General features: G+C 37.0%; 2 protein-coding genes and 2 pseudogenes across 2 annotated transcripts; 3 read left to right on the forward strand and 1 right to left on the reverse strand.

Annotated features, from left to right (window-relative positions):
- The first annotated feature begins 33375 nt into the window (after window positions 1-33375).
- On the forward strand, window positions 33376-38786 carry LOC113299948 (C2 and GRAM domain-containing protein At5g50170-like). Its single transcript, XM_026549080.1, has 9 exons — window positions 33376-33880; window positions 34550-35752; window positions 35862-36044; window positions 36122-36405; window positions 36598-36714; window positions 36959-37221; window positions 37324-37504; window positions 37626-37898; window positions 38014-38786. The coding sequence occupies exons 1-9, from the start codon at window positions 33496-33498 to the stop codon at window positions 38236-38238; spliced, it is 3114 nt and encodes a 1037-aa protein (XP_026404865.1). The 5' UTR covers window positions 33376-33495; the 3' UTR covers window positions 38239-38786.
- On the forward strand, window positions 38425-39438 carry LOC113296231 (annotated as a pseudogene).
- Window positions 39439-46214: 6776 nt separating this feature from the next.
- LOC113296232 (polygalacturonase inhibitor-like) lies at window positions 46215-93992 on the forward strand. Its single transcript, XM_026544551.1, has 4 exons — window positions 46215-46218; window positions 46688-47236; window positions 84149-84161; window positions 93581-93992. Exons 1-4 carry the CDS (start codon window positions 46215-46217, stop codon window positions 93990-93992), a joined length of 978 nt encoding a protein of 325 aa, XP_026400336.1.
- Window positions 93993-117157: 23165 nt separating this feature from the next.
- On the reverse strand, window positions 117158-125690 carry LOC113296233 (annotated as a pseudogene).
- Window positions 125691-128458: the final 2768 nt, after the last annotated feature.

Consider the following 128458-nt stretch of genomic DNA (forward strand, 5'->3'; position numbering starts at 1 on the left):
TTGTAAACTCTATCCGGTGTCTTTAGTCCGCGAACCTAGTCTGCGAACTTGAGAAGGTTATATATCTAAAGATGATTTATGAACTTAATCTTAAAAGACTAAGGAATGCATTTGCAAACCGTGGATATTAAAGTTCATGAACCGATTCGAGTGAATCAAATCATCTTTGCTTCAATTGGGTCTTGTGTAGTTACATAAGATTTCCTTGCAATTGAACAACTCTCTTAACTAGTTCATTTGAGTCAATTGAACTAGTTATGGTGAAGAAGAACATGGTTGGTATGAAATGCTCATATGGTTAACCTCTTTGGGTAGACTATTGTTGAACCAACAATGTACATGTTTGGGTGCGGTTGAAAAACCTAGAAGCGTACAGTCATTTGTGTATGACAAGCTAAGTTTTCGATCTAACGGTTGAGAAATATTAACTTGAATTTAAAACAGGTTTTCATATAACGATGGATATTGATTGCTTTGTAACTAAAGCAAAACCCTGATTTGAAAGGCTATATAAAGGAGACATCTAGTATTGTGCAAAACTAATCCCCACACCTTACATGTGCTACTAGTTTGCATGCTAGAGTCGTTTCTCCTTTAACCTTTGGTTTTCTTCTTCTAAAACCAGGTTAACGACTTAAAGACTTCATTGGGATTGTGAAGCCAGACCGATACTACTTTTATCGTAGTTGTGTGATCTGATCTTGCATATTCTATCATACGAGTACAATCATATTGATTGTCTTGAGATGTGATATCTCCGATAGGCAAGATATAAAAAGTAATCACAAACATCTTCGTCTCATTGTTTGTGATTCCACAACATCTTGTTTCGCTACTATACGATCAACATTGTTGTGACGTGATTGATTAATCTAGGCTGTTCTTCGGGAATATAAGACCGGATTATCAGTTGGTTCTTGTTCACCTTGATTATTATCAAAATATGAAACAAAAACTTTAGGTTTTTATGTGGGAGACAGATTGATCCTTTGATAGACTTGTTTGTGTGAGACAGATTTGTTTATTGTCAAAGCCTGTTATTTTGGGTCGTAGCAACTCTTAGTTGTGGGTGATATCAGCTAAGGGAATCAAGTGCGCAGTATCCTGCTTGGATCAGAGGCGTAGGGAGTACAATTGTACTTTGGATCAGTGGGAGACTGATTGGGGTTCAACTACAGTCCAGTCTGAAGTTAGCTTGGAGTAGGCTAGTGTCTGTAGCGGCTTAATACAGTGTGTGTTCAATTTAGACTAGGTCCCGGGGTTTTTCTGCATTTGCGGTTTCCTCGTTAACAAAATTTTTGGTGTCTGTGTTATTTCAATTTCCGCATTATATTGTTTTATCTTTATAATTGAAATAATACAGGTTGTGTGTTAGATCAATCAATTGGAGAATCCGACCTAACGGTTTTTGATTGATATTGATTGACACTTGGATATTGGTCTTTGGTACCATCCAAGTTATTCCTTGTATTTGATTAGTACTCGCAGTTTCTGTTTGAGGTAATAAAATCAAGAGAGAGATATAAGCTCGTTGATATACTTTTAATTGATTGAGTCTTGTTGATTCTCTTAAAATTATATTCGAGTTTGTCCATACAGATTGTTAAGCGAAATATTGGGTGGTGTTGTTAGAACCCCGCTTTTTCAATTGGTATCAGAGCAGGCAAACACGTTCAATACCTCAAAAGTCTGTATTTGTAGCGATCTGACTATATGGACCATAAAGTCTCAATTGACGCCTCACCAGGTTTAAAAACCAAACGTAGGAAAAAGTATGATACTACTTTAACCTTTAACATTTAGTTTTCTTCTTCTAAAACCAGGTTAACGACTTAAATACTTCATTGGGATTGTGAAGTCAGACCGATACTACTTTCATCGTAGTTGTGTGATCTGATCTTGCATCTTCTATCGTAACAGTACAATCATATTGATTGGATTGAGATCGTGAGAGTTCTCCGATAGGCAAGATATAAAAAGTAATCACAAACACCTTCGTCTCATTGTTTGTGATTCCACGACATCTTTTTTCGCTACCATACAATTAAGATTGTTGTGAGGTGATTGATTAATCTAGGCTGTTCTTCGGGAATATAAAACTGGATTATCAATTGGTTCCTGTTCACCTTGATTATTATCAAAAGACGGAACAAAAACGTTTAGGGTTTTTCTGTGGGAGACAGATTGATCCTTTGATAGACTTGTCTGTGTGAGACAGATTTGTTTATTGTTAAAGCCTGTGATTTTGGGTCATAGCAACTCTTAGTTGTGGGTGATATCAGCTAAGGGAATCAAGTGCGTAGTATCCCGCTGGGATCAGAAGCGTAGGGAGTACAACTGTACCTTGGATCAGTGAGAGACTGATTGGGGTTCAACTATAGTCCAGTCTGAAGTTAGCTTGGAGTAGGCTAATGTCTGTAGCGGCTTAATATAGTGTGTATGCAATCTGGACTAAGTCCCGGGGTTTTTCTGCATTTGCGGTTTCCTCGTTAACAAAATTCTGGTGTCTGTGTTATTTCTATTTCCGCATTATATTTGTTTATATAATTGAAATAATACAGGTTGTGTCTTTGAATCAATCAATTGTAAATCCAACCTTTGGTTGTTGATTGATATTGATTGATCCTTGGACATTGGTCTTTGGTACCGTCCAATTCGTTCCTTGTGTTTGATTATAGACTCGCTGATTTCTATTAGCTTGAGTAAATCAAAACAAGAGAGAGATATTAACTCCTTGAGATACTTTTACCTAGATTGAGTCTGACTGTCTAGTTGATTCTCTAGAAAGTGTTTCGGAGTTAGTCCATACAGATTGCTAAGCGAAATATTGGGTGGTGTTGTTAGAACCCCGCTTTTTCAATTGGTATCGTAGCAGGCAAACCCGTTCAAGACCTTACAAGTCTGTGTTTGTAGTGATCTGACTCTATGGACAGAGGTGCTATCTCTATTAACGTACCACCAGTATTCGATGGCTCTAATTACTTATGGTGGAAAATTGCTATGCGAGCTTTTATTCAAGCACGTGATTTTCAATCATGGGTATATGTTGTTAATGGGCTATGATGCTCCCGTTATGGAAGTTGGAGATGTAAACGTTCCCAAACCTATTGGTGAATACACCCCTGCTGAGATAAATGCTGCAAAGAAAAATTCCGACGGTTTGAATGCTATCATACGTGCCATTACCCCAAATCTTCAGCACCATGTGTCTAATTGCACTTGGTCTAAAGATGCTTGGGATATCTTAGAAACCGTATTTGAAGGTAACTCCAGTGAAAAGGAAGCCAGGCTTCAAAACCTTAATTCCGATTGGGAGAACCTTCATATGGCAGATGAAGATACATTTGATGAGTTTAATCACAAAGTGTCTGAAATTGTTAATGCATCTTTTGCATTGGGTAAGACTATTCCTGAAAAGGACATTGTGATGAAAATTCTCAGATCGCTGCCATCTAGATACGAGTCTAAGAATCATGCCATCGTTGAGAGAAATAACCTTGATAATCTTTCCAGAAATACATTGGTTGGAAAGATAAAGATCTTTGATCATAAGCATACATCCAAAATCGGAAAGGATGTTGCCTTTAAAGCACAAAAGAAAACTAAATTACTTGATAAGAGTAAAACTGTTTATGTCTCAGAAAATGATTAGTCTGAGGGTGATTTTCAGATGAAGATCTTGACAAATCAGTCTCCTTGATCACAAGACAGTTTAGGGATCTTCTATTGAAGAGAAGTAAACGGTTTTGAAGAGACAAACCTAGGTCGTCAGATAAACCTCACAATCACATCCCTCCTAAAACACAGGGATGCTGACGAGGATGATGACGAGGATATGCCACAGTGCCTTAAGTGTAAAGGTTTTTGTCATTTTGCAAACGAGTGCCCAAATCGTAGAAAATACACTGGGAACAAAGGTTTTTCTTTAATATTTGATGAGATGTCTGAGATCTATGATTCTGATGAAGATAAGAAATCAAGTGTCGGTCTTCTATGTGAAAACATTGATTCTGATAATTGTAGAAATACATATATCAATCTTGATGGTTTCAGTGAAGATAAGAAGCCAATCATGCTGGAAGAATCAATTGACCCAACCTTTGGCAACCTTGTCTGTAATGTTTCAGGATCTACCGTGTGTTTAGCTGTTGTTGCACCACAGATGCCTGATTATTATCCAAGATTGACGTGCTCATTTTTTTCTCAGAAGGGTCATGAACTATCAAGATGTACAAGTACAAACATCAATTGAGGCACGCCAACAAACCTCAACGAAGAGAAAATCAGTTAGCAAGGAAGCTTAAACTTGCTCAGAAGACCGTTGAGGTATGTAGGATTTTATCTTCGACTAAGAAGTTAGTTTCCAAAGACAAAACAAGACCATTTGAGAAGAAAGTATGGTCAAATCGCTTTGATAGACAGAAGTCAGAGGATTCCTCTCATGAGGAAAATGGTGGACAAATCATTGTTCACCACAGCACAAATAAATTGTGTTGTTTGGTAAATCTTGTCTCATGTGCCTGTTCAAAAGAGACAAGGTTGTGAACGCATTGGCTTTAGGAAAAGTTTTCTTATGTTTATTCTTTTATGTCTATCAAATAAAAGGAAGCCTTACTTTCGACAATTCTACTCTTTATAGGGTTTAGAGTTGGACGTCCACGAACCTGTTTAAAGGTTTCGAACCCTACATTCCTTTTTCCTCTTTGATATTCTTTATATTCCAAGACTGCTTGTAGAGATTGTGAATTCCAATCACAAAAATCAGTTGGTTATAGCTGTTCTCATAAGCATCATGTCTTTGGATGGAAAGGATGTCAACATGATTTTTAATCCATCAATCAAGGAAGAAAAAAATCTCCAGTAATTCCGTCCTTGAAAAGAAAAAGGAGGAATACAAGAAAGCCAAGGGCTGTCCCTTCTAACTCTCGGAAATTTTCCGATGTTCTTGATGAGTTGAAGGAGGTAAAAGAGGAGATTCGTGATATAAAAGCTTGCGTTTTAAGATCTTTGGAAATTCATAAACCCTGGTTCGAAATCATCAGCCAAGACGGTTTGTTGATATTAACTCCTATATTCACGAACCTTATCTACCAATGGCTGTTGACGACAAGGAGTTCGGGAATGATAAAGAATTTCTCAAAGACATTGTTGCCTAGTATGTCTTGTTTTTGGCTTAGTTGGAAGAATAACTAGTGCTTTGAATAACGATGATTGTGACTACACATATCTATTATTTTCATCTTCTTGTTTTTAGGTTTTTTGGTTTAAAATTATAAAACTATTTGGAGGATGATGTTTTGTTATGTTGCAACTTGTTATGGGATATTTGTGTTTACGTCCGTGAACTTTGTTGTCCCATATTTTGTCAAAAGTAAAGTCGTTCATGATCGGTATTCATGTATTGGTTTAAGAATGAATAGACTTTTGACATATACAAAAGTTAAGCCTATTTTGTCAACCCTTGACGGAAGATAGCTTAAAATTTTTTGTATCCAAGGATTATTGCTATTGTATATGCTTGTGCAAAAGAATGAATCCTTGTGTATTCCACGGTATAGATCTTCATTGATCCATCCTTTTTGTATTACCACGAGGCTCCGTAATGTGTCTTATGTTGAGCACGATACGACTAAGTTGATTAATTTTGGATTAGCTTGTTTTGTTGTTCCGTAAGATACTTTATGTTGAGCATTTGTGAACTAAATTAATCATCTTGTTTGGTTATTTAGTTATTTCTCCGTAAGTTCTCTTATGTCGAGCAAAACAAATTACAATTAAATTGATTACATTTGTGATTAGTTTGATTGTGTATTCCAATTAGATTAATTATGGGATCTCTTGTAATTAGTCTAGTTGAGTTTTCATATATTCCATGAGTTTTTCTTGTGTAGAGTATATCTTAATCATTTTCTAATGGTTATGTTAGTCGTTGCTCCGTAAGTTTACTTATGTTGAGCACAATGAATTAAATTGATCACTTTTGTGGTTAATTTGATTATGTATTCCGATTAGATTATTCATGGGTTTACTTATGAATAATTTGATTGAGTTTTGGATATAAAAATCATTCTCATGGTTTTGGTGTCCAATAAAATCCTTCGTTTCTCTTGAAATTAAGGTCGCTCGTTGTTGTTCCCTTGGGAATGACATCTAATGGGGGAGAGTTCTTTTGAACTTGTGCTTAATGGTCATATCTTGAGGGGTGTGCGGATGTGGAATTTTAGAGGGGTTATCTTGTATCTTTAAACTCCTTGATGAATGTTGTTAGCTTCGGCTATATGATTGCATTTAAATAAGATAATGTGTGTTTCCTTCTCTCAGTCATGAAATATCTCTTACGGAAATTTCATTATGATCCCATTCTTGTACCTTTGCCAATTTTATTGACAAAAAGGGGGAGAATTAATATGTAGTTCACACTACAAATACATATGGTTTTAGGATCATTGTGTGAGGAGTGGTTTTCATGTGAGATGGAGTATTGAATAAGGGGGAGTGATACATATCACCATAGTATTATTGTTGAAGTTGTGATACAATTTGACTTTCACACTGTTTAATAATACTATGACATTGTATAACAATGATTGAGACGGATGTTTTCTCATTGTTATAGCTACGGATCTTCAACAACGGTGATGCTAAACTTACAACCTTTGGGATCATTGGAGTACTTGGAAGTGACGAAGATTTCGAGGAATGTTGAAGATTAGACATGTGGAAGAGGAGCTACTAAAGTTTCATTATCTTTTTTGTATTTCATATGTATTGATAGTTTTGTCACTAAAATTGACAAAGGGGGAGATTGTTAGAGCACTGCTCGGTCAAACTCGCATGCGTTGCTATCTCAAGCATGTTTGTCAATGTTAGTGATCAAAACCATAAGTCTTGATTTCTAGTCTCTTATAGCTAAGTCTTGGACTAGGATAGTATGTGTAATTGAGCTCAAGGACTTCATGGCGATTCATCATACAAGTAGAAGATCTAACCAAGGAACCGGTGGAACTTCTCGACAAAAAGGGATGTGGAGACTTGAACTTATCTGTCACTCAAAAGTCTATCTATTCTATCTCCTACTCTTTGAGACAAAAGTCGTATGTTATATATATAGACTAGATCATACACATTTGGTATTTAGAGCCGAGTATACCTCGCCTATCTATATCTCGAAATATGTGTTGGTAAGCCTTTCGCTTCGACCAAGTTTATCTTTACCTAGTGACGAGAGTCTTGAATGTTTCAATCACTTTGAAAATTGCTTTGACGAGAAATAGTGTAACAACTATATAACGTCCTCTAAGAATGTTTCAATGATTGGAATTAGAGTTTAGATTACATAACTAATGGATTCCTTGAACCGAAGTTTTCGAACTTTGTTGATCAAGAGAACCGGAAGTATGGCAAGTGCCAAGTCCGCGAACTCAGTCCGCGAACTGCCGAAGTTCTCAACCCAGAGAATTTCTGATGGAGTTGACAAACTACTTGCATGATCCAAGTCCGCGAACACAGTTTGCGAACCGGCGTAGTTCTTGAACACGAGAATTTCTGCTGGAGTTTGTAAACTCTATCCGGTGTCTTAAGTCCGGGAACCTAGTCTGCGAACTTGAGAAGGTTATATATCTAAAGATGATTTCTGAACTTAATCTTAAAAGACTAAGGAATGCATTTGCAAACCGTGGCTATTAAATTTCATGAACCGATTCGAGTGAATCAAATCATCTTTGCTTCAATTGCGTCTTGTGTAGTTACATAAGATTTTCTTACAATTGAACAACTCTCTTAACTAGTTCATTTGAGTCAATTGAACTAGTTATGGTGAAGAAGAACATGGTTGGTATGAAACGCTCCTATGGTTAACCTCTTTGGGTAGACTATTGTTGAACCAACAATGTACACGCTTGGGTACGGTTCACAAACCTAGAAGCGTACAGTCATTTGTGTATGACAACCTAAGTTTTCGATCTAACGGTTGAGAAATATTATCTTGAATCTAAATCAGGTTTTCATCTAACGGTGGATATTGATTGCTTTGTAACTAAGGCAAAACCCTGATTTGAAAGGCTATATAAAGGAGACATCTAGTATCGTGCAAAAATAATCCCCATACCTTACGTGTGCTACTAGTGTGCGTTCTAGAGTCGTTTCTCCTTTAATCTTTGGTTTTCTTCTTCTAAAACCAGGTTAACGACTTAAAGACTTCATTGGGATTGTGAAGTCAGACCGATACTACTTTTATCGTAGTTGTGTGATCTGATCTTGCATCTTCTATCGTAATAGTACAATCATATTGATTGGCTTGAGACCGTGAGAGTTCTCTGATAGGCAAGATATAAAAAGTAATCACAAACACCTTCGTCTCATTGTTTGTGATTCCACGACATCTTGTTTCGCTACCATACGATTAAGATTTTTGTGAGGTTATTGATTAATCTAGGTTGTTCTTCGGGAATATACGACCGGATTATCAATTGGTTCCTGTTCACCTTGATTATTATCAAAAGGCGGAACAAAAACGTTTAGGGTTTTTCTGTTTGAGACAGATTGATCCTTTGATAGACTTGTCTCTGTGAGACAGATTTGTTTATTGTTAAAGCCTGCGATTTTAGGTCGTAGCAACTCTTAGTTGTGGGTGAGATCAGCTAAGGGAATCAAGTGCGCAGTATCCTGCCAGAATCAGAGGCGTAGGGATTACAACTGTACCTTGGATCAGTGGGGACGGATTGGGGTTCAACTATAGTCCAGTCCGAAGTTAGATTGGAGGAGGCTAGTGTCTGTAGCGGATTAATACAGTGTGTATTCAATTTGGACTAGGTTCCGGGGTTTTTCTGCATTTGCGGTTTCCTCGTTAACAAAATTCCGGTGTCTGTGTTATTTCTATTTCCACATTATATTTGCTTATATAATTGAAATAATACAGGTTGTGTGTTTGAATCAATCAATTGGAAATCCAACCTTTGGTTGTTGATTTATATTGATTGATCCTTGGACATTGGTCTTTGGTACCGTCCAAGTCGCTCCTTGTGTTTGATTATAGACTCGTTGATTTCTATTCGCTTGAGTAAATCAAAACAATAGAGAGATATTAACTCCTTGAGATACTTTTACTGGGACTGTCTAGTTGATTCTCTAGAAAGTGTTTCGGAGTTAGTCCATACAGATTGCTAAGTGAAATATTTGGTGGTTTTTTTAGACTCCCGCTTTTTCACTTATACACCCATTTGCATCCTAAAAAATTCATACCAGGGACAAATGGGACCTCTTCACAAAAGGGACAAATCAGTGCTTCATTCTCATCTTTCATTGATCTAACCCATCTGAGATCCTTAATTGCTTGAGTAAAAGATTTAGGCTCAACTAAAGAATCCACAAGAGCAGCGAAAGTTGTGGGTATTGGTTGTTTCAAATCAGTTCTATGTATCCAAGTCACCCATTTGTCATCTAAGCCTTTCTTTTTTCTAATACCAGACTTAGATCTAGTATGTATTGGAGATGTAACAGGCATAACATTATCATGTAAGGATAAAGGAGATAAAATTTGAGCATTTTGAGAAGTAGAAGTACCTGAAAAAGTAAATGCCTCAGTAGTTGGTGAAGCATAAGAAGTAGCAGATGAAGTAGGTAATGAAGATGGAAGTAATAAAGAAGCAGCAGCACCGGAACAATCTTCTATGACTACAGAAGTAGCAATTGTACCAGCAAAAGGAAATACTTGCTCATTAAATCTGATAGAGTAGTAGTGTAAACTCCATGACTTTTGAAATCAAAACATCTATATCCTTTATGAAAAGGACTGTAGCCAATGAACACACATATAGAAGATTTATGACTCATCTTATCTTTCCTATAAGGAGCCAAATTGGGAAAACACAAGCATCCAAAAAATTTGAGAAATGAGTAATCTGGTAACTTTGCAAATAACACTTCATAAGGACATTTATAATTCAACAACTTTGTAGGAGTCCTATTGATTAAGTAGGATGCACATAAGAAATCATCAAGCCAGAAAGACTTTGGCACAAAGGCATTAATAAGAAGTGTATTACCCATTTCTGTGATCTGTCTATGTTTCCTTTCAGCAAATCCATTCTTTTGATGTAAGTGGGACAAGATATTCTAAGAGAAATGCCATTTATATCAATAAACTCTTTAAACACTCCCTTAGTTAATTCCAAAGCTCCATCACACTGAAATTCTTTAATCTTAGAACTCAAAAGATTTTTCATTAATTTTTGAAATAGAATGAAGAAAGATAAGATATCTGACTTCAACTTCATTGGATAAATCCAATGAAACTTACTATAACCATCCATGAATAAGATGTAATATCTATAACCTAAAGTAGAAGAAATAGGTGCTGCACCCCAGATATCACAATGGATTAATGCTAAAGCACAAGTTGAAGTAGACAAAGAACTAGTAAAAGGAAAACAAACACTTTTTCCTAACTAACAAGAGTTATAAACAGACTCAAAAGTATTATTAGAGAGCTTGATTGCAGAAGAAGATGCTAAGTGCTTGATAATATTAAAGAAGGATGACCAAGCCTGTGATGCCAAATGACTGGAGAAGCTAAAACTGAAACAACAACAACAGTGTGATGAACTGGTCACATTGGAAAAGACTTGAGACGATACAAGTTGTTTTGCATAAGATCTTGAGCAAGGATCTGATTATTCTGCAGAGATTTAATGTTGTATCCCCAAGGAAGAAATTCAAAAGAGAAATTATTATCAGCAGCAAATTTTGCTATGGATAATAGATTGTACTTGATAGAAGGCACATATAACACATTATTTAAGTCAAAAGAAGTGATATTAGCACCAGAAGTAAAACTAGAAGTAGCTAATTTTGCATAACCATTCAATGTAATGGGTATAAGCTTACCATCCTCTAACATGACTTGTTCTGCACCCTCATACTCTTCAGCTTCATCAAGAAGAGCAGAGTCATTTGTCATATGACCAGTAGCTCCAGAATCTGGCATCCAAATTGGACCAGTAGAACTAACACTCCACTGACCACCAGCAGTAGAAAAAGCATTTTGAGTAGCCATAGTGTGTTGCTCAGTTTGATGGAAGGTATTGTTTGAGGTAACTAAAGTAGAAGACTCAACACCTGCAAAACTTTTATGGCTAGGACCTGCCATCTTTCTTGGTGGAGATCTGGGAAGTCTTTCTACTGCATCATATCTATATCTACATCGATTTGCAAAATGTTCTAGCTGGATACAAATATGACAAGGAATAGAATTATAGTCCAATTGTTGCTTGATTGCTGGACTAAATTCCCATTTCTTGAAAGTAAAACCAAATCCAGAGTTTGTGGAACTAAACTTTGAAGGATATGCATTTGTAGTAGGTTTCTTGGAACTAGAATCATACAATTTATACTTCTTGACAAAGAATGCATAATTTGTGGATATTTAGCCAAGAATGAAGATGATTCATTATCTTGATCTATCATCCACTAGTCGTGAGTAACTAATCTAGAGGGTAACTCAGAAAAAGAAAGAGGTGTTTCTCTATTTTGCATAGTAACTACAATAAAATGAGAATATTTTCTGCTTAAACCAGATAAAGCATACATGACAAGATCGGAATCCGGTAACAGTTCACCAATTTCAGCCACAAAATCAGAAATTGACTTAATTTGTTGTAGAAAGTCCAAAATAGTAGAGTTACCTCGACGAATTGAATGCAATTAAGATCTCAACATGTTCTTTCAGGCAAAGAACTGTTTACTAAAGATCTTCGCAAGATGATTCCATTTGTCTCTAGCTGAAGGTTTATCAAGTAGTTTAGTAGCTAAAGAAGGAACTATAGTTGCACTGATACAAGAACCGACGAAATGATCAAGAGATCTCCAATCTGAAAAAATTAGATTTCCAACAGGAACGTTGTTGTGAAGCAAGAATGGTCATCAGTAGGAATAGATCTATCAACAAAGCAAAATAAGTTGGTACTAATCAAGATCAAAGATAATTGATATTTCCAAACCAGAAAATTAGATCCATCCAACTTTGTAGAAACAAAATTCGAAATATTAGGAAAAGGTAAAGGATTAACAAGAAAATTTGATTGAGGAACATTGTAAAAATCATGATGTTGGTATTGTGGTGGTGGTTGTGATTGCGATTGCGGAAGAACAGGTGGAGTTGATTGTTGTAATGATGGATTCAATATTGAAGAAGAAGCTTGAGTTGTGTTATTGGTGTTGAGATTGTTGGTATCCAGATTGTTGTTGTTGTTGTTTGGTAAAGAATTCATAAAATTCATGGTTTTTCTCACCATTATAATGGCGGTTTTGAGGTTGTTGTTGGATATTAGGGTTTTTTTTATTGATGAGGATCGATTGGTATCTGATACCATGTAGGAAATGAAATAAGATTGATCAAAGAGAACTGAATACATACATAGGCTTAATATAGCCGACAATACCTGTAACTGTTAGTACAGCTAAGTCAAGATAGCTAGGATACATCTAAGCAGATTATACACCATACACACTATGACACGTGGCATAATATTACATGACACAATAACTGTCTTAAAACCATACCTAAATTACATCGTTTCTTATATGCAAAACATTTACATTCAAGAATATACATGTAAAAAGTAGAAAGATAGTTTCGCTAAGCAGGCCTATTCTGAATAAGAAGGGGAAATGAGAAAATCCTTCTACGTTGCATACTTGCAGCAGTTGAAGAAATTCTAATACTAACATGACTCTTACTATTGTTATCGAAACTCAAGAAACTGGATGGTTTAACCACAATATTTTGTCACGAAAAAGATAACTTAGATTCCGTATAAGACAATGCATTCCTATAGACAGGGTGCAAAACAAACTTCGATTATATGATAGTTTTACGGTTCTAACATATGTTACTGAAGAATTACAAATAATATGTACTAATAACAAGGACTAAATAGCATATTCACCGTTTTCTCTTCTTCAAGATTCTAGTGATTTCTCACTTTTACCTTGTCCCCGTATCACTGTGTATTAGAGTTCAGGGAAACTAAGCTTTCAAAATACTTCATTGATCCTCCCCTGGGTATATTATAAACTTCTATTTTTCTAGCAGTTCCATAGTTTGAGTCATAAGAAATTACTGGACCTGTGAACCCGAACAAAATTTCTCCATTCTTGAAAGATCCGATAGGCTCCACATCATACCAGCAACAAATACACATAATGCTCTTACGTAATGGTATGAAGTTTTTTCCAAGATTTCACAACTCCATGATATGACATTACCCGTACTTGAAAAATGTCATCAAATTTAGCAAGTACACAAAGGCACTCATCCAAGACTCCCATATGCATGTAATATTGAAAAGTTGGTAGTGTCATTGGTAATTGCAGTTCTTCAAATCTCTCTTCATTGATATCCATCAAGATTATTTTTGAGGATTATTTTCATATCGAAACCCTAAACCAATGAAGAACTCCATTCAAAATGTTGGGATATTAGTAAATTGTAATGTCTCAATGTGAATGGAGTTAGTGGAATAATCTAGAGTTAACTAGAGTAAGTTAGTCTTGTAATGTAAACAAGTAACAATCGGTTGTAATAAGAAAAAGAAAAATCTACAGAAACCTGGAATGGTCAATAGGTCATAGACTTATTTGTTAAGTAAAGAATATCCAGAGAATTCTGGGAGAGTCATGTCGGCAAATATGGCCTTTAAATAGGCAGTCATGTATCCATTGAAATCTTGAGCAATAACATCAATAAACAGTGAGTTAGAGAAGTAATCTTGCTTCCACTTATAATCACTAGGAGCTCTATATGTGCAATTCTAATTCTATGCTCATATAACTACACCAAAACAGCCGATTTGGAACGGATATACGCGTTGCAATGAATTTAACCAACGCCTATATCCGTTGGTAATATGGCGTAGCAAATTGTGTGCAACAAAAGTATAACCAATAAAACCTAAATCAAACAAAAGCAGTACTAGATAATGCTTCATACTTCTTGAAAATCAACAAAGCAATCAAGTATCATATGAATCGATTTTCGATTTCAGGAACAAAATTATTTTTCTAGGGTTTAGATCGATATTTCTGGGTTTGATTTGGTTTTCTACATTTTCAACTAAAGAGATCTCTGGGTTTTGATTACGAGTGAAGGTTGTGATTCCTGAGATTTCTTGGAAATAAAAGAAATCTCTAAGTTTTGAGATTTCTCGGAAAGAAAGAGAGAGGGAGTGAAAAATGAGGTCTGAAAATAAAAGAAAAATAAAAACAAAAAATTCAAAGACTAAAAAAAATAAGATTACTAAAACCCCATGAAAATGCCTGATATTGCGAAGTGCCATGATAGCCCAATGTTTTAATAGTTCCAAATACGTTGCTCCAGTAATTTTATTTTAATAAATCAATGCTATTTATTTTGCGCAACGTATTCCAGGTGAGCAACGGATATTGGCGTTGCACCATGTTGCAACGTGTATATCCGTTGTACACCCCTAAAATTGAAATGTTGCAAAATCCATGATATGGTGTAGTGATCTCCATGGTATCATCAAAATATGAAAATATCAACAGTGGTATCAGAGCATGTTCTCGATCCATATAGGCGTCAAAGTTTCTGAGAATAGAAGAAAAAAAAGATGGAGTCTAAGAAGATCAAAGAACAAGATGACCAGTTGCAGCCCCTCAACAGAAGCTATCTCACCCAAATTCAGTTTAAGAGAAAGATGATGAAGAAGAAAATAAAAGGTTGCTGACAAAAGTAAAAAATATAAAAGTGGAAAGGTGAAAGATGAAAAAAAAAAAAACTCGCTCGTGAAACCAAAAGAGTTTTTTAAAATACAAAATAGTTTCCATTAAAAAAAAAGAGAAGTTGTGAGAGGTGCAAATGAGTTGCACTTATGAATACAATAAGTTGAGGGTAAGAGCTAGCAATAAAATTGCTTCCTCAAATACAGAAGAAAAAAAATTGAGGACAAGAGCAATACAGATTGCTTCCTCATTTGTCAAAGAAAAGAGATGGCGAGAGAGCCATGTTGTCACGGGATTCTAGATGCTACTCGTGATAAAAGAGAACAAATGCTTGTTGGACAAAATAAACCTCTGAACCACCTAATTGGTTAAGTTTCATAAAAGGTCCAACGTGAAAAAAAATTTAGCTTGAGGTGGAACCTCTGAACCATCTGTGGTTAAGTTTCGTAAGAGGCCGATGCAGAGATGAACGACTAAAGGCGAAGCTTATGAATCTGGGATGGTCAAGCTTCGCATAGGCCAGGATAAGTCTACAACAACAAGCTTTCAAAACTTCTAAATCTAGCTAGAAAAGAAGACATGGAACTAATAGAGTTATGGAGACAGCTATGGCGAAATTTCAGAGAAGCTACACTTCGAGCAAGAACTAAGCAGAGACGGGTAAAGATCAAGAACAAAGTAATTACAAATTTTGGGGGAGTCAAAGGCCATTACAAATTACGGGGGGGGGGGGGGGGGGGGGGGATATTAGTAATTTGTAATGTCTCAGTGTGAATGAAGTTAGTGGAATAATCTAGAGTTAGCTAGAGCAAGTAGTATTGTAATGTGAACAAGTGACAGTCGGTTGTAATAAGAAAAAGAAAAATCTAGAGAAACCTATATTGGTCAACAGGTCATAGACTTAGAACTTGTTTGTTTGCAGCTGACTCGGCGTCTGAATCTGAGTCAACCCCTGACTCGGACGAGTCAGCAGTCAGGCCGTTTGTTTCCATTTTGAGTCAGATCTGACTCGACCTATGACTCAGACATAACCCCTGACTCAGACTCATTTAAGTCAGGTAACAAAATACCCTGACTCATGGGACCAAACCACTGACTCATTATTTCCGAGTCAGATGAGTCAGATCTGACTCAAAACAAACATATCGACTCAGATCCAGATGAGTCAGGTGATTTCACTCAGATCCAGATGATTCAGATCCAGACGACTCAGATGAGTCAGGAGTAAACAAACATGGTGTTAGTTGTTAAGTAAACAATAGTCTATGAGAGTCAGGTTGGAAAATATTGCCTTTAAATAGGAAGTCCTGTATCTATTGTAATCTTGAGCAAGACATCAATATACAGTGAGTTAGAGAAATAAACTTGCTTCCACTTCTATTTACTAGGAGCTCTATATGAGCAATTCTAATTCTATGCTCATATATCTCCATAATATCATCAAAAATGAAAAAAATCAACACAAAAGCACCCCAGCCGCACGCATTCATATTAGATGGATTGAAAGCTTTTCTATGAATTTGATATAAAAGAATAGATTTAGACAAAAGTAGTCCTCCCTATTCCATAAATCTTGACCACTTGTAATCGTCGGTCTTCTAGTCATAACCAAATCCATGATATCCACCTAGATTTCATAAAGTGTATCTGATCTAGGTAATCTCTTGCATTCCACAAGAAAAAGAACTTCAACTGATTATTCCAGCCATATACTAATCTATTACATGAACCCATCAATTTGAACATTTGTATGGGAAATCCAATTCAACAAAAACATCATCATCACATGATGATGAATCATACTTAAATAAGTGTTGTCAGATTGAATCAATAGGCTGCAGTTATTTGTTGTGTAGTACGATTCAGATGGGATTTAAAAAATCAGGATTAGAAATTAACGAAAATTATGATTTGCAGACACATTTATGTACAAATGTGGATTTCGTGGATACTCTCAGAAGAATGTCGAGGTATATCTCTTCTGGAAGACTTGGCATTATTTCAATCCTCCTTCACCTGTGAATTTCTGGTATAGCAAGGCAGAATAAACTGCTTTTGTTCTGAAACAGGGGTTTGTTTTTTCTTTCAGAGAAGAATGAAGAAATAATAGGAAGAGCTGAGTATTTAGTAGTTAGCAGTTCACACTGATGCTTGAACCGGGTTTAGACCAGTATCACCGATCACCATCAATGACGAGTAGAGGCCTATGTTGTGTTAGGCGTTATGCGAGGCGCGCCCGTTAAAAAAATTAAAAAAAAATATACACATCTTTGTGCCTAGGGAATTTTATTGCCTAGGCGTCCCTTGGGCGACTCGTGCTCCTGGAGCGCCTAGGGCGCCTTTCACAACATCGCTACACACAAGTTTCAATTGTCCATTGTGGTTTAGTATCATTTTTACTATGCTCTTATTTCTTGTTACTTTTATTCGAACATATAATTGTTAGTCACTATTCATATATGCCCTAGGCACAAAGATGTGTATATATCTAGAAGTTAGTGGAATAATCTAGAGTTAGCTAGAGCAAGTTAGTATTGTAATGTGAACAAGTGACAGTCGGTTGTAATAAGAAAAAGAAAAATCTAGAGAAACCTATATTGGTCAACAGGTCATAGACTTAGAACTTGTTTGTTTGCAGCTGACTCGGCGTCTGAATCTGAGTCAACCCCTGACTCGGACCGAGTCAGCAGTCAGGCCGTTTGTTTTCCATTTTGAGTCAGATCTGACTCGACCTATGACTCAGACATAACCCCTGACTCAGACTCATTTAAGTCAGGTAACAAAATACCCTTGACTCATGGGACCAAACCACTGACTCACTTATTTCCGAGTCAGATGAGTCAGATCTGACTCAAAACAAACATATCGACTCAGATCCAGATGAGTCAGGTGATTTCACTCAGATCCAGATGATTCAGATCCAGACGACTCAGATGAGTCAGGAGTAAACAAACATGGTGTTAGTTGTTAAGTAAACAATAGTCTATGAGAGTCAGGTTGGAAAATATTGCCTTTAAATAGGAAGTCATGTATCTATTGTAATCTTGAGCAAGACATCAATATACAGTGAGTTAGAGAAATAAACTTGCTTCCACTTCTATTTACTAGGAGCTCTATATGAGCAATTCTAATTCTATGCTCATATATCTCCATAATATCATCAAAAATGAAAAAAATCAACACAAAAGCACCCCAGCCGCACGCATTTCATATTAGATGGATTGAAAGCTTTTCTATGAATTTGATATAAAAGAATAGATTTAGACAAAAGTAGTCCTCCCTATTCCATAAATCTTGACCACTTGTAATCGTCGGTCTTCTAGTCATAACCAAATCCATGATATCCACCTAGATTTCATAAAGTGTATCTGATCTAGGTAATCTCTTGCATTCCACAAGAAAAAGAACTTCAACTGATTATTCCAGCCATATACTAATCTATTACATGAACCCATCAATTTTGAACATTTGTATGGGAAATCCAATTCAACAAAAACATCATCATCACATGATGATGAATCATACTTAAATAAGTGTTGTCAGATTGAATCAATAGGCTGCAGTTATTTGTTTGTGTAGTACGATTCAGATGGGATTTAAAAAAATCAGGATTAGAAATTAACGAAAATTATGATTTGCAGACACATTTATGTACAAATGTGGATTTCGTGGATACTCTCAGAAGAATGTCGAGGTATATCTCTTCTGGAAGACTTGGCATTATTTCAATCCTCCTTCACCTGTGAATTTCTGGTATAGCAAGGCAGAATAAACTGCTTTTGTTCTAAAACAGGGGTTTTGTTTTTCTTTCAGAGAAGAATGAAGAAATAATAGGAAGAGCTGAGTATTTAGTAGTTAGCAGTTCACACTGATGCTTGAACCCGGGTTTAGACCAGTATCACCGATCACCATCAATGACGTAGAGGCCTATGTTGTGTTAGGCGTTATGCGAGGCGCGCCCGTTAAAAAAATTAAAAAAAATATACACATCTTTGTGCCTAGGGAATTTTATTGCCTAGGCGTCCCTTGGGCGACTCGTGCTCCTGGAGCGCCTAGGGCGCCTTTTCACAACATCGCTACACACAAGTTTCAATTGTCCATTGTGGTTTAGTATCATTTTTACTATGCTCTTATTTCTTGTTACTTTTATTCGAACATATAATTGTTAGTCACTATTCATATATGCCCTAGGCACAAAGATGTGTATATATCTAGAAGTTAGTGGAATAATCTAGAGTTAGCTAGAGCAAGTTAGTATTGTAATGTGAACAAGTGACAGTCGGTTGTAATAAGAAAAAGAAAAATCTAGAGAAACCTATATTGGTCAACAGGTCATAGACTTAGAACTTGTTTGTTTGCAGCTGACTCGGCGTCTGAATCTGAGTCAACCCCTGACTCGGACCGAGTCAGCAGTCAGGCCGTTTGTTTTCCATTTTGAGTCAGATCTGACTCGACCTATGACTCAGACATAACCCCTGACTCAGACTCATTTAAGTCAGGTAACAAAATACCCCTGACTCATGGGACCAAACCACTGACTCACTTATTTCCGAGTCAGATGAGTCAGATCTGACTCAAAACAAACATATCGACTCAGATCCAGATGAGTCAGGTGATTTCACTCAGATCCAGATGATTCAGATCCAGACGACTCAGATGAGTCAGGAGTAAACAAACATGGTGTTAGTTGTTAAGTAAACAATAGTCTATGAGAGTCAGGTTGGAAAATATTGCCTTTAAATAGGAAGTCCTGTATCTATTGTAATCTTGAGCAAGACATCAATATACAGTGAGTTAGAGAAATAAACTTGCTTCCACTTCTATTTACTAGGAGCTCTATATGAGCAATTCTAATTCTATGCTCATATATCTCCATAATATCATCAAAAATGAAAAAAATCAACACAAAAGCACCCCAGCCGCACGCATTTCATATTAGATGGATTGAAAGCTTTTCTATGAATTTGATATAAAAGAATAGATTTAGACAAAAGTAGTCCTCCCTATTCCATAAATCTTGACCACTTGTAATCGTCGGTCTTCTAGTCATAACCAAATCCATGATATCCACCTAGATTTCATAAAGTGTATCTGATCTAGGTAATCTCTTGCATTCCACAAGAAAAAGAACTTCAACTGATTATTCCAGCCATATACTAATCTATTACATGAACCCATCAATTTTGAACATTTGTATGGGAAATCCAATTCAACAAAAACATCATCATCACATGATGATGAATCATACTTAAATAAGTGTTGTCAGATTGAATCAATAGGCTGCAGTTATTTGTTTGTGTAGTACGATTCAGATGGGATTTAAAAAAATCAGGATTAGAAATTAACGAAAATTATGATTTGCAGACACATTTATGTACAAATGTGGATTTCGTGGATACTCTCAGAAGAATGTCGAGGTATATCTCTTCTGGAAGACTTGGCATTATTTCAATCCTCCTTCACCTGTGAATTTCTGGTATAGCAAGGCAGAATAAACTGCTTTTGTTCTGAAACAGGGGTTTTGTTTTTCTTTCAGAGAAGAATGAAGAAATAATAGGAAGAGCTGAGTATTTAGTAGTTAGCAGTTCACACTGATGCTTGAACCCGGGTTTAGACCAGTATCACCGATCACCATCAATGACGTAGAGGCCTATGTTGTGTTAGGCGTTATGCGAGGCGCGCCCGTTAAAAAAATTAAAAAAAATATACACATCTTTGTGCCTAGGGAATTTTATTGCCTAGGCGTCCCTTGGGCGACTCGTGCTCCTGGAGCGCCTAGGGCGCCTTTCACAACATCGCTACACACAAGTTTCAATTGTCCATTGTGGTTTAGTATCATTTTTACTATGCTCTTATTTCTTGTTACTTTTATTCGAACATATAATTGTTAGTCACTATTCATATATGCCCTAGGCACAAAGATGTGTATATATCTAGAAGTTAGTGGAATAATCTAGAGTTAGCTAGAGCAAGTTAGTATTGTAATGTGAACAAGTGACAGTCGGTTGTAATAAGAAAAAGAAAAATCTAGAGAAACCTATATTGGTCAACAGGTCATAGACTTAGAACTTGTTTGTTTGCAGCTGACTCGGCGTCTGAATCTGAGTCAACCCCTGACTCGGACCGAGTCAGCAGTCAGGCCGTTTGTTTTCCATTTTGAGTCAGATCTGACTCGACCTATGACTCAGACATAACCCCTGACTCAGACTCATTTAAGTCAGGTAACAAAATACCCCTGACTCATGGGACCAAACCACTGACTCACTTATTTCCGAGTCAGATGAGTCAGATCTGACTCAAAACAAACATATCGACTCAGATCCAGATGAGTCAGGTGATTTCACTCAGATCCAGATGATTCAGATCCAGACGACTCAGATGAGTCAGGAGTAAACAAACATGGTGTTAGTTGTTAAGTAAACAATAGTCTATGAGAGTCAGGTTGGAAAATATTGCCTTTAAATAGGAAGTCATGTATCTATTGTAATCTTGAGCAAGACATCAATATACAGTGAGTTAGAGAAATAAACTTGCTTCCACTTCTATTTACTAGGAGCTCTATATGAGCAATTCTAATTCTATGCTCATATATCTCCATAATATCATCAAAAATGAAAAAAATCAACACAAAAGCACCCCAGCCGCACGCATTTCATATTAGATGGATTGAAAGCTTTTCTATGAATTTGATATAAAAGAATAGATTTAGACAAAAGTAGTCCTCCCTATTCCATAAATCTTGACCACTTGTAATCGTCGGTCTTCTAGTCATAACCAAATCCATGATATCCACCTAGATTTCATAAAGTGTATCTGATCTAGGTAATCTCTTGCATTCCACAAGAAAAAGAACTTCAACTGATTATTCCAGCCATATACTAATCTATTACATGAACCCATCAATTTTGAACATTTGTATGGGAAATCCAATTCAACAAAAACATCATCATCACATGATGATGAATCATACTTAAATAAGTGTTGTCAGATTGAATCAATAGGCTGCAGTTATTTGTTTGTGTAGTACGATTCAGATGGGATTTAAAAAAATCAGGATTAGAAATTAACGAAAATTATGATTTGCAGACACATTTATGTACAAATGTGGATTTCGTGGATACTCTCAGAAGAATGTCGAGGTATATCTCTTCTGGAAGACTTGGCATTATTTCAATCCTCCTTCACCTGTGAATTTCTGGTATAGCAAGGCAGAATAAACTGCTTTTGTTCTGAAACAGGGGTTTTGTTTTTCTTTCAGAGAAGAATGAAGAAATAATAGGAAGAGCTGAGTATTTAGTAGTTAGCAGTTCACACTGATGCTTGAACCCGGGTTTAGACCAGTATCACCGATCACCATCAATGACGTAGAGGCCTATGTTGTGTTAGGCGTTATGCGAGGCGCGCCCGTTAAAAAAATTAAAAAAAATATACACATCTTTGTGCCTAGGGAATTTTATTGCCTAGGCGTCCCTTGGGCGACTCGTGCTCCTGGAGCGCCTAGGGCGCCTTTCACAACATCGCTACACACAAGTTTCAATTGTCCATTGTGGTTTAGTATCATTTTTACTATGCTCTTATTTCTTGTTACTTTTATTCGAACATATAATTGTTAGTCACTATTCATATATGCCCTAGGCACAAAGATGTGTATATATTTTTTATATATAGACAAGAATAATGGTTCCGGCAATAAAATGCCTAGGGCATCTTTGTTCCTAGGGCATTCTATTGCCTGAACCATTATATTCCCTAGGCACAAAGATGCCCTAGACGATTAGTTATAGACACTGCATCAAATATACACATCTTTGTGCCTAGGGCAAGTAAAACTGATTCATTTCAAATCCATTCTTGAAGCAGACAACATTTATATAACATCTTATTTTTGATGCAGTGTTTATAACTACTCGCCCATACAAGTTTTTAAATTACAACCATCAACTCGGAGAAAACATCTTATCATATTTTAAAAGAACGCGAATAATTACTCAAACATACATGCAATATCTTTGTAGCATTTGGAAATACTGCCGGAAAAAGGGTTCTGCTAGCTGAATTCCGATGGATCATCCACCCATGATTGGAATGAGTTAAACTAAAAATTTTCTTATTAAGCTTCGCAATCACCCAAAAATATAAACTTATAATGAAAATATTTCTAGTATAGAACAATCCTACAAGAGACGAAATTGAAAAAATAACTCGCTAAACAGTGGTCATGTTTTCTATATGCAACCCACATGTCTCCGAGTCAGTATTGATGTATAACAATCAAGTAAATCCTTTTCTAAGAATTGATGTCTCATGGGTGAGTCTTCTTTGTAGATGTATTATATGTGGTAAATCTTTGACCTAAGACTATGAGTCTTATGAACTGAACAAACGAAGTTCAAGGTTATGATGGATGAACCATGGAATGTTGAAACAACAACAGGCTTTGCATACCATGGACGTTGAATTAGGTCACTGATGACCGCGACACATCATTATGCTAGTTGAAGCAGTAATGATAGTCGAACGACTTGTATATGGTTGGATGAGATCGTTGGATCAATGATAAACCATTATGTTGGTGTACTGAGCACTTATGAAAAGAATCATTGTTGAACGATCATAGAAGATCTTTCTCGATCCATGTGTCATGAGTTAGTCGAATGATGAAGATAGATTATAATATTAAAATAATGGTCGACTGACGAACCAGATGTTGGTCGATGGACCAATGAAATACTGATATTTGGATTAATATGAAATTCTTGAATGTTGATAGCTGAATCAACATGAGAAATACTGCTACTCAAATACTGATAGTTGAATCAATATGAGGGATATTCCTCAGCAGAGCAATTAAATATTGATAGTTGAATCAATGTTTCCAGAGGTGGTGGTTCTGAACCTTGTTGGACGTGACCCATATTGCTATCTTGAGAAATTAGGGTTATTGACAGATGAAGCAATTGATAGTCAGAGCAACTATTGCTAGTCAGAGCAAATACTGCTAGACCAATGAATAATTGGTAGTACGACCAAATAAAAAATTAATTAAAAATAATGGTAGATGGACCAAATGTTATTTAACTAATTAAAATATTTATTGCTGGATCGATATTAAAATATTGGTGTTTAAACCTGTTAAGAATTATGCTAGACAGAGCGTTCAGTTCGAAACCCTAATTATGATCAATGGATGATGAACAGATAATCAACCAATGGATGAGAGAGGGACCGACTATATGAGGATTATTTAACTAATTAAAATATTGATTGCTGGATCGATATTAAAATATTGGTGTTTGAACCTGATAGGTGTCAAAAACACCTAATTTTATATCTAGTATTTATGCTTTCTTTGCTATTATCCTTGTGAATTATGTATCTTATGTTTGCTTTTAAGTTTATTAGGTGAAATGGAGTCATTTGGAGAAAAAAGAAGTGGAACTCGTCCAAATATTGAATTCCTTCTCATCGTGTTGAAGAGCACGAAAATATAAAGTCAGTGGCGAAAGAACGAGGTCATTCCGACGCCGTATGAGAAGGTTACGAGCAAAATCAACGGTTAAGATTGTCAGTTCCCAAGGACTGACAGAACAAGAAGAGTACTGGGTGGCTTATATCAAATCAGTGGGTGCCTGTGTCCACTTCTACCAAAATGAGAATCAAAATAATTCATGGAGAAATCGAGAGAATCAGCAAGAAGAATTGGTTGTTTGGTGGTGTTGTTCATGGGAATTTAAGTCTGTAACTGCTGATTGAAGCATCAGTGGAGGTTGGTTGATCTGTTTTAGAGGGGATCTGAATATGAAATAGAAGATGGGTTTGAAGAATTGGGGTGATTCCAATACAGAGAGATCGAGAAATTAAGAAGAATAAGATGATGTTGTTAGCGATGTGCTCAAAGGGTTTTGGTTGAATCTGCATTTGACTCTAGTTGGAGACGAGCCATGAATGTTACAAGGGTTTGAGATGATGAACTGAGCTGCAGGTTAGGGTTTCTAGTGGAATTGAGTTCAAGGAAGCAATTGAAGCCGAGAAGAAGAAGAATCATTCTATGGGTTCGGTCTAGTTTGAGGTGGAAATGATTGTGATACTGTTGATTTGAGTTGAGAGATTAAATGGGAGACAAGATATGGTTCCTGTTAGACCAAGATTTGAAGTTAGAAATCAGATGGTATGCGAGTTAATGATGGTTTTCTGTTGGAACTAAGAATGACTGAGCTGAGATTGTGGCAGTGAGCTGAAAATGAGAAGAGATTTGGTGCAGCTGAAGTGGAATGAGTTGATGGTACAGGCAAGAAGCTACATAAGGAGTTGATTCCGGACATGGCAGGAAAGGGTCTGAGCTAGGCCTGAAGTTGTAGCTGCAGTTAGAATGAATGGAGTTCGAGTTAAAGACTCACAGGCTTGTGAGTTTCACTTGGATTTGGTTTTTCTGATATTACAAAGAAGATCAGAGAGTGAAGGGATCTGGTAACTGGTGGTATTGGCTGGTGCAGTTGAGCTTCAGCTGGTGATTGAGATGAGTCTGGTGGTGCTAGTTGAATCAGGTGTAAGTGCAGTCGAGTTGGTGGAATTGTTTAGGAAGAGGAGCTGCAACTGATGGTCTGGAATGGAGGAACTCATTGGGAGAGTGATTTGCTTTACAGGAGAGCAGAGAGTCAAGAAGAAGTTGTTGTTGCAGCTGAATTGAAGACTAGTTGCAGGTGGTGGATGTAACTCACGTTGCAGGAAATGAGTGCCAGGATTTGGTGTCAGATAGCCTTGGTGTTGATATTGAGGTGCAGGACAAGTCTGAACACAAGAGAATGAGTTAGAGTTGGCCGATGGGGTTTGCAGATGCAGGTTAAGCTGTTGTTGTTTCTATTGATATGGGAATCGAAAGTCGTGGTTCCGTTGAGGTGGTGGTTATGAAGTGCAGCTTCAGATTTGTATCGCAGTCATAGATGGTGGTACTGGGATTGCGGAGGTTGAAATGCAGAATGCAGTAATGCTGATGCTGTGTGAGATGAGAACGAGAATGAGAAGGAAGAATTGAAAGAATCAGTCTAGAACGGAAGCTGCGGATCTGGGGGTGAGATGAATTGCAGGCATACATGAAATGGTAATGTTGTGTTGCAGGCGGGGATGGAGATGTGCAGGTTATGCAGAGTTGAAACTTGGCTTGAGATTGTGCTGCAACTGGTGCAACTAAAGATGTCGGAGCAGTGCCTGTGGAGATAGAAACTCAAATCTGAAGTCAGAGGCAAGATGGGATGAATGTGTGTGCAAGATGACTTTGTCCTAGAGCCAAATCAGATGACTGACTTTCTGACTCAATCTGAAGCTGAGCTGACTCACTGGTCTGACTTGACCAGTCATTGACCGTTAGATATAACAGCTGACCTGGGAATATTCCGTCAGTCGGAGGTAGATTCTCAGGAAACCGGACCATCATTCTCAGGTAATCGACGACAGACTTCAAGTGACTACTCCGGCCAATTTCCGTCCATGGTACCAGTTTCCCGACGATCCATTTTTCACACCGAATTTTGAGACGGGTATTCAACATATGGGCTTGGTGTACCACTTGGAGATGGGTTTTCAGAAGACCTAATATTGGAAAGAGTATCCTTTTGGAATGGGAGAAGCATATAAATAGAAAAGTCTTTCTCTAAACCTAGAAATCTCCATTAGGGAGGAGGCTTCTACTTTTGTTTGTAGGGTTTCACATTATAGTTCTTCTTTGCTTTATATGATGATTTCCAAAAACATAAGTAGTTGATTTTGTTATTGGTTAAATATGTAGTTGGATTTTGCAACCAAGTTATGATTTTTATGAATTAGTTTTCTCTCAATATTATCGTTTGATTTCTACTGCGTATAATAATTGCATGATTGATGTATTGCAATATGATTGAATGTTTGTTTAGTTAAGTCTAGAATTAATTGAACTCACATCCATATCTATAGCTAATTTAGGGTTTATCATCGAGCGATAACCTTGAATACGAGTAGCATGATATGATTATGGTGTGTAGTGATACACTCTTGTAATCATATGTAGAAATTGACCTTTGTCCGAATTGTCATACGCAATGTATGACAATTGCATTAATTAGCCTATTTCTTAAACTTAATGCTCCTAGGAATTGAACTTAATTAGCGCAAGGCGTTAGGTTGTTCTTTAGGTAGAATTCACATACGCAGCTCTAATGTGTGTGTTGATGACTTAGGAAATTTACGGAGTATTCTTGCAATAAGGTATTCTTTGGCTTTTGATGATAACGATATTAAATACGAATTTTAATCATACATTCAAAACTTGTTTGCTAATGAAGATGAAACCTTTATCCAATATTTTCCCATCCTTGATTTGCGTGCTTTATTGTTTTGTTTGCTTTTATTTTACTTTTAGTTTATAAAAATCAGAAAACCCCCTTGTTACTTATAGGAAACCATAATTGACAACCCAAGACCTCTCTGTGGAAACGATCTTTTCTTTCCCTTGCTATATTATATATTTTAAGTTGTGAGAAAGTAATATTATTTTTGACGCATACGACAACGATCAAATTTTGGCGCCGTTGCCGGGGAGGCAGCGGTTGTCATTTGTTTTTGGTTTCTTATTTTTGTTTTTAGTCTTGTTTTTTATTTTGTTTTTGTTTTTATTTTCTGGTTTTTAACCTTGTTTTGAGAAATCTTGTTTCAGGTACCAATTACTATGTATGTAGCATATTGGAACAATGGGTACGGTTATCAACCTCAACAAAATTATGACAACTATCACCCTTGCAGGGAATACAATCAAAACCAATCCTTTGGTTATGGTCAATATTTTACGTACCCTTTGAGTATTCTCATACATATTAACCTTCTTATGGCAGGTATGTAAGTGAGCAACCACAAGGAGGGGATATTAGTTGTACTCCTATTCATATTTCTTCGAGTTTGGTAGATGAGATGAAACAATTTATGGTCAGCATGGAGTCAGTTTGTAGACAACCGAGCATGGAACCAATTTCGCCGACCGAATACGCCCATAATATGTTTGGCCCAATTTCTGATCGTAGTTATGATCATTCACTCATTCAAAGGGAAGATAATTGGCCTAACAATACTGAAGTAAGTGATTCTACTTTTTCCTTGTCGAACGAGCTTTTCCAACAAATGGAACACTATTTTCAAAATTTGGATGAATCACTCCAAGAGCTTCAAAAAGGTGTTTCCATTTTAAGACAAGGCATTAAAGAATACAAAGAGGACATGAAAAATTCTGCGAAAGACCAATCTTTGGGAAGTGGTAGCCAATTTTATGTTAACTATGATAGTGATGATGACTATGAAAACACATTGCTTGAACCAATTTATGGTGACATCCCAAAGGTGTACAACAAAATCTTTTTGGGATAAAGATGAAGACGAAGAGGAATATGATGACACTAGTGTAGCTTACTCAAGCCTTGATCTCTATAATTATCAAGAACCTATTCAAAAGGTAGAGATTGAGGATGATGCAAGGAGCGTTCTAAAGAAATTCCTTATGGATAATATTGTATCCGCAAAACAGTATGTGCTTTATAACAAAGAGGAGTGTGTTGAGAATGTGACGGATATGACCAATATTGTGGAAGACCCAATTGATCTTGCAAAGGATTGTAATGATGATGTTAATGCCGAGACTTTAGTTAAGGTAGAAACGGATGAAGAATGGTTGCAAGGTTTGATAGAGGACCATGATATACAAGAGGTGAATAATTCACTTGAATTTTTCAAGGATGAAGTCGATTCCGTGCTACAAGAGATTGTGCGAGGTTTGTATAACCCTTTGCATATTGATTCTTCTCCTTTACCTCTTATTGGTTTGAATGTATGTGCTTCGGAAATATTGTTGAATGACTTTATTTCACAATATCCTCCATTAGAGAAACTTGATTCTCATACTATGCAGGTTTTGGAACAAGAAACCGTGGTAGTCCCTGACTTCTATATTCTTTATACACTTCCAAGTGCGAACAAGAATAAGTGTGGGGGAAACTTTTATCGGTTAATAGATTCGTTTCTGTTTTATATTACTAATATGTGTGTGAAGCTAGTGTTTGCAAAACAGGTTCTATGGGTGGATCCCCAACTTTTCCGATTATTGGTGTATGGAGAATCCGTCTTGCACGTCGGACTGACGATTTTAAACCAAGCGCTAAATGGGAGGCAACCCACTGGTTTTGTGTATCTATCTCTATCTTTTTATTTCTCAAGTATTTTATCTTTATTTTCTTATTTTGGATATTTGCATATCAAAACTCCAATTTTTAGAGATTTTGAAAAATTTAGAATAGACACTAGCCTTTCTAAGTAGATGGAATTTTTTCTTTAACGATGAGGTATATATTGGATGAGTTGAGATTAGATGCCAAATAAATAGCTTGTTTAGTGTTTATCCTCTATTGTTCAGAAATAGCTATGAGTGGAGTATCAGTTTTTATTATGCATTTTATTTTCTTATTGTTTATATATATCATGTTGTGAGTTTCCCATCATGAACTTTACTTTGAATGATTAAATTTTACATTGAGGACAATGTAAAGTTTAAGTGTGGGGGAGTGTTCTCATATAGAGTTTTTAGTCTTGTTAGTTTTCCCTTATCTTTATAAAAAACTAAAAAAAAAAAAAAGATGATGAACTCCTAGGTCTAGCAACTTGTGCCTTACACTAATGGAAACATCGTGGTTGTAGGAGTTGAGGAACCCATTAGTAGAGTCTATTCATATGAAAACGAAAAAAATATAAGAATAAATAACATGTTAGTTGTCACCATATCTCGGAGTCGTCACCATATCACGTTCTATTTTTATTTTTCCATATTTATCTATTGTTTCTCTAAGTGATTTGGTGGGGCACCAGCATTGAATTGTTATCACTGCTAGGATGAAATAGAGTGATTGAGTTACTACAAAAAAACAAAAAAAGACCCGACCAATTTGACTAAATGGTGTACATATAAAAAAAATGACACTTGGATAGCAATATGTGTGTGTTCTCTCTGTCTTCGTCGCCTAAGCAAGCGTGGAATGCAGGATCCATGAGAATTACCATGTAATCTGCTAACAAGAATCATGTGCTTGGATTCAAAAAGATCCAATCATGTAGGGAGGAGGCTTCTACTTTTGTTTGTAGGGTTTCACATTATAGTTCTTCTTTGCATTCTATGATGATTTCCATAAACATAAGTAGTTGATTTTGTTATTGGTTAAAGATGTAGTTGGATTTTGCAACCAAGTTATGATTTTTATGAATTTGTTTTCTCTCAATATTATCGTTTGATTTCTACTGCGTATAATAATTGCATGATTGATGTATTGCAATATGATTGAATGTTTGTTTAGTTAAGTCTAGAATTAATTGAACTCACATCCATATCTATAGCTATTTTAGGGTTTATCATCGAGCGATAACCTTGAATATGAGTAGCATGATATGATTATGGTTTGTAGTGATACACTCTTGTAATCATATGTAGAAATTGACCTTTGTCCGAATTGTCATACACAATGTATGAAAATTGCATTAATTAGCCTATTTCTTAAACTTAATGCTCCTAGGAATTGAACTTAATTAGCTCAAGGCGTTAGGTTGTTCTTTGGGTAGAATTCACATACGCAGCTCTAATGTGTGTGTTGATGACTTAGGAAATTTACGGAGTATTCTTGCAATAAGGTATTCTTTGGCTTTTGATGATAACGAGATTAAATACGAATTCTAATCATACATTCAAAACTTGTTTTCTAATGAAGATGAAGCATTTATCCAATATTTTCTCATCCTTGATTTGCGTGCTTTATTGTTTTGTTTGCTTTTATTTTACTTTTAGTTTATAAAAATCAGAAAACCCCCTTGTTAGTTATAGGAAACCATAATTGAAAACCCAAGACCTCTCTGTGGGAACGATCATTTCTTGCCCTTGGTATATTATATATTTTAAGTTGTGAGAAAGTAATATTATTTTTGACGCATACGACAGCGATCAGAACCTGTTAAGAATTATGCTAGACAGAGTGTTCAGTTCGAAACCCTAATTATGATCAATGGATGATGAACAGAGAATCAACCAATGGATGGGATAGGACCGACTATATGAGGTGATGGACTATGCTATACTAGTTGCTTCATTTCCGTAGTGTCTATACCGGTTTGTCCATGCACACAAAACTTTTTCCTTATACTTATCCAACCATTGCTTCCGACAATACGAGACGGCACTTGGATACCCTTTGTTCCAATTGGAAATAAACTTGTCCAAATTATTTTCGTACGTATCCTCGGTAAGAGACCAATAAACTTTCTCCCAATCTCTTAGAATTTCCAACCACTTTTTATGATTTTCATTGTATTCATTGTCCACTTTCTCTTTGATCTTTCCTCTTTCTTCTTCTTCCGGTGATAGTTTCTTCGTCTTAACTTCTTCCTCAAGCTGAGCAATCATTCTCTTCTTATATTAATATCCTTTTTTTTTGGGTTCAAACAAAGCATGAAATTTTTTTACCATATTTTGACGTATATGATATGTACATAGGAAAATTTGTGCATCCGGGAAGACTTCGGATATTGCATTCATTAATGAGTTATCTTTATCGGTTATGACGATCCTCGAAAGATGATTTTCCCAGAAGAGTAATTTCCATTGTCGTGACGCCCAATTATAATTATAATCCTTCCCGTTTTCCATTAAAAACCAAGCCAATGTGAATGATACCTTATCCGATGTTTTTCCCACGATGTTGAACAACGACATATTGTATTTGTTTGTCTTGTAGGTGTAATCCATCACAAGAATCCTAAAGCATGTATGAGCCAATTGTGCAATCAAAGGATGTGAAATGAATATCTGAAGGGGCTTGTTGTCCAACCCTCTTTTAATGATACGTGTGTGGTTGTGATCCCAGGCCATCTTCTCGAATTCTTGCATAACCTTCCTATCTTTCCATTCCACCCTTCTAATAGTTGCCTGTGCGCTATAAATTGTACTTAGAGAAGAAACGTTCGTCTTATCCTTTTCCCTGAAACCTCTCAGAATTTGTCTTGGTTTAATACATGCTTTGGTCAATCTCTTCACATCCTCCATCTCATGAGGTTTTAGCTTCACAACTAATGAGTGGCCAACGAAACTTTTCGGTCCTCGTGGTTAATGCGGCCAAACCACACCTCACATTCCCATCCCTCGTCTCTTAAATTGAATACAAGCTCAAAAAGACAATTATCCTTCCTCGTATGAGTCTTGTATACCCTATTAGTCTTCTTTGGATATTCATAACCCTTTCTCTTGTGGCTATTCTTCTCCTTGTACGACCCACTACTCTCGCAAACCATCTCGAACAGAAAATGTGAACCTTGGGTATTCCTCACCTGCACACACATGTTTTTATTAGCCATCTTTTAAGCCTAATCGATTGCTTCCTGTTTAGATGTTATTCCCTACATGAGGACAACCACGGGAGATTATAAGGTTCATTATAAGAAATCTCGAAGTAATGTTCAAAATACTAGGTGAAAAATATTCTTTGGTAACATACCAGAGGAATTTTATAATATTCCGAAGTATCCCGACCAAGCGGTCTTGCATTTGTTGGATCAATGCATGTCACAATCTAAGGAACAAATGAAAATAAAATTAAATTAGTTCAAAAATAGATACATACTATGCCGGACCACAGTTCCGGCATGCTCGGACTACACCGAAACTGAAGGCCAAATTTGAACTGCTTCCGGCATAATAATTTAATTGGAAATCAACGTCGGAAACGTGTCTGGCGGCATGCTTGTTATCTAAGATTCAACGCCGGTACACAGTGCCAACATCATTTCTCTCTTAACTACCGTGCACCATTTTCACCAAAAAAACTTTTCTCTCCTACTCTCACCTCACCTAAATAGTAATACACAGTAATCATTTATCAAATAATCTTATTAATTTTCCAACTATAACTAAAAACTAAACATGATTAATGAGAAGTAGATTAAGAATTAATTAAAATACATAAATACGGATTGACCTTGATTTAATATTGAAATTCCGTTTTTGTCTTTCTCCTCCATCCCTCGACTAGTTTAACGATCCCAATCCCGCTTTCTTCTCTTTTTGTCGACCTTCAAAATACGAGGTTCTGAAAACCGGCTATTCTCCACCATCATTTTTGTTTTTGTTTTTGTTTTTTTTTTATGCATGTGTGAATTCCTTTTCCATTTTTTTTTTTGTCCCAACAACAGCACTACATGTTGACACTTTGCACTTTACCTCCGAGTCAATCCACTACAGCACTGCATGTATGACACTTTGCACTTTACCTCCGAGTCACTCATCTAGGCGTGTGCACGTCATGTGAGTAACAAAGCACCTCGCTTAGTCTTTAGTCTGTACCCAACTACCAAACATAAACCAAGAAATAAATCTGTTTCCAACGGATTATACCTGATCTGAAATTTTAATGCTAACGAATTCATTAAATATTTCCCACACCGTCTTGATAGAAAATAGTATTATAATGAGTCGGTTTCAAATTCAAAAACTCATCTATCCACGTGTTGTTTCATGCTATACTCCACGTTTGTCAATGGACTATCCCCACCCCCCAACACTTCCAAACTCCTAAACCATTTCCAAAACGTCTCTAAAAGCTTGATATCATCCTCATCTCCTCTGGATTCTTAGGATTTGGGTTTTCATCATAAATAAAAGAAAACCAAGTGATCAACCCAGAAAAACTCAAAGAGGAAGAAAAATAAAATAAAATGAGGCTTTATGTGTATGTACTGGAAGCCAAGGAGTTATCAACATTGCAAGGAGGAGCAACAAATGCATTTGTGAAGTTACAAGTTGGTAAATACAAATCGAAAACAAGAGTTTTGAAGAAAAATGTGAATCCAGTATGGAATGAAGAGTTTGTGTTTAGGGTGCATGATATGGAGGATGAACTTGTTGTTTCTGTTTATGAATATAACAATGAACAAGATCATGGGTTTTTTAATAATGTTCATGGTGAGTTATTGGGCAAGGTTAGGATTCCACTATCGTCAGTGATTAATGAAGATAAACAAACTCTGCCTCCTACTTGGTTTTCTTTAGAGAGAGATGACAATAGTAAACAACAACAACCTCTTAATGGCAAGGATTCTGGTATGTTTTCACTTTACCTTTTCCTCTTTCGATCAGTTTCAGTTTCGTTTTCATTAGTTTTTTTTTTTCGTTTCAATTATCAGTTTCCAAATCCATTTGAAGGAATTACCAAACAAAAGATAAATCGAATTTAACGAAAATGCAACATGATAATAGACCCCATTTAAGTGATTGATCCTTTTAGTTGCTTTGGTTTCAGCAAATTTGACTCTTTTGAAAATTGAATTTTGCTGGATAAAACATAGCATAATTGAACTGTCCCGTCTGTGGAGAAGACGGATTATGGGTAGGGTATATGGATACCCCCGTCCGACCCAACCCGGACCTCAATAAAAAAAAACATTTTAGGATATAGGATTATATTCATGTTTAATTTTTAATGTAATATAGGATCCGAACAATTTAGGATTGAAAACCTTGAATTCATTTGGGTCTTTTTACATTCAATTTCTATGCAATGTGACGATGTTTCGAAATGGCTATTTCTATAGAAGGAAGTTATAGAAAGAACAGTCCTTTATTGAAATATCTTGTGATGTGTTTGTAGTTTGCACCCGAGGAATAAAATAATTATGAATGTGAATCATGTTAAGTTGTAGTTGAACTTGAGTAGTAAAATTCCAATACAATGCTATTGTAAACATGCATTATTTTGTTGATCAAATTTAGGTATGGTTCTTCTCACCCTGTTATTGCGCGGAGGAGACAACAGTCCTGTTCTTCCCCGTCCTTCACATTCACGGGAATATGTTAGCTCTCCGGAACCATTTCATGATATTTTAAACACTAAAGCTCTATCCCGGAAAATCCCTGAAGGCAAACATTTGATGAAGACGCTTGCTAGTCGGTTAGAAAAGATTTTCCATAATCATAAGCATGACGATGGTTTTAAATCTGATTCCAGAAATGAGGATTATCCATCGGATATATCGTGCACAACTTCTGATTATGAGGACTGCATGGATGAACCTCTTTCTGCCATGAATACTTTTGAAGATAGCATGGAGTTAATGGAATCTAGAAACGAACAGCGGGATGTGCCAGCAAACTTCATGGGAATTCTGCTTGATCAAACATATATGGTTTCGCCTAAAGATTTGAACATGTTTCTCTTCATGCCCGATTCACAGTTTCGTAGAGAATTAGCAGATCAACAAGGAGCCACAGATTTACAAGAGAGCTCATGGGAATGGAAATTAGGGGAAACATCGTGTTTAACCAGAACGGTTACGTATTTGAAAGCTGCGACAAAGTTAGTTAAGGCGGTCAGAGCAACAGAGGAACAAACCTATCTGAAAGCCGACGGAAAGGAGTTTGTTGTCTTTGTAAGTGTGAAGACACCCGATGTTCCATATGGTAACTGTTTTAACATAGAGATACTTTACCGGATAGTACCTGGACCAGAGTTGTCTTCAGAAGAAGAATCTGCCCGTCTTGTAATATCCTGGAATATTAACTTCCAGCAGAGCACAATGATGAGAAGTATGATTGAAGGAGGGGCTCGGCAAGGTCTCAAGGAAAGCTTTGATGAGTTTTCCCACTTGTTGGCTCAGAAATTTAAACTTCTGAACTCCACTGAAATATTGGATAAGGACCAAGTGTTGGCAACAGTTCAGACTGAGCAACAGTCGGATTGGCGAATGGCTATTGAGTATTTCTGTAACTTCAACGTCTTTTTCACTATTTTCATGGTATTATATGTTGTGTTGCACATCCTATTATCAGGACGTGGCAAATTTCGAGGATTGGAATTTAATGGGTTGGATTTACCAGACACCTTTGGGGAGTTGTTCACCGTAGGAATCTTGGTTCTTCAAGTTGAACATGTATATAATATGATAACACACTTTGTACAGGCTAGATTGCAAAAAGGTTCACATCTCTAACAACTTTAGAGAGTGAAATTCAAGTGTATATAATTGTATCCATCTTTACTATTGATGATAAATATATTTTGATTGTGTATTTGTGTTTTCTGTAGGAAGTGATCATGGAGTCAAATCCCAAGGTGATGGATGGATGCTCACAGTAGCTTTGATCGAAGGAAGTGATATTGCATCTGCAGATTCGAACAGTTTTTCAGACCCCTATGTAGTTTTCACATGCAATGGGAAGACTAGAACAAGCTCGGTCAAGCTTCAAACATGTGATCCTCAATGGAGCGGTGAGTTATCAAGTGTCTTTGGATTTTCTATTTTTAGCTGGAAGTTTTCTGCGTAGCTGACCAGTAATATTATGCAGAGGTACTGGAGTTTGATGCTATGGAAGAACCACCTTCAGTGTTGGATGTGGAAGTTTTTGATTTTGATGGCCCTTTTGACCAAGCTACCTCACTTGGGCATGCGGAGATCAATTTTCTGAAGCACACATCTACAGAACTAGCTGACATTTGGGTAAACCTTGAGGGCAAACTTGCTCAAGCCTCTCAGTCCAAGTTGCACTTGAGGATCTTTTTAGATAATAATAATGGAGTTGAAACCATTAAAGAGTATCTTACTAAGATGGAAAAGGAAGTTGGTAAGAAGGTAACAACTATTCTTCAATCATTTTAAGGATTCCCTTGCACCGTACTCACAGTATAGCTGTTCAACTGTTGGTTATCCTTGATAGTTCACATCCCAGAATATTGGTCAGTGGTTTTTCCTTAGACTGTGTCATCATTGAAGATGGCCCTTAATTTATTTTTTAATGTATAACTCATGCTGTATCCTTTGCAGTTAAATCTCCGATCACCTCAAAAGAATTCAGCATTCCAGAAATTGTTTGGTTTGCCATCAGAAGAATTTCTTATCGACGACTTCGCGTGCTCCCTGAAGAGAAAGATGCCTTTGCAGGTGCGAATTATTACTTCTTTCATTACATTCCTTCACCAATTGAGGTTTTTATAATAACTCCCGTGCCGAAAACTTGTCTTGGCCTACCTATTTCAGACCGTGTTTGGCTATTGACGATGTTTCTAAGAAATAGCTGGAGTATGACTGTTACAATAAAAAGACCAGCAATATTAGTCTGCATAGCTTACAAGTTTTTGTTTTTCTTCAAAAGTGATGATTTTTACTGAAATCGGTACTGCTGCAGGGCCGCCTTTTTCTATCCGCCAGAATAGTCGGGTTCTATGCGAATTTGTTTGGACATAAGACAAAATTCTTCTTTCTCTGGGAAGATATTGATGATGTTCTAGTAGTCCCCCCATCTCTAGCATCAGTGGGTAGTCCCTCGCTGGCTATTATTCTTAGAGCAGGCCGTGGTCTTGATGCGAAGCATGGTGCGAAGTCTCAGGACGAAGATGGAAGGCTTAGATTTCACTTCCAATCATTTGTGTCTTTCAATGTGGCCAGCAGGTATTATGTTCTTTCTGAATATAGCGGTAAATTATACACATAGTCTTCTAAGTATTCGTGCTTGTACTTCCTTAAACTTAAGCTGGTCCGTTATACTAACAGAACAATCACGGCATTGTGGAGAACAAGAACCTTAACCCCCGAGCAGAAAGGAAAGATGGTAGAAGATCATCAAGATCAAGATGGAAAAACTATTCAGATTGAAGATACTGGATCCTTTTTGGGTGTGGAAGATGATGATGCCAATATGTCGAGAGTTTACTCTTCAGAACTTCCGGTAAACGTGAGTAATCTATATGACCTTTGCTACGCCAATTGTTTTCGGCTTTCTATCCCTTTATATGTTTTTGACTCGGTCTCTTTTGTGATTGAACATATATGTGGATGGTATTTGGTGATGGCAGATTACATTATTGATGCAAATGTTTGACGGGGGTCAGTTGGAATACAAAGTAATGTTGAAGTCTGGTTGTGTTAATTATGCAACTACAGAATGGGAAGCTGTAAAGCCAGATGTTTTTGAAAGACATTTATGTTACAAGTTTAATCGCCATGTCTCGATATTTGGAGGAGAAGTAACTAGCACCCAGCAAAAATCCCCTACAGATGACGGTAAAGGGTGGATTGTGGACGAGGTTATGACCCTCCATGACGTCCCGTTCGGCGATCACTTCCGTGTATGAAAAACTAGATCATTCTGTTAAATGATAATATTTACATTCACCCAACAATCAATATAGGTAACATTGTTGGCTGTTTTCTATTCCTGATTTTGTTATTTTCTCAATACAGGTTCATTTGAAGTATCAGATCGAGAATGTCCATGCTGGTTCTTCTGCACCATGTCAGTGTGACGTTCATTTGGGGATAGCATGGGTGAGAAGTACCAAGTTTCAGCAGAGGATTACCCGAAACATAACGGAGAAATTCTCCAATAGACTGAAGGAAATTTTTGAGCTGGTGGAAAGAGAAATTCTTTTATCTACCTCTCCCCCACACGATGTACTTACACTTTGATTACAACGACAAAGAGAAAAATTGCATTTCATAGACGGTAGGTGAAAGAAAAATTTCAGTCTAGCAACATAACAAGGTCCAGCTGTCCTCCTATATATAAGAGACAACTCTGATCTCTCATCTGCTGACATTCAATAACAACTTATCTTTTCACAACTTCTTCTGGAAGCCCATAACACCATGAAAATGGAGAACCCATTTCCTCTCTACCACTGGCTATTCCTTTTCTGGTTGGCTACTGCTACCATGATATCTCCTTCTCATGGGGATTTAGGAAAATGCAATCCCAGGGACTACAAAGCACTTATGGGTATTAAAAATTCACTAAACATCCTCAACACAGATCTACTTTCATGGGTTCCGAATACAGACTGCTGCCACTGGGACGGAATCAAATGTGATAGCAAAACCGTGTAAACGACCTCCACATCTTTGCAGGTGACACCACCGGACAAATTTCATCCACACTAGGTGACCTTCCTTACCTCGAATCTATAGTTTTCACTCAATTTGGATTTATAAATGGTTCAATCCCGCAATCTATCACAAAGTTAAAGCATCTCAAAGTGTTGGATCTCGGCGATATGAGTCTGTCAGGGCCGATTCCAACCTTCCTTAACCAACTCACTAATCTCACTTACCTCGATCTCTCCCTGAATAAATTCTCTGGTTCCGTTCCACCCAACCTATCGGACCTTAAGAAATATCGGGACCATTCATCTCGACCGGAACAGACTCACGGGTTCAATCCCGGAGTCTTTTGGAAAATTTACTGGTACGATACCTGATCTTTACTTGTTTGGCAATAAACTCACCGGTCCGATTCCGAAATCTTTAGAAGCTTTGAATATTCGCCACATCGACTTGTCAAGGAACAAACTTGTGGGGATGCATCCATGCTGTTTAATCCAAACCATGGTCTGACAACACATATCGATTTGTCGGGAAACCAGTTAGAGTTTGATCTAACAAAGGTTAAGTTTCCAAAGAATTTGAATTGGTTGGATTTATCACGTAACAAAATCTTTGGCGGAATCCCTGAAGAGATTAAGGATTTGGAGAGTTTGGAAACGTTGAAGATCGGTTACAACGAGCTATGTGGTAAAATACCAGGTGGAGGGAACATAAAGCGTTTCAGAAGCACTTCATTTTTTTCTGTTAGATTTTGTAAAACACATATATCAAAATAGTTTCGTGTTTCATTCCTCCATTCAATCTGCCTCTTATACAAGATATACAACCCTAGAGTTCGACCTTACAATGGACTGTCCATAACAGTTGAATCATTGGACTGTCCATCACAGTGGAATCATTGGACTGTCCATAACAGTGGTGATAACTGTGAACTGAGACTGTGAAGATGGGTCTTGGGTCTCAAACTGAGACTGTGAAGATGGGTCTCAATCCAAGAGTCTCGAGCCCATAAATATAACTCTCCTAATACCCTCCCTCAAGACGGAGCATGGAGGTCACACATGCCCATCTTGGACATAAGAAACTGAAACTGAGCTTTCCCTAAAGATTTAGTAAAAATGTCCGCCAATTGCACTGTTGTAGGAGTGTAAGAAGGCGTAATAAGCTTCTGCACGATAGCATCTCTAACCAGATGACAATCAACTTCAATATGCTTTGTTCGTTCATGAAAAACTGGATTCTGAGCAATATACAAAGCCGATTGACTATCACAGAGAAGACGCATTCCATGTGGATGATGAACTCCCAAATCACCCAGTAATTTTTTCAACCATTTTAATTCACACGTCGCCGCTGCCATAGATCTATATTCCGCTTCAGCTGACGAACGAGAAACAATATGTTGCTTCTTAGTTTTCCAGGATATTGGAGAATACCCAAGAAGAACAAACCAACCCGTCAACGAGCGTCTAGTTAAGGGACAACCAGCCCAATCAGAGTCACACCATCCTTTCAAATTAAGACCACTATCAGAGCGCAACAGAATTCCTTGCCCAGGATTCTTCTTCAAATATCGAACCACACGAAGAGCCGCTTCCCAATGTGCTATTCTCGGCAGTTGCATGAATTGAGACAAAATATGAACAGAATATGCTAGGTCTGGCCGAGTCACGGACAAATAGATTAAACGCCCAATCAATCTTCGATATTTTTCCACATCCGTGAACAAATCTCCTTTGTCCAAAGAAAGACGGTGATTAGTTTCCATTGGAAATTCTGCAGGTTTTGCACCTAATAAACCTGCTTCCATGATGATATCCAACGCATATTTGCGTTGACACATATAAAAACCTTGTGCACTCCGTGCTACCTCCAAACCCAGAAAATACTTCAATTTTCCCAAATCTTTCATCTTGAAGCATTGTCCCAAGTAACGTTTGAATTGATCAAGCGCAACCAAATCATTACCCGCAACAATCAAATCATCCACATAGACCAAAACATTAAGTTGGGTTTTTCCCTTAGTCATGATAAAAAGAGAATAATCAGAATATGATTGCCGAAACCCATAATTCTTCAAAGCTGCAGACAATTTTGCAAACCAACACCGAGGAGCCTGCTTTAAACCATATAAAGATTTTTTCATCCTACACACCATATTAGACTTACCTTGAGAAAATCCAGGTGGTATTTTCATATACACTTCTTCTTCCAAGTCTCCATGAAGAAATGCATTATGTACATCCATCTGATGTACTTCCCAATTCTGAATTGCTGCCACAGCTAGGAAAGTCCGCACTGTCGTCATTTTCACCACTGGTGCAAATGTCTCATTGTAATCCAACCCTTCTACTTGATGATTCCCAAAGATCACCAGTCTAGCTTTGAGCCGCACCAACTGTCCATTCTCATCATACTTCTCTGTGTAAATCCATTTACTACCAAGAGCTTTCTTTCCCGGCGGTAATTCTTCTAATTCCCATGTTCCTTGTTCTTCCAAAGCTCGTATTTCTTCTGCCATTGCCTTACGCCATCCTGGATACTTCATGGCTTCTTTGAAATTTTTAGGCGCAGACCCAGCAGTAATTGCTGCAAGAAACTTTTTATGAACTGTAGAGAATTTATCACAACTAACATAATATGTCAAAGGATACGGCGTACCTGAGGATGACGATTGTGGAGAGTGAGCATGAGATGGACTATTTTGTCGTACAGTGTGCGTTACAAAACCTTTGAGCCTACTAGACGGAATCTTCTGTCTCCTTCCTTTACCCATACTAGCGTCCGTCACTTCCTTCGAGACCACAGGGTTCTCAGTAATATATTCTGGGTTCTCAGTATTATCTTCAGGGTTCTCAGTAATGTCTTCCGGGTTCTCAGTAATGTTTTCTGGGTTCGCAGTAATACCTTCCTGGTTCCCAGTAATATATTCTGGGTTCGCAGTATTTCTTCTGGGTTCTCAGTAATGTATATTGGGTTCTCAGTAATATCTTCTGGGTTCTCTTGCTGCACTATTTCTTCATCATCACTCCAACACACGTCATTATTAGCCTGAACTGTCTCAGTTGGCTGATCAGGTACCCTAGATATGTAAGGAAACTGATGTTCATGAAACTCTACATCCCTTGAAACTAAAAATTGTCTCTTGTCTAAGTCATATAATTGCCATGCCTTCTTCCCAAAAGGATAACCCAGAAAGACGCACTTCTTCCTCGACTTGCAAACTTATCCCCTTTACTACTTTGATCATGTGCATAACACAAGCAACCAAATACTTTCAACTGACTATATGGTGCCGGTTTCCCAAATAGAACTTCATATGGAGTTTTGTTATTTAGAACCGGTGTAGGCGTACGATTAATCAAATACGCTGCTGTCAAAGCACATTCTCCCCAAAATCTGATCGGTAAATTTGCTTGAAACCTCAAAGCTCTTGCCACATTCATTATGTGCTGATGTTTTCTCTCAACTCTTCCATTTTGTTGAGGTGTTCCTACACAGGATGTCTCAAAAACTATTCCATTAGTCTTAAAGTAGCCACGCAATGCATTAAATTCGGTTCCATTATCACTTCTAACAATTTTGATTTCTTTACCAAATTGACGTTTCACAAGCGCAATAAAGTTAAGAAATATTGTTGCAACCTCAGTTTTGCTTTGAATTAAATAAATCCACACACCTCTTGAAAAATCATCTACTATTGTCAAAAAATATTGTGCTCCAGAAGACGAGCACGTCTTATAAGGACCCCATAAATCTATATGAACCAAATCAAAACTACAACTGGATTTGCTCAAACTACTAGCAAAACTACTTCTACGATATTTTGCACGTGGACAAATATCACACGCATCATTATTTTTCTTCAATAATCTACCCAGACCTGGTAACCGTTGTAACACTTTCTCTGATGGATGTCCCAATCGCTGATGCCAGAGCTCATACGTATCTTCACTCACCGTAAGCACTTTAACTGGAGGCACACCACAGAACATATATAGTCCACCTCGTCGCTCACCCACTCCAATCACCTTCCTCGTCAACCGGTCCTGTATAAGACATAAAGTGTTAGTACATTGAACGTTACATACTACCTCATCAATGAGTTGTGTAACCGAAATCAAGTTACAAGTTATCTGTGGCAGATAAAGCACATTGTCCAATCTCAAACCACCAGGAAGAATAACTGTTCCTATTTTCTCAGAGTGAGCATATTTTCCGTCCGGCAGTCCCACTGAACATGCTCTAATATCTTTCACATTTATCATATCATCTCTTTTACACGTGACATGATTTGTAGCTCCTGTGTCTATAATCCAAGATGTTTGATTTGTCTTACCTTGGAGTTGGGAACTGATTTTTCTTGAATTTAAATATTCAAGAACCTGCTGAACTTGACTTGCAGTCACGCCTGTCAGTCCTGATGCATCTCCTGAAGATCCAGTGGCAGGATGAGATGATGATGTTGCTCCCGAGATGTTCAAATTATGCGCATGTATATTGTCTTGTCCTCTACCTCCTCTGCTGTTCACAAAACCGGCACCAGCACGTCCTCTACCACCAGCTCTACCACCAGTTCGGCCTCCTCGACCATATCCTCTTCCACCTCTTTGTCTGTCACCCCACCATTCCGGGTATCCAATCAGCTGAAAACACCCTTCCTGTGAGTGCCCTTCTCGGCTACAATGCTTGCAAAATTTGTTAGGATCATACATATTATTGTATGGACGCTGATCTGACTGAACCTTGAACGCCATAATATTTTCCTGTGTCTGAGACGACACAACTCCTTCCCCCAATTTTAGACGTTCCGAATTAACCACAGCTTGATAAGACACATCTATAGATGGCAGTGGTTCTCTTGCCAGTAATTGTTCACGCAGGGAGCTATACATGGTATCCAAACCAATCAAAAAATAGTGTAAGAAATCTTCTTCTCTCAACGTACTAACCTGTGTTGCAATGTTACACGTGCACTGGCCACAACTACACTTTGGTATCTTCATGTACGTCACCATCTCATCCCATATCTTGTTCAATCTCCCATAGTACACTGCAACCTCCTCAGTTTTCTTCTGTTTGCATTCACTTAAGGAAGCTTTCAACTGGCAGATCCGAGTTCCACTTACAACACAAAATCTCCTCTTCAAGTGCGTCCATAACATGCTCGCATCATCATAATCCCCCAACGTTGATCTAATATTTGTCTCCAATGTATTGCTGATCCAAGAGACCAGCATCGAATGCACTGCAATCCACTCCTCTAACTCCTCAGGTTCGGTTGGTTCTTTGACGGTTCCATCAACAAAACCAAATTTTCGTTTGGCTATCAATGATCTTCTCACTGCCCTAGCCCATTCATCATAGTTTGCTCCCTTTAATATAATAGGTGTGATGATAATCCCTGGTCCATCACTTGATCCTAGATGATATTCTGGTTTCTTCTTTTGCATGTTGTTTTCTACCTCTTTTCCTCTTTTAGATGATTCTGTATCATCCGCCATGTTTACTGTTCTAGGGTTTATTCGTGTTAATCAACTCTGGCTCTGATACCATGTTAGATTTTGTAAAACACATATATCAAAATAGTTTCGTGTTTCATTCCTCCATTCAATCTGCCTCTTATACAAGATATACAACCCTAGAGTTCGACCTTACAATGGATTGTCCATAACAGTTGAATCATTGGACTGTCCATCACAGTGGAATCATTGGACTGTCCATAACAGTGGTGATAACTGTGAACTGAGACTGTGAAGATGGGTCTTGGGTCTCAAACTGAGACTGTGAAGATGGGTCTCAATCCAAAAGTCTCGACCCCATAAATATAACTCTCCTAATATTTTCATAATAAGTGTCTCTGCGGGGTACCAATGATGAGTTGTAAGAGAGAGTAATTTCATTACAAAGGTCTTGTAACATTAAGATTCAAAAATCTTAGTTCGTGTAATCTCCTATTATGGGGTTAATCTAGTACTTTATATTGTTGTTGTTGTTGTCAGGCATCTACTTGAACACTTGTTTTAGTTCAATTATCTTATTTTGCTAATGAAAGTAAGATCCCGAATTGCGGTGTTCTTACACTCAAAAAATATGAAACCAACGACCCGGAACAAGAAAATTCTAATTTGGTTACTTAGAAAGCTAAAGACATCTTTTTGCGTCATTTGAGACCAACAAAAATAAGAAGATTCATGAGTTACAGTAGATAAATAAGAACATAACATAACCTATCAAATAATTTGGAACGCATAGTTGTACATAACCGGAATCAAAAACTTCCGCAGGACAATTTTTAGCTGCCTCATTCAATATAAACTGCATTAACTGGTTCCATTCTCAGCATTTATTAAACTATCTTGTCAACATCAAAGGACTGAACTGGGTGGTTTGAATCAGCCTAGTGGAGCACTGGGCAGTGTGGCATATCAAAGTGGACCGTGGACTATCATTTTGACTTTGAAATACAATATGAACCGCAACTTTTTATAAAAATGGGGTTCCAACATTTTTTTTGTTGGAGTTCCAACAATTAAATCAAGATTTCACATGGGTAAAGAAACTAAGGATATTAAGATTTAATTGTGATCTCAATTCTCAACCTCTTACGGAGCTCAAACATCTTAGTTGCTAAATACCCCCAACAGAAATCTGATTTACCTAAAAATAACGAAGAAGCAAAGAAGCCGTCATTAGCTAGCATTGCAATTTTGGTTTGAACTGGATAATTGTCGAGTCTGAAGTTTATAGGAGAGGCAAACATGACAGCCTTGATGATAAGAAAGTTCAAAAACAGATGGCCAAAGACTTGACCTTTCTACGACATAATTGGCAATCCATCGGAATGCCTTTAATATCAACACTGAATTGGGGGTCCTGGAAAGTAATTGGGGGCCTCCTATTAGAGGATAAAAAAGGTCACCCAATCCTAATTTGGGTCACCCCGTATTCAAATATTTTAGTAATGTCTAATCTATCCCTTATCTAATTAGTGATAGTCCCACTTAATTAAAGGTAATCTTACTTAATTAGTGCAAAAATTTTAAAATCAAATTCAATTTTTTTTTTCAAATTTTATGTTTGCAAAAAAAATTCTCATGAAATTTTAAAAAAATTAACGACCCTCAAGAATCGTCATTGTTTCGGTGACGACTCTAAACAGTCGTTATTGCTAAGGGTCGTTGTTGGAACAATAACGACTGTTTAGAGTCGTCACTGAAACAATGACGATACTTGAGGGTCGTTATTTTGTAGAGAATTTCATGACGACTTTTCATACAAATTTGAGCCGAATTCTATTTTCAAACATAAAATTCGAAAAAGAAAATGATTTTGATTTTAAAGTTTTGATTTTGATTTTAAAATTTTGATTAAAAAAACAATTAAAAAATAAAGGATAAAACAGTATTTTCACTTTACTATTGATACACCCCTGAAAGTTTTGGGGTGCAAACAAAATTGGTGAGGCCCCCAATTATTTTCCAGGGCCCCCAATTAAGCCTTGTTTAATATACGTACTTTCCAAATTTTGGCCATCACATCCAGGCCCTTGTGGACGGAAAATGGGTCATTTGTCCAAATATATTTAAAACATGGTTCAAATGGACGAGTAAAAATTATTATGGGTGAAATGGACACCAAAAAAATAGCAAGGATAAAACTGGATTCATCCTGACTTAAACTTAAAAAATAGCAAGGATGAAACTGGATTCATCCTGACTTAAACTTAAAAAATAGCAAGGATGAAACTGGATGCATCCTGATGTAAATTAAAAATAAGAAAAAGTATTTGAAAATGGATAGGATGAAACTATTTACATCCTGGCTATTTTTAAATTTTTGTCCATTTAAACCATATCAAAATCTAAATGTCTTTTTCACCCAAAAAATTGTTGATTTTGGTCTTTTTAACCAATTTTGCGTTTAAACATTCAATACAACTCATCTTTTCGCAACTTCTTCTCTCATTCAGTCAAAACCACGAGAATCCATCACGAATGTCCTCTCTACTACTCACTCTTTCTTTTCTTGTTAGTTACAACTACCCTGATATCTCCTTCTCATGGTGCTTTAGGAAAATGCAATCCCAGTGACTACAAAGCTCTTATCGATATCAAGAAGTCTCTAAGCCCTTACGAGTTTTCTTGGGAGTTAAATTCATGGGTCCAAAATACAGACTGCTGCGACTGGCATGGAGTCATCTGTGATGACAAGTCCAACCGTGTACAAGGACTCAGCATCTTAGGAGGTGAAATCTCTGGCCAAATACCATCCTCAGCAGGTGACCTTCCTTGCCTCTTATCTTTATTTTTCAGGAACATTAAAAACATCACTGGTTCGGTCCCGCAATCTATCACAAAGTTGAAGCATCTCATAAGGCTGGATCTTTCCTATTTGAGTCTGTCCGGGCCGGTTCACGACTTCCTTAACCAACTCACTGTTCTCAATTTCCTTGATCTCTCGTACAATCAGTTCTCTGGTTCCATTCCACCTAATCTCTCCGACCTTAAAAATATACGAACTATCCAACTCGATGGGAACAAACTCACGGGTTCAATCCCGGAGTCGTTCGGGAAATTCACCGGTACTATACCTGAGCTTTACTTGTCCCGCAAAAAACTCACTGGTCCGATTCCGAAATCTTTAGGAGCTTAGGGATATCGCGAGATTAACCTATCAAGAAACAAGCTTACAGGGGATGGGTCTATACTGTTTAATCCAAACCACATTTCGACAACATTTATCGATTTGTCGAGTCGAGGCACCAGTTTGAGTTTGATCTTACAAATGTTAAGTTTCCGAAGGATTTAAATTGGTTAGATATATCACATAACTAAATCTTTGGCAGAATCCGTGAAGAGATTAAGAGTTTGGGAAGTTTGGAAATGTTAAAGGTGGGTTGCAACAGGTTATGTGGTAAAATACCAAGAGGGAATATGGAGCGTTTCAAAAGCACTTCTTTTTTTTCATAACAAGTGTCTGTGCGGGTCACCATCGATGAGTTGTACGAGAAAGTGATGAAAGTCTTGTAACTTGGCATCTTGGAATGTTAGAAAATGATTTTCCTTGGTCACTTTCCAAGTTAATCTTTGTACGTAAATATCTACTCATCATATTATGGATTAATCTATAAATTATTGTATGGTGTTCTCAGACATCTAATTCAATTATCTCACTTTTCAAAGTATTATATCACGAATGTAAACTACTTTTAAGACAACAATCCATGCACAGATTCTGTCAAATTCTTATTTTCCATTTACCATGTTGTGCTGCTCCTGCATTCATTTATTATTTCGATGTGCTAGCTGAGCATACGGTCTCTTCGAATTGCCTCATTGCATAGTGGTTTGGAACCTGTATTTGATAAAAGAGGCGTAGCAGATGAGTGTAGTTTATCAAATTAGAATTAATTTAATTACTCTTTAGAAAAATGATCCTGACTGCTCTATTTTCTGTCGGCAGATACTCATTACAGTAGAACCTCTATATAAGAATATTATTGGAATTACAGAAAAATATTCTTATATGGAGGTTATTCTTATATAGAGTTCTACCTTGAAAACATTAAAAAAGAATTGTTATATATGCATCTAGAAAAAATACATATATACGCATCGGAAACATCATAGTGTATCTGGATAGTAGAATTACTAGTTAAGCTTTGTTTAGTTTTACAAATAGGGATATATGAAGCTTGATGTATAACACAACCCACACAAAACTCAATCACGACACATAAAATCTTATTGCGGTGTGCAAATGAAAGCACCAAACCCACTTAGAAGTAAAATGATCGTACAAAATGGTTACAAGAATTTGTTTATCTTAAACAGTGATGTATGGCAAGACTTATATTATTATTTATATTATAATGTCAATTATTCTTATATGGAGGTAAGTTCCTTAAGACGACCTGGAAAAAATATGACTTATTTCAATATGGAGTTTATTCTTAAACATAACTGGCCCAAGTCGGGACCCGAAATTTTTATTCTTATATGGAGTATTCTTATATAGAGGTTCTCCTGTATATTTTTCTGCCACGGTGGTCCATAGTGGTTGGGAATTGGGATTTTTGATTACTAAGACTTGAAGTCCATCTTGAGGGTCTAGCTGTCCTATATAAAGGACAACTCTAATATCTCTTATCTTTTGTTGGGTTAGTAACAACAATATTGAAAATAAACTGAATAGGCACAAGTGATACTTAACTTGATTTGCAGCAACTTGGTGGATGAATCACGTCGAGTAACATCTGGAGCAAAAATTGATAGAGGCACGTATATGATATGCTGATGACCTAAAGACAATATCGCCTGCTACTCCTCTAAACAGAGGGATGCTATAGCTTCATTGACGAGTTACCCCCATGATACAACTATCTTGGCATTCCTTCTCGTAGCATACAAGAGAACGCCCTAAGAACTTGACAGTGAAAAACGACTCAATGAAACCATCTTGTTTCACTCAAAAAACTCATAGAGAACAATGGAAGAATAAAACTTGTTTTCTCTCCTACTCTCTTTTTCTACTAAAAACAAAGGAGTTAATGTTGAGTTGTTTTTCTCTTAAAACATGAAGGAGTTCTTTTTGATTTTTTCATTCTCTACTGAAAACATGAGAAGAGTTTAGTTCTTTTCTCCTCTACTCTCTCCTTCTACTCAAGAGAAAAAAAAAGCCTTAAAGTATTTCAAACGTTAAATACAATGAAAGGAATCTCATACATGTCATAAAAAGAATGAGCAAAATTCTTTCTTACTTAGTGTATTCTTTTTCCATTAAAAACAAGAAAGGAATCTTGCTTGTGTATGATAAAAGAAAATGACATGCGTACAATAGAGAGAAAAGACATAGAATCTCCTGAGTGCTTTTGTGAGAAAAATTGTGTAGTGAAAAGGAGAGAGATATTCTCATGCAAAGACAAGACAAGCAAATGCACAAAACAAGGAGAGAAATCATACAAGATTCCTAGAAAAGGTTGTGCCATGAAGCATGTGGAGAAAAGAGAATATTTTCACAAACTAAAGAAAGTGGCATCATGTTTTATTTATTCATAAAACTGATTTTTTCTAACAATCCCCCACATGAATTATAAAACATATTAATAAAAAGAGAGAAAACAGTGTTGAGGTTTTGTTCCATATACAAAACTACATGGATGAAATTGGACTTTTGGTAACACAATTTGAAGCAGAAACAGTGATCTAATGCTGTCAAAACCGTGGCTAAAGGCTATTTCGGGTTTGGAATGTCTACAAGGTGTACATGGATTAGGAAACTTGCATGACGGTTTGTAGGAGTGTTTTCCAAGTTTAGGGTTTCCAAATTAAGGTGTGAGACTATTCTTAGAATTTCTCTAAGACTTGGGGAGCAATGATTTGTCTACTATATAAGAGGGCTTATATTGTGAATAGAATTCATTCTCTTGGTTAATTCCCTTGGAGAATCCTCTCTTTATGAGAGTATTGGATCACAACCGTTGTGTCCTACAATGGTTGGTGATGGGGTAAAATCTATGTGAGAAGAGAGACTTGCAGTGAGAACGGGTATGGGAGAAATCTAGGGTTTCTAGGGTTCATATGGGAGAAGCTAAAATTCATGATGTTCTTCATGTTCTTGTCTAAAGTCGAAGCAACCATGGCGGTGGAGGTTTATGGAAGAAGAAGAAACAAAGGAAGAGGTAAACTCTTCGTAATATGTCTTGTTGTTTCTAAGTTTAGTGCTAGTGGGTTACGTAACTAGTTGATTATCTAAAGTGTCGATGTAATAACTTGTTATGATAATGAAAGATTCTCGGGGTTGGTTTTGTCCGTGGATGTAGCCTACAAAGGGTAGGTGAACCACGTAATATTTGTGTCGTGTGTGTCTATTATCGTATTGATTATATATTCGTGCTAGTATTATCCGGTTATGCTAATCTAAAGATGTAAGAGACGGATTCGATCTAAGTTATCTAAAGTAGGATGTTTCGTGGAATTGACTTCTACAGAAACATGCCGGTTCGAGATGAACGTAACCTCGGTTTCTCGACAAACATAAGGCATCAAAATTAGGCTAAGGTGTCCTAGAGATTGAACCTTAACTTAGTGAGAGGTTACCGGAACTGCTTGTTGTAACGGTGAACACAATGTCTTGAACCGCCAACAGTGAATCCAATTCAGAAATAATAGCCACACTTGATACCTCAAACGAAAGCTTTCAATCTCTTGTGGTGGTGCCTGTTTTAGCCTTGGGAAAACTATCGGTTTTAATGAATGTCTCTAGAGAATCAACTCAAATTCTCATATGAAGTGGCCCCACTTCCAACATACACATAGGTGACTCCATCAAGAGTGTCCTGCCACACCCCGCTTTAAACAAAGCCATGGAACTCATTAAGATCTCAACAAATCATCCTATCTCATGCAAGTAGCACTATCACACAGTTAAACCATAGGGAGAGACAAAGACAGTGTTGTCTCGATATCACCATAAATTAATTGTCTCATTGAACCTTGATCTTGGATCTCCATTCACAAGGTTGGGTATCCTTCATGGTGATTTATTTTATGAGCTTAAGTCCCATCCCCTTCGATGTAGAGATAACTACCTTTTTTTATAAACCTTTCGTCAAAGAAACTGCAATATTATCGTTGGACCTTACAAAGTCAAGAGAGATAATACCAGTATAAAGGAGTTGCTTCACTATCTCGTGCTTTCTATGAAGCTACAAACTGTGACTCCATAGTGGATCGAGCTATACTTGTCTATTTGTATATCTTCCATGACATAGGCACACCTTCAAGTATGAACATGTACCTACTAGTGGATTTTGACTCATCTGAGTCCTACATCCAGTTGGCATCACAACACCCTTCCATCGCAGCAGGATTCTTCCCGAAACTTAAGCAAAAGTCTGAAGTGCCTCTCAAGTAACGCAAAACTCTGTTGAGAGAATTCCTGTGATCCTGCCCAGGGTTGCAAGTGTACCTGCTCAAACTACTCACAATGTAAGCAATACCAGGTCTTATACAATTAATCAATTACATAAGACTGCTAATTACGCAAAAAATACTCAAAAGTAGAGAAACATCGTCACCCTTGTTCTTTATCAAGTTACAAGTGGGATCAAAAGGAGTAGAAGCATTTTATATGCCTCAGTTTAGGTGCTTGTTTCAAACCAAATAGAAATTTAATCAATTTGCATAATTTGTTCTTATAATAAAACCTTTAGGTTAGTACATATAAATTGCCACATTCAATTCACCATTTAAAATTGTAGTTTTAACATCCATCTGATGTATATATTCGAATCATGAATGGAAGCAATAATAATCATCATCCTAACAGAAGTGATTCTAGTGACAGGTGTGAATAAGTGTCAAAGAAATTTATTCCTCACTTTTTGGTTATAACCTTAGCCATAACCTTACTAGTTATTTCTCTACGGTCCAATCTGTACCAAGTTCTCCTATTGAAGACTTTTCCAGGAGAACATATAAATTCCTTGTGGGTCCAGTGTTCAGACTCTACCATAAGAGTCACATAGACGACGCTAAAACTTGTCTTAGTTCTAATTTTCTTTGTTATACTAGGTTTAGTCTCAACATCTTGATATGGGGTTGACTAGTCGAAGGAACATATGCGAGACTGTCATGGACCTTTTTTCGAGGTCCAATTCTCAAAGGAATTATGTGTTAAAAAAAACAAAGCATCTCTAGATTGCACTACGGTATTCATACCAATGTTATCAATGTCAAATCTTATGACCATTAACTTATATGCACTAGCATGCTTAAGATAAGTTAGGTATACACAATCCATAATCTTAGGTCAAAATTTTGATTTGCTTGGGGGAGAAATAGCCAATACACCCCCACATTTTAGGTATACAGGTCAAGAACACAAAGATGGGTTATGCACCTTGCACAATCTTCTTGGAAGATTAAAATAAATATTTTTTTATTTTACACCCCCACAGTTATCAAGATTTCTCAACATGTTGTTATATTGTATCATTTAACACACGCTGCATAACCAAATTATGGTATTCTACCAACATTATGACTTAACATGTTCATGTATTCATTATCAATTAATAGCATACAAGTTTCACTTTATCTATTAATTAATCATGTTCTATTATGCTAATAGCTCAAAGCATTACATGAACTTATTTCCGAATATCATATCTCATAGTAAGGTAGATAACCACTAGAAATTATATTTAAAATATAATGCACATGTGGAGAATGATAATGTCCATACCTAAAATCTTTTTACCTATTTTTTCCTTCAACTGTTTTTGATAATTGAGTTTCTCAGAGAATTGCTTTCATACCTTAGTATTTTTGTTAGAAGACTCACACGTTTCTTCTGGAGCACGCATTCTAATGCTCCCAACATTAACCAACCTTCTTGTTTGATCAAGTTATTGTACCTCAAAATTAGATTCAAGCAGTCATTAGTAGGTCACAAAATATTGATAATTAAAACCAAATGCTTTGTGTATTCGCAAATCAATTTAAACACACAATCTTCTTGTTGCATCACAATTATTAACCAAACATGTGATTTATGCAAATTTATGTTACACAAAACATATATGATCCAAGTGATTTTGAACATAAAAAATTTGATATACAACTGATCAAAATCATATAATTCCTTGACAAAGTAATACAAATTACCTCTACAAAAGATTATTGCTCATGTCATAAGAATCGGTTGATAGCTACATGCTTAAGTTATCATGAGAATTAAATTTCAACTAAATATCTTCTAAGTAGTCACTACTACAGGTTCCCATGATATGCTCAAAATGATAGCACATCACTAATCAAAGGTTGCTAGACATAATCAAGAGATTACACACATTTCACATTTTCTGGACAGATATGCACAACAATTTTCCAAATGTCTTACTCCTCAAACCGCATATCCAAATCAGATAAATCAAAAAGGGGTTTAAAGATAAGATCCATAACTAAATATATTATTTAGATCAACATTCCCCAAAACTCATACTTATGCCAGAAAAAGTTAATTTTTCAGTAGAGTTTTTTCTTCCTGTCAGAATTTTCCAGAAACGTATCATAGTTTTGTAAAATATTAAATAAATACTTTTAAAACTCCAAAGATCATGAAATTTTGTGGGGTTATCAACCAAGATGTCTACTACATCGTGTTAAAGGATTTAACAACATTCCTCATGAGTTAAGAGATAATCTCAAAACTCTACAGCTCAACAAAAATTTTATTATTTTTATTTTTACTTTTTCACTAAAAAGATGTGCATCTTTAGTTTTCCAAAGTTAGTCAACACCAACAATAAATAAACCAATTAATCATTCAATTTTTATTATTTAAGCCAAATGCTTTATGGCTCTTTTCACTATACTTAGTAGTTGACTTTTTTAACAATATTTTTCTTTATTGTTGTTACAAAAAATTAAACTAGAAAATATTGTCTTTAGAGTGTTGGGTTAGTGACAACAATATTGAAAAAAAATTGAATAAGCACAAGTGATACTTAGCTTGATTTGCAGCAACTTGGTGGATGAATCACGTCGAGTAGCATGCGGTGCAAAATTTGATAGAGGCATGTATATGATATGCTGACCTAAAGACAATATCGCCTGCTACTCCTCTAAGCAGAGAGATGTTATAGCTTCATTGACGAGTTGCCTCCAGGATACAACTATCGTTGGTATTCCTTATTGTAGCATACCAGAGAACTCCCTAAGAACTTAGCAGTGAAAAACGACTCAATGAAACCATCTAGTTTCACTCCAAAAACTCATACAGAAAAATGGAAGAATAAAACTTGTTTTCTCTCCTACTCTCTTTTTCTACTAAAAACAGAGGAGTTAATGTTGATTTTTTTTTTCTCTTAAAACATGAAAACCAAAACATGAAGGAGTTCTTTTTGATTTTTTCATTCTCTAATGAAAACATGAGAAGAGTTTAGTTCTTTTCTCCTCTACTCTCTCCTTCTACTCAAGAGAAAAAAAAAGTCTTATAGCATTTCAAACGTTAAATAAAATGAAAGGAATCTCATGCATGTCATAACAAGAATGAGCAAAATTCTTTCTTATTTAGTGTATTCTTTTTTTCATTAAAAACAAGAAGGAAATCTTGCATGTGTATGATAAAAGAAAATGGCATGCGTACAATAGAGAGAAAAGATGTAGAATCTCATGAGTGCTTTTGTGAGAAAAGTAGTGTAATGCAAAGGAGAGAGAGATTCTCATGCAAAGAAAAGACAAGCAAATGCACAAAACAAGGAGAATATTCTTAGAAAAATTTGTGCCATGAAACATGTGGGAGATAAGAGAATATTTTCAGAAACTAAAAAAAGTGGCATCATGTTTTATTTATTCACAAAACTGAATAATCACAAGAGCTTGGCAGCTTTCGTTCGAGTTATCAAGTGTGGCATCATGTTTCTTGAATAACCACAAGAGCGCCAATAGTGAATGAAATTCAAAAACTAATGTTTCTTGTTCAACCATCCCATTTTGCTAATAAAGTGTTATATTAAGAATCTAAACTACTATGTCTACAATCCATGCACAGATTTGGTTTAAATCCTGGCTTTCTTCCACAATCTCCATTTACCAGATCGTGATGCTCGTGCATCCATTAATTATTTCCATGTGTTAGGTGAGATACAGTCGCTTCAAATCACCTCATTGCAAAGTGGTTTAGAACCAGGATTTGGCAAAAGAGATGTAGTAGAGGAGTGAGATTGTGAAGCTGTGTGTGAAGTGAATGTCTCTAGAGAAAAAACGAATTTTTTAACAAAATTTAAAGGCGGCTATACAAGCTTTGAAGCAAAATATGTTGTGGATATTTTTATATTATACTGTTCTACTGATTGTAATAAGCCATCATTCTCTTGCTCTGACTTGATTTTAAGGTCCTTGGAGCAACAAAAAAAATTTGACAAACTGCAAAGGTAGACATATACGCTTTGAATCCGCAATAATGAGGCAAAGTATATTGTGGATTCTTTTATATGATATTCAAAATTTATTTTTTTTAAGAAAAAAGTGACAATTTTATTAAATATCAGATTAGAATTAATTTACTCTTTTGAAATAAAATCTTGGAAAATCTCTAAGGATTCTTTTCATGCACCAATCCTAAAATTCTGCTGTTGAACGGCTCGTAACTTTGGAAATCAACCGAGTGTCTCTTCCGAGTATATGTTTCATTGTGTCTAAGTGCCTAATCGTTTCTCCTTGTTTGTTTTTGAATATTTTTACATGATGCTTCTGGCTTCTGGGTCTTTGAATTATTTTTCAATTATTTTGGAGTTGTGGCTCTAGCTTCGAGTCTTTAAAGTATTTCTCTGGTGAATACTCAGGTATCTGCCGTGGCTCATATTGGTTGGATTTTTTCATAACTAAGGCTTAGGCATATTTTGGGTTTGTAGTGCTTGCTCTTACCCTTGGATTTACTTCATGAAGGTATTTCATAGACAGTTATGATGAAGATCTCTCTCCATCTTGCACTTCCCAATAACTATGTTGTAAAAGGCGCCCTAGGCGCGCAAGTTGCTAGAGGGCGTCTAGGAAAAAAGCGCCCAAGACGCAAAATAAGAATATTTTTGATGTTTTGAATTTTTCCCTCGGCGTGCCTACGCGCTAGGAAAAATGCACCAGTATTCGAAGATGTGAAACTCCCTAGACTTAATACTACTGTAGAAAAGGTATGGGAGGTTATTGTGTCAACTGAGGAGATTCTTATCCCACCAAATATGGGGATGGAACCGCCACCAGGGAGAAGGAGTCATGAATTTTGTAGATACCATCGTTTTCACGGACACCATACTAATGATTGTAGACTGTATATCTCGAGGAATAATACTTCGTCTGATAGAACTGGGAAAGATGGCCCATTTCTTGGAAAACCCAATATTACCATCTCCACCTCCAGTTCGAGAAAATAACCAAAACCAGTGGGCTGCACCGGTATACCGCATCGAAATAGATAGAGGGGAACAAAGATCAAATTATATCTCCCTAATACACTCCGCGAAGAACATAGAGAATTTTCATGATAATGTGTTAAGGAGGGTACATAAAAGGGATTTCAATGGAAATGAAATATTCAGCGTTGCGAAGAAGGGACCATTGGAGGAACGACAGAAGAGGGAGATCTCATTTTCATCTTTAGATACACCCGAAGGAGGAGCTTCGCATACAGATCCATTAGTCATAACTTTATCTTTTGGAAAACATTCGCGATGGGAGGATGATCCTACAAGAGATAGAAATACCTGGGCGATGGATAGAATATTGGTGGACACCAAGATTTCGGTAGATATTCTTTTCTATCATGCATACAGAACCATGGGATAGAAAGATTACGATCTCGTACCATCAACTTATAATATATATGCATTCAATGGAGTCGCGTCAAGACCAAAAGGCGAATTGGTGGTAAAAATCTTCGTAGGAGAATTGGAAACTGAGGTTACCGTATGCGTGGTAAATATGGATTCCCCTTACAATACGCTCATAGGCAGACCTTGGGTGCATGGTATAAAAGGAGTTGCGGCAACTTTCCATCAAGGAATTCGATTCCCAATGCCAAGTGGAATAGGCGAGATAAAAGGAGATACGAAGGATACGAGAGATTGCAGCGAAAAGATGTCCATAATTACGAAGAGAAACTGAAGAAGAAAAAGGAAAAAATGAAGAGAGTGCTGGAGGCAAATAAAGAATAAGAATTAATTTTATACATGACTAAATCAAAAGAAGGATGAGCAATACCAAGTGAGATTCCCGAAAAGGAGGGGAGATCCCTTATAGCAGTTAAAGGAACCATCTCCAAGCGGAGAACCAATCATGAACTTCGCAGCAGTAGAGCCCACGATTTATTTGCATGAGATCTCAACCCAGCAATTAAACCAATAAGTCAGAGGATAAGAAAAATAGCAATTGCTTCTCATGAGCAAATAGAAACAGAGCTTCAAAAAATGATGGATTCAGGAATTATACGACCAGCGAAGTACCCGGACTGGATTGCGAATATGGTGATAGTACCAAAGAAAAATAAAGGGATACAAATATGCATTGATTTCAGTGATCTGAACAAAACCTGTCCAAAAGACAGTTTCCCTGTGCCAAATATACCACATATGGTAGAATCAGCATCAAGATATCATCGGCTTTCATTGATGGATGGATACTCGGGTTATGATCAAATACCACTCGCAGAGGAAGATCAAGAAAATACGGCTTTCTTCGCTCCAATAGGATTATATTGTTATACGAGAATGTCGTTTATGCTAAAAAATGCAGGAGCAACCTATCAGCGAATGGTAGAAAAATCTTTGCAAAGTGGGTGAAAAAGTGGGGGTACAACAACCACACCCAATATTTCGCTTAGCAATCTGTATGGACAAACTCCAATAAACTTTCTAGAGAATCAACTAGACAGTCACACTCAATCTAGATAAAAAGTATATCAAAGAGTTTATATCTCAATCTCTTGATTTGATATATACTCAAGCAAATTGAAATCTGCGTACGAGTCTTTATAAAATACTAGAGAGATAACTTGGATGGTATTAAAGACCAATATCCAAGTGTCAATCAATTTAAATCAACAACCAAAAGGTCGGATATCCTAATTGATTGAACAACACACAACCTGTGATATTTCAATTATATAACAAAATATAATGTGGAAAAGAAACAACACAGACACCAGAATTTTGTTAACGAGGAAACCGCAAATGCAGAAAACCCCCGGGACCTAGTCCAGATTGGACACACATTGTATTAAGCCGCTACAGACACTATCCTACTCCAAACTAACTTCGGTCTGGACTGTAGTTGAACCCCAATCAATCTCACACTGATCCAAGGTACAGTTATGCTCCTACGTCTCTAATATCAGCAGGATGCTACGTACTTGATTCCCTTACCTGATCTCACCCACAACTAAGAGTTGCTACGACCCAAAGTCGAAGACTTTAATAAACAAATCTGTATCACGCAGAAAAGTTTACGGTAATAGATAAATCCGTCTCCCATGAATATACCTAAAAGTTTTGTTCCGTCTTTTGATAAATCAAGGTGAACAGGAACCAATTGATAAACCAGACTTATATTCCCGAAGAACAGACTAGTATTATCAATCAACTCACAATAATCCTAATCGACGCAGCGAAAAAAGATATTGTGGAATCACAAACGATGAGACGAAGTGTTTGTGATTACTTTTCTATCTTGATATGCAACTAGTATCACACATGAGGTGTGGGGATTATGTTTCCCAGTTGCTAGAGTTCTCCTTTATATAGTCTTTCAAATCAGGGTTTGCAATCAATGTTAGCTTGGTAACAAAGTATTTAATATTCACCGTTAGATGAAAACCTAATTATATTCAAGCTAATATTTCTCAACCGTTGGATCGAAAACTTATCTTGTTACACACAAATGAAATGTCCAATTTTGGGTTTATGTAGCCGTTCCCAAACATTAACATTTGTTGGTTCAACAATAGTTAACCAAATGCTTAACCATATGATCACTTTCATATCCACCATATTCTTATTCACAATAACTAGTTCAAATGACTCAAATGAACTAGTTAGAGAGTTGTTCAATTGCTTAGATCTTATGTAACTACACAAGACACAATCGAAGCAAAAACGGTTTGATTCACTCGAATCGGTTCATGAACTTTTTAGCCACGGTTTGCAAAAGCATTCCTTAGTTTATATAAACATGAGTTCAAGAACAACTGATTTTAGATATAACCTTCTCAAGTTCGTGAATTGGGTTCGCGGACTTAAGCTCACAGAAGGAGTTCACAAACTCCATCAGAAATTCTCGGGTCGAGAACTTCCGCCAGTTCGCGGACTGAGGTCGCGAACTTGGCTCACGCCACATTCCGTTTCTCTTGATCAATAAAGTTCGAAAACTTTGGTCAAAGAATAAGGACTTATACATATATGTGTTTCCACAACAATGCTTATATCCTACGAATGGTTATGTAATTTAAACTCTCATTTCAATCATTGAAACATTTTCAGATGACGTTATATAGCCGTTATTCACAAACCATTTTTCGTCAGAGAAATTTCCAAAGTGATTGAAACATAACATGACATTCGTCACTAGGTAAAGATGAATTTGGCAAAAGCGAAAGCTTACCAACACATGTTTCGAGAAATAGATAGGCGAGTTACACTCGGCTCGAAATATCAAATGTGTATAATGAAAGTCTATATATCAAAATGACTTTTGTCTCAAGAGTAGGAGATAGTGTAGATAGACTTTTAAGTGACAGATAAGTTCAAGTCTCCACATACCTTTTAGTCGATGAAGATCCACCAGTTCCTTGAATAGTGCTTCGTCTTGTATGATGATTTCCATGGAGTCTTGAGCTCAACTACACTTTCTATCCTAGGCCGAGACCTTTATCTATATAGGCTAGAAATCAATACTTATAGTTTTGATCACTAACATTGACAAACATTCTTGAGATAGCAACACATGCGAGTTCGACCGAGCAATACTCTAACATTCTCCCCCTTTGTGAATTTTAGTGACAAAACTATTAATACATATGGAATACAAAAAATAAATAAATTAACTTTTGTAGCTCCTATTCCACATGCCTAATCTTCAACATTACTCGAAATCTTCGTCACTTCCAAGTACTCCAATGATCCCAAAGGTTGTAAGTTTAGTATCATCGTTGTTGAAAATCCGTAGCTATAACAACAAGAAAATAATAGTCCTCAATCATTGTTATACAGTGTCATAGTATCATTACACAGCGTCAAAGTCCAATTGTATCACAACTTCAACAACAATACTATGGTGATATGTATCATTCCCCCTTAGTCAATACTCCATCTCACATGGAAACCACTTCCCCTTACATAATGATCCGAAAACCATATGTATTTTTAGTGTGAACTACATATTAATTCTCCCCCTTTTTGTCAATAAAATTGGCAAAGGTACAAGAACGGGATCCTAATGAAATTTCCGAAAGAGACATTTCTTGAACAAAAGAAAGCAAAGGTATATCATCTAATTTAGATGCAATCATAAAGCCGACGCTAAATGCATTCATCAAGGAGTTTGTAAAGATACAAGATAACCCCTATAATATTCCATAGCCGCACTCCCCACAAAGATTCGGAAATTAAGCACAAGTTCAAAAAAACTATCCCCCATAAAATTTCATTCTCGAGAGAACAACAAGAGCGACCTTAATTTCGAAGGAAAAGAAGGATTTCTTTGGACATAACAAATCACATACAAGTATGAATTTGAATCCAAAATATTCAATTAAACTAACCACAAGAGAATCCATGATTAATTTAATCGACAAATGCTTTACATAAGTGAACTTATGGAGATTCAAAATATACAATTAGATTAATCACAAGAGAACCCGGAATTAATCTAATCGAAATACACAACCAAACTAATCACAAAAGTAATCAATTTAATTGGTCATGCTCGACATAAGAAAACTTATGGAACAAAAAATAAATAACCAAACAAGATGAATAATTTAGTTGAATATGCTCGACATAAAGTACCTTACGGAACAACAACATAGCTAATCATGAAAATAATCAACGCTCAACATAAGACACTTTACGGAGCCTGATGGTTTATCAAAAGTGATTGTAGTTGAAGTGGTAAAACGGATTCGTATCAGACTTGTGAAGAAAACAATTTTTATAGATTTAAATTAAACAGGCAACTAAATAAAATAATTCAAAGTTTTGGATAAAAATACCAAGACTAGGATTCCACCATTGACCAAATTAATAGTAAACTTTAAATAATATTCATGCAATTTTATCTTTAAAAATAATTCTAATATTTGCCTCAAATATATTCTTGAAGTAATAGTTGTAATCAAAGAGTATAAAACATCAAAAGTATTTAAAAACCCAGCATGCTTCATCAAATTAATTCACAACTATTCAATAAGAATTAATATTTCAATTCAATCCCATGCAAATAATCAAATAATAATATTGCAAATAAATAGTAAAATTAGAATTATACCAATTAATGTGGAACAATGGATTCCTCCGTCGCCTTGGCTAATGGGTTTAGCTCCTCATCCCAAAAACATAATCATAAGATGTATCCATGGCTTAATAATGTGTTTTTATTGATGAAAATGGTGTAAAAAGAAGTTTGCAACGCTGAATAAATGTTACAGCGTCACTGTTACAAAGTTGAAAAGGCTAAAAATAAACGATACAAGCCTCTGCTGTTGTAAAACAACGACAGTTGGGTGTTGAAATTAAGACTGCTGAAGAACGACGGACTCTGCGAGTCTGTTCTTCGTGTTCTTCAGGTTCTTCAATGGCAGCAGCAGCAGCAGCACCAATTCTCTGTAACTTCTTTGTTTCGGCTCTCCTGGACTCCAAACTTTTTCCTAAACTTTTCTATGACTTGAACCAACTCTTATATAGTCTTTTAATCCCCAAAAATCTCTACTGAATCCGACTTTTTCTTTTCTTTTTCTTATCTGCGCTGTTGAGAGAATATCTCTCTCTGATCTCCCTGTACGCGTTTATGAGCTATTATATTGCCACAAAACTCTCCCAAGACCTGAACAGGACCAAGTAGAGTTTTCTTTAGCGTAAAACTCTCCCAGAATCTCCTCAAAAAATCTTTGAAACGTAAACAGAACCATACGTGTCCTATTTGGACTCTGATTTCTTCTCCCGGCTATTCCAGCCCAATGTGATCGATCAAAACACATGTACCAGCTCTGTTTAGTCCATTCACATCCAGCCCAACTGATTTTGGGGGTTGCATCTCTTTAGAAACCGTCCATTAATCGAATCCAACTCTGCCAGTAAACATGCATGAAGTTTCCCGCCAAAACATTAATTTGAAAACGTGAAGAAATGTGATCTCCCCCTATCCAGTTCTGGTGTCCCTTTAGCAGCTGCCTGGAAATGGGTCACCCCTTAGTAATTAGGTTACCCTTTATCCAAAGTGAGAGTCCATATAGTAATTTTCTCCCACGAGCGCAAAAACCACTTTTTTAGCCAATTTCGCCGCAAAAGCTTATTTCTCCAGAAATACCTACAGGGACATAAAAAGCCATAATAAGTACAAAAATGGGTACTAACACAATATACAATTGGGCTATATTAGACACATAAATGCGTCTATCAAATACCCCCAAACTTATTATTTGCTAGTCCCGAGCAAATCAAAACTACAAAATAAAATCCTAACTCACTGTCGCAGGCATCGTCGATTTCATTTAGCGTATGCAATAAGCCTTTAAACCCCTAGGTGGCCCTAGTGGCCGAGTTATAGTCTCGGGAGGGCTTACCAGAGAGATACCCACAAAACCTGTTCTCCAGACCTTAGCTATCTACGCAGAACCTTGGAAGTCACTAAAGAATCTCCTTGGTTGGCATACTTATTGACTACAGGAAGAAGTACCCTGATGCGAAATTCCAATTGCTGTACATGAGTTTGCACTCAAGCATACTAAAATTCATATAAAGTGACAGAGCTCTACTCAGATAGTTGCACTATGGACATCATATTCGGAGTCAAAACTAATCACATGGATAGATCAAGAAGATGGATATAGAAAAACATATATGGTTTTGATGTTTACTAAGTGAACGACGTTTCCCATATCTGTCTGAAGGCCTCCGCCAAAATGAACATATCCTAATGGATTGAGATACTAGTCTGACTAATATCAACACACTGGCATATACAAGGGTACCAGTGGTCGATAACCTAACTCTAGGTCAACACAACTGGCATATACAAGGGTACCAGTGGTCGACTTTATTGAATTTATTCCTTTTGGTCAAATGGTCTGGTCTCAATTTCTTTTTTTTTTTTTTTTTTTTTTTTTTTTTGGTAACTACCATTTTTTTTCATCTTTTTTTCATTCTTTTTCTTTTTCAATTTTTTTTTTTTCATGGTATCTCAATCACTCTAATTCACCCTAGCATTGGTAACAACTTGAATCGTGGGCCCCACCTATCACTTAGAGAAACATAGTTTAAAAACAAAATAAAATAAAAATAGAAGTGAAAAGGACTCAACGAGATATGGTGAAACTATCATGTTATTTCTAACACCTGAGCTCTGTGCTTTTATGAATAGACTCTTTAGATGTTTCCATCTAATCAGATTGGTTCCTCAAACTCCTACAATCAAAATGCTTCCATCCACTTAGATTAGTTAGTGCAATCAATAGGCATAAATTTCTAGGCTCTGGAGTTTATTTATTGACAAGCTAAAAAGTTTCTTCCCACCCCCAAACTTAAATCTAACATTGTCCTCAATGTTTCTCATGAAAGAACAGTACCAAAATATAAGTAACATGAGGAAATAGTAAAGAGAGAGTTCGGAAAGATAGTACCTGAGTGAAGTGAAACCAAAAACTGAATACAAAAATTATACAACATACAAATCGCCTCGATGGTCAATCAAGGGTAAACAGGGTCCTCCAGAGGGACCTCCTCAACATCACTGTAGGAAAAGGCTCTAAAAAGGGCTTCAATCGCTGACCGTTAACCTTTGAAGAACTACTACCATCCAGTGTCTCGATCTCAACAGCTCCATGAGGAAAAACAGTACGGACCACAAAAGGACCGGTCCACCGAGAGCGCAGTTTCCCGGGGAATAGATGCAAACGAGTGTCATACAGAAGAACTTTTTGACCTGGAGAAAATGACTTCCGTAATATGTTTCTATCATGCACAAGTTTCATTTTGTTCTTATACTCCTTCGCACTATCGTAAGCATCTATACGAATCTCGTCCAACTCATTGAGCTGGAGTTTCCTATGGGCTCCTGCCTTGTCAAGTGAAAAATTTAGCTGCTTAACAGCCCAATAAGCTCTGTGTTCTAACTCAACAGGTAAGTGACATGCCTTGCCATAAACAAGCCGATAAGGCGACATTCCAATGGGGGTCTTAAACGCAGTACGGTAAGCCCATAAGGCATCAGTAAGCCTAGACGACCAGTCTTTCCGATTAGGATTAACTGTTTTCTCTAATATACGTTTTATCTCCCTATTGGAAACCTCTACCTGACCACTAGTCTGTGGATGATACGGGGTAGCTACCTTATGTGTAATACCATATTTCTTCATCAGAAGTCTAAAAGTCCCATTACAAAAGTGCGACCCTCCATCACTAATTATAGCTCGCGGTGTACCAAAACGTGTAAGTATATTATTTTTCAAGAACTCAATCACAACCCTATGGTCATTGGTTTTACACGCAACCGCCTCAATCCACTTAGAGACATAGTCTACGGCGACAAGGATGTATAGGTTACCAAAAGAATTAGGAAACGGACCCATAAAGTCAATACCCCACACATCAAAGACCTCAACAATTAAAATAGGGTTCAAGGGCATCATGTTCCTACGGGAAATGGTTCCTAATTTCTGGCATCGTTCACAAGTAACGCAGTAACTGTGGGAGTCTTTAAACAACGAAGGCCAATAGAATCCACACTGCAATATCTTAGCAGCAGTTTTCTTAGCACTAAAGTGACCCCACAAGCATGATCATGACAAAAGGAAATAATACTGGACTGGTCACTCTCAGGTATACATCTCCTAATAATCTGGTCTGGCAATACTTAAACAAATAAGGATCATCCCAAAAGAAGTGCTTAACCTCAGCTAAAAATCTAGAACGATCTTGTTTACCCCAATGTTGGGGCATTCGACCAGTAACAAGATAGTTCACTATATTCGCATACCAAGGTAATTGGGTAACAAAGAACAATTGTTCATCAGGAAAGCTATCCCTTATAGGAAGGGAATCATCTGGGGAACTAACAACTAGCCTAGACAAGTGATCTGCTACAACATTTTCGGCACCCTTTTTGTCTCTAATGTCTGGAGAAAACTCTTGCAACAACAGAATCCACCTAATCAATCTAGGTTTAGTATCCTTCTTAGACAAAAGATATTTTAAAGCAGCATGATCAGTATATATGATGATCTTAGAACCTAAGAGATAGGGTCTAAACTTGTCTAAGGCAAACACAATGGCTAATAGTTCCTTCTCGGTAGTGGTATAGTTCAACTGGGCATCATTCAGAGTTTTGCTAGCATAGTAAATCACATGAAGTAACTTATTTTCTCGCTGACCTAGCACAACACCAATAGCATAATCTGAAGCATCACACATGATCTCAAAGGGTAGGTTCCAGTTGGGTGCCTGGACTATGGGGGCGGTAGTGAGTAATGACTTAAGCTTCTCAAAAGCCTCTAAACAAGCATCATCAAAAACAAACTTAACATCTTTTGCAAGCAAATTGCAAAGAGGTCTAGACATCAAGCTAAAATCCTTAATGAAACGACGATAAAAACCAGCATGTCCTAAGAATGACCTAATATCTCTTACGGTTTTTGGGACCGGTAAAGTTTTAATAAGGTCAACTTTTGCTCTATCCACCTCTATACCCTTTGAAGATACAATATGCCCTAGAACAATTCCTGAACGAACCATAAAGTGACATTTCTCCCAATTAAGCACTAAATTCTTTTCCTTACACCTAGTCAAAACTAATGACAAATGATGCAAGCACTCATCGAAAGACGAACCAAACACTGAAAAATCATCCATAAAGACCTCTAAGAACCGTTCTACCATGTCAGAAAATATGCTCATCATGCAACGCTGAAAAGTCGCAGGGGCATTACATAGCCCGAAAGGCATGCGTCTATACGCAAAGGTACCAAAGGGACAGGTAAAAGTGGTTTTCTCCTGGTCTTCTGGGGCAATAACGATCTGATTATATCCAGAGTAGCCATCTAAAAAGCAGTAGTGACTATGTCCAGCTAATCTCTCTAGCATCTGGTCGATGAAGGGAAGGGGAAAGTGGTCCTTCCTAGTGACCTTGTTCAATTTCCTATAGTCAATACAAACACGCCAACCCGTGGTCATTCGGGTCGGGATTAACTCATTGTTATTATTCTGGACTACAGTAATACCAGATTTCTTGGGAACAACCTGAACGGGGCTGACCCACTTACTGTCTGAAATAGGGTAGATAATCCTGCATCTAATAGCTTAAGAACCTCAGTTCGAACTACTTCTTTCATATTGGGGTTTAGTCGACGTTGCATCTCCCTAGAAGGTTTGGTGTCTTCCTCTAAATAGATCTGATGCATACAAACAGTAGGACTTATACCCTTAATGTCTGCTATGGTCCACCCTAAAGCTTCCTTGTTGTTTTGAAGGACGGTTACTAGCCTACTTTCCTGATCTATATCCAAGTCGGAAGAAACAATCACAGGTAAAGTCTCAGACGGGCCTAAAAACACATACTTCAGGGTATCTGGCAATGGTTTTAGGTCCAACTTAGGAGGCTCTTCTAAAGAAGGAACTAGGGTAGACTTAGAAACTGGTAGTGGTTCGAACTTAGGTTTCCATCCATTACTAGTATCTAACAAAGGGGTTGAATCTAACAAAGCATTCACCTCATTAATTACATTATCATCATCAAAATCAATCCCAAAGTGAGCTAGGCATTTTTCTAATGGATCTTCTAACAAAGTGTTTGGTAATGACTCCTCGACTAATGTTCCTATCATGTTCACCTCTTCTATATTCGAGTCATCTAGTTCAGAGGGTAGCTTACTAATATTAAAAATGTTCAGCTCAATAGTCATATTACCAAAAGACAAATTCATAATACCATTTCGACAGTTAATGATCGCATTGGATGTAGCTAAAAACGGGCGACCTAAAATCACTGGTATTTGGTTCTCTGGGTCAGGGACAGGTTGGGTATCTAGGATAACAAAATCCACTGGATAAATAAACTTGTCAACCTCTATGAGAACATCCTCGATCACACCACGAGGAATTTTAACGGACCTATCAGCTAACTGAAGTGTCATCTGGGTAGGTTTCATCTCACCAAGTCCTAGCTTAAGGTACACATGATATGGAAGTAAATTCACACTGGCTCCTAAGTCAAGCAAAGCTTTCTCAACACGGTACTTACCTATTGTACAAGCAATGGTAGGGGACCCTGGGTCTTTATACTTAGGAGTAGTGGTATTCTGAATAATAGAACTCACATGACTAGCTATGAAGGCTTTCTTCTGGACACTGAGCTTACGCTTTCGCGTACACAAGTCCTTAAGGAACTTGGCATAAGAGGGAATCTGCCTAATTGCATCTAATAATGGAAGGTTGATATTAACCTGCTTAAAAACCTCCAATATATCATTAAAGTTGGACTCCCTCTTAGTCGGAACTAGCAGCTGGGGAAACGGGGCTCTGGGAACAAAGCCGGGCTTAACAGGACCCTCATTGGTCTCTTTGGAGACTCTATCAGTCTCCTCATTTTCTGGCTCAGCAGGGTGAACTACAGCATGTTCACTATCAGGCATGGCAACCTTGTTGTCAACTTTCTTTCCACTCCTAAGGGTTGTGACAGCATTCACATGATTGTACGATTTCTCTCCTTTTGGGTTGGGATCAGTACGACTAGGGAACCTTCCATCTTCTCTCTCACTTATGAACTTAGCTATTTGTCCTACTTGAAGTTCTAATTTGGCAAGACTCTGGGAATTATTCTTCAATTCTTGCCTAGTTTCTTGTTGAAAGCTCATGTGGTTCTTTGTTAGCATTTCATGGTTATTTGCTAACATAGTGAGAGTATCCTCTAAGGTAGAGATCTTTTTCTCGGAAGTGTTCTGAAACTGGGTTTGACCTGAAGAGTTCTTAAAACCAAAACCTGGGGGAGGCTGAGAATTGCTAGACTGGCCTTGACTCTGGCCCTTAGACCAAGAGAAATTAGGATGGTTTCTCCAACCAGGGTTGTAGGTTTCTGAGTATGGGTCAAACTTCTGACGGTTCTCAAACCTAGCATTGTTATAGACAGCATGGGCTTGCTCTTCACTAACCTGACCTTCCCAAAATGAATTATCGGGCTCTATTCCACAACTAGAGACTTGAGAGGCTCTATTAGGTTCAACAAGGGACCTATTTTTAGACTGGCCCATTTCAAAGCTTCTAACCTTCTAGATAAAGCAGCAAACTTAGCATCTGAACCAAAACTGTATCTACCACATTGGTGCTACTTCTATTGACCAAGAGTCTTTTAGGGGGTTCAACACAAGATTCCCACTGTTGGGATTTTTCAGCGATAGCTCCTAAGAAGGTAAAAGCATCATCAGCATTTTTACTAGTGAACTCACCAGCGCACATAGACTCAACCATGGCTTTGGTCGAATAGTCTAAACCATCATAAATAATTGTACAAGTTTCATATTATCAAATCCATGGTGAGGACACTGAGATAGGAGATCATTGAATCGCTCTAAAAACCTATAAAGAGACTCTCCCTCTTGTTGCACACTAGCACTAATTTTCTGCCTAACAGCTGCAGTTTTATGCTTAGGGTAGAATTTCATATAGAAGCAGCGATAAGTTCCTGCCATGTTTCTATGGATTCAGATGGTAGGTTGTTCAGCCAGGTCTTGGCTTTATCTCTCAAGGAAAAGGGAAACATTTAAGTTTCAAGACTTCATCAGTAAGGTCTTTATTCTAATTGTCCCACAGATTTCCTCAAAGTCCCTAATATGAAAATAAGGGTTCTCATCATCTTTTCCTAAGAATATAGGGATCATCTGAAGAATACTAGGTTTTATCTCGAAATTAGCCGTAGTGGCTGGCAATTTAATGCATGAAGCTCGGTTGGTCCTAGTTGGGAACATGTAATCTTTCAAAGTTGCCATCGCTGGCACAACAGAAGTACTAGGGGTACTTTCCTCACAAGAGACAGATTCTCAAAACTGAAGTTTCCAAAAACAGGGCTCTCCAAAGAAGAGTCTTCGAGCTCCCTGCTTAAATCAGAAGAACTACTAGGTTTTTCGCTAATCAATCGACCTAGAGTATCTCTTTTCCAAGCCCTATTAACAAAATCGGGCATACACTAAAAAGAATTCAAAAAGAAATAAAAAAAATCCTAACAGGAAGGTTCTAGCAATCACACAGCAGGCTGACTCGACTTTACCACAGCAAACCTAAAGATTTCTAGCAAACAACAAGCATGATGGCTCCACTTAGATTGTTTCTAGACCAGCTTCTAATCCTTCGAAAGGGAATTCGTTACAATTTGAGCAAACCCCTCTGGAATCAATCCGAGTTAAAGCAAGTTGAATCGAGGCGAGGGAAGCTCAGTGGAGCTTTGATACCCAAAACCTCACCGATCCAATGCGGCGCAGTCACGCATTCAACTCGCAGAAACCGTCAAGAACTTCGAGGTGTGCTTAAAAGAGTAACCAATATTTTTCGAATGATTGTCCTGTTAAGCTCGATACCCTATAGGTCTCTTTCTAGTCCAAATTTTAGGCTTAGGTTCGCTTTAGGTTTCGTTTTCCTAAGGCGGGCAAGAAGGGAGCGGTGATGAAATCCGAACCCTTATCTGTTTAGGCCAGCCTTGCCCTTTACTAGGAATATAAAAACAGTCCGGTTCGTCCTCAAACAATATCACCTTAAGGAGTCCAGTAACCCGCTTGCAGGAGATTCGGGTGTTTAGAATTTTACCTCCCGTACCAGACGGGCGAAGAACCGCTGAAGTCGACTCGGGCCACGACTCCTATGCCGTGTGCGAACCCGAGGGGCCGAGACGATATGTAATCGTCGTCCTTCCCTGCAAACAGTTTATATTTAAGGGTACCCTTCCGTAGGGTTTAAAAAAATAAAAATAAAATGTCCCAAAATTAATGTCCCCAAAAAAAAAAAAAAAAAAAGAAAGAAAAAAAACAATAAAAAAAAATCTCTCTTTTTTTTTCTCTCTTTTTATCAAAATAAAAAAATCTTCTTCTTTCGCTCCTTTAGCTTTGCTTTTCGCTCCCAAACTTTAAGTAAATCACCACAAGCTTTGGAAAAATTGTCTTTCGCTCCAATCTTCAAAAATCTGCAAGGAAAACAAAAAAAACCAAAAACGTAAAGAAGAACAAAAATAATAAAAAAAAAAAAAAATCTAAAAAAACAAATGTTAACTAAACATAGGTCCGTGTCGGCGGCACCAAAAATTGATGGTTTATCAAAAGTGATTGTAGTTGAAGTGGTAAAACGGATTCGTATCAGACTTGTGAAGAAAACAATTTTTATAGATTTAAATTAAACAGGCAACTAAATAAAATAATTCAAAGTTTTGGATAAAAATACCAAGACTAGGATTCCACCATTGACCAAATAAATAGTAAACTCTAAATAATATTCATGCAATTTTATCTTTAAAAATAATTCTAATATTTGCCTCAAATATATTCTTGAAGTAATAGTTGTAATCAAAGAGTATAAAACATCAAAAGTATTTAAAACCCAGCATGCTTCATCAAATTAATTCACAACTATTCAATAAGAACTAATATTTCAATTCAATCCCATGCAAATAATCAAATAATAATATTGCAAATAAATAGTAAAATTAGAATTATACCAATTAATGTGGAACAATGGCTTCCTCCGTCGCCTTGGCTAATGGGTTTAGCTCCTCATCCCAAAAACATAATCATAAGATGTATCCATGGCTTAATAATGTGTTTTTATTGATGAAAATGGTGTAAAAAGAAGTTTGCAACGCTGTATAAATGTTACAGCGTCACTGTTACAAAGTTGAAAAGGCTGAAAATAAACGATACAAGCCTCTGCTGTTGTAAAACAACGACAGTTGGGTGTTGAAATTAAGGTTCTTCAGGTTCTTCAATGGCAGCAGCAGCAGCAGCACCAATTCTCTGTAACTTCTTTGTTTCGGCTCTCCTGGACTCCAAACTTTTTCCTAAACTTTTTTATGACTTGAACCAACTCTTATATAGTCTTTTAATTCCCAAAAATCTCTACTGAATCCAACTTTTTCTTTTCTTTTTCTTCTCTGCGCTGTTGAGAGAATATCTCTATCTGATCTCCCTGTACGCGTTTATGAGCTATTATATTGCCACAAAACTCTCCCAAGACCTGAACAGGACCAAGTAGAGTTTTCTTTAGCGTAAAACTCTCCCAGAATCTCCTCAAAAAATCTTTGAAACGTAAACAGAACCATACGTGTCCTATTTGGACTCTGATTTCTTCTCCCGGCTATTCCAGCCCAATGTGATCGATCAAAACACATGTACCAGCTCTGTTTAGTCCATTCACATCCAGCCCAACTGATTTTGGGGGTTGCATCTCTTTAGAAACCGTCCATTAATCGAATCCAACTCTGCCAGTAAACATGCATGAAGTTTCCCGCCAAAACATTAATTTGAAAACGTGAAGAAATGTGATCTCCCCCTATCCAGTTCTGGTGTCCCTTTAGCAGCTGCCTGGAAATGGGTCACCCCTTAGTAATTAGGTTACCCCTTATCCAAAGTGAGAGTCTGTATAGTAATTTACTCCCACAAGCGCAAAAACCACTTTTCGCCGCAAAAGCTTATTTCTCCATAAATACCTACAGGGACATAAAAAGCCATAATAAGTACAAAAATGGGTACTAACACAATATACAATTGGGCTATATTAGACACATAAATGCGTCTATCAAATTTAAATGGTCATGCTCGACATAAGAAAACTATGGAACAAAAAATAAATAACCAAACAAGATGAATAATTTAGTTGAATATGCTCGACATAAAGTACCTTACGGAACAACAACATAGCTAATCATGAAAATAATCAACTTGGTCGTTTAACGCTCAACATAAGACACTTTACGGAGCCTCACAGTAACACATAAAATATGGATATGGGAAGATCAATTACTGCGGAATACACAAGGATTCATTCTATTTTCCATCACTATTCGCATAACGATATTTAATAGAAATAATCCTTGCAAACAAAAGAATTTAACCTATCTTCCATCAATAATTGACATAATAGGCTTAACTGTTGTATTTGTCAAAAGTCTATTCATTCTTTTATCAATACATGCATATCGACATACGAAAGACTTTACTTTTGGCAAGGTATGGGATAACCATAGTTCACGGACGCCAACTCTCATATCCCATAACATTGCAATATATAAAATCATAAAGATTAATACTGTAAAAATCATCTTCCAAACAAAATTTAGAATTTAAACCAATAAATCTAAAAACATGAAGATGAAAATGTTGGAGATAGCTATGTGTAATCACAATAATGGCTATTCCAAACTCTAGTTATTCTTCTAATAAAAACAAGAAAATAGAAGATTTACTAGGAAATAAGACCTTTGAAGAATTCTTTATCCCCGAACTCCTTGTTGTCAACATCCATTGGAATATAAGGTTCATTAAGGTAGGAGTTTATATCAATAAACCTTCTCGGCTGATGTTGTCGAACCTGGGCCTTATGAATCTCATGAGTCTTAAACACAAAATCCTTTATTTGTTGAATCTCCTTTCGCATCTCCTTCAACTCTTCAAGAACACCAAAAAACTTCTGAGAGTTTGAAGGAACGGCTCTTGGCTTCCTCACATTCCTTCTTTTTCTTTTCAAGGTAGGAGATAACAGAGATTTTTCTTTTTCCTTCATGATTGATGGCTTAACAATCATATTAACATCTTTTCCATCGGAAGACATCATGCTTGGAGTATCCATAACGAATGGGTTTGTAAGAGGAAATCACAAATTGAACTCAACAAGTAGTCTTGAGATAGAAAGAGGTTTTGAGGAAGGAAAAAGGAATGTAGGGTTTTGAAACCTTTAAACAGGTTCGCACACGTCCAACTCACAATCCTATAAAGGGTGGAATTATCGATAATAACCCTCCTTTGATAGACAGGAAGAACAAAAAATTAAGAAAAGAAGAAAGAAAAATTTTCCTGAATCCTGAGAGGTACAAAATCATTGTCTCTTTTGATCAGGCACATGAGACAAGATTTCCAAATCAACACAATCAAGTTGCGTTATGGTGAACAACAATTTGTCCACCGTTTTCCTCTTGAGAGGAATCCACAGACCTCTGTCTATCAAAAAGATTCGACCATATTCTCTTCTCTAATGGTCTTGGTTTACCCTTGGAAACTAACTTCTTAGACGAAGATAAAATCCTACATACCTCAGCGGTCTTCTGAGCAAGTTTAATCTTCCTTGCTAAATGATTTGCTCTTTGTTAAAGTTTGTTGACGTGCCTCAATTGGTGTTTGTACTTGTAACCCCTTGAAAGTTCATGATCCTTCAGAGAACAATACGAGCACGTCAAACTAGGATAAAAGTCAGGCTTCTGTGATGTGCACGCATCTAGACACATGGTGGAACCTGAAACATTACAAACATAGTTTCCAAGTAATGGGTCAATTTTTTCTTCAAGATTAGTTGGATTATCTTCTGAAAGAATATTGAGATTGATGTATGTATTGCTACAGTTATCAAAATCAATATTTTCACCAAAAAGTATAACACTTGATTTCTCTTCTTCATTTGAATCATAGTTGTCAGACATTTCATCAAGAGTTGCAGCAAGACCTTTGTTCCCGGTGTATTTTCTACGATTTGGGCACTCGTTTGCAAAATGACCAAATCCCTTAAACTTAAAGCACTGAGGCATATCCTCATCATCAGTTTCATATGTTTCCTTATTTTTTAGTAGGAATGCGATTATGAGGTTTAACTGGTGCTTTAGGCTTATCTCTGGAGAACCGTTTACTTCTCTCCAACACAAGATCTCTAAACTGTCTTGTGATCATCGAGACTGACTTGTCAAGATCATTTGATGAATCTGTCTCAGATTGATCATCTTCAGAGATATACACTTATTTACTATTATCAAGTAATTTAGTGTCCTTTTGTTCTTTGAACGTAACATCCTTAGTTTTGGATGAATGTTGGTGATCAAAGATCTTAAGCTTCCCAACCAGCATATTTCTGGAGAGATTATCAAGGTTATTTCCCTCAACGATGGCATGCTTCTTAGAATCGTATCTGGATTTCAGCGTTCTGAGAATTTTCATCACAATGTCCTTTTCAGGAATAGTCTTACCCAATGCAAAGGATGCATTAACAATTTCAGACACTTTGTGATTAAACTCATCAAATGTTTCTTCATCTGCCATACGAAGGTTTTCCCAATCAGAATTAAGGTTTTGAAGCCTCACTTCCTTTTCATTGGTATTACCTTCAAACACGGTTTCTAAGATATCCCAAGCTTCTTGCGACTTAGTGCAGTTTGACACATGGTGCTGAAGATTTGGGGTAATGGCATGTATAATGGCATTCAAACCATCGGAATTTAGCTTTGCAACATTTATGTCGGCATGGGTGTATTCACCAATAGGCTTGGGAACGTTTACATCTCCAACTTCCACGACGGAAACATTATACCCATTAACAACATATACCCATGATTGAAAATCACGTGCTTGAAGAGAAGCTCGCATAGCAATTTTCCACCATAAGTAATTAGAGCCATCGAAGACTGGTGGTACGTTAATTGAGATAGCACCTCTGTCCATAGAGCCAGATCGCTACAAACACAGACTTGTTATATTTCTCAACCGTTGGATCGAAAACTTAGATTGTTACACACAAATGAAATGTCCAATTTTGGGTTTATGTAGCCGTTCCCAAACATTAACATTTGTTGGTTCAACAATAGTTAACCAAATGATTAGCCATATGATCAGTTTCATATCCACCATATTCTTCTTCACCATAACTAGTTCAAATGACTCAGATGAACTAGTTAGAGAGTTGTTCAATTGCTTAGATCTTATGTAACTACACAAGACACAATCGAAGCAAAAACGGTTGATTCACTCGAATCAGTTCATGAACTTTATAGTCACGATTTGCAAAAGCATTCCTTAGTTTATATAAACATGAGTTCAAGAACAACCGATTTTAGATATAACCTGCTCAAGTTTGCGGACTGGATTCGCGAACTTAAGCTCACGGAAAGAGTTCATAAACTCCAGCAGAAATTCTCGGGTCGAGAACTTCCGCCAGTTCGCGGACTTGGCTCACGCCATATTCCGTTTCTCTTGATCTACAAAGTTCGCAAACTTTGGTTCAAGGAATAAGGACTTATACATATATGTGTTTCCACAACAATGCTTATATCCTACTAATGGTTATCTAATCTAAACTCTCATTTCAATCATTGAAACATTCTCAGAGGACGTTATATAGCCGTTATTCACAAACCATTTTTCGTCAGAGCAATTTCCAAAGTGATTGAAACATAACATGACATTCGTCACTAGGTAAAGATGAATTTGGCAAAAGAGAAAGCTTACCAACACATATTTCGAGAAAAGATAGGCGAGTTACACTCGGCTCTAAATAGCAAATATGTATAATGAAAGTCTATATATAAAAACGACTTTTGTCTCAAGAGTAGGAGATAGAGTAGATAGACTTTTGAGTGACAGATCAGTTCAAGTCTCCACATACCTTTTAGTCGATGAAGATCCACCAGTTCCTTGAGTAGTGCTTCGTCCTGTATGATGATTGCCATGGAGTCTCGAGCTCAACTACACTTTCTATCCTAGTCCGATACCTTTAGCTATATAGGCTAGAAATCAAGACTTATAGTTTTGACCACTGACATTGAAAAACATGCTTGAGATAGCAACGCATGCGAGTTCGACCGAGCAATGCTCTAACAATGGGTACATACAAAATTAGAGGTTTATGTTGATGACATGCTCGTGAAGACCAACGAATCCGGAGATCACGTAGAAGATTTGAAGGATATTTTTGAACAAATGAGAGCGTACAAGATGAAGATAAATCCTGGGAAGTGCATATTCGGAGTAGAGTCGGCGAAGTTTCTGGGGCATATAGTCTCGAAGAAAGGAATCGAAGTGGATCCAACCAAAGTGCAGGATGTATTGGATATGCCATCACGGCAACCATAAAAGATGTGCAGAAGCTAAATGGACAATTAGCAGCCATAAGAAGATTCATTTCAAGACCTTGGACAAATGTAAACACTTCTTCGACATCTTGAAGAAAGGAGCAAAGTTCACATGGACACAGGAATGCGAACGGGCGTTGCAAAACATAAAGGAACATCTCATCAAGTTGTCTATCCTGAAAAAACCAGAACCTGGAGAAGAATTATTGATTTGTCTCGCAGCTACATCAAATGCTCTCAATGCAGTTTTACTTCGCTCAGATGAAGGAGTAGAAAAGAAAAATTTTTTATATTAGTAAAACCTTCAATTCCGCTGAGAGAAATTATCCGAAGATTGAGAAGTTAATTCTAGCTCTGGTATATGCGACACAGAAGTTACGAACTTATTTTCAAACTCATAAAATCAAGGTGCTGACGAGAGTCCCCATAGAATTTTTTTTGTATAACACAAAAAGGGTAGGAAGAATCGGAAGATGGAACACTCAAATTGATCAATTCGGGTTGAAATACGAAGTTCAAACTTCAACGAAATCACATATAGTCGCAGATTCTAGCTGAATTTCCCTTAGAAGAAGATAAAGAGGCAGAGAAAATGATGGATATGGAGGAAGAACGCCCAGACCCAGAGGATTTACTCAAAGAAAATCATCCGCGAAGATGTGAAATATTTGTTGATGGATCTTCAAACAGTTCAGGTGGAGGCATGGGAATTGTATTCACTTCGCCAGGAGGAATGAGAATGGTTTACTGCTTTCGATTAGAATATAAAACAACTAATAACGAGACAGAATATGAGGCAGTGCTACACGCTTTGAGGATAGCTAATGAAATGGAGTTATAAGAAATAAGAATAACCAGGGATTCGCAATTGGTGGTTCGGAAGATTGAAGGAAGGTATAATGCAAGTGATTCCACAATGCATAAGTACTTACAACTTGTGAAAGAATACTCTTCTCGAATACCAAGTATAATTTCGAGGCACGTATGCAGAGAAAATAACAGACATGCTGATGGTTTGGCTTTCATAGCTTCGGTGATTATCGACTCCTCAATTAAACATATTCGCATCGAGCGATTAATGTAGCCATCAGTGAGCAAAGAAGGTGAAGATACAAATATCATGCTCGTGGAAAATGAAGAAGCAGAAACAGAACTAGATGACAAAGATTGGCGAGCTCCCATTTATAAATATTTGAAGATTGGCGAATAAGATCAAGATCAAAGCGAAGAATTATGAGTTGCGAGAAGGAATCTTGTATCGAAGGTCATTCTTGGGCCCGTTGATGAGATGTCTGTCGCAGAAAGAAGGGATTGAAATAATGAAGGCAATACACTATGGTGACGCTGACAATCACAGTGGTACCAGATCTTTGGCTCATAAAACTAAAACACAAAGGTACTTTTGGCCACATATGCACAATGATGCAAAAAATATTTCCACGAGATCTTTTCAAATATTCATGAAGAAAATACCTATTTGGGTAAAATAAGACCTCATCAATAGGAAAGTAAGACCTCACTATGGGGCTGATAAGCCCCACGAAATAAAACAATACATGTTTCTATGGAAACATTTAACTCTTCGCCTAGGAAGGCTGAGGACTCGCTGCGTGCACCTTAGTTCGTACGAAAGAGCAAGAGGCACATATGTAATTCCCAACGCACGTCGTGTTGGAAAACTCTCAGAGATATTAAATAGGGGAAATGATAAGACCTATCCGCTGAGGGTCCCTTTTATGATGGCCTTCAGTAAGGGGTGCAGAAATATGACAAGGGCGCCGACGTATTCGATTGAGCTGCGGGTGCCTGGAACGTCTGGAGCGTTACCGGCCATGTGTATATGGGCAGTCCTGGCTACGATGCACTCGGTCCCAAATAAACCCCACCTAGGGTGTGACTTCGTAACCATAAGCCATATCGGCGAAGGGATAAGAAGTCACGAAAACAACTGATTGTTGTAATAACCGGATGGGAAGAGCTCAACATGCATGTTGGGGGTAACTTCCTTGAAGGGGCAGTCAGGAGGAATATAAAGGGTCGACATCCTCCAGATTAGGGGAGATGTGTGACCAAAAAAATACGGCAATATCATGGGGCTATTATTCACGGGAGTAACTAGGCCTGTCGTATTGTCGCGAAATAAGACCTCAACACAAAAAGCTAAGGCGAGGTCGATGGATCTTTATTTGTAAGAATAGAGACTTCCTGAGACTTCGTCGTGAAATTAAGACCCTGAAAAACAGGGTGAGGCGCAATAAAACCTTAACCAGGAGACGCAATAAGACATCAAAATAACAACTCGCAATCAGGAATGAAAAAATAAATTCGCATCACGAAACAGAATCTATAATAAAATATGAATACAAGAGGCAAACTCATGAGACAAAGCAAAAGGAAAAATTATCATAAGTAATATATCTTTATCACGAGATAAGAGTTAATGTTGCAGCAAAATAAAAAATGACGAATTACAAAAGATAAATTCCAGAGTCACAAGCAAGAGGCAGGATCATCATTCTGACATCGAACTAAAGCAGTAAGATAATATACGAAGAAATACATGTATGCTTCGGAACTACACAAAAAAATAAGAGACAAGTATATACTTTTATATTTTTTATTCTTTTGAGTATTTCCTTCGCCAAAATTCTTATTATTTGAAAGCAAAAATAGAGGTAAGTATATACTAGAGGCAAGAAGATGTCAAGGGCAAGTTCGATATTTTTACTTTCAAGAATGAAATTAATTCCGTAATACTAATTCTAGAATACATGCAAACATAGATACACCATAACATATAAGTCACTTAGGATATCACACAATTCGGGTATCAAGTTATGATTATACGAGACATATCCTAGCTATACTAACTATATTCATCTCAAGATACAATAGAAATTCTGAGACAGATAAGGAACCTGAAAGATGATATATTAAAGTGCAAAAAGATCAGCTTGGGAGCGCCCAGTTTAAAAGGAAATGTCAAAAGAAGCAAAATGTCAAGAAATCAACAAGACGAGGAAAAGAGAATCAAGACTGAAGAGGTAGTTGCTAAATGGGAATAGCTCCAGTAACTTCTACCTCGACAGTACCACCACCAGCTTCATTAGTCTCCACTTAGATAGTACCAGCATCGTGAAATTGATTGGGAAGATTCGCCGAAGATGAAGGTTCACTAGTTGTCTTCGTAGGAATTGAAGCTTTGTCCTTCGTGACTTCAATTTCAGTCTCTTCATGATCATCAATGTCTTCGTCACTCTCCTCCTCGTCAGATAAAGTCTTCTCATCATCATCTGGTTCATCTTCAGAGAAAACTTCAAGATCAAGGGGTTCGCGAGGGAGACCATGCTTATCGCAGAATTCATTGAAAAGTTTAACCTTGGAATCTTGAGCATTTCTACGAGTCATCTTTGGAACCTTGGCAGCATCTATCTCCATTCTGTTCGTGTCCTCATTGAGATCTTTAACTTTTTCCTTGAGCTTGGAGACCTCGTTGGCAAGTTCATTTCTCTCACGAGATAGATGGACGACCTGGTTCTTGAAATGCTGCTCAGATTCTATGAAGATAAAAGAAAAGAGATGAGAAGATTAATGAACGAGGAATAATATAAAAATAAAATATTACTTGCAACGTCTAAAACTACCTTCCTTTTGAAAGATGGTAGAACTCAAAAGTCTTTTGGATATCTGAATTAAAGTGGTGAAGTCTAGAAACTTCAAGATTCGCGGCTTCAAGTTGAAGACATATCTCATGATACGAAATATCCCATCCTTTACCATGGCCAGATTCAAAATCATTTTCGACAGCATGGATAGTAACAGAACCTCTACTCTTGGGAGGATTTGTAGGCTTTAAACTCAAGGAGGGGTTAGCAGGTCTTTTACACTGAAGTTTCTCCAAACGAGAGAGGAGAAATGTCACTTCATCTTTTAAACTAGTATTTTCAGTACGAAGATTCTCCACTTCGTTACGAGATTTGCGAAGATCAGCTTCAGACTTATCTTTCCTCTTGATTATGCGAGTTTTATCTTCTTCCAACCGTTTAGTTAGAGCTAAAGACGAAGAATGAAGATTCCTTGAAGTCATGAGAAGATTCCCAACCCGTCTTAGCTCAACTTTCAAGTCTTCATTCTCTTTATGGAGATGAAAGTTTAACTCTTCATTATTTGCACTTTCTACAGCTAGACGATATCTACTTGCGAAAACAGAGTCTCTACCTTTTCCTTTAAAATCTCGTTTTCTATCACATAACTATCAATTTGGGTTGTAAGATTCAAGTTCTCTGCACGAATATCTTCAAGCAAGTCTTTTGCCTCATTAGCATACATTTGAGGTTTCATACATCGAGCTTGACGAAAAATAAAATAAGAAAATAAAGAAGATAAAGCTAAGGAAAAAGTTAAACACGTGAAGGAAGGAAACTTACTGCGAAGTTCGTCAGCTTTTTTCTCCTGCTTGCCAGCGAATTTCTTCTCCTCAGCAAGATCCTTCTCCAGCCTTTTAATGCGAGCATTGGCGAGATCCAGTCTTTCACGAGACAATCTAGTCTCGATGAGGTTAGCCATGTGGCGATTCAACTCCTGCGAAATATCGTGTAAAGATAAGAGAAGGATTCACGAAATACTGCAAAGGAAGAAACTAAGACTTACCAAGCCCATTAAAGCAGCATGTTGTTGAAGAGACAAATTCAGTGAATCATTCTCCATGAAAGATTGATTTTCACCAATGAAGGTATCAGAACAGAAAGAAGCCAAGGATTCCAGAGCAGGGGACCTCAGAGATGCATCCTGCCGATCTGAAATGTAGATCTTCCTCAGAAATCAAGATCAGGAAGATAAGCAGTATCATCCACCTCGAACATCTTCTTCTTGCCTTTCTCTTCCTCCTTCTTATCCTTACGGAGTTTGTCGGGAGAGTCTACCACTTCGATGATCGGAGGAGTGAGAAGGGAGGAATTCACATTCTTTGAAGACTTGGAAGGAGTAGCTTCTTGGTGTGAACCGGTTGACTGATGCTTAGGGGGAGAAGTAGATTTACTTGAGGCTATGTTAGAAATCTTTTACTCGAGTTAACTCAGTTAGATTCAAAACCCTGCAATGACGTGGAAACAGCAGCAGTTGAAGGATTGGTAGGGTCATTCCGCAAGATACGAAGTTAAAAATAACTCGGAGAAAAGAATTTCGAGATAGAGAAAATGAGAATACTTGATCAGTGTTGGGAGACACCAAGGAACGCTCACGTTTTCTCTGACCTCTAGTTGACCCAGAAGCAGCTTGAGGACCGGGAGAGTCATCCTTCTTCTTACGATCCTTAAGCAAACCAGCCGGAGGAGTCGGGTACTAGAATAAGAAAAATAAAGTTAAGAATAACATTGATGAGAGGCGAGCGAATTAAGAGGAAAATGGACATTACCCCAACTGGCATCTCAGACCATTGGAACCTCCCAGGCTCATAAGCTGCGAAGTGATTGTGCTCAGGGAGAGGACCAGAACACTTCCATCAAGATTCAAACCCCAGACCAAGGGACCCTCCACAACCAAGGGAAACATCATCCAATCTTCATCGTTAGACCTACGAAGACGATCATTCTTCGAACGGCCAAAAGGGTCTATGTCTTGAAGGAGAACTTTGAACGAGTCATCAAAAGTGTTTCGAGCGAGCTTTACACCCCATTCTTGATACTTCATCGTGGACATGGTTTTACCAGAGTAATTCGCAACAAAAGAGTTAATATTATAAGATTCTTGCTTCCACGCCATCAATCTCACCAAACGAGTTAATATTAAATCTCACCAAGACTCTTATAATATTAACTCTTTTGTTGCGAGATTTAATATTAACTCTTGGCAAAATGTATGTACAGAAAACCTACTCGCCACGTAGTCAAACGAGATTGCACGAAGTAAGTGAATAAATCTCACCAAAGGATCTTCTAGGCTAAACCCAAGGATGGATGTCACTGATGGGTCAAATAAATTGTCAGAGTTACTTTTACGAATATTGGATCTGCGAAGTATAAATTCTTCCCTGAATAGAGAGATTTGCGAAGTGTGTATAGATAGCCGATAAGCGAGATAAAGACGGCTGGGCGAGAAGATAGTTAATGAAGGATAAGTTACGAAGCGAAGTGATCGCAAGATCTACACGAAGATAAATTTTCGAACAAGAAATTGAGACAGTTGTACAGAAAAGTTACCGAAGATATCGACGAAAGAGATGGGAAAAATTTATTGAAAATGGCTTGGGCGAAGTATGAAGTAAAAGGATTATAAACAGATGTACCCCTGTTTTTATACCCGACTTAAAAATGTACCCCCGTTTTTTTCCCATTTACAAATATAGGTCTGTTGGATGTTTTCCATCCAAAAATGTTAGAAAATTCAATTTCTCGTCACATGGTCAATTTATCATGAGAAAATAATACCACGTATTTGTTGACCACCAATACGACGTGTTGCAGATATCAGATGCACATCTAAGTCAAAGAGATCCCTAAGATATCTGATGGTTCAGATCGACTAAGTTACTTTGTTTTCTCCGCCAACACGTGTGGGATTGCTGGACCAGAAAAGTTTTAGATGAAGATGGGGGAAAAGAAGAGAAGATAATCTCGTAAACCCTTTCTTCTTCAACCCTCTTTTCCTCTCTCTGTTTTAGATAGAAACTTTGATTTTTTTTCTCTTTGTTTGTAAACGAGTAAGTTAATATGGTGAAGTGTTAAGACGCGGAAAGAAGAAGGAGAAGAAGAAACCAGAAAAAGAAGAAGAAGAAGAAGAAGAAAGGTAAGTGAAAAATCCTTGGAGTTATCTGTGTGTTTGATTGATTAAAATTTTTTCTAGGGTTTCTGTGTTTTTTCGATTTTGGGTTTGTTTGTTTGATTTCAGTAACCAATTATAGGGTTTCTGTAAATGTTTGATTTTAGGCTTTTCTGTTCTTAAGGATATGAGTTTTGTTTCTGCAGTAATTGATGGTTGGGTTTCGATTGTGTGGATTCATTATAGGTTTGTGAATAGATTTTAGGGTTTCCGTTTTTTTGAAGTTTCAATTGATTATAGGTTTGATTATAGGTTTGTGACGAAATCATCTAATTATACCAAGGAGGAAATCGTTTGTGTCGTGAGCATTTTTCTTCTTTTGCTTAAATTTGTCTTAAATTTTATATACTTAAACCTTGAGAAAGTCCAGATTGGAAAGGAATATGTCCATGTTTTAAAGCAGTACTAAGCCTTGTTTTAGTTGAACTTTTTATCCAACCTTTTAGTAATAGTTATGCCAATTTAGATGTGAAGTCGAGCTAGTTTTATGGTTGATATGTTCGCACCACCATCCATTAATTGTTGCAAGATACATGCATCTACTTTGTCTGATGCTCAAAACCAAAGGCCGGTTTCTTCATTCCATAATCTGTAATATCGTCGCCTCGTAATGCAAATTAGAAGAAGCTGGTGATCAACGTAGAATTACTTCTTGTTGCAGTTCTCCTTTGTACTTGCAGCTATGAGAGATTCAGTTGTGATTTCTTCCCTAGATCTTTGACAGGAAATATAATTATTTCCATTTAAACTCTTTGCCCAAAAAACATAACAGACATAGCAGCACACAATATGTGAATTGAATGAGTCATTTTTTTGTCACTCACATGCAAAATAAGATGATCTAGCAGTGTGAACATTAGAGGGTTGACAATATAAGCACAGGCAGGAATTATCAACAACACAACACAACAGCGTCGCAGAACAATTTCAGAAAGGATATAATAAACGACATCAGCTAAAATCATGAGAAAGATGTGATGATCCTGCGAAAATTAGAAAGTTTGCGAGATTAACATTTGTAAGCTTGCGAGAATGTCGCGAGCCATATCCGAAAATAAAGGGACAGATTAGCTGTCATCCACTATGTATTTCCCTATAAATAGTCGTTCAACTGAGAATAGAAGGGGGGATCTTTTTGGGTAAGAAATAGGTAAATAGGAGAGAGAAAGTCTAGCGCAGAGGTCATTCTTGATTCCTTTATCTTTTCTTGTAAGAATATTCAAAGATTGATCAATAAAATTAAGAGTGTAAATCCAAAAATGAGTTGAGTAATAATGAAATCATATGAGGGGTGTAGTGTAGGATTTCCTACAACTACATAATGCCGCTAGAAACAGGGAACATATTGAAGATTATTCTAGAAAAAATTGAAGATTAATATTGAGATTTGTGAAGATTTAGAGTGATTGATTAAGAATTTTACATAATTTCTTGCAATTTATTAACATTGAAGAAATGGCTACAAGAAGAAATACATCCGAATAACCGACTACTGTTAGAAGAAGCAAGAGAATTGCTGGGAGAGAAAGAAGTGAAATGGAAGAATCTACTAGAATGATAAGTAATAGAGAAAATCAAATTCAACCACCAATTCAACAAACACTAGTACAAGGGAGGAATACAGATTATGATAGGTTGAGTATACACACTTGGCAATCAAATTCGGCAGAAGAAGTAAAAGAAGAGCAACAAAACAGAAACCATAGACAGGTAGAGAGAAATCAAGAAGCAGATGAAGGAATAATTCATGGAGATGAGGAAATTGGATCGTTAGAAACGTTGAGACGAAGAATACATGAAGAAAGAAGAGCTGAGGCAGAAGAACGTACAAATCTAACAAGGCAAAATCACGAATTGAGGATGGAAAATATAAGACTACAGAATAGAAGATCGAGAAGTATTACAAAATCATATTCAAGATCGACTAGAAGAGAAATGAGGAGAAACTCACCCACAATTAATGCTGGAAACAATATTCAAGAAGAAATATCAAATCATAATAAAGAATATCACGAAAATAGAGAAAAAGCTGATGATCGTTACGTCCACAAAATGAAACTTTTAATGATGGGAAAAATGGTAGAAATCAAGAGAACGGACAACGTCATGGACGAAATGACCAAGATGATGAAGGGAATCGAGAGGAAGGAAGAAGAATTTTACATGAAAGAGAAACTCAAAGAAATCAACAGACGATTGAAGAAGAAATTGAAAGGCATTATGCTGAACAAGCACATTTAATTTGCGAACATGAAAGATTGAGAGAGGAAGTTGAAGAACAAGAGCTTCAGGAGAAAATTCGCCAGAACAATCACGACAATCAAGAAACAAGGTGTACACAAAACCGGAATAACGGTAATATCAATGAAGAGTACGATAGAATAAAGAGGATGGCTGAAAAGCAGCGAATGAAATTAATAAGAAATGAAAAAAATCATGAAGGGGAAAATGAAAGATATAATCATTTGCGAATTCAAGATAGAGATGAAGAAGAAACTCGCAGAAGAAGACGAGATGAGGATAATGAAGAAGAAATGCAAAATTTCGCGAGAGAAGAAAGACATGAACGCAGAAGAAGAGAGGCGAAATTAAAAAGACCAATGTATCAAAATTCAGGTGTAAATAAACAAATCTTGAAAGAGTTAGAAAAAAATGAGAGGAATGCTAAATAATAGAGGAGAAGTAGGCAGAAGACAATTGGATGAAGCTATAGAAGAAGCTGCGAAAACTCCATTTACAAGGGAAGTACAATTAGGAGGAATACCACCGAAATGCAATTTTCCCGCATTAACCAGCATTTTTGATGGAACAACTTGTGCAATTCAACACATTAAAGCCTACGTGAGATGCATGTTGCAATGGGAAAATCATGATGCCGTATTGTGCAAATATTTCGCATCCAGCTTAACAGGAGAGGCGTTAAAATGGTTCGAATATCTACCAAAGAATACAATAACATCCTTCAATCATTTGCAGACTACATTCCTAGGGGCATATATAAGTAATAATTCTTTGCGACCTGGTATAGAAGATGTGTTTGGATTAAAATAGAGGATTGGCGAAAGTTTGAAGCACCTGACTAAAAGATGGAGAACTATGTGTAGAGAAATGGCTGGCCGTGTAGATGAGAGATATCTTATATTATCATTTATCAATGCTATGTTTGCAACAAACCTATTGTATGTCCAAATTTTCAGAGTCAAGAATACGATCACAATGACTGAATTGCGAGAACTTCAAGAAGAATACATTGCTCTAGAGGAAAGGAAAAATGAAATGGAATCATATCCAGTTGTGAACACCAGCTCACAAACAGCGAATGCAAGCTTATTACCCAAGCTAATAAACACAGTAGCGAATACTTCGCAAGTACAACAAGAGAAGGTGACGGGTAACAATCAACAGAAACTGGTGGCTATGGGAAGCCGAGATCAAGAGGAGTATGAAAGAGAAAGAAATTTCTACAATCGTGGTGGAAATAACAAGATTCAAAGACTCGATCAACCACAAGAAACTTATGGAGGTCAAAGACAAAACTATAATAGAGGACAAGGAGGTCACAAGGTAGTATGGGAAGAAATCAAGATGCCACCTCTAAATGCAAGTGTGGAGAAAATATGGGAAGCTATAATTTTGATGGAGAATATACCAACACCATGGAACATGGGAACGGAACCACCTCCAAACCACAGAAGCCATGAGTTTTGTTCTTATCATCATTTTCATGGACATACAACAAATGATTGCAGAAATGTAAAAAGAATTATTTGAGAATGATAGATCAAGGAAAACTAAACCACTTTTTGGTAGGGCACCCACAATCTCAACCATTGCCACCACCAGAGCATCACAAAGTAAACACGATGAAAAAGAAGGAAACATTCTTCATAGAAGTTGGTGCAAAAGCAAAGAATCTATTCTGTCACTCTATCGTACATTCATATAAGACAATGAAGATTTTCATGACAATGTTTTGAGTAGAGTGTTCGCAAGAGATAACGATGGAAGAGAAATTATGAATATTGCGAAAATCTCGCCACTAGAGGAATGGCAGAAACAGATCATTTCTTTTACCGCAGAAGAATTCCCGAAGGTGAAGAGGTGCATGATAATCCATTGGTAGTAAAATTAGAAATTAATCCAAAACCGAAAGAAGATGAGGATGATGAAGCTGAAGATTCATGGGCAATTAATAGAATTCTAATCGATACTGGAAGCTCTGTGAACATCTTATTTTATCATACTTATAAAACTATGGGAGGAAGAGATGATGATCTTATACCATCAACATATAAGATATATGGTTTTAATGGTACTGCTAACAAGCCTAAAGGGGAGGTTACTATGCGAATTCCATTGAAGGGAATATCTTCCGAAATCTTATTCTGTGTCGTTGATGTAGAATCACCCTACAATGCGTTAATTGGTCGACCTTGGCTACATGGGATTCTAGGTGTAGCTTCAACTTTCCACCAGTGCATCAAATTCCCTCACCCCGGTGTAGGAATCATAAAGGGAGATTGGGTTGAAGGAAAGAGGTGTTACGAAACTGAGATAGAATCTTGCGAAGGAAGAGCAAACAAGAAGGAAAATTGGCGACAAAATCAAAGATACAAGAGAAGTGAGAGGTTGATGGTGGATGCAATCGAAAGAAAAGAAGAAGAGATGTTGCGAAACTAATGCTAGCTCAGAATAAAAATGATGAACATACCACTACCAAGGAAGCAGTAGTAGAAAATAATAAAGAAGCAGAGGATGGCAAAGGTAATAAAAACAAGAAATGTATGAATGATTAAGTTGTTGCGACACTCTCGCAATAAGTAAAATTCTCAAATACATTTTATTGAATGACAAAATTGAGATTGCGAAATCAAATACAATATGATGATGTGCGAGACTCTCGCAGAGATAATGAATTTTACAGAAGTAATCAGAGAAAAATGACAAAAGAGAAAGAGGCGAACCTTTATGGCGTACACCCTAGTTCGCGAATACAATTTCGCAAGAGGCAAATGTAAGACCTAAAGTACGTCATATAAGGGGGTACCTGTTGCATGGCTCAGGGAAAGGCTACACCGCCACCGGAACCTGAGTCATGGAGATTTGGGGTCAATAAAGCCCATCCGGGAGAGGCACCTTGGATTCTCAGCTTAAGCATATGACTTAGGTTGGGCGACTAAGGTAATAAGGACTCTCCCAAGGAGTGCAGATCTGATCAAGGCGCCGAGGTACACGGTTGAGTCAAGAGTGCCAGGGACGTTTGAAGCGTACTTTGCCATTCTTGACAAGTCTTGGCTTATACTGCACTCGGCCTGAAGAAAACCCCACTTAGGGTGCAGTCTCGTAACCATAAGCCCTATAGGTAAAAGGGATAAGAGGCTGCGAAAACAACTGGTTGTTGTTAAGACTGGATGGGAGGAGCTAACCTTGTATGGTAGAAGTACGCCTCCTTGAAGGGGCAACCAGGGGGAGATAAGGGCGGCACCCTCCATTAGGGAGCTGATAAGTGTCTTAAGACGCAAATGTCATGAGGCTTTTTATTCGCAAGGGTATTAAGGCTTGTCATATTTGTGCAACAATCCTGAAGAGGCAATAATACAAAAGAAAAAGATAAGACGAGATCAATGGGTTTTCGCATGAAAGTGCGAAGACGTCCTGCGATTTCGTCGCAAGACGGCAATGTCATGGGGCTTTATTTTCGCAAGAATATTTAGGCCTGTCATATTGTCGCAACATTCCTGAAGAGGCCACAATACAAAAGAAAAAGTTAAGGCAAGATCAATGGGTTTTTGCATGAAAGTGCAAGGACGTCCTGCGATTTTGTCGCAATGACAAGAGGTGGCATAATAAGACCTTTAATTAGGAAGGCAAAATAAGACCACACAGGAATGAGATTTTGAAAAGAATCAAAATTCACTTCGCATAAGATGCGAAATTATACATAATTAACTGCGAAATTGAGGCATAAAATAAGAAAAATTTATAAAATCTCTCATTTGGATACAAATAACAGAGGCAAGTATGGGAATGAATGAAATTAGAAAATGTTATTTGTCTCCATATGATAGATTTACTCAAAGATTCAAAAATTAATGATTATATTGATTAACTGTATTGCAAGGAAGAATTGTTTTAATGAATGCAGGTCAAAATGAAAGAAACACAAATATACAGAAAGAAGGAATAAATGTACAAGTATTACAGAGAATCAAAGAAAGAAACAAAGACTACTTCTTAGTTGATCCTTCATTATCTTCATCAGACTTGTTCCCTTCTTCGTCTGCGTCAGAATCTTCATCACCATCAGAACCTTCATCACCATCAGATTCTTCATCATCAGCTTCGCTATCAAAATAATCAGACTGGGAGTATTCTGTGGGATCTCTTCCAAGAGACAAGGATAATCAGAATGAGGGATATTATGATCGTCACAAACCATTTGGATAGTTTGATTGCGAAAATGCATAGCATCATTCTTAAAATTCGCAACAGTGATCTTGATTTGATTCTTTAATCTAGAATACTTGTCGTTGCGAGAAGAAAGATTCTTTGCGAGTTCCTCCTTTTCAGCTTCGAGTTCCTCAATCTTTTCACGATATCTACTTTCAGAATCTGCGAGCAAAAGACAATCAATTATTAACTTGATGAAAATTCATAAGAAGCAAAAGATTAGTAAAGAAGAGCAGTTAGTAACCTTCTCTGTCAGAAATCATATCTCTAATCAAGGCTGTATGCTCAACTTGGAGACTAACATTTACACCTAAATTTTTCTGGCATCATCTAAGATTTTCGCAGCCCAAACAAATTCATCTCATTACATAAGAAGACGAGAACGAATTTGTTTTCCCTTTCGCAGAGCTCGATGTTCTTGCGGCTAGCTTCATCTCGTTCAAGTTGAACTTCAAGAAGAGTCTCTTGGAATTTCGCCAAAGCCTTAGCACCTTGATCAGAGATGCGATCCTTATCATCTATGAGACCGCTAATTTTGGTTCTTAACTCATTGGTTTCTCTTTAGAATCAAGAAGGAGACGCTTAAATCGGTTGGCTAAGCCTAAACTAGATCTATGGTCAATTTCTAAGAGGCGAAATTTAGATCTAAGCTCATTAGAGAAAGAGATGAAATTCTATCATTTGAGAAACTATTTAAGGAATTATTAAGACGCTCAAGAAGGGTATCATTATCCAAGGCATTAGGAAATGAACGAAGAAGGGTAGCTTCATCAGAAAGACCATAAATGTCTGCAAAAAGGATCATTTAAATAAGATAAAACAACAGGATGAATGAATGAAGGGAAAAGAGAAAGTAACATACCGTAAAGCTGATTATTAGCTTGCTGAAGACTAGAGATTTTGTTCTTATACGAAGAAGAATCAATTTCTAGTTGTTTTTTCTCGCGAAGACCTTTAACTTCAGCTTCCAATTCTTCATTCTTTGTGCGAAATTGAAGATTCTTCTTTTCAAGATTTTCGCGTCTCCTCTCTAGATCTGAGGCAACAGCGAAAGAAGCTTTTCCAGCCTGCGAGAAAATATAAAAAATATTAATATAGAAAGAATTTTGAGTTATGACAATGAAGAAGTAAAAGGATAAAGTATACCAGACTATTAAGAGAATGCAAGAAGTCGGGAGTCACTGATCTAGAAACTCCACGAAGAGAACTATCACCATCCAGTAAAGGGACATCGCAAATTGTAGCGAGAGCTTTGCAGGTATTAGCGAATTGGCTATCTCCCATTCCTTGCAGAGAATCAGAAAAGAGGCCAGAGAGCTTAGCCATAGAAGATTCAGGTGGAAATCTTCACTTGCGGCAAGGATCATTATCCTCATCATCCTTGTCACTTTCGGAATTTTCATGAGAAGGAATATTTGAAGGAGAAGAAGAACGGACTTTCCTTTTCTTTGAAGGAGGAGCAGTTGATTTTTCTGCGAAGAGCACCTTTGCCTTTATCACCAGTCTTCGCAACATCGGCAGGTTCTTCTATTTCAGCAATAATCTTCACACACAGATAGAAATAAGAAATGGAAGCAACAGTATACTGTTTAAAATCATAAGAGAAAATTTCTTACCTCATGTGTATGAGCGAAGAGCTAACAAGTACTAGCTCCCAGTCCTGTTATAACTATCTTTCAGTTTTTGGATCTGAGAATATCGCAAGGTCAGCGAAAAAAGAATAAAGACAAATAAAGAAATATAAAGTGAGTAAATGGGAAGAAACATACCTCTTTCTCCTTCTCGGGCCAAGAGAAACCCAAGGTTGATAGTAGCGAGATTCTCAGGAAGAAATTTGACCCAGCAATATAAGGTCCTTTAGCATAAAGGAAAAACACACCATTTATCATCTTTGGATTGGCGAGGAGTTGTGTTCTTACCAGAATGCCATCAATATCTTGCATAAGTATTTTAGCTTCATCAATGTTATCTTTCCTTTTAACGAATACCCCAGCGAGTATTCTCTTTCTTCATGGAGATCAGTTCATAGTTTCAAAGAACTCGCTACTGTATATTTCTCAGCAATTTTCTAGTCTGCGAATTTAGGATCCCTAAGTTCTTTGGAGTACAGAGATCCTTTACCAGCACCACGGTTAGCGAACTCTAGCATCAGACGGATGCAATCCCCACTCAGTTGGAAGATAGCTCGCGAAAATCCCGATGAGCGAGAATTTCATAGAATAGAGGAATATCTGGGTCATAAAGAGGAATGGGAGACCTGCGAGAATTGACCTAGCGAAATTATGATTGATTGATCATCACAATATTGATCAGAAAAAGTTTGAGAAAGAATTGATTTGGCACTTTCACCAGGAATGGTGAGAGAAAGTGTGAAACCTTTCTCTGCAAGATCTTTTTGGATCTTTTAAATTTTCTCATGTTATGGCCACTTGGAGGCATATTTGAATATAGAGTATGGGAATGAATAAAAAGTAAGAAGATTGAAGAAGGAAAACTACAGTAGCGGAATTTACGGAAGAACAATAGAGTTGCAGAGATGAGAGAATAAAAGAGAAGAGAAAGTAAAAAGAAAGTGAAAGAAGAGTAAGAAGAATATATAAGGAGATTTTTTACTCGAAGAAATAAACACCATTAAGACGAAAAGACATGAGCGGTTGAAAAGCAGCGGTTACAGAAGACGTGTCAAGAAACAGATGGAAGAAAGAATACGTGTGATAAATGCAGAATATGAAGAGATGAACACTGCGGCATTTCTCACATCATTCTCTACTTTGCAGAGAAGATATGAGAAGAGGCAATATGTAGGATCAGAATCTCGCAGCAATAATATTACAGCGAAATTATCAACAACACAACAGTGTCGCAGAACAATTTCAGAAAGGATATAATAAACGACATCAGCTAAAATCATGAGAAAGATGTGATAATCCTGCGAAAATTAGAGAGTTTGCGAGATTAACATTTGTAAGCTTGCGAGATTAAAATTTGTAAGATTGCGAGAATGTCGCAAGCCATATCCGAAAATAAAGGGACAGATTAGCTGTCATCCACTATGTATTTCCCTATAAATAGTCGTTCAACTGAGAATAGAAGGGGGGATCTTTTTGGGTAAGAAACAGGTAAATAAGAGAGAGAAAGTCGAGAGCAGAGGTCATTCTTGATTCCTTTATCTTTTCTTGTAAGAATATTCAAAGATTGATCAATAAAATTAAGAGTGTAAATCTAAAAATGAGTTGAGTAATAATAAAATCATATGAGGGGTGTAGTGTAGGATTTCCTGCAACTACATGTATAGATATGACGTGTACACAGCTGACACTAAAGAATGGACGAGTTGTCAAGTGAGTTGGCATGACTTAACTGTACACGTGGAGGATAACTCTCCGTAAGCCGTTTTTTCAAAAAAAACGGTCCAAACTGGGGTACATTTGTAAAAGTGAAAAAACGGGGGTACATTTGTATGCTCCCAAAAAAACAGGGGTACATCTGTATTTCACCCAAAGTAAAATCACATGAATTATTTGATGTTTCACGAAGTAAAATGAGCTGTACTCCATTTTTCAGTTTGGCCTATAAACAGAGACCTTAGGTCATTGTAAAGGAGGTTGGATTTTTGTATTGGGTGAGGTCATGTTGGGAGAAAGTAAGTTAGGATTCTTGTGAGCTTTTATACTTATATTATCAACATCATCATCTCAATATATATTTCATATAGAATAATTTCAATTTCGTTTACTGAATTATGCCTTAGAATAGTTGTGTTATTTATTTGGGTGTTCTACTGGATTTCCAGTAGTTACATGTAGCAGTATATCCAGTCTTCAGTTGTATAATAATAAACTCACTGGTTCGATTCCAAAATCTTTAGGAGCTTTAGATTTTGGCTATATTGACTTGTCAAGGAACAAACTCGTTGGGGATGCATCCATGCTGTTTAATCCGAACCATGATTTGACAAGATATATTGATTTGTCGGGCAACCGATTAGAGTTTGATCGCACAAAGGTTAAGTTTCCAAAGAATTTAAATTGGTTGGATATATCACATAACAAAATCTTCGGTGGAATCCCTGAAAAGGTTCAAGATTTGAGAAATTTGTATATGTTGAAGGTGGAATACAATAGGTTATGCGGTAAAATACCAACTGGAGGGAGGATGCAGCATTTCGATAGCACTTCTTTTTCTCATAATAAGTGTCTGTGCGGATCACCATTGATGAGTTGTAAGTGAAAGTGATGAAGGTCTTGTTACTTGGCATCCCAGAACGTTAGAAAAGATTTTCCTTGGTACTTGTATTTATGTCTGATTATGGGGTTAATCTAGTACTGTATGTTTTTTTCAGTTATGCATCCCATGTTGTAAAAGGCGCACGAAGCCCAGCACGAGCGCCCGATGAATCCAATTCTACCCTATATTCCACTCCGGCGCCTTAGCGAGTTTGGCGCTTTTAACGTCTCGCCTAAGTATTAGGCGCCAGCCTAAGCCCCAAAGGCGGCATGGGTAGGTGGTAAATTTATAACTACAGTATACCTAATATGGAAAGTTCATTAACTCTTTTCCTTGTTCATGTTATACTCTAATCAATCACCATAAACAAAGATCACATATATATGGTAAGAATTTCAGATTTAGGAAATAACGCGATTGATGGTTATTAACGTGAAATTAAGTAATATCATAATTTAAGGAACAAAACTTAAGGAAAAATGTGGTCAAATCTTCACTAGATCGATAACGTGATTTATACTATTTATAGTTAGGAAAATAACACGATTAATGCAGTTATGGTAATTAGTTTTATTACTTGATCTAACTACAGGAAAATTAGACTATAAACGTGCAAATATATTACTCTGTTTCCTTTTTCGGTATTATACTATCAATCACGGCTTACATTGCGTGATCAAGATATGGTAAGAAATATAATATCTAGGAGAATAACTTGATTGACATGATTGATTTTTATTTCCTAACACAGTTCTAGTAATTGGTTTTATTACTGATGTAATTATAGAAAAATTTGATTGTAAAAAGATCGATCAATGCCAATAGAATGACGAAAATACGGAAAGCAAAATTGAGATTAGGAAAATAAACGTGATTGATGTAATTAGTTTATATATACTATATATGTGAGAAAGGATCCCTTCACACTTTTATTATCACACTATCTCACACGTTGAGTGTCATTTTTGTGAATTAAAACCAAACCGTAACGGATTTGAAGCTAATATTTTGAGGATATGTACATCTTACCAAGTTCTACATGCCTACCAAAAATGAGCACATTCCGAAATATAAAACCTCACAATCTACCGGTCATTACGGTTTGGTTTTAATTCGCAAAAATGACACCCAACGTGTAAGATAGTGTAACAATAAAAATATGAGGGGATCCCTCCTCTATATATCTTAATGGAATTATATATAAAGATCATAGTCATCTCTGTATCTATATATATAAAGAGAGATATGTATAGTCATCTCTGTATATATCTTGATTTCATTCTTTTCATATATGTATGTATATATTCCTCTTATTTTCTCCGATTTGCAAAATCAAGTTGTGAGAAAAACAAAGGATGTGATTTAGTTTTGTTGCCAATTCTTGGGTTTTCATCTAGTTAATTACCATTCATGTCTGAAAGACTAAAACTTGGTGATTCCACATTGACTGTCTTCTTTTAGTTGATAAAAATACTCGGTTGTCTAAAAAAGCTGTCATATCAGCCTAAATACTCATCTAGCAAACAATGGTCGCCTAGGGCGCCTTAGGCATGCCTAGACGCTTGGGCGCTAGGCGTTAGGTTTGGCGCCTCGCCTTGCCTAGCGCGTAATACAACATAGCATGCATCTACCAGTTAATGTAATTTCTTGTTCAATTATCTTATTTTGCAAGCGTTATATTACGAATCTAAATAATCAAGTTTATAATCCATGCACAGATGCTGTTAAAATTTCTTTCTTGCTATATGTTCATGGAATTACATCAGTAACTCAACTACTGGTGCTAGCTTCTACGGGTATAAGAGGTACTCTTATCATGTACTGTTTGGTTAGAATAAAAGAAGAACAAAGAACGGATAATAGTGGGAGAAGCGTATTTCATTTCTCTTCTTAATCTCGTCTGTATACAAATGAACATCTCGGTGGCTATTTATAGCCAGATACACTAAGGCGGTAAAACAAGATAATCACACGTGTTTCCAAGTGTTAAAAATCTCATATTTAGCTGATGCTTATCTTGGACTTTGTCAAAGGAGGTGAGAAGTATCTCGATGTTACTCGAGTAATATTGAGATCGAGGTGAATGGTGGGCCACTACCAAAATACATGATACTCCCCCTTGGACCACCATAATAGTATTGCCTTGTTAAAGCTTTGCCGGTAGAACTCAGTGGAAAAAATCCAGTCGAAGGGAAAAGAGTACAACATTGATAGCTTCAAAGTGATGATGGTAGTCACACATTTTCTCCCGTCACCAAAATCGTGTCAGGAAAACCATTTAGGAAAAACCTGAACTTGGGGTGAGATTGGTCACCGTCATGAAATGCTTCCTCTGTCAAAGTTGCGTCAGGAAAAACCATTTAGGACAAAACCTGAGCTTAGAATGAGGGTGGTCGCCGCCACAAAATATTTTCTTTGACAAAAATGCGTCAGGAAAAACCACTTGGGACAAAACCTGAACACTCGCACTAGGAAAAACCACTTGGGACAAAACCTGAGTGCCAAAAGTTCATAATAATGCTGACGTCAATGCTAATGTTGCCTCGTTAAAAACCTCGTCTGAAAAACCACGTGGACCAAAACCAGACCAAAGGAAAAGAGTACAACGGACGTCGCCCGATAATGGTGCTGAACACGCATATGCTTCCTCGTTAAAACCTTGACAAGAAAAACCCCTCGGGACAAAACCTTGATGAAGGAAAAAGAGTACAGCGCGTTTAAGCTCAGCCAAAGATTCTACGAGTTTACTCCCCCTGAAGCATGACTTCTTAAAGCGGCTGGTGGTGCAAACATTATATAGCCTTTAGAAAACCGCTTTACCATTTGCAGTTTATGGAGGATTGACCGCAGGTCTTGCGCCGGGTGCACAATCGCCATTGTACACCTCGTATTTAAATCCTCAGTCCATTGCACACCAATTTCTTTTACTCTTTAACTTCAGGCATAACAATGAAAGGCCTTTTGTAAACTCATGAATACCGTAGAATCAATTTCAGCCTATAAAAGTGTAACCTGCAAAACAAAAGTTAGAACACAACAAGACAATGCATGCATTATATTCGTATATGGTACTTCTGGATCATAAAATATTATTTCTACGTACGTATCAGATAGATCGATCACTTCCCACCTTTGGGAATCACATAGTAATAGTGCCAATTTAGTAGCACAATAAGTATCATGAGTATCAAGATTGAATACTCTAGTCTATACAGACATGCTATGCTAGCATGAACTCGAACTTCAGGTCGAGCAAATGTTTCACTTTTCAATGATATCTCACAGTTTAGTTCATGCGTGTATTTTAGCGCTATTAACGGTTCTTAAGAAGCCAAAAATGATATCATCATTTCATCCGTATTTTAACCTTATACCAAGGACATAAAATACACAAAGGATTGATCATAAATTTCTCCTCTTCAAGATGGTGATTATGACTAAATTTCAAACCTGACGTAATTCACGAAGTCAGGAGGCTGCCAGAGTTAAAACTAGGATCCTTCACGGATTCATTACAATTACTAGTCATAACAAGATGCAATGTGAGTCCTTCAGTGACTACCACGCTAAAGTGCATCTATATTAGGAGAATACCTTTAGTTTTACAGAACCAATCCTGGGGTTCAGCAGGAAACCCTGTATCGCGCTTAAAACGATAATACTATTCTCTCTGCGCTTAATCTCAAACACCAACCTGTAATATTCAGGCCTAATGATTTTACAGTGTGAGTCGGATCCGAATATTGCGCTTTTTCGAGAGATTTCATCCTCTACCTTAGTTTGAAGGGAACAATTCATATGCCTACCAATCACAATGTCGATGTTCCTCTGCAGAGGGGTACACAACCACTATTGTAAACAGTAATCGACAATTATATACAATCTAACACATTCTCTAGTTCATGCACATTCATGAAAATTTTTATAGACTGGTACCAGCGCCACTTCAGGGGCACTATCATCTCCTCATCTTTAATAAGGAGTTTTAAATTTAGAGAATGTGGATCATATTTTGATAGTCTCCACGAGCACTATCTGTAGTCTCTCTTCAAGAGCACTGCATATTAGAAAAGTGATTGGATTCTCTTTTAAGAGGCATATATGAGGCAGTTATTCAGGCCTCAAGCGTGTTTTAACACACGACTTCGTCACTGCGAGATGTATCATTTAACCTGCTGAGACAACTTCCCGTGTCTGCATCCTCAAGCAAGTGACCAACAATATTTTTCCAGAGCTGCTGCAGTTATTTGTTTTAATCATGAGTAATCTCTAAACACCTCAATTACATCCAATATCTTGGTGTGAGAAAACAAACTGAGATAGTTTCACGCCAATATCTAATGGCATCCAAACTTTGTTTGATCAGGATAAATACTTAATCAGATAACCTATTGAATTGTCGACATTGCTTACTGCAACCTTTAGGGGGTGTCTGTCATCTTTATGACTTCAAGGGAAAAGTCCTTAAATTTGTCGACATAATACGTGCCATCTTCAGGTGGCAGTCTTTCTCCCCCTGGTTAAGGCGGGAAAACCTTTTAGGTTATCTTAATTTGCACCATCCTTTTATGGTGACGTTTCTCCCCCTGACTAAAGTGGGAGAACCTTAAAGGTTATCAACCCTACTCTTGTCAAACTTCTGGTGGTGGGTTGTCATGCCAACTTATGGTGGCATTTTAGTTTTCCTGATCATGGCGGAAACATTACTATCTCATTTATGGAAACTTCTGGTTCCATAATTGCCTGATTTTCAAAGGCAATTCTGCTCATGATAGTTTTTGGGTTTTAATTTAACTACACAAAAAGTATCCCAAAAACAACTGCATGCACGACAAATGATGAGATATTTTACTCCGTTCCTTTTTGACGGCTTACTTCCTCCCCCTAACGGAGGGAATACAGTCTCATCTTCAATAAGACATTACCAACACACGATTTTAAATGTCTTATGAATCGAAACCAACGTATATAGCTAGGTGACGCTATGGACCAAACACGTAAATTGTAAGGTTGCTTCGCAAGACATAATTGATGGTAAATAGTTGGTCGAGCAATAAACTAAAGATGCTTAAGCAAAGAACTCAACTAGACCCTGTCGAGTGCGCACATGTGCTAACTATATTCTCGATATAATACCAACTGAAGGCAAAGCATCAAAAGCCTATAAATTTACCACCAAATTAAATGGACTTAACAAGAAAGTCCAGAGAATAAGTATGCAACCAAACAAATAGTGTGAGCATCTTAGCAAACACGAGAGACCATCTAGTGGATGTGTCTGTCAATACGATAAAGTATTGAAATAATTGTTCATACTGTAGGGTGAATAAGTCCTGCATATGCCACCTTGAATCCTTTCTAGGAGTTGATGTTGGTGATTCAGCAACGGGTTACCATAATGTTAATGTTAATGCAATTTAACAACTAATTGTCTCAGGGACTAATAACACAATTTTACATCCTTATCTAATAGAAGCTTCAGGTTCTGTAAAGGATGTCCATGAGCATTTTGAATCGTCTACTCATTTTAGTAGAACTTTGGTGTCCATACTGATCATGCCTGAGCATGAATAATTCAAGGGTCATTAAACTTCTGTCTAATGACAACATGGAACTCGACTATTCGAATTCTCCTATGGCACGCCCCATAAAAGAGAGCCTTACGTTTCTTTACGATGTGCTTCTGGCACAAAAAACAAATGAAGTAACAAAATACTCCATAAAAATGCTCGTTTATCATTTCAAGGTGGTAACGCCAAATATTCTCAAAAACTCAACAGATTCTTCAGGAATCCTGAATATTATAAGGTGTTAATAAAGATGACTGTTGTACCACCAAAATGATACACGCTCTTCTGGAGCCGTTTATCATGTTATTCGAACCCGAAATGGCATTTCATATTTCACAAAACCTCTACAAGGTCACACAAATGGTTCGAAAAATTTGTGTTTGTTGTTCCCTTGTTTTGAGACAAATATCTCTGTCGTCTATTTAAAATGGATAGATTATTTCAGGAATCCATATCCGATGTTGCAGTTGGACAAGAGACATACATTAATAAGTCATTAACAAAATCATTACGTAACCATGGTCTACTTCGGGAACACAAGAATTTTATGACTATTCCTGAAATCCAACTATTTCGATAGACCAGTTCTAAGGTCTATTTATGGATTACTGCTGGAACCCATAATTTTTGGATTATTACAGGAATGAACAAAATGTATGTTGGACTGCTTCGGGAGTCGACAACATTTCATGGATTGCTTATGGAATCCATTATTTACAAAAAATAAGCAAAGAAAATAGACAAAACTTAAAACAAGGGATAAACATCCAAACAAATATGGTACCAATACAATAACAACAAATCTCCAACTTCGTCACCTTCAGGGTCAAAGAAATATTAATTTACAAGTGTGGAAAACTGGATACACTTTGGCAAAATTGCCTCAAATCAGTCATACGTCACTTCAGGGACCGCTGACAGAAACTGGCTAGCACTTTATAACGGGTCACTTCTGGGACCAACTGGCTAACGGAGCACACATTTTGTACCCATATTATGCCACACGACGTTCCATCTTCTAGTGGAACTATTTAAAAATTTCTGGAGATTATCAAAGCTGAGAAAATCAAATTTACGCTATCCTTCAGGGATACGACAATTTCTCGCTTAATCGGTATTAAAACCGTTAGTACCATAATAAAATGATAAAGAAAATTGACAAAGTTCATGGAGTTGCGATACTCACCATCCCATACTTACCAACCATTACAAATTAAAATATATATCACGTTGATATATATATGCGCCTTAATTTGGATAAAGTTCAATTTAACTGTACAAATCGAAACTTTAATCCGTTATGGTATCCTGACCACAACAAAAATAATATAGGTAAGTACAAAATTAAGATCATATTTAATGAACATAAAACATAAAGAATTGAGGAAGGAAAAATATTCATCTCCGTCAATTGTAGATATTGCTCCCGTATCCTCTGATAGATCAACCGAACATATAGCACGTTATCAGCACGAACACATCGTAGTTATCGAGCAATTCGTGCTGATAACGTGCTATATGTTCATGGAATTACATCAGTAACTCAACTACTGGTGCTAGCTTCTACGGGTATAAGAGGTACTCTTATCATGTACTGTTTGGTTAGAATAAAAGAAGAACAAAGAACGGATAATAGTGGGAGAAGCGTATTTCATTTCTCTTCTTAATCTCGTCTGTATACAAATGAACATCTCGGTGGCTATTTATAGCCAGATACACTAAGGCGGTAAAACAAGATAATCACACGTGTTTCCAAGTGTTAAAAATCTCATATTTAGCTGATGCTTATCTTGGACTTTGTCAAAGGAGGTGAGAAGTATCTCGATGTTACTCGAGTAATATTGAGATCGAGGTGAATGGTGGGCCACTACCAAAATACATGATATTTCTTCCATACTCTCCATTTGCCATGTCGAGCTGCTCGTGCATGCATTAATATTATTTCCACATGTGTTAGCTAGTTGAGCATACAGTCTCTTCAAATCACCTCATTGCAAAGTGGATTGGAACCAGGATCTGGCAAAAGAGGCGTAGAAGCAGAGTGTGATTGTGAAGCTATGTGTGTAGTTTATCAAATTAGAATTAATCTGCTCTTTAGAAATAGAATCTTGGAAGATCTTTGCGATTCTTTTCATGCACCCATCCGAAAATTCTGGTGTTGGAACGGCTCGATGGCTCCTAGCATCGGAAAATCAAGGGTATGTCAATGCGAGTGTCTGCTTGATTGTAATACATATTCATCGATTCTAATACCATTAAAACGTACTGGACTAAAATTAAAAAGTGATAATATTTACTCCCTCCGTTCTTTTTTAATAGGTCAGTTTTGTTTTTAGCGAAATTTAAGGAAATTAAGAAAACTAATCATTGAAAGTGGTCCTCATGACACTTGTCAATAAAAGAAGTGAAGTGAAATGGTCTCAATGACACTTGTTAGTAAAAGAAGTAAAGTGAAATGGTCCACATGTCACTTGTCATCAAAAGAAATTAAGAGAATAATGGTCCAAAAAAATTAAAATAACATTTGACTTTCCCAATTAGGAAACTGACCAATCTTTTTGAAACTTTTATTTATAGAAACTGACCTATTAAAAAAGAACGGAGGGAGTATTATTTAGAAACGGAGGGAACATTTTTTTTATTGCATTGCAAAATAACATGGAAAATGAAAATGAACACGCTAACCAAAACCATTTGCACACCAACAATCCAAATTAAGTAGCTTACATCACTTATTTATTTTCTGATATCACAATTTGATCAAATCAGATATCATAAAAATACTCTTTGAAAAGATTCATATGGTGATCAGACTCCAAACAAATAACTAAGGAAAAGCCACCCTCACTTCCTAGTGGGTTTGGAATCAGAAGAGCTCGACCCACAGAACGGTGAATACCCGGGCCTACATAAAATGGTTCTCCCCACCCAAAATTAGCAGCTCTATATATTGGCAGTCTAACCCAGGTTGAGCTATTAATATTGCAATCCTTAAATGCTAGAGGACCTTTGATAAGGGTGCTGATTTTAGGGTGTAACTCCAGAAAATCAAGGGCCGACCGAAAATACTCATTGTTTCCTGAATTCATTAATGTCTCGTGTATTAAATTAACTGCGTAACTTAATGGTTTTGAGACAATGTCACCTGAAATTGCCATTGGTGTTAAACTAAATATGACGTTCCCGAAATAACCATCTGGAAGAGGAGGACTTAAACGGGAACGACAATCCAACGGGATAGATATAACGGTTTCTTGATCGTCTTTAAGCTCACGTACTTTACATGAACAACGCCATAAGTGTCCTGAAATGACTTCATATGTACTGAACCGAAAGCCGTCCTTATTGCATTTGGATTTGAGTTGATTGGCCTGCATGGTTGAGATATTAAGCTTGGCAATTGCAATTTCAGAGTTTGATAATGGTGAAGTAGAAGGTATGGGAATGGAAGGTCGTTTATGTTCAATATGTGGGAAAGATACTACTGGTGGATCACGCGCACGTAATATGGTTCGATCATAGAAGGGGCATCCATAAACACACTTTTGGTGTTTCTTCTGCCGGTTTGATTACAGATGACTCTATCACTCTAACTTTCACCATACTGATTCGATAGAAGTGGCACCTTGGCGCATAAGAAAAAGAAAAGAATATTAGTGCATGTTTATTCAAAAAATGAATTAAAAACTTTAGAACAGTACCAAGAATTTTGAGAAAGAGAGAAGTAGAGAAAACTAACCGTAACTGATGGGAGGTATATATCTCTATTTAGCAAAGTTGAGTATATTGAGTACATGTAACTCATTTTTCGTACGTCTTTTTATAGAAGTGGCTAACAGAACTCAACATAGAGTAATAAGGGCAGTTAAAAGGGAGTTGGATTAGTGCTGCACCTAAACTTTACTATAACTAGTTTGAGCTTATTCTTAATAGGATAGGTGCTACCAAATATAGAAGTAGAATACCCGGTGATTTTCTTAATGGGGGTACACCAGAATTATGTATATACGTAAGAGCTTCTGCAATGGTAACGTGGTTTGGATCCTATTATGTTATGAAAACCCTAAAAGTCCTATGTGGCCTAAATGGTAGGAACTTTCAAAATCCCATTCAAAATGCTCCAAGTATTATGCGTGTGATGTCCCGTCCATTTTATTTAAATCGATTAAAAAAATTGGTGTTGACAAATTCCAAATTCTTGTTACTGATATCATCATCCAATAATTTTTACCACTATACTACAAAGACAACGAGAATCCCATCCACGTTTTATGGGTCCCACTTTTAATAACAACCGCACAACACAAGGAATGAGCATGTCATATTCCGTTAATATGGAGTGACGACAAAAAGGAATGAGCATGTCATATTCCGTAAATATGGAGTGACGACTCAAAGGGATGAGCATGTCATTGGAGTGACGACAGAAAGAAATGAGAGTGACGACTAATCACTAGATTCCATTAGTATATATACCAGGGTTTTTTTTTTTTTTTTGAAAGAGCCGTATTAGGTTAGTTAATAACCGTATGAGGTTAGTTGTAAGCAGACACAAAAAGAGTTGATAAAATGAAAACTCTTCTTCTTTTTGCCCATTTCTCTTTTATGTTTTCATTTATCGCCCTTATTTAGTAGACACCATATATGTCTGTGTGCATAAGTGACTTGACATACAACATATTAAGCTATGTAGTAGTTATGGGCTAATAATCTAGCATACTAGCTGATGATATCATCACCATAATAAGAGTATTGTCATGAGATTTGGATGGACTTGAAGACCGCAAGTATTGTTTTCTTTCTGTGTGGACCAAATAACTATAAATAGTATACGTTAATTATTAGAGGTGTAAATTGGGTTGTGCCAGCATGAGCCCAGTTCAGTACGGCACGTTAAAATTTGAGCGCATCCCAATTCAACACTTGATTTAGACCAGCACGACACAACACGTTAGTTTCATGGTACGTGCTAGGCTAAACTAATCGACACAGTAGCCCAGCAGAACACAACACATTAAGAAAGCACGTTATAATTTATTTATTTTTTGATGAGAAGAGAGAAATTTTATTAGAAACAAAGGAATTTACAAAGGTCTATCAAAGGTAGACAAAACAAAAATATAGAAAATACAGTTTCGTAATTGTTCACAGTGTAAGAGAAATTAAAGTGCACTCTCTTTCCATAAGCATATGCCCAAGATAAAACAAGAGTTTTAGCACCATTAGCAATTTCGCTGTCAGTTTTAAAACTGTAATTGTCTTCAAAAATGCGGCAATTCCTTTTTCTCCAGAGCATCTGATTAGTTTTCAAAGTTGTTGTAGATAGTGATAAAAGGGTTGTTTTAAGACTTGTGAAGGCAATGACTTTTAGACTTAATAAAAATTTAAAAATAAAGAAAACTTATTACAAAATTGACTTCAAGATATTAGAAAACAACCAAGACACTGATTTCACTATTACACATGAATAAATTATGGTAAACAATCCAAAACTCTAATTATCTTTTAAGACTCTTATTTCTTAATTCACAAATAATCTGGAAAATTCTCAAAAATTAATTGTATCCCTAAGCATAGATTATCTAAACAAAGCATAACATATCTAATTGAATCACAACTAATGAAGAAATTTTTTGCAAACAATTAAAAACTCTGCAAAAGCAGTGATTGAGTGAATTATAAATTATAAATTAGAAAGAATAAATAATTATCAATTATTCATGCGTAAATAGCTTCCTCATTGTCTTGGTTGTGAGAGAATTAGCCGCTCATCATGTTGGAAAACCTCTCAAAGAATTTCATTGATGCTCAATAATGGTTTACAAATGATGAGAATATGAGAAATACAATAAAACTGGGTTTGTAACAGTTATAAGTGTTACAAACCAGAGAACTACGACCCACAATATGTGTCACTGATACTGTTGCTCTAAGACCCACGTTAAGCATCGTTGTCACTGTTGGAAAACGACTGTCTTTGGCAGTTCGTTCTTCGTGTTCTTAAGAAATGCAGTAGCAGAAAATGGCAGCTCTGCAACTTTGGTGTTTAAGCTATGTGGTGCTCTAAAACTCTCCCCAAACTCTCCGTCCTCTTTACTGATATCCCATCACCTATTTATAACCCAGAAACAACAAAATCTCACGTAATAACTTCACATAATCCTCCATTACTCGGCAGTGAAGAAAAATAATCTCGGCAATAATATCTTTCCTTTCTCTCCTTTTCACGCGTTGGTTTTCTGCCAGAACACTCCAGCATGCTTCTTACTCATTGCTGATGCTGTCAAACACACTCAGCCACGTCCAAATCAACCAAGAATAGCAATAATCTCGAGAATATCTCACGGGAGAATATTCCTCTCTGTTTTGTTAAATCCACGTAAACTTTGCTATTTTCTCGAAACCAAAGGATTTACCAGACTTTTTTCATCATCACAGGCCCAAACAAAGCCTTTCCCATGAAAATCTCCAAGTAAATATCTGCCCAAACTTTCCCAGAAAATCCGAGAAAACTAGCCTCTCCTGTTTTGTAGGGAAACAATATCCAGCCAAATTTCAGCGATTCTAAATCCCATACCATCTCTGTTAGGTCAAAACAAGTCGATCCCAAGAGTTTCAGCGCTTTAGTCTCCTTCTAACATCTCCAATTTACAATCCCTAGTTCTGGTCCGTGGAGCTCAAATATTCCCGCCAATTTTTAGATTCAAACGAAGAAGAAAGGGGAGTCCCCCTATCTGGATACGGTGTCCCTTTAGCAGCTTCCCACCAGTGGGGTGTAAATAGCATCTAGTGTTCCCCTTGGTAATTGGGGTGCCCCTTAACCAACGGTGAGAGTCCGAATAACACGTGTCCTCCCAGGGTGCCCCGGGAAACTTTTCGAGCCGAATTTTCCAAAAATGTTTATTTCCCAAACATGCATACAAACACACAAAACACCATAATAAGTACGAAATCGAGTACTAACAATACGAAACATTGAGGACAAATTAGACATATAAATGCGCCTATCAAATACCCCCAAACTTATTATTTGCTAATCCTCGAGCAAAAGAAAATAAAAAATAAAACCGAGTTAATCTCGGGAGGGTTTACCAGAGGTGTAACCACAAAACCATGACTTCTACTTGGTCACAAGTATCCAAAGAGCTATGAGGACATACATATTCTCAACCTATCTCCAAGTAACTAAAATGCCATAGAAATTAAAGGTGTCAGCTCTAAAGCTGACTGAAGAAAAGGGGAGACACATCCGCAACACTGCTAGATAAAGAGATATCCGCTACACAACTAGATAAACATTGTAAGATGCGTCCGCTGCTTTACATCTGGATAAGATTAGGAGAGAGATAAAGATGAGAGGGACATCTGCTACACAGCTGGACTAATTACGTGTGATGAGTTAAACCAGTGCTAGAAAGATCTTGTGCCAGATTGAAAGCGGACTAACAAAGCAACCAAATGTATCTTTCTTCGACTCTCTCATAGTGCTCAGTAGAAACAACGTCTTCTTCGGTCTTCAACTGTTGATGATAAACTATCGAACCTCATAGAACCTTGACAATTAACTCTTCTCTTCGATTTCTTGCTTGACTTATAAATTTCTACTTCCCTTGGCCTTATTAAAAAACTATTGAACAAAAGAACGTAATGATTTTTTTTTTTATTTTTTTTTTTTGGAAAATACAAGACAAAAAATTTACATGGCCATGAGAGAAGGACTTTAAAACTTGGATCTTCGCAACTTGTGATGTCTTGGTATCATGGATTCTAACAACTTATATCATTTGCTCTTATAACTTCTAACTAACTTAATTGATTTTGAATTATTTTTTCTATTGTTGCTTCTAAACCTAAAACGTCTTCAACTTTCTTCATAGATTTTGATGTCTCCGCTTGTTGATGATGATAAGTTTCTACTGAGAGAGAGTCGCAATCCAGTAACTAAGACTACATTGTGAGGTTGCTTTGTTTTCTGGCATTTCCTGACCTACTTGCCTTTCCATCATGTATGGTTAGGTCCATCACGGTTACCCTCTAAAAGGAACAAGTTCTCTCCTGAATTTCAAGGATCTCAATGTCTTTTTCTCTAATGTCTCAAAAGGTTGTTATCCCTAGCATTCCAATTTCTATCTTTTCGGTGAGAAACAGTATGTAAACTTAGCTAACCGGATACCATGTGACGCTAGAAGTTTCAAAAGTGCAACTAAAAAGTTCTTCCCCACCCCCAAACTTAAATCTAACATTGTCCTCAATGTTTCTAATGAAAGAGCAATACCAAAAGTAAAATAACACGAGGAGAAGTTGGAAAGATAGTACCTGGGTGAAGAAAATCAAAAACTAATACAACATACAACTTCCTCGATGGTCAATCAAGGGTAAACAGGGTCCTCCAGAGGGACCTCCTCAACATCACCTGTAGGAAAGGGCTCTAAAAAGGGTTTCAATCTCTGACCGTTAACCTTCGAAGAACTACTACCATCCGGTGTCTCAATTTCAACAGCTCCATGAGGAAAGACAGTGCGAACAATAAAAGGACCCGTCCACCGAGAACGTAACTTCCCAGGGAAAAGATGTAAACGGGTATCATACAGAAGAACTTTTTGACCTGGAGAAAATGACTTCCGTAAAATATTTCTATCATGCACAAGTTTCATTTTGTTCTTATACTCCTTCGCACTATCGTAAGCATCTATACGAATCTCGTCCAACTCATTGAGCTGGAGTTTCCTATGGGCTCCTGCCTTGTCAAGTGAAAAATTTAGTTGCTTAACAGCCCAATAAGCTCTATGTTCTAACTCAACAGGTAAATGACATGCCTTCCATACACAAGCCGATAAGGCGACATTCCAATGGGGGTCTTAAACGCAGTACGGTAAGCCCATAAGGCATCAGTAAGCCTAGACGACCAGTCTTTCCGATTAGGATTAACTGTTTTCTCTAATATACGTTTATTTCCCTATTGGAAACCTCTACCTGACCACTAGTCTGCGGATGATACGGGGTAGCTACCTTATGTGTAATACCATATTTCTTCATCAGAAGCCTAAAAGGTCCATTACAAAAGTGCGACCCTCCATCACTAATTATAGCTCGCGGTGTACCAAAACGTGTAAGTATATTATTTTTCAAGAACTCAATCACAACCCTATGGTCATTGGTTTTACACGCAACCGCCTCAATCCACTTAGAGACATAGTCTACGGCGACAAGGATGTATAGGTTACCAAAAGAATTAGGAAACGGACCCATAAAGTCAATTCCCCACACATCAAAGACCTCAACAACTAAAATAGGGTTCAAGGGCATCATGTTCCTACGGGAAATGGTTCCTAATTTCTGGCAACGCTCACAAGTAACACAGTAACTATGGGAGTCTTTAAACAACGAAGGCCAATAGAATCCACACTGCAATATCTTAGCAGCAGTCTTCTTAGCACTAAAGTGACCTCCACAAGCATGATCATGACAAAAGGAAATAATACTGGACTGGTCACTCTCAGGTATACATCTCCTAATAATCTGGTCTGGACAATACTTAAACAAATAAGGATCATCCCAAAAGAAGTGCTTAACCTCGGCTAAAAACCTAGAACGATCTTGTTTACCCCAATGTTGGGGCATTCGACCAGTAACAAGATAATTCACTATATTCGCATACCAAGGTGCTTGGGTAACAAAGAAAAGTTGTTCATCAGGAAAACTATCCCTTATAGGAAGGGAATCATCAGGGGAATCAACAACTAGACAAGTGGTCTGCTACTACATTTTCGGCACCCTTTTTGTCTCTAATGTCTGGAGAAAACTCTTGCAACAAAAGTATCCACCTAATCAATCTAGGTTTCGTATCCTTCTTAGACAAAAGATATTTCAAAGCAGCATGATCAGTATATATGACGATCTTAGAACCTAAGAGATAGGGTCTAAACTTGTCTAAGGCAAACACAATGGCTAACAGTTCCTTCTCGGTAGTGGTATAGTTCAACTGGGCATCATTCAGAGTTTTGCTAGCATAGTAAATCACATGAAGTAATTTGTTTTCTCGCTGACCTAGCACAACACCAATAGCATAATCTGAAGCATCACACATGATCTCAAAGGGTAAGTTCCAGTTGGGTGCCTGGACTATGGGGGCGGTAGTGAGTAAAGTCTTAAGCTTCTCAAAAGCCTCTAAACAAGCATCATCAAAGACAAACTTAACATCTTTTGCAAGCAAGTTGCAAAGAGGTCTAGAAATCAAGCTAAAATCCTTAATGAATCGACGATAAAAACCTGCATGCCCTAAGAATGACCTAATATCTCTTACGGTTTTTGGGACCTGTAAAGTCTTGATAAGGTCAACTTTGGCTTTATCTACCTCTATACCCTTAGAAGATACGATTCCCTAAGACAATTCCTGATCGAACCATGAAATGACATTTCTCCCAATTAAGCACTAGATTCTTTTCCTTACACCTAGTCAACACTAATGACAAATGATGCAAGCACTCATCGAAAGACGAACCAAACACTGAAAAATCATCCATAAAGACCTCTAAAAACTTTTCTACCATATCGGAAAATATGCTCATCATGCAACGCTGAAAAGTCGCAGGGGCGTTACATAGCCCGAAAGGCATGCGTCTATACGCAAAGGTACCAAAGGGACAGGTAAAAGTAGTTTTTTCTTGGTCTTCTGGGGCAATAACGATCTGATTGTAGCCTGAGTAGCCATCTAGAAAACAGTAATGACTATGTCCAGCTAATCTCTCTAGCATTTGGTCGATAAAGGGAAGGGGAAAGTGGTCCTTCCTAGTGACCTTGTTCAATTTCCTATAGTCAATACAAACACGCCAACCCGTGGTCACTCGGGTCGGGATTAACTCATTGTTATCATTCTGGACTACAGTAATACCGGATTTCTTGGGAACAACCTGAACGGGGCTGACCCACTTACTGTCTGAAATGGGGTAGATAATGCCTGCATCTAACAGCTTAAGAACCTCGGTTCGAACTACTTCTTTCATATTAGGGTTTAGTCTTCGTTGCATCTCCCTAGAAGGTTTGGTATCTTCCTCTAAATAGATCTGATGCATACAAACAGTAGGACTTATACCCTTAATGTCTGCTATGGTCCACCCTAAAGCTTCCTTTTGTTTTGAAGGACGGTCACTAGCCTACTTTCCTGATCACTATCCAAGTCGGAAGCAACAATCACAGGTAAAGTCTCAGACGGGCCTAAAAACACATACTTCAGGGTATCTGGCAATGGTTTTAGGTCCAACTTAGGAGGCTCTTCTAACGAAGGAACGAGGGTAGACTTAGAAACTGGTAGTGGTTCGAACTTAGGTTTCCATCCGTTACTAATGTCTAACAAAGGGGTTGAATCTAACAAAGCATTCACCTCATTAATCACATTATCATCATCGAAATCAATCCCAAAGTGAGCTAGGCATTTCTCTAACGGATCTTCTAACAAAGTGTTTGGTAATGACTCCTCACTAATGTTCCTATCATGTTTACCTCTTCTATGCTCGAGTCATCTAGTTCAGAGGGTAACTTACTAATATGAAAGACGTTCAGCTCAATAGTCATATTACCAAAAGACAAGTTCATAATACCAGTTCGACAATTAATGATCGCATTGGATGTTGCTAAAAATGGGCGACCTAAAATCACTGGTATCTGGTTCTCTGGGTCAGGGACAGGTTGGGTATCTAGGATAACAAAATCCACTGGATAAATAAACTTGTCGACCTCAATAAGAACATCCTCGATCACACCACGAGGAATTTTAACGGACCTATCAGCTAACTGAAGTGTCATCTGGGTAGGTTTCATATCACCAAGTCCTAGCTTGAGGTACACATGGTATGGAAGTAAATTCACACTGGCTCCTAAGTCAAGCAAAGCTTTCTCAACACGGTATTTACCTATTGTGCAAGAAATGGTAGGGGACCCTGGGTCTTTATACTTAGGAGTAGTGGTATTCTGAATAATGGAACTCACGTGACTAGCTAGGAAGGCTTTCTTTTGGACACTAAGCTTACGCTTTCGTGTACACAAGTCCTTAAGAAACTTAGCATAAGCGGGAATCTGCTTAATCGCATCCAACAATGGTAGGTTGATAGTAACCTGCTTAAAAACCTCCAATATATCATTAAAGTTCGACTCGCTCTTAGTTGGAACTAGCAGCTGGGGAAACGGGGCTCTGGGAACAAAGCCGGGCTCAGCAGGACCCTCATTGGTCTCTTTAGAGACTCTATCAGTCTCCTCATTTTCTGGCTCAGAAGGGTGAACTACAACATGTTCACTATCAGGCATGGCAACCTTATTGTCAACTTTCTTTCCACTCCTAAGGGTTGTAATAGAGTTCACATGATTGTACGATTTCTCTGCTTTAGGATTGGGTTGAGTTTGACTAGGAAACTTACCTTTTTCCCTCAAAGATTCATTTATCTGACTAACCTGGTTTTTTAACTCAGAAATAGCTTGGGAGTTAGCATAACCTATATTTTTACTTTCTTCTATCCCTTGAGCAACCATTAGGTTGATCTTATCAGAGTTTTTAATAAACGAGGCTAGAGTGTCTTCTAAACTTGTGATCTTTTTATCCGAAGGGTTCTGAAACTGGGGTTGACCTGAAGAGTTCTTAGCATAACCAAAACCTGGGGGAGGCTGAGAATTACTAGACTGACCTTGATTCTGGCCCTTAGACCAAGAAAAATTAGGATGGTTTCTCCAACCAGGGTTGTAGGTTTCTGAGTATGGGTCAAACTTCTGACGGTTCTCAAACCTAGCGTTGTTATAGACAGCATGGGCTTGTTCTTCACTAACATGACCTTCCCAAAACGAGTTATTGGGCTCTACTCCACAACTAGAGACTTGAGCGGCTCTAATCCTATCATCAGGTTCAACAAGAGACCTATAATTAGGCTGATTCAATTCCAAAGCTTCTAACCTTCTAGACAAAGCAGCAAACTTAGCATCTGACTCGAAGCTTGTATCTACCACATTGGTGCTACTTCTATTGACCAAGAGTCTTTTAGGGGGTTCAACACAAGACTCCCACTGTTGGGATTTTTCAGCAAGCTCCTAAGAAGGTAAAAGCATCATCAACATTTTTACTGGTGAACTCACCAGCGCACATAGACTCGACCATGGCTTTGGTTGAATAGTCTAAACCATTATAAATAATCTCAACAAGTTTCATCTTATCAAATCCATGGTGAGGACACTGGGATAGGAGATCATTGAATCTCTCTAAAAACCTATAAAGAGACTCTCCCTATTGTTGCACACTAGCACTAATTTTCTGCCTAACAGCTGCAGTTTTATGCTTAGGGTAGAATTTCATATAGAAAGCAGCAACAAGTTCCTGCCATGTTTCAATGGACTCAGGTGGTAGGTTGTTCAGCCAGGTCTTGGCTTTATCTCTCAAGGAAAAGGGAAACATCTTAAGTTTCAAAACTTCATCAGTGAGGTCTTTTATTCTAACTGTCCCACAGATTTCCTCAAAGTCCCTAATATGAAATAAGGGTTCTCATCATCTTTTCCTAAGAACATAGGGATCATCTGAAGAATACTAGGTTTTATCTCAAAATTAGCCATACTGGCTGGCAATTTAATGCACGAAGCTCGGTTGGTCCTAGTTGGGAACATGTAATCTTTCAAAGTTGCCATCGCTGGCACAGCTGAAGTACTAGGGGTACCTTCCTCACGAAGAGACAGATTCTCAAAACTGAAGTTTCCAAACACGGGGCTCTCAAAAGAAGAGTCTTCGAGCTCCCCGCTTTCACAAGAATAACTTCTAGGCTCGTCACTAATCAAACGACAAAAAGTATTTCTTTTCCAAGCCCTTTCGGGCATACACTAAAAAAAACAAAAGAAAAAGAAAAGTCCTAAAAGGAAGGGAAGTTCTATGCAAACACAAACAAGGCTGACTCCATCACAGCAAACCTACTGATTTCTAGCAAACAAAAAGCATGATGGGTCAACTTAGATTGTTTCTAGACCAGCTTCTAATCCTTCGAATGGGAATTCGTTACAATTTGAGCAAACCCCTCTGGAATCAATCCGAGTCAAAGTAAGTTGAATAGAGGCGAGGGAATCTGCGTAGAGCTTTGATACCCAAGGCCTCACCGCATTCCAAGGCGGCGCAGTCACGCATTCAACTCACAGAAACCATCATGAACTTCGAAGTATGCTCAAAAGAGTAACCAATATTTTTCGAACGACTTTCCTATTAAGCTCGTTACCCTATAGGTCTCGTTCTATTCCAAATGAAGGAATACAGTAACTCGCTGATAGGGGATTCGCGAGTGTTTCGACAAACTTACCTCCCGTTCCAGACGGGGGATGAACCGCTGAAGTCGACTCGGGCCACAACTCCAATGTCGTGTACGAACCCGAGGGGCCGAGGTGATATCGTAATCACCGTCCTTCTCTGCAAACAGTTCAATATTTAATACTACCCTTCCGTAGGGTTTAAAAATATAAGAATGTCCAAATGTCCAAGTCCAAAGTCCAAAAGAAAAGGAAAGTCTAAAAAAAAAATGTCGCTCTTTTTTTTTAATAAAAACAAAAAAATATTCTTCTTTCGCTTTGTTTTTTACTCCAAGTCTTTAAGTATTCACCAAAGCTTTGGCAAAATTTTCTTTCGCTCCTAATTCCAAAATCTATAAGGAAAAGACAAAAACCCAAAAACGTAAAGAAGAACAAATAAAATAAAAACAAATAAAACCCTAAAAAAATCTAAAAACTCTAGCCTAAAGATAAGTCCACGTCGGCGGCGCCAAAAACTTGATGTGTTTTCAAAGTTGTTGTAGATAGTGATAAAAGGGTTGTTTTAAGACTTGTGAAGGCAATGAATTTTAGACTTAATAAAAATTTAAAAACAAAGAAAACTTATTACAAAATTGACTTCAAGATATTAGAAAACAACCAAGACACTGATTTCACTATTACACATGAATAAATTATGGCAAACAATCCAAAACTCTAAATATCTTTTAAGACTCTTATTTCTTAATTCACAAATAATCTGGAAAATTCTCAAAAATTAATTGTATCCCTAAGCATAAATTATCTAAACAAAGCATAACCTATCTAATTGAATCACAACTAATGAAGAAAATTTTTGCAAACAATTAAAAACTCTGTAAAAGCAGTGATCGGGTGAATTATAAATTATAAATTAGAAAGAATAAATAATTACCAATTATTCATGCGTAAATAGCTTCCTCATTGTCTTGGTTGTGAGAGAATTAGTCGCTCATCATGTTGGAAAACCTCTCAAAGAATTTCATTGATGCTCAAAAATGGTTTACAAATGATGAGAATATGAGAAATACAATAAAACCGGGTTTGTAACAGTCATAAGTGTTACAAACCATAGAACTACGACCCACAGTATGTGTCACTGATACTGTTGCTCTAAGACCCACGTTAAGCGTCGTTGTCACTGTTGGAAAACGACTGTCTTTGGCAGTCCGTTCTTCGTGTTCTTAAGAAATGTAGTAGCAGAAAATGGCAGCTCTGCAACTTTGGTGTTTAAGCTCTGTGGTGCTCTAAAACTCTCCCCAAACTCTCCGTCCTCTTTACTGATATCCCATCACCTATTTATAACCCAGAAACAACAAAATCTCACGTAATAACTTCACATAATCCTCCATTACTCGGCAGTGAAGAAAAATAATCTCGGCAATAATATCTTTCCTTTTCTCCTTTTCACGCGTTGGTTTTCTGCCAGAACATTCCCAGCATGCTTCTTACTCATCGCTGATGTTGTCAAACACACTCAGCCACGTCCAAATCAACCAAGAATAGCAATAATCTCGAGAATATCTCACGGGCAGTGTAGTCAATATCGGCCGATACGGCCGATATATCGGGGATATTTCGGATATCGGCCCAGAACGATATGATAAGAAGGATATCGGGGATACGATATTCGCCCGATAATATCGGCCGTATCGGTCGAATATCGGCCGTTTCGGTCAAATATCGGCCGTATCGGTCGATACGAAATTTTCCTACATTTCCTGATATGAGACGGTATTGGTCGTTTTCTATAAAGTTTAAGGGTAATTTTCGCGAAGAAAGTCTTCCAGGTGGTAGTAGAGGTGCATGTAGCTCTCGAAGCAAGTCTACTAAAGTTACTCTTTTGTTTTTTTGATAAAATTGATGTTGTCTATTATATCTTATCCGAAAATGTGTGGAGAAATGTTTAATATAAAATTATAGTCTCTAAATCTAGAACCGATATTTCAACGATAATATCCCCGATATAAAATTGTACCAGTGTATCGGTCCCGGCCGAGATGAACCGATATCCGATATTAACTACATTGCTCACGGGATAATATTCCTCTCTGTTTTGTTAAATCCACGTAAACTTTGCTATTTTCTCGAAACCAAAGGATTTACCAGACCTGTTTCATCATCACAGGCCCAAACAAAGCCTTTTCCATGAAAATCTCCAAGTAAATCTCTACCCAAACTTTCCCAGAAAACCCGAGAAAACTAGCCTCTCCTGTTTTGTTGGGAAACAATATCCAGCCAAATTTCAGCGATTCTAAAGCCCATACCATCTCTGTTAGGTCAAAACAAGTCGATCCCAAGAGTTTCAGCGCTTTAGACTCCTTCTAACTAAGGTTGTCAATGGGTACCCATTACCCGGACCCGGAACCGGACCCGATATATTTGGGTCCGGTTCCGGGTCCTAAAGTTTGACCCATTAGCTACTTAGGACCCGGCGGGTAATTACCCGATTGGACCCGAATTTAAACGGGTAATATCCGCTGGGTACCCGCGGGTATCGGGTACCCGTTTATTCATTCTTTTATTCATGTTTTTAGCAAAATTACAAGTATTTTTTCTAGTTTTAGCTTTGATATTTTACTCATTTAAATTTTTTCTCTTACATTTAACCTTTATTTAGTACATTAATAAGAAATAATAATAAATTTTTATAAAAATTACTTAAATCCAAGCCAAAAAGAGAAATATATTAAGTTTTTGAGGTTTTTTAAATAGTTTTATTAAGACCCAATGGGTACCCGGAACCGACGGGTACCCGAGTATTTAAACGGGTCCGGTTCTGGGTCCACAAGTTTAGGAACCGGACTCGGAAACGTTAGGAACCGGACCCGACCATTATAAGTAGGGTCTGGGTCAGGGTCTAGTGATACCCGGGAGGACCCGGACCCGTTGACACCCCTACTTCTAACATCTCCAATTTACAATCCCTAATTCTGGTCTGTGAAGCTCAAATATTTCAATTTTTAGATTCAAACGAAGAAGAAAGGGGAGTCCCCCTATCTGGATACGGTGTCCCTTTAGCAGTTGCCCACTAGTGGGGTGTAAATAGCAGCTAGTGTGCCCCTTAGTAATTGGGGTGCCCCTTAACCAACGGTGAGAGTCCGAATAACACGTGTCCTCCAAGGGTGCCCTGGGCAACTTTTCGAGCCGAATTTTCCAAAAAATTTTATTTCCCAAACATGCCTACAAACACACAAAACACCATAATAAGTACGAAATCGAGTACTAACAATACGAAACATTGAGGACAAATTAGACACATAAATGCGTCTATCAGCACCCAGATCACAGCAGTCGGTACTAAATATCAAGCAATCTTTCCTGAGGTTGAAAGAAAATTACACGGCCATGTATGGGCAAAGGAGAGCATAGTCTCTGGAAATATCCAAGCCCAAACTTATTAGGTGTAATAGCCATCCAAACTTTGTATGCCACCTTGCAATGGAGAAGAATGTGGCCTTGCAACTCTGTACTATCTCCACAAAGAATACAAGAACTGCCAATATCAATTCCTTTATACTGCAACATATCAAGAGAATTAAGTTTACCATGTACTGCACACCAAACTAAGAAATTTATCTTAGGTGGGACTTCAAACTTCCAAACAAACTTATGTGGAAACCACTGCAATACCTTCCCCAGCTGATAAGGAATCATATAATGATTAGACAGAAAATTTGCCAATACATAGAATTAAGTTCCCATCTTCTTGTGTCATGTAAAGTGTCCCTTACAGTTGGATTAGTGCCAATAACTGTAAGGAGAACAACAAACTGATTTGCTTCTGATAAAGTCAGGATTCTTTTGAAATCAAAAAACTAAGAGCCATTTGATGTAATATGTTCATCCATACTGCCATATTGCAGCCTATCAAGATTATAGTTGAAAGCGAAAGCGGTTTCTAGACAAATATTACCTATCCACATGTCATTCCAGAAAGAAATAAGATTACCAGAGTGAAGACTTAGAGATGAATTTGTATTGATGAGAGCTCCAGTGTCAGCAATGGTTCTCCAACAAGACATATCATATGGGGTCTTAATTTTACCAGGAACCCAGTTAGAATAATTGTTGCCATACTTCTCCACCGTAAGCTTGTACCATAAATGAGTTTATTCAATTCCAAACCTCCAACACCACTTACCAAGTAATTCCTAATTCATTAATCTTAAGTTGAGAACCTCTAGTTCACCGTTCTTTTTACTAGCACAAACTGTGGTCCAATTAATCAGATGAGAGCAACTACTCTTTTCAAGAATCTTGGTAGTTGAGATTGGAGATTTAAAAAGTGAGAAATAATTAATACATAGGAAAATATGAAAGAGTGCATTTAAGAAGTCCAAGTTTTTCACCTTTACAGAGTGAAATTTGATTCCAAGTAGAGAGTCTTCTAGCATCAAATCTTTCTATAATATGAACCCAAATAGTTTTAGAGGATGGATTAGCACCAAGAGGCATACCTACATACATGAAAAGCAAAGAATATATTACATAACCCAACTCTGCATATCATTCATGAATTTTAGGCACATCACCCATTGCAATTAATCTGATTTTTGTTGTATTGACTTTTAAACCTACAATGTACTCAAAATAATGGAGAATGGAGAATGGAGAAAAGATTTGTATCATCTTCATATATAATGTAAATGATTCACTATAATCCCATTATCCACCACTGAAAATCCACTGATGAGATTAGAATTAGCAGCTCCGTCAATATATCTGAAAACCCTTCCATGGAAATATTGAAGAGAAGAGGTGATAAGGGACAACCTGGCCTTACTATTGTAGAACTATTGAAAGCACGTTATAATATGTATAAAATACTATACAACATGTCACAATACATAACATTTTGCGTATATTTCACAAAAGAGCCTCACTCTAGCCAGTTATTGACAATTTATTATCGTTATGTTCACTTATTTTCATAACAACGCATATAATACCTAAATATTTGGAAAATATTTATATTGGAAAACATAAAATAAATGTGTCCAGCACAGGCCAACACAACACGGCACAACACGTTTATTTTATGGCACAACACAGCACAGAAGGCCTTCTAGCACGACAGAGCACCACATGTCTTAATCTCCGGCACATCATGACACACAGCACGCTAAGAATATGATTTCGTGGGCTGGGATGTGTTGGGCCGACACGTTTTACACCTTTAGGTAATTGTCATGTATGTACGTGAACATATTCGAAAAATAGGAGAGAGTGTCTGAAACGGTATCTTTAGTTCTGAGTGTTTCTGGCTATTATCCGCGAGATTTATGAGAGTTTCTTGAGTGTTATAGTGATCCCTTCGTTGTTGTTGAAGAGCATGGGCCATCATCTCATTCATGTAAGTGATCTAAAATTTGATTTTTGAGTTTTCTAATTTTATTTGGCCCTTACTAGGTTGGTAGAGTTGTTGGTTTGATATTCTACAGGTTATGCTTTGATATTTCATTAGGGTTGTCCTATCTGGTCATTTTGTGATTTTTTTCTTCTGATTAGTGTGTTTCAATTCCTTCTTTTGTTTCCGTGTTTTTTCTCCCTTTCTCTCTTTTAGTTCCTTTCTAATTAGATTTTGCTTTCTCCTGTTCCTTTTTTTTTATTATTGTTACCTTCTCTGCTGATCTCCTCATGATCTCCTTCATGCCTCCACTTAATTACTTATCTGGATTTCAGGTCTATCACCATGCTTAACTTAATCCTTCTCCTCTCTCTATGCGTATTTCTAAGATTAGTTCGTATACTAATCATCAGGTATATAAAAGTTTTCTAGTATAGATATAGATTCAAAGGAAATAAAATTACATAATGAGGAAAATACCTGCATGTGGCGACTTCCTCAAATAACACCATCAACATCTCAGAAATTTCAACGGATATTGTAAACAACTTAGCTGTTAATATATGAAGAAAAACTTAAATCTCGAAAGTGTAGTATCTAGAACCAGTTGTATATTTAGACAAACATAAGGTTTTATAGAAAGAAAAGAAAGATTATACTTTATGTATGCTAGATAGAATATGCTGTCCTATAACTATATCTACAAGAAGAATGAGTAGTAAATTGGTAAGAGACTCATGGCCTATGTTTAAAGAAGTTTCACTCAAGAAATTTGGTACAATGCTTAACGTTCATCTATACAGATTTGGGTCGGAAATTGACATTATGAGAATTAAGGATGATGGTCACTGGATATGGATGGTTACTTGGTAGCTCTTATAGAAATTACTAGACTAGGTTTCCAGTTTGGATTTGTTATAAGTTTAGATTATGAGTTGTTCATAGTTTTCTTGTGTTGAATACTCAACCATTTTTAACTTATGCATCTTATAGAGCAATAACATCTATTGGTGAATTATGTGGTTTCATGAACCAATGGGTTTACGTTCATATCATTAAACAATGAAGATGTTAATCAAGATTAATATCTCGTGGGATCTTCCTAGGAGGATGCTTGTTAAGGCTCAAGAAGATGAAGCTTGAATTTCGATAAACCACAATGTTGTGTAGTGGAGAATTTTTCACATTTGCAAAGTGCTTAACCATAATGTGGAATCATGTGTAGAAGGAGATGTGATGATTGTAGATGAACATGTAAATATGGTGGTCGTGCGTAGGAGCCGAGAGGAGATTGTTTTTCAAGGTTATATCTTAACCGTCCACTTAAACCCGAAAAAGCAACAACTTACTACTCTCAATCTACCTTGGACCTTCCAGAAAATATTTCGTCGTATACTTTCTTAGTTTAGTTTAAGAGAGCATTTGAGATGGAAATAGATCATTATGTTGTTCGAGTGTTACCATCAGGTGAACAAGGTGCCAAATTAACTGATGAAGGTATTAAAAAATCTTATAAAATCAAAACCCTAGGATTACATCCATACAAACATCCTAATGATCCTAATGCAAATGTCAATTTTCAAAAACTTCAATCATCGTACCAAATTCTTAGAGATGAAATAATGCGTGAACGCTTTGATGATATATCCCATCTCCGTGTTCAACGCTGAGGACGTCAGTCATCAGACATGAAACAAGAAAACGGCAACGTCAGACATCACCACACGATTCAAGAAATCATAAAAACGGTTGAATGAATTTTCTGATGAATCAAATATTGGGTATATAGATGAGGAAATTCCAGAGTCCAACAATTAAGTAGTTGACTCCTTTGTCAAAGAAAAAGATGACGACTTCTGGCCTCATTAGTTTTGTGACTCCTCTTTGTAGAACAAACAAGAAATTGAGAAAGATCTATGAAGGTTTTGAAATGCATTCTTTCAATTATAGATCTCTTTTTAAAGAACGTGAAGTAGATCTGTGTTCAAAGAAATTTTAATGTGGTAACTTTCGTCAATATTTTCATTTGTTGAAATAAAATATGTTGACACTAAAGCGTTGTATAACTCTTAATGTAAGAGTTTTAAAGACAAAAGAAGTTCATTTATCTCTCGATAAAAACGCCTTGAGTTTGATCTAGATATTGCTCATGATAAAATTAAGACGTTGAAAGAGGACTTGAAAAAGTTCGATTCTAGCTCAAACCAATTAACCTCAATGTTATGAGCAAGTAAAAATCACTGTGATACAGAAGAATTTGAATTAAGGTATCAGATGCTCCAAGTACTAGCAAAGAGGTAAAATTTGTCAAAGCTAGAAATTCTTCTCAATCAAAGGATTTCCTCGATGGAAAAAGTGAAATACCTTCACCGTCAGTTAATGATTGAAATAGAAAATTCTATCAAGCTCCAAAGCCAGCATACACATATCAAGGTACGAAAATTCCTTATATTTGTTATTATTGTGGAAATAAAGGTCACCTGCAAAGGGGATGTCATTTTCGCATAAGGAATGGGAAACTTCATGATGTTATTGTTTGGGCATCACAAGAAGTACGTGGTCAAACCCAGATTATATATTAAGGATAATCCCGGTTGATATTTTGGGATGTAAACTTTCAACCTTTAGGCAAAAGAATGAATATTGCGATAAACCATGTTTTGCATATAAACGCCTACGAAACCCAATCGTAATCGTCAAGATCATAAAAGGGAAAATTTTGTAAAAGTGAAGACAAAATCGGATGCCCCAATTTGAGAAAGACTAACTTACAAAATAATAGTCAATCAAATTCTCTCTCGGGAAATCTTGAAGAGAATAATGGAAGAAGGTTCCACTTGTTCCCAAACCCACTAATATGTGGATACCAAAGAATATCAGTGGAGCTTTAAGTGCCAAGAAGAAGGATCTTCCATAAAAAAAAAAACATTTTAAAATTTTTTAAATCTCTTTTATAAGAATGAAGTTTTAATTCTCTTTTCTTATTGTTAACTCCATACTATTGTTGAAGGAGATCCCAAGCTTCTTTAGGCGCCTTAGATGAATGAGTCGCTCTAGGTAGAATATTGTCTCTAATTCCTTGTTGAATGTACATGTATGTTTTGGCATTCTTTTATTCATATTCTCCTTAAGTAAATCCTTTTGAGATTGTGTTGGATTTGATGTATCTTCAATTTTATCAAACCCATTTTGAACAATCTCCCACATATCTTGAGACATGAACAAGGTTTTCATTTTGATGATCTATCGTAATTTTTTATTTGAAATAGCAATATTGATGGTTGTTGAATGTATAGATTTGAGTTGTTACTGCTCGCCATTGATTTGATTTAAGGTTAATTGAAAAATTGTACATTTTTTATTTTCAAGATCTAGAACTAAAAGCTTCATTTTTTTTGCTGAGCTCTGCTAGAATCAAATCTAGTTGATCTAAGCTGCCAATTGTTGATTATTTGATTTGATTAGTATGAAGATTAGAATGATTTTACTGTTGAAAAGTGGAAAACTACTTGGTTACTTCTCACTAATTTTTATTTCATTCACCTTGATAATTTCATACATCTCACTTTCTTTTACATGGTTCATAGGAGAGAGAGAAACAAAGAGATACATATAGACTCACTGTGTCCACTCATTCATATTACATTATTATTGATTGAACTACATAATACTATGCAATGAATATTCTCCACAACCTTGTGCCCCGGAACACTACACCATATTAATTACATACTCCTATGTAAAGTAATCTGATGGCTCTGTGCACAAGGATTAAGATACATTGCATACTCATATGCACGGTAAACAAACTGCGTGGACAAATTTGTGCACACGAATATTACATCACATTACTCAACAGAAACAGATATAAAGCTCTATTACACCACCTTGTCAAAAGTAACTCATCCTGTAACTGAGAAACTAAGAAGTGCACTTTAATATTTTGTCTCATGGACCTCGAATTTGAGAATCTGTTTAGGATGGCTTCCTAATTTTCCTAGTGCTCTATCCAGTGCCATGGGAAATTTGTCAAAAGGAACTAACTCCATTCTGTAGAAAAAAACACAAGAAATAAAAATTAATAAATAAAATAAGATAGTATATGATATAGTAAAATTAAAATCCCTGAAAATGATCGAGTCGTATCGGTCGTAATGGCAAGAAAAGAATACATATACATCATAATGCTAAGAAGTCATACTCATATTTTAACTTCTCCTTTTGCATCAACCTCAAAAGGTAATCTATCAAAACTCTGCGTTCTGGGATTCTTTCCGGGATCATCATTTTTTGCAGCCAAAAACCTCGTAAAGTAAGATCCTGTAGACAAAGTATGTTGCCAGAATTGTATCAAAGATTACAGAGCAATAAAGTAGTTACTAATGGTTATTGGAAAAAAAACTTATGGAGAAACGCTTAGGCGCCCCTCCTCTTGTATTCTCTTTTTCTTTTCTTTTTTCTTTTTTTTTCTTTTGAGGAAAAAAGGATATATCAAAGAAAAAAGTGGTAATTACAAAAAAAACAAAAAAAGAATTTTAAAGGATGCAAGTTCTTTTTTTTTCTTTTTCAATAGAATTTTAAACTTTAAACTTCAAAAAAAAAAAAAAAGTTATTTGGACACTGGACGCATTTTTATTTCCAGAGAAAAGTGTATTTTGAAATGTTATTAGTCAAAGACTTGATTAACTTGGCATCCAGCCTCTGGAACAGGAATTTGAAACGAAGTTTTACAGCAAAAACTGTAAATACACATCGGGATTTCTAGTCAGTGCTGCACTACCTTAAAAATGAGAGCGGAAGTTGAGACAGTAACAGGCTCTTGAGACATACCACCATAAGTTACCATAGTTCCTCCCTGCCTGCAAAAATTAGACTCTTATCATGTCCTTAATTCTTACAGGAAGTGAAGTTAAAGACAGATTCAATAACTCGAACAACGACTGTTATCAGATACTTCATTCTCTTAACAATTACTGGAAGCATGATCACCTTAAAAATTTGAGGACTAATATAGCAGAATTGCCACCAACGCAGTTGAATCCCAATGCAGGCTCAGGTAAAGCACCCTAAAATATAGCCACAAAGTTTAGAATAATGTACAATCATAATATTCATCAACACTTGGGAAGCCAAATTCCAAAAATCAATAAGAAATTGAGTTGATACCAGGAGACCCTTGACGTTTTTCACTTGTAGTTGACTCTCTCCGTATACACTTCATCTGCGCCGAGTTTCTTAAGTCTTTCTTTCACATATTCTGACCCAGCTCTGCAAATGAAAGGGAAATGGATAGGGTATGTCGCAAGTTAGCTTTCCAGTGTCAGATATTCCGGGTATACCTATCTGGTACGCCTACTAACGCAGTTACTATATTTATGATAAAGCAACAATTAAACATTTGACGAACAAATGATAGAAAAAAAAATCAATTTAACAATTTGCACCTGTCTCTGATAACATTTATGCTATGGACTCCTCGAAGCTTGGCAAGCTGAATAATGCACTGGCCCACAATACTTGTTGAACCATTTTGCACAATAGTATCCCCTAATTATACATGATCTCATCAGATGTAATAGGTAAATTTAAATGTATGGAATTCAAACAGAACTATCTGATAAAGAAAATAAGATGTTTGGCCAGTACCTGAATTAAGTTTAGCAAAGTCGTGTAGCAAAAGCAATGCAGTCAAAGGATTCACGGTGACCATACAAGCGAGATCCAAAGGTACGTTTTTATCGATTTTGTGCCAGGCACTCTCTTCTTTCACAATGTAAGTCTGCCATGTCCCTAAATCACCCACACATATTTTTACAACGACAAAAGTTAAATATGGGAATAGTTCAAAAGTTGTGAGATCTTAAATTCGCAGAGCACAATAGAAAACACATTGAAAAACACACCAAATGAAGGAGGAGATGGTATGACCCAATCACCAACAGAAAGACCCTTTACAGCAGACCCAATGGCATGTACTTCCCCAACACCCTCGTTCCCTCCAACTGCAGGAAGTGGAACCTTAGTTGGGTATACACCTACAGTCAAATTCAAACATGAGATTTTAAATGTTTAGAGTACAAAAACAATAACATTTTATCTTGTCACCTTAGAGAAATGTAACAACATTTGAAAAACATAAATGTTTAGAATCTGAGCACATTGATTTACAAACCTTGAACAATATTGATATCAGAAGGATTAATTGGAGAAGCAAGCATTTTAACACACACTTCATTTTCTTTAATCTCAACGGGAGGTAACTCAATTACTCTGCAATTGAACACAACGATCCGAATTGTACTCAAACACAAAAATTATATAAAACTCGTTTCAGTATTCAGAACAGAAGTGTTCTTTTATTAACAGTAATGTATAGAAACAAGTTCAAAACCTGGAAACTTCATCAGGTGATCCATGTTGTTCAAACACTACTGCCAATGATGGTGGAGAAAATTTCGAGGGATAAGCTCCAATGTCACCCATTCGATTACGCCGTACACTGCTAAAGCAGTTGTTTTAAAGCTATTTTATCACATTAAAAGTACAAATTACACTGAAAACATAATAGCATGCATGGTACAAACAACGGAAACGAATTTGCCACTAAAATATGTCCTAGAATATTCGCATTAATGATACCATCACGAATGGTACAATAGCTCGCAATCAAACCCGTAAGAACCTGTTTAGCATGCATGTTCATTTGGGTCTCTCGAGCTCTACTAGGAGTTCTAAACAAATAGGATCGTTTTCAACAATGAAAGTGAATTAGTTTGGCCAAATGGCTGAATAAAGTTGGCCCAAATCTCGCATAGAAAGTACATCTAAAAATATTACTGTAGCTGAGTGTTCGTCAAAATGATACGCTACAAACTAAAGAAAATGCTTACAGTATCAGCAAACAAGTCATAAACTAACCTGAGAAACTCACGGAATCAGTAGCCTGCACAACAGTAAACTGCTTTGATATGTGGATATTTTAAGAAGCTAGTGTGCTTTAATACAAACTGCTCACTGATGCAAGTTTAGTTTATACAGGCATCAACAAACCAACAATCCACCTAAAGCAAATAAAATATACTCGAAATTGACGTCGACAAACAGTATTAAATTCTATTATAAGATGAGTTCATGCTCCTTTTCTGCATAGAATAAACTTACAAAGCATGCAACTTGACTACCACATAATAGATGGGCGTTTTGTATATACCCACAGAATTTGCTTATATGTATACCCTTGTCTCTTTTCCAAGCACCCGTTTATCTCCGTCAGGCTCATACGCTAATATATAATACACCTAATGAAAAATCTGAGTCGGAAAACAAAAATAATTATGGAAAGAAGGCAGGTGGATTAGTGTTGCACCTAATCTTATAAGTTACTATAACTAGTTTGAGCTTATTCGCAAAAGTGTAGGTACTACCAAATATAGAATAGAAGTAGATACTCGGTCATTTTCTTAATGGATACACCCCAATTATATACTATATAAGACTATAAGTGCTATGTGTCGACATGTGATGATGCCCACATTCTATGACAAAAGCATGAGCATGTCACGTAATATGGAGTGATGACTAATGACTTCATTCCATCAGTATATATATATATACCCGTATTGGGTTAGTTGTAAAAAATGACACCAAAAGAGATAATAAAATGAAAACTCCTTTTCTTCTTGCCCATTTCTCTTTAATGTTTTCTTTTATCACACTTGTTTTGTAGACACCATATATGTCTGTGTGCATAAGTCACCTGACATATACGTAGTTATGGGCTGCAGACTAGCGGATGAATGGATGATATCACAATAACAAGAGTACTGTCATGAGAATTTGGCTTGGCTCGAAGACTGCAAGTATTGTTTTCTTTCTTTGTGGACCAAATAAATACAAATAATATACATTAGTCAAAACCGAATTTTTAGAGTTTTTGACCCGAGTCAAAATTAAATTTCCGACTTCTTCTTGAGTGATTCTCGCTATTATCCGTAAAATTTGTGAGGGAGTCTTGGGTGTTATAATGATCCCTTCGTGGTTGTTGAAGAACAGAAGTCATCGTCACGTTTAGGTAAATGATCTAAATTAATTTTGTTTCCCCCTTACTAGGTTGGTTGGGTGTTCTACGACATATTTCATTGAATTGATATTTGGGTTATCTTGGCAGATCCTTTTAGGATTTCTTTCTCTGATTAGTGTGTTTTAAGTTCCTTCTCTTGTTTTTGTGTTTTCCCTCCCTTCTCTCTTTTCTTTTCTAACTAGATTGTCTTTTCTTCCGTTACTCTTTCTTTCTTCTTATTTTCTTTTTATTCCTTTATTTGTTCTCCTCTTGATTTCCTTCATGCCTCCCCTTACTTAACTTTATTTGAGATATAACACCATGTTTCACCTAATCTTGCTCTTCTCTCAATGCGTGTTTATAAAATTTGTTGTGAAAAAGCGGGGGTCGTATAACAACCATACCCAATACTTTGTTTGGCAATCCGTATGGACAAAACTCCAATTTAATTCCGAGAGCACCAACTTAATAGCGAGACTCAATCAAGAATTATATCAAAGAGTTTATATCTCTTTCTCAATACAATCAGCAAATCAAACAGATAGAAACCCGCGAGACTAATTGATATGAGAAATAACTTAGACGGTACCAAACACCAATACCGAAGTGTCAAATAAGTTTTTTTCCAACAAACAAGGTCTGATTTATCAACTGATTGAACCATGCACAACCTGTGATATTTCAATTGTATAAAAATATAATGCGAAAAAGAAATAACACAGACACCGGAAATTTTGTTAACGAGGAAACCGCAAATGCAGAAAAATATCGGAACCTAGTCCAGATTGAACACCACGTTGTATTAACCCTCTACAGACTCTAGCCTACTACAAGTTAGCTTGGACTGGAATGTAGTTGAGCCCTAACCAAGTATCACACTGCTAAGGTGCAGTCGTTTCCTTACGTCTTTAGAACCATACCGAATTCTGCGCACTTGGTTCCCTTAGTTGATCTCACCCACAACTAAGAGTTGTTACGACCCAAAGTCGAAGACTTATAAACAAGTCTGTCTGCCACAGATATGTCTATTCTTTATTCTATTTTTGTTCCGTCTTTTGATAAAATCAAGGTGAACAAGAACCACAATAACCCAACCGATTAACAGGAAAAGTTATTGCGGAATCACAAGAGTCTGAGACGAAGAACTTTTGTGATTACTTTTTATATCTTGCCTATCGGAGATAAATCTCGA

This window comes from Papaver somniferum, chromosome 7 (assembly GCF_003573695.1).
Source record: "Papaver somniferum cultivar HN1 chromosome 7, ASM357369v1, whole genome shotgun sequence".
In the NCBI taxonomy this organism is placed as follows: Eukaryota; Viridiplantae; Streptophyta; class Magnoliopsida; order Ranunculales; family Papaveraceae; genus Papaver; species Papaver somniferum.

Coding starts and splice junctions, on each gene's coding strand:
- LOC113299948 (XM_026549080.1), top strand. CDS start 33,496: ATGAGGCTTTATGTGTATGTACTGGAAGCCAAGGAGTTATCAACATTG. Junction 35,753..35,861: donor ACAGGCTAGATTGCAAAAAG/GTTCACATCTCT, acceptor TGTTTTCTGTAG/GAAGTGATCATGGAGTCAAA. Junction 36,406..36,597: donor AAAAGGAAGTTGGTAAGAAG/GTAACAACTATT, acceptor TATCCTTTGCAG/TTAAATCTCCGATCACCTCA.